Source organism: Ornithodoros turicata, chromosome 9 (genome assembly GCF_037126465.1).
Source record: "Ornithodoros turicata isolate Travis chromosome 9, ASM3712646v1, whole genome shotgun sequence".
Classification (NCBI taxonomy): domain Eukaryota; kingdom Metazoa; phylum Arthropoda; class Arachnida; order Ixodida; family Argasidae; genus Ornithodoros; species Ornithodoros turicata.
Genome location: NC_088209.1, coordinates 36,621,245 through 36,742,787, shown reverse-complemented (window position 1 = coordinate 36,742,787; position 121,543 = coordinate 36,621,245). Strand labels below are relative to the sequence as shown.

Below are 121,543 nucleotides of genomic sequence, written 5' to 3'. Positions count from 1 at the left end.
AGCACTAACGGAGTGCACTCAAGTCACACGCACTGAACGAAGGGTAATATATGAAAAGGGGCCGCGGCAACATGTTATAATGGCTCACTGACTACTTCGCACAGAGGGCTGTAGACGGCACGTTTGGGAAACAATGAACCAAAAATTCAGAAAGTTATTAATAGAGCTAGCAGAACGCTTGGATTCCTTCGAAGAAATTTTAAAGGTGCTCCAAGGGACGTGAAAGAAATTGTCTACAGGTGTTACGTGCGACCATTATTGGAGTACTGCAGCACCGTTTGGGATACCGGCGAAGTCGGACTAAGCCGCAAAATTGAAAAGGTACAAAACCAGGCTGCCAGATTTGTCACCAATACTTACTCCCCTTATGTGAGGTCTGCTGAACTAAAGTCCATACTGGGCTGGTCATTGCTGGAGAGCCGCAGAAAAATAGCTCACTTGAAGCTACTTTATGACATTTACCATAGCTTGTCCGGTGTCTCAGGTTCTCTGTACCTGCAGAAACCTTGTTTCCTTTCAGGTCGTTTGGACCACGCCTATAAGATCGAGTCATATCGCTTTCGAACATCTACTTTGAAACAATCTTTTTTTGTCCAAACAATAGCGGATTGGAACAACCTTCCCTGTGACCTTGCTCTCTCTCCTTCCATTGAACTGTTCTCGAAGAAATTACACGAATTCCTTTCCCAGCAAAGTCTGTGTTAAATTATCATATCCTTTATGTTTGGTTAGCCATGTGTTATTGGTCTTTTGTGTTGATGTTCTATGTATTCCTCTCTCCCCTGCATAATTCCACGACTGTGGAGCAGCGGGGTACTTAAATAAATAAATAAAACCGGGGCTGTAAGCTAGACTCCAGAACGCACTCGACAACTGTTGTGGTATACCTCACGAAACCAAAAGTCTTGCAGGAGGAGACTGTGCATATTCGCACGCAAACGTCTGTCAGAGTTCACCTTACCTATAAACGGGAATATATTGTACATGATGTCCCCCTATCAGCCACTTAGACCATAGACAGTACATCAGACGTTGTCCTAGAATCAGGAGAAGAGGTCGTGCAGACTCCGAAGCAACTCTAGATCATGCACCGGCCGCTTACAAATGACGTATGGCTCACGGCTGAAACATTATCTGAAATCTCACTGGTGAAGATCACCGCGCTACGCTTCGCATGTTTATTAAAAAAGAAAGAAGGACGTAAAAAGAAAGGTTAGCCAGGCAAAGAGTCTGCTTGCTATTCTAAAATAAGTGGCTGCAACGATGTGACAGTGTCACAGGCTGTCCATGAGTCCTGAGGCCTGGAGAAAACGGAGGTGAGCTGTGGTGACAGCCCACGTGGTTGGAGTGCAGGGGCGGGGCCAAGCAGAGTGGCCATAGAGAAATACTTAGCCTTATATCCAGTTTGAAGTAGAAGGTGTCGGAGGGTGTTTTGACTATGGGGATGCGGTTGGCAATACAGGGGATGGTGGGGGATGTCAGCTTCCTCGCCGCAGGTGGTGCAGTTGAGGGGTACGGGGTACCAAGGGAAGCGAGGGGTACGGGCAACATTAAAGTCGGAGGCGGCAGAGAAGGGATTCATCTTTGCAACTGCAGTGACAAACGACGACAAACTCCATCAGGGGGTCCAGGGGCGGCTGAAGGGGAGGGGGTTTCAGGGGTTACTGTACACCCCCAGAATTTGTGAAGGGGGCACAGAATTCCAATGGAGGTGAGGCGCCAAAGTGCTATCTCAGGTGCCGCGTACGAATAGAATGTCACGAAACCTTTTCATGAATCGATCAGATTTCCAGCATCGTAAACGCTTTGTCGGTTGGTTGGGTATGGTGTATCCCTGTCTTGTTGGGTGTACCAGCCGCTTCAGCAAGACCGAGAGATCGTTCTCGATACTGCGGAGAGTGAAGACGTTCCTAAGGTTGTCCATGGGGGGGAGGCGGCTAAACCATGAATGAAAAAACAAAAAATAAATAAATAGATAAACAGCGCGAAAAGTGGACAAACAGAGGAGACACGTACACACAGGGAGCGCTGTGCATCTTGCATTTAAACCATCTGTGCATCCTTGCACGCAGACCCGGAGAAACTCGACATGCTCGACGACAACGCTACAATAAAGGAATTCGTCTCGTGGAAGAGATTTCGAGCTGGAGTCTTTGGGATGCCGTGATACAGTCAGAGACAGGGCTTGCGTGGTGTGTTCTTGTTATTATTCTGTATACTGATACATTCATATGCAAATAATGCAATATACATTCAGTCCGTGCAAGACGAAAACAGTAAAGCATTTACCGCTTTTTGCCTCGCGAAAAGCGGCACAGACAGCCGGGGGCAGCACCAAAAACTATTGTAGGAAATACTTCCCGGGAACATCGTCGCAAAGGATACGGGCTCAATGAACTCTGAAGGATTTCTAGGGAAAAAAATCCCGGGATGGACACTGCCCCGACGACCACACATACCCATGTACTGGCATCGAAACGGAAGACCACACACACACACTGGTTCCCTCTAACATTTCACACGGACTAGACTAGGACTACGTAGACGTACTGCAGGATGAGGCAGCATAGATATTACGAGAAAATGTTCCCGACCACCACCGTTTGATAGAACTTAGATTCCGAAAAATCCTTCCACAGACCCGCGACCTTTCGGCCATAATCTAAGTCGTATTGCCAACTGTAGGATGGGACAAGCGCAGGCTTGCCCACATCACGCTTGAAACCGATCCAACGAAACAGTTACTGCGAACATCGCCGCAAGCACGCAGGGGGCTCTGGCCGCTGCTAGATATCGTGCGTGCGAGTCATCCAATTTTGCCGGTGTGGCGGAGGTGTTGTACATGAAGATGTTCGCCTCTCCCGCAACGGACTCCCGTGACACTGCACAGCCGGTGATAGGATTCACTCCCGTCAGTCCCAGTTGAGGCTGTAAGCGGCAGACGCCCCACGGCCGAAGTGTCATCGGACACAGCGCGTACCCCTGCTGCGTCCGCCCGAGTGTTTCCGTACAGCCCCATGTGGCCAAGGACCCATTGTAAAGTGATGTTGTGACCAGTGGCTAAGAGTTGAATGCATTTCTGAAGCGTCATTGCGTGCAAGTCGCTTATCATGCTGGGGCGAGATGATGTCAGTATATCTAATGAAGTTTTGTTGTGAGTAAGAATGCCCCAGTTTCCGTTCATCGATCCGATAATATGCCCTAATTTTGCCCGGATGCCAAAAAATTCCGCTTCCGTAGAGGACATTGTATAAGCCTGAGGTTTGAAACCTTGCTCCAGGTCTTCATCCGGATTGTAGAAGTCCGCGCACGATCTATCAGGTGTCACTGAGCCATGGGTGTATATTTGGCGACTTTGTTGGTGAGGTTAGCTAAGATGCTCCAGTGAGAGTTCATGGACCACGACAGTAGAAACGTCGTTCTTTCGCAAAAGACTAGGGATACTAGAGCAAATATGGGGTCTTCCAAGTACTCACGTCGCTAGCGCGTAAGACAGAGTAGACCTTGAGTACATTGACCAAACCGTTTGCCTTGGTAGTGAGCTTCTTCACATGGTGGGACAACGTCAGGCCGTCAACATGAATGGCAAGAGTTATGCTCCGGCCACAGATAACAGTATTGGGAACAGCACCTTGGCAACTACGAAGAGCGCGACATGGCAGCAGCGGCACAAGCAGAATTCCATCACAAATACCCAAACCATTTCTGAACTCTTCAAGGTATCCGTTGAGCGACAAAAGCGGCATTACCTCATGCCGTCCTGCTCTCGTCTAGATGGTCACGACAATGATGATGATGGCAGTAGTAAAGAAATATCTGGAGATGTCTAATCCGTTGTCGAAATAACGCGTCGGAGTCAAAAGCAAGAACAGAGGCATCGACATAGCATTAGAAATCATTTATTTTCCAGGTTTTGGAGGCTTCACTGTCCCATTTAATGTACGTAGCTTGGGGACACAGGAATGACGGGTGCCAAAACATGCGAAATGATGAATCAGCAGTGTAACGTTGAAAAAAAGAAGAAGTAAAAGAAAACGAACTGTTTCATTAATGCAGTACCAATGCTCTTGCCGTCACCTACTATTTGACCAAAATCCTCGTTGTGAGGTTTACATTCACGTGAGGTCTTTATAATGTGCGGCCATACAGTTGTGCCTTAGAAGGAAACAGTAATTTATGCAGTTCCTTCGCAAAAGCGGGACAGCGTATTGAAAGGGCGAACACGTACGATGGCACAGTTGAAGGTTGTTCTTTCTTTTTTTGGCTTGTGTTGTGCATTTCTGGCAAATGATGAGCGATGGTAATACTGGAGTTAGTACAACCACCCTTAAAATGTACAGTAACCCGTGAGGGTATGGCCTTGACGCAGCGCAAGCCTTTAAGGTTTGAAACTAAAGTCGCAGCGTGCATGCAGCACATCCGGTGATGAGCTCGAGGTCAAAGCAGAGAATTGTAGGGGGCGCTAACCGCCCAACCGAGCATGCCGAGCCGCTGTCGCGCAACGATCTATGTATCAACCCTGTCCTGGACCTATGCCTCGAACTGAGTAGTCTGGAGCGGTATTCTCGGTCAGGCCTGAGAGGGCCCTGGGCCGCTTCAATAGCTTTGGCAGCGCTTCCTGCACGCGCAGCGAGCGCGTGCCCAATGCATTGCCAAGCCCATGGTAGGGCTCCTTGATGCCTTACGGATCCCTCAAGCTTCGAGGGGCCCTCTGAGTAGCCTTGGTAATGCAGTGGGCTCAGGCCTGACCGAGAATACGGCGGTGCAACCTACAACGCTCCGCGGGGCTTCCGTCTGTGCAGGCCGCTGCGCTCGCGCGTTACCTTTAAGTATGGCATTGGCTGTGCCGTTACATCGCTTCGTTTCCTACTGAGGTCCTGTCGCAGTGGGAAACGTAGGGTCTCACTGGCAGGGCACCAGTCAGCCAACCGCACGCCCCCGAAGTTTCAACGCATCGTGCTGCTTGAATAGATATTGGTAGATATCCTTCTTTGTGTGCAAATAACATAGATGAGTCCTTTGGTTCTTGCTGGGCACCGTCGCATGTTACTGGCTTTTGCGCGGAATGAATTTGACACGAAGCTGTTCCGTCGTTTTCAGCATCAATTGCATGTCGATGGTAAGGCTTTTCGTCGGCGTCTCAGACTCCACCTTGAATTGTCTTAGTAGGTGTGTGAGCAGTATTTTCTCCTCAGTTTTGGCGTACTTCTGACCTGAAGCGATATAGCACAAGAGTGAACGCTGCATTAGTGGTAGAAGTATGCAACGTACAACATGACTCCAACATGGCAAATTACTGCAGCAACAGGTTCGGCAAGCCTATTCAGGAAAAAAATATATCTCTGTGCCACATGTGCCAGAAGAACATAAAACACGCATGCAAATTATGACTTTAATGCTCTTTAAACTTTATGATAAGAAACCTAGGAATCCAGTACGTATTGTTGTACAGGTCGTACGGACTATCCATTTTCAAAAACTGTGATTTTCCTCCCACGTCATGTCACGTACAATCGCCGAATCGACTGCTCAAGGCACGACCATGCAACATCAGTTATAAAATGACACCCTATACCGAATTCTGCAAATTGCACATTTTGATTTATCGATGCGCATGGGATTGGCACGGTAATTGATATGAAACGATGAAAATATACCTTGACTACAGGATTTTCAACTGCGTTTGGCCAGTGCGAGCCAACAACATTTAAAACCTATTTTCAAAAGCTACCGCGCTGACTTCAATAACTGTTGAAATTGCGTGCTACATGCGAACAATCGACAGAGTCGCATAACGCTTCGTATAGTAGAACCCTTGGAAAAAGCCGCGCTTCACGTCCGTATAAGCTATAAACGAGAAATGTAACCCAAAGAAGAAAAAACCTTACCTAAACTGTATCAAACGGTATAAAGGCCATATTAAAGTGCGTAATGCATTATGGAATCGTCTTACCTATGCAATTCCGGAGTCCTCCGGCAAAAGGAACGAAGGCATATGGGTGCCTATCTTTGTTGTCCAAGAAGCGCTCCGGAATAAAGTCGTCGGGAGATTCGTAAACATTCGGATTCCTATGCAGGAAGTATATCATAACGAGGCCAACTGTGCCACTCGGGATCGTGTATTTCCCTAAATGCACAGAAGAGTCACTTGGTATCATTTCCTTTTAGAACAACAACAATAGATGATGACGATGAGATGGGGTGTTCCTTTTAGAAACGTAACTGGCGTGCGCCAGGGAAACGTTGCGCATAGCTATCCATGTAGACACATTAAACAATCTATCCGCTGCGTTCTGAAATATACTACACTCAAAGTGTGAAAATCATCATCAATTCACTCATTTCGGTGGATTTTCTTCTGGGTAGCGAAAGAGAGAGAGAGAAGGAAAATTGGAGAGGAAACAGATGACTATGTAGTTCGAAATGGCATTCATAACTCTCAAAACACAACTTCACCACACAACGCGCTGAAGGCTCACCATTGCATATAATGGTGCCGCTATGACTCCAGATTTGTGTAAAGCAGGCGGCGTACGCCTTTTTGTGACAATTAACATAATTGGAGCGTGTTATGCAGGTGAAGTTCTGTTCTAAGATCATCTCGTCTTCATCCCGGCTGCAGTCATGACGCTGTCCACATGAGTGTGGTGACTGACTACTCTATTTCCCCGAATCGTTGCTCGTACCGATGCTAACGTCTCTCTGTTCGTGCTTACCGTTCCGCTTTCGTACTGTTGCGAAAACGAAGTTGCCTATTAAAGCGTCAAAACGAAAGTTTCCTCACCTATTTGCGTGTCTGTCTGAAATTCCCGCGCTATAATGGGCAGCGGCGGGTACAGACGCAGCGCCTCCTGCGGAAAGAGCAAGAAAAACGCAAACGTGATCGTACGTCGTATGGTTGAAATATGGCTGTTATCGTGCGCATGCACGCGTGGAAGGCCGTATATGCTGCGGAATGAGACTTTCTCTCCACAGCGCCATAAACGTGATGAATAGATTCCTGCTTTCACGCGGCACTAATTTCGCGGTAAGCGGCAGCGTAATGACGGACCCAGAAGGTCGTTGATGATGGGACGGCAATTTCATTGAATGGGTCGCTTGTAGTGTGTACCATGCTGGGAGGCGATACTTGTCGTCGGAAAAGATGGTTATGTCACGTGCAGGGGATGGCGGCTTTGTGTACTTTTAAGTGCGATAATAATCTAAAGAAAGTGATGTTGAGGAACACAAGTACACAGGATTTTTTTTTGCAGCTTTCAGGTCTTGTGTCACGCGCCCTTGTAGTGCGAGTTTGAAAATATGCCGCATGTTCCACGATAAGGTTTATAAAGTCATTTTAAGAAACATCATTTCAGGGGGGTGTAGTTTATTTAAAATACTGTTTCAGATGGGTGCATTACGTTTAAAATATCGTGTCAGATAGGTACTTTGCACGCACTACTTTTAATACTCTTATTACACCTTTCAGTTAAGCCTTCGTAATAAAAAAGGTGCTTGTTTAGAAACATCCAAACACACCTGTTTCACACGCTGAGAGGGGTACAAAATTTACTGTGCCTTTAACTTTGCACGTGCCTGTAATTTTACTGTAACTTGTAAAGTTGTCAAAAATATCCGGGGGCGGAGAAGTCACGCCGTGGTATAATGCGCTGTGATAGTTTGTGCCTGCACTGGGGAGAGGGTAAAGCTTGGGGCAAATCACGTGACGAAGTGTCCGTCCAATCACAAGAGAGCAATAAGGAGACATTCATATAGACCTGCGTGGTACTCCGCTTGGGTCTAACAGAAGCAACCGCGTGCGCCTAACCTTGAGCTACTACTCCATTATTTGGGAGAAGAACCAATGGGGTCGCTCCATGGCAAATAGTGGAGAGAGGGAACTGGAGAGCTGCGCAGATAACTGACCTACTTGCACGCCGATCCTCTCTCGTGGACCATCGTTATACCTGTGCCGTTCCGCTCGTGTCCCGATCGTGCATTTTTGATACCGGTGTTTTTCTTGACCATGGACGATTGCATCTTTGGGTCTCTTTATTTATCATATCTGGCCTAGACAGCACAACGTACTGAAGGTACGAGTGAGTGCATAGGGCCGAACAGGTAGACCAACGTTTTTGGAGGTAGATCAAGCCGCAAGGCGCAGGGAGACAGCGAATTTACAGTCAACCAGTAAGAGCCACTGAGGTAGTACAAAGGGAATACGAGGTGCATCTCACTTTGACCACGCAATCCATGTACTTGAGTTGTTTGATGTCCTCGTGAGATACGCTGCCGTCGGGACCATCCCCGAAAACAGCGTCGAGTTCTTCGTGTACCTTCCGTTGAGCTTCAGGATGTGACCCAAGCAGGTGCAGGACGAATGAAGTCGATATCGCAGTCGTTTCGAATCCCTGCATACATTTGTGGACATAAAATATGGTTGCATGCAGTTACTCTTCTCGGTGTGAAGTACGTTGTGCTACAGTTTCGGAACACTAAGAGCAGCAGTGCACAGCCACTTTATAAAAGTGCACATTTTGAGCTGCGGCGCGGTTTGTGCGACAAATACCACGAGTTTTTGCACAGTCATTGTAACAGTAACTGTAGCGCGCGCGAGGGAGAGACGTGTTTGATCGGCGCGACGCTCTGTGCTCCTCGCACTTCTTCTGACATCCCGTAAGTGAGAGAGCGAGATTGACGTCACTACATGACGCGTGTGGGAGAACCAATCAGCTGGCTGGTAGCGTGACGTCAGTCAGCTTGGCCGAAGCGTATAGTATGTGGTCGGCCCTCCGTTCGTAGGTGACGATTTTTGGCAAATGAGAGCTAACCTTCCCTCCATGTTACTGCAGCAGGATCGGGCAGTGCCTCCAATGCGGCATGCCCCCCCCCCCCATAGAAAAACATCGATTTTTGTATCGATATTTTTCAAATTGATGTTATTGATGATTTAACAATATCGATAATTGATTGAGTACCAGTAATGTAACGACATTTTTTCCCGCGCTTATTCAAGCAGAACCTTTCGAGCAACACTAAATTACATTTCCTTTAGGACGAAATATGATAACAAGATCAGGTGCTAGAAGTGTACCCCTATGAACGCTGCCACGAGCTCATCAACCACATCAACATCGCGGAGACTGTGATCTTCCTTCAGCATCCTCATCATGATGTCGATGAACCTATTACTGTCCTTGTTTTCTTCCTTGCCTCCGGCGTTGTACTCTTCGATCTTCCTGCACATAACCTAAACGTTCAGAAAACTTTTCACGCTCCATATTGGCCAGGTGATACGGCTTACCTCGGTGTTGTACTCGCGCAGGTGCCTTGCGTAGTGGTAAAATTGCTTGGCATCATTCGTGAGGTTGTAGAGGAAATCGTACCAGAGAAGAGGGTTCAGCATTCGTGATACGATCTTCGCACCAATCCTGAAAAAAAAAAAAAAAAATTAAGACGACGTTGCGACATAATTTTCGGGTGGGGAAGAATATTCCAACTGTTTACTAATGCGAGCCGTATGTGCAGCTTGAACGGACGTAGCAGGGACGAATATCTTGTTTACAGACAACGAGTATCTAAGTGAGGAATGGAATGCTGCGGCAGACCTTGCTACTCACTACTGCGGATAAACTCATTCTCGCTCATAGACTCACTCTTCCATTGCTCCGAGAAGAAAATGTTGCTCCACTTCTTTTTCTTCGTCAACTTTGACGTTCAAGGCTGTCTCTAAGAAGTGAAGGGAAAAAAATAAAAGTGAGAGTCTTGTGTACTTGTGTGAGAGACTTGTGTAAATCTAAAAGCGGCAATGAGAAATCCCTAGCGGAAAAAAAATGAAGAAAGAAGATTCCGCTAACACAGTCCGTCCGAAACATCTAGGAGAATCAAATTTGTTGCTTATCCGAATGTGAACGGCAAATATTCTGATGGGGAGGGGGGGGGGGAGGGGGCATATGTTTACTAAGAGAAAGGAAAGGTCAGCCAGAAGAAGGTCGGCTTGCTATTTAAAAAAAAAAGAAAGAAAAATGGGGAGGAAATCAAAGGAGAAGCAACACGGAGAAAAGGGGGAAGGGAAAAAAAGCAAGGGGGAAGACAAAGAAGAAAAGGAAAGGAAGAACACAAAACTAAAACTGAAAAGTCACACACACGGTCACAGAATCACAAGGCTGATGGGCTTTGCTTTCTGCCATAAGCTTCTTTTCCACAACTTGTGAACGCATCTGACCTGTCACGTGACTACAGACTATGGTAATTGATTACCGTTACTATCACTCTGGTGACAAAAGTTTTTGTTTTGTTTTTTACGAATTATTCGACTAAAATTGCAATCAAGTAACGGCTAAACAAGTAACGCGTTCCTTTGTCCGTTACTTTCGATAATAATATATGGCTAATAAAGTCATATGGCTAATTAAAGTTCGTGAAAATTACACATATCTTAGCCCGCTTTTATGAGGTCAGAGTCCGTTGTCTTTGAACAGGACAGGAGGTTTTGTTTATGTAAACACGTTATGCATTTAAACAACACATTGTTTTCGTCTTATCATCTCCATTACCATAAACATTTCCGAAAAGCTGAAGCCACGGCGATAAATCTCGAGAGCTAGTAGACACGGCAAGAAGGACAACCGTAACTACGGACTGAGCGTTCTGAGCAACCCTGTGCTCTGTGCATCTCCTTCCAAGGCGTTGACCCTTGAAGTCTTCACAATATAAGCGTTCGATCGCGCTACATTATAACTTCGAAATTCCTGGGACTCGCTATGTCCGAAGCTTTGACCGACTGTACATACAGCATGTTGCGGTAGGAAGAGATTAACTTGTCCCCAGGCGCTCAAAAATGCATGTGCGGAATGCTATTACAATGACCTCCACTTATCATAGTGGAAAGTAAAGCAGATAGGAAAGACAATGATGGCGTCTGTGGTTGGTTATGTCTATAAAATAAGCTTAGTCGAAAAGAAATCGATTATACTGCAATCGATTACGCAGAATTGTAATCAGATTACCTGAAAAAATACTTGCTCGCAACACTGGTCGATTACTAGTCAGAAAAGTAATTGATAACTCGTAAGGCAATTACTTGAAACGCGTTACGTACAAGTCTGCACGGTGACGCCCACCAGTAGCAGCTGTGCTGCTCCCACCGCATGGTCGATATCGAAATTCCCCGCCAGAGGTATTTAGGACGCTCCCTTGGCGTGGTATGCAGACCCCATCAATGTAATGAACACCGCATGATTTGCAGTGAAATAATGGCGCAAGCGATCGTTGTTTCATCGTTGTAATATTAAAGTAATTCACTCAGACGTCTTCCCTAGCTTGGCGAGCATTATGCTCTTGCGCAAACACACATAAAAAAAAAGTAGAAATGTACATCATGATCATAATCAACATCGAATTATCGTTACCTAACGAGCGTCTTCCACATTTCGTTCTGGTTACAGTCACATCCACCACACTTTTTCGGTACTGTACAAGGGGATCAAATATTTGTCGTCACATATCTCAGCTGTAATGATCCCGGCTTTATTTACAAGAAAACGTCTCGCTCACCGAAAAACATAAGAAGGTAGCAGGCCCATTATCTTCTGTTGTCTCTGTCTTGTTGTCGTTAGCGTTTGCCAGAGTTTTTCTACAACGCGTGCGTGTAACTGCACCTTTGCAGTTCTGGTGCAAGGCACTGGATACATATCACCTCTTAATATGGTCAATTTCTTGGAGATATTCCGTTCCCGGGAATGTTAGTCTTTTCGATCAAATAACGAGAAGATACAATAAAAAATAATACAACAGCAGCTGTCCGACAGTAAGCTCGGACCCACCACTCGTAATGAATGGAAATATATACGACACTACCTGCTCGTATCTATCTGATACCTCGTGCAAGACGCCCCGGCATATCTTGCACTAACGGCAGTGGAGATTGTCGAATTATATTCCAAAGTACATAATCAGAAAGGTACGTGAGGATCGGGAACAGTGGAAGCAGTGTATTTAGGCTACTTTGGGGAGGGGTATCAACAGAGTCATTGGTGTACGCAGTATAGTAATTGTGGACACAGGTCAACCCCGCATGAAGGACATAATCGTGGACATAAAATTACCCTTCGTATGTGAGAAGGCTGCAGGGTGGACGGACAGCCCATAGCAGGTCAAGCTGGAGGAAGAAGGTCGACTGGAAGGAACCAGCACAATCGTGGCAGTAATCCATCTGTTGATAATACTGTCATCTCAGGGACAGGGTGTCATGAAAAGAGGACGTCCCATGAACCATAAAAACACTGGGACAGCACAGCACTCCACAGAATCAGCACCGGCGCAGCAGTGACTGAACAATCCACGCCGAGACTGGGAGGTGACACGGTTTCGAATCCTGGCACAGGCTGTGCTGTCTGAGGTTTTCCCTGGGTTTTCCGAAGACGTTCCAGGTGAATGTCGGCAAAGTTCCCCCTGAAGTTTGCCCAGGACGCACACTAACCCGCTGTCCTCCACTCCTTCCTGCTGCCCTCTCTCCATCTGTCCACGTCTATACGCCACTAAAAAAAAGTGACCGAACAGCAGCAGCCCCGGCCCAGCAGTGACCGGACAGCAGTAGCACCGCGCATGCGTGTCAGACGATCCAAGACGCGAACAAACACTGCAGTCAAGACGAAATGATCGATCATCTGGTGACGGCTTACCCCTCTCACCTACAGGCAAAACCAAATCTATAAAAGAAATTGCAAGTAAAGAGAGGGTTACGACGGCATGATGGACATAGCATCCGCTCGTCTGAGGTGACTACAAGGACACGATAAGACGGTGAGGTGATGGGATCGAGTCCCGCCGCTGGCTGTGCTTTTCCGTTATTTCATCGACACGCATGCACCGCTATGACATCAAGGACACACTACCTTCGAGCAACATGCCGGACATGCATCTCGGCGCGAAGACAGCTCTCGCTGTTTGAGTGATACTGCACCAGTTTCTTTTCAAAGCTGGTGCAAGATGCGAAGAACCCCGGCCAACGAACAACGCAGGACCCCAAACAGAAGACAAGCAGGGTTATGACCAGACGCTTCTAGCAAGAATCACAGGAGGAAGCTGGTCGACAAGAGTCTTACACGAGACTCAAATCGACTCAAGGGTTAACTCATCCAACTATACAGGCGATCGTCTCCTTTGCGCGAGATATGACGTTGCCCACCAACGTGGATCCAACTGCGGCAATCGCGAAGGCGACACGACAGCCACATTAGCCTATTTTTCGCGAAACCTGAATCAAACGCGAAGGACATTACTGTGTACGGAGCGACGAAGGGAACTGAAGTAAAGCTGAGAAACGGGATATCGGTTCATGAAAGCAGTTTACTCTGCTTCATTGCTGCGAATGGAGGCGTGTTATATTGCTTATTTTATGTCATTTTATATTCCCATTCCCTTCCTAAATGGAGCAGCACGGCTCTCGAAATTAGGGTTCGAAACATGAGTGTTGTATTTGTAGTTTGGTATATGTTGACTGAATTTATTTTTCTGGTGTTCTAGATACGATACTGAGACATTTCCTCTTTTGGACAAGCGTGAAATTAACTTGCGCTGCTTGTGTTTGCTGCGTCGTATCCTTCCGCGCCTATTAAACGCTAAATCATCATCGTCCTCATGTGCTGTGGGCGGACGTCCGAGGCCAAAGACCTATCAGCATCCGCCATGATGTAGGCTTGCTATTCCCAAATGAAAACAAACGGAAGGAAGGTAAGAAAGGATGAAGGAGATTAAAGGGGGTTGCGACTTGTCATCCTAGATTATATGAAGTAAACGTAAGAAAACCTGAACGTGCGTTGAAAGTTTCACAGCGCAGAAGTTAAACGGAGAAAATGGGAACCGCCGATACCGAAACTCATGCTGCTCTGACGTCAGTCACATCACAGCCCTCACTGCCGCCAGTGAGGCAGCGCACGAGAAGTCACGTGCTTGCAGCTGCCAATGGGAATTGACGCAGCTCTGAGGCATGCGCTTTCTTCGGGAGTGCGTTCGAGGGCTTATGTCTCGCTAATACGACACGTAAAAGGATCATTCTTTTTTTGCTCTGTATTCTGGGGTGCAATGCAATGCGTTCATGATGTAGTGAACCACATATATGAAAGTGTCTCAACCCGTTCTACGCTTCTGTTACGCATGTTATTGTTTAGTAACAGTAGCCCCGACTGCAGGGCTGTTGAAAGCAATTTGGTCGCTCTCATTACGATGTGACTTTCTTATATAGAAGTTCCTTATTTACCGTAGAATATCCCTAACCCAGCTGTGCGTACGACGGGCAGCACGTCGACGTAGTCCTCCTGAAGCCTCAGTTTGTGTGCCAGAGCGTTGGCCCTTCGGTTCATCACGGGAACGTACTCATCCAAAATTTTGAAGTGGAACGCGGGAGTGAAAGCTTTTCGTCGAATCCTCCACAAACTTGTCTCCCTGGTCAAAATTGTTTTGGGATATATATTAAGGGGTACAACCGATAAACTCGTGGAACAATGGGCATTCGAACAAAAATGTGCTTACAACGTGAGAATTCCATCGCCGTTCCAGGGTGCCATAAACTGATAAAGGAAGGGCTTGTTCTGGTTCTCGTTCTTCGACAGGATGCCCTATAGTGCGAGGAGAGGGAGTGGTTCGTGACGACAAATAGAGCACATTAGTGATTGTCTCATTGATGAAGCATAAAATTGTTAGCGACCGGCGTATAGCCACAGTTATCTTTTCGAAGACCACCAAACAAAGTTCTTGTTTCTTTGTTTGATTTACTGAAAATAGAAACCGACACTGAAGATTTTTGTTTAAGTTTAATTTGTACAAGCTTTCGCGTGGAGGTCCACGCTTCCTCAGGTACCTGAGGAAGGTACCTGAGGAAGCGTGGACCTCCACGCGAAAGCTTGTACAAATTAAACTTAAACAAAAATCTTCAGTGTCGGTTTCTATATTTTGTTTATGTGATCTACAGGACTTGACTCCCCTCTTCGTATACGCTTTTGATTTACTGGTGAACTGAGAAACGAAATATAGAAAGAAATCTTCAGCAAGCGATTCAAGAAAAAGCCAATGAGTGCCAGCACCAAGGGGGAGGGGGGATATGTTTATTGAAAAAAGAAAAAACGAGGAAAGGTCAGTCAGGCATAGACCGACTTGCTATTCCTTTCGTAAAAAGAAAACCGAAAGACAGGAAAGAAAACGAAAAAAGAAAAACGAAAGAAAACGAACAAAAAGGAAAGAAAACCAAAAGGAAGGAAGAAAACGGATAAAGGGGGAAAAAAACGAAAGAAAGGAAAGAAAACCAAAGGGTTGAAACGGGACCCTACAGATTACCGGTGACGAATGCTACAGTCTCTATGTGTTGTGTTTGTCCTCATATAGGTGGAGTTCACTTCGGGTGGTTAAGGTGTCTGTAACGAAATCTGGCAGCAGACTGCAGCTAAAATTTCTATTACACGAGCGAATCCTACGACTCTTCCTTTTGAGAAAGTTTATCGATTAACGTAAAAGGTTCGGAGAAGTTGCAAAACACGACACGACGAGTTCCACGGATAGTTTCTGTTTTAGTGTGTGTTTATATTTAGTAAGAACATGAAAGTAATGGCGTGAAACATTCTCGGTAAAATTACCTGCCTATAAAATGCGTCCCTCATATTATCAAAAGGTACCGTTGAAGCGAGATGTTAAGCAGATGATAAAATGTTTTCACGTATTTCCATCGTCGGACTTGTGGGATCAATTGAAAGAGTTTACGTCGCACACGGCTACAGTTACAGATACGCCATATGTTTTTGTGTAATTTTTTTTTTTTCATGTCTCACAGTACCCCCTCCATGGTTAGTAGCGAACGAAGGATTATCCAGAGAACCGGTAACGAAATGTTGGGGGAAGAGCCCCTCATAGAGAGCCGCCGATATTTCGATCAGAGACTGAACATTTCTATATTTCGAACACTGTTATTTCAGACAGACTCCGTTCGAAATACCGGCGGCTCTCGTCCTGAAGCTCTTCTTTTAACAACCCCCTCTATTAGTCGCATGCCACAAAAACTTCAAACATCATTATCATCACAGTACCTCAACAGCATCGGGAGAATATCCCATCAACATAGGTGTTGTTCCGAAGTACATGACACTGACGTCTTCGTGCATTGCGTTTTCGAACATCATTTTGAAATATTTGAAAGCCTCTGCAACAAAATAGTTTCTTTTCTCAGTGCACACAGCTCAGTAACCATGGTTCAAATAAGCATAATACAGGAACGTGAACCTACTTGCCGTGTACGAAAGATCACCGTCCATCTTGGACATTGAGTTCCACATGTCCAGTACCGTGAAGAAAGACCATTGCTTGAAAGGCCGTGGCACATTGCGCAGATACCAATATATCCTGCACCATCGCAGGATCGACTTGATGTTTATCAGCAGCATTCCCGTCAACACAACCGTGCAGATACTGGCCAGTGTCGTCGTCCACGGAATTGAGGCAATGCCTAACATTCTACTCGTCGCTATCACTGCCATGTTCCTGTGGTTGTTCGTCTTCTCCGATGTCACCGTAATGTGATCTGCGAACGCTTTTATAGCATATTATCAACGTTTTGGAAGCAATGGAGTGAATACGTTCATTAGCTCTGATATTCAGCGCCTCCCGGTTTCCGTTTTACGTGCAATGCAATATGTAAGACAGAACACGGAATAACCTGACAGAGGTCATGGAACTTGCAGCAGGACACGAGATCCAGCAGATTATCCCAATCCGTCGACGTCGAGGAAAAAATGTACCGAATTTATCAACGCTCCGGAACTCTAAAGGGCGAATTGATGTACGTGCGGTTGTTCTAGGACGAGTGCAAAGAGTTCGGGGGAAAATCCTCTCTTCCATCATTTCGCATTCCCGGTGTCTGGAATAGTCTTGCGCTAAAGATAGCAGCTCATTAAGCGTATATATGTAGACGCATGTGCTTAGTCAATATAATAATCCAGTCTGTACCGCTTTGAAACTTAACAAGCGGAACAAACAGAAAAAGACTGGAAAAACGACATGACGACACTTTCGTGCATATAGGATTTGTCTGCATAGACAGGATAATTGAGCCATGCTGCTGTGCGTCGTCAATGGCAAATTGGTTTGCATAGGTGAATCAGAACAAAAAAAAAAGGAAAGAAAATGAAGAGAAAACACACAAAACACAAACGAAAAGAGAAAAAACAAGAAGACTTGAAAAATGGCATGAGGATAGTTGCATGACGACAGTCGTGCATATATAGGATTTGTCTGGAAAGACGGGATAACTAAGTAGTGCTGCTGTGGGGCAAATTGGCTTGCATTAGGAGCCGTGTCTCGCTTTACTATAGCACGCGTTATTTCGGCGATGTTTAATTCACATACAACATATTTCTAGGCATATTGAAGACAAGGGCTTTATACCCCTGCCAGACGGGCACGATAAATGCCATTTCAATGCACGGTGAACGCTACGGGAAATGGGGCATTTGCCGTGCTCGTCTGTCTGGGGTATCAGGTTAGTAATGGCTTAATGGCATTTTTGCTAACGTTTATTTTGTTCCACAAGTATCTTGTTGGCGACTGCGAAACTTTGGGTCTCAATTCTGACAGTGTAGAATAATTTTATCCCCCACTCCATCTTTTTTTTTTCTTTTTCACATCACCATCACCATCCCCAAACCCCGGAATGTAAACCGATCATGTTGTAATGCATCGCCATGTCATTTTACGGCTACTGGCATAGATGTCAAAACACATCTCGCTTTAGTTCCACCCTCTTGCAATTGCGTTGTCACCCCATTAGTTCATTGTGAATGCCAATAATTCGTTTTTCGATTTCTTCCTATCTTTTCGTCCCCTTTCCTTTTCCGTTCCTCTTTACGAAAGGAATAGCAAGTCGGCCTTTGCCTGACTAACCTTTCCTTGTTTTTTTTTTTTCTCAATAAACATATTCCCCCCCCCCAATAATTCAAGCCACTGAAACGCATAAGGAACAGCCGTGTACAGTGTATAATTTATAGCGTGGAATAATTTTGCTCACATGACTGTGATCTAGTATTCGTTGACCGTCTGCACACACCCCGAAGAAATTCAAGGATCCTAGCAGCGCATGCAAAGTGAAAATTGAGGAAGTGATTTTGCGTGTACGTGTATTTCACTATTCCACTCGTGAAATCAGGGCAGCTCCACATACTGTTTCTCAAAATTGCCGTTACGCGTCAAATTGTGGTTACATGTCACATAGTATATTGGGATCTGCGGCGAAACAAAATGCGATACAAAATTGATTCCGTACAAATCTCTTATCAGGCCAGTGCTAGATTATGCACGCTTCGTCTGCTGGGTTCACTACAACGAAACCAACTCACACAAGTTAACCAAGATTCAAAGCCAGGCCGTGAGGTACATATATACTATATATAGATCGAGGAAAATGAAAAATCAAACGGCCACAATGTTTTACGGTTGTGGAACGAAAAAGACGCGGACAACATATTTTAGGGAAGTTATGAGCACTAGTTTATTTAAAATCTCCCTATTAAATAAACTAGTTCCCTAAAATCTCTCGTCCGCGTCTTTTTCCTTCCACCACTATACTATATATATATATATATAACGACTATTTATTTATTTACTCCAAGCTCTATGACGACGCTTCAGCAAAAAGGAAACATATACGTACGTTTTTCAGAGCAGGTTTAAGCTTGAACGACAGAAATATCTGTACCATACCGTGAACGGAAAGTATACCGGATAAACTTCGAGACTTACATAGAGTTGTCCAAGTTACGGCCAACAAGAAGTTTCCATCCAACTGGAAAATCCAGACTTGCGCGTACATTCTTTCAAATACTCAATCTTTGCACGAATCATACGCGACTGGAAAAGAAGGCTTCCACCGTCGACATTCAGCGGAGCTTGACTTATGCAGTTCCTTGCCGTGATTCATGGACGTTTGCCATAATCTCTTTCATGCTTGATGTTTGAATACTTCTCTTCTGTTATGACGACCCACTCCTACCTGAGCTTTGATAGGGACTTGTATAGTGTGGTCAGATTGAGTAAACAATAAATTAACTGAATAAGTTAGCGAGGACTTGAAGCAAGATCCGTCCGGTAAGGACCGTCATGCTCCAGAATATCCGCGTTTGGATACCTTTTGGACGTATTTAGGATGTACCAAATCTGTTGGGCCTTACAATGTTCCATGGAACTTTCGTGCATAGCTTGAAATCGCAATATTATGCGAACATCCCAAGGATGTCAGTGGTTTCGCTGGGAATTACTGCGTCACGAAATTTCAGTTGGCAGACCCCTTAATGCAAGACACTAGAAGAAATGTATCACCTTCATTCCTGCTGGCGTCACACGTTTTGCAAATGAGCGCAGAGAACCTAAATAGAGATTTAGGAGCATTTAGAAAACAACATGCAAGGTTTTGTCTGCGAGCCAGAGTATGCGTGGAGGTCATTTTGAAAGGGACACGGAAAGTAATTTGTTGACGACATTAGCGATTCAGAGCGACTGTAGTGCATATAACGGAACACGTCCTGCAAGTAATGAACCCAGAAGGCTGCCCGCGATATATACTCCTCGGTTCACGGGAACGGAATGTGGAAGCGTTTTGTAAACAATAGACATTCTCTTCCACTCGACGAGACAATGAAAGCTCGAGACCCTGTTGTTGTACGTGGAAGTCTTTTTCCTTTTTGCACTGCATTTCGTTAACTATAGTGCGATGCGGCTGATTACTTTAGCCTTCTCAAGCACCTTGTACATACTTGTAACGATAGTTTGCACGTAGAACATTTACGTTGTTATATAGTGTTAGTGAAAAGCAAAGTGTAATTTGGGCAGTTAGTTGTGTAATTGCATAATCATGTTCATTCAAATTTTCGGATTTTTTCGGATCATCGGATTCAAATATTCTGAGCAGCACAGTATTGTGTTGGTCCCATCGCCATCATCATCATCATCATCTGTGATTAGTGGTAGACACCCCGCTCTTTCCTACTGTCCTTTCCCCATCTGTCCACGTCTGTACTGCGCTCATAGCCACGGTTGCTTCGCGGCGCTAACACGAAAAAAAAAAGATCAGTAACAGAGTAAATTCAGCAATGTTTGAGCAAGCGACTCTACACTACAGAACAGCAACAATGCTTTATTTTTATGATTTTGGAATTAAAGACTCGCGCTTGATTGTATATGCTGTAGCAAAGTTGATATAGTCGTAAGGATACACGTTGCTAGTAAAGAGCTACAGCCGAAACATATGGGCAATCACGATTGGTGTTGCATATGGCGGATTACAGTCGAACGCAAGTATGACCACTTTCTTGTTCTGCGCTGTTCGCCACTCTACGGTGTTGCGCTTTTGTTATGCTTGCGTCAAGTGCCCGCGATGTTATGACCACTACAAACGGTACCGCAACAGCACAATTCCCCATGTGCTGAGCATACCCAAGCAGAACAGCGTACTAAACGCATACATGGGTCGAAAAGTGGACAATCCAGCGATCCTGTATAGGTATCCGGGTAAGCAGTGCCGGGCGGCATTACCTGCTTTTCTTAGCGGACGTCTACGGCCGCTGTGACCAGCAAAATGTCCACATTAACAAAAAATCACTAATATGAAAAGTATGAAGTGAGAGCTTATAAGCTTCGTGTCAGTCATCACAGTGCGAATTCCACATGGTGATACACAAAAACACTGCGGTTTCATTACACGTTACAGCCCCTTTAAATGAGCGATGAGGTGACATTTAGCGTGGCTCCAAACCCTGTCTCATCTGTAAAGCTATCCACCATGAGTCACCATGCAAAATATTTTTCCTGTGCGGTGTATTATACTGCGCAATCAGGTTTACAAAAACAGTCAGAGAAAGCAACCGCGGACGGCCGACAATATCTTCGCGTGACGTCGAGAAGTCCCCGTGCCTTTCTTCTTTGTTTCTCTCTTCTCAGCTCACGCGCCAGTCTACGTCACGGGTCACGTGCCAGGGGAATACTCTACGTCACGACTTTCCCTCATTCTCCGATACGCTCTCTACGAGAGTGGAGGATTTTTGAAAGGGGTGCGGAACTGAGTCCCACGCGCGCACCCCGGGTCACCGGCGCGCGCCGTTCTTTCGCGGGAGCTCATTTTGTTCGTTGCGAAACACGCCGCAGCCAAGTAAATAAATAGATTAATTAAGAAATTGGGGGTCAGCTCAGAATCATTTAGTAGTCGTTTGCGAATTACTGGATATCTACAAGAAACTACATATTTAGGTTTGACTTCACACTAAGTGCAACTGGAATGCAACTTCGTGTATAGTGCAACTGGAATGCATGCTTCGGGCACGCATTGCCATTTTGAAATGAGACGCATGTGTTCTTGCCTCAGAAAAGGGCTAATCGTAAATGATTGACAACTTTATACATAGTTTCGTCTTTCTAATATTTGTGTGTCACTGGTACTACAAAGTGAGAGAGTGCTGTACAGTTTTTGTCGCGTACACTGCAATATATTTCGTACCAGGAACAAACTACTGGCATCGCCACTAATCACATATTTATTAGTTTGAGTTGACATGTGCAGGACTTTCCGTACATAATTGAAACTCTGTATCCAATAGCTTATTGGATTCCCTTAGTGGCCCCCTTATTGGCAATAAGGGGACAAGTCGGACAAACCCCAAACCGAGAAAACTTCTAGTAAACATTTGGTAACACTTGGGGCGACGTATTTCTCGATCGGAGCGACACCCTAGCGGCGAACGAGAGATGCACACTTACTGAGAGGCTCATTGAATACTCAGTCACCTGTCTGTAAGTGTATCCGCTCCTGTTTGCTTCAAGGGTATCTCTCCGATGACGATATATTACCTCGCTGCCGTGTCCCGTAAACTTTTCTCGTGATCTGTACTCATCGAATAACGCCAATGAAAGATGTCCTGTTAGCATCGTTTTGGGTGAGGGACTCGCTGTGGAAAAGGAACAAAGTTCGTGAGTGTGACTTATCCGTTATTCTTTTTTTTTTATAATTGATTGACATTGATAATTGATACATAACTTAGGGTGGTCCTCAAGAACGGAAAAAGCAGAAATATATACAATTTGTGCATTACTTAGAGAGAGAGTCATTCTCCAATCACGTTTTATTTCAGGTATTTACATTATAACATGTTCTCAAAGGGGGTAGTTCGCTACTGCATGCCAGTCTCAGAAGGAGGCTGGCAAATGTGAACAGCCTCGCTGATCTGATGAAATAGCGCTGATCAATTTCGATCACAGTGAACACCTCGCTCTCAGCGTGGTAGAGTCTTGGTTTCGTTAAGTCGGCCCTGCGATAAAAAAGTGGGCCGTCTATGGTGCAAGCGGTCTGGACCGGACGCACTCTTTCAGACGATAAAAGCCTTGTAAATGGGACGACTCGTCCTTAGGGATGCTGAACTAGAAGAAATGCGGGAAAGCCTCTAGTAACTTCTGGCCCTGAAGTGACTCCCTTTGAGATAATTTGGGCCAGGGGAATGGGGCAGGGCCTTGTTTGTGTCTATAGGTTTGTGGGACACGAAAATTTATTGATAAAGTGCACGACTGAGTGGCACTCTGTAGGTAGGACGGACTATTGTGGGAAAGTAGTGCACCTTCAAGAGTACTATAATAGAAGTTATGCCTCGACATTCTGCGTTATAATACAGATACAAATACGTTCAGATAATCAGTATCATAATTCGTAATACAAATACTCAACACACACACACACTCACACACACATACATGGGATGATGATGGGGTGGGCGATTCACCGCCGCCGAGGCGGTACACTGTCCTATTGCGCGTTGGGAAAGGACACATACTCATAAGTACTATAGCATTATAATACAAAACATTGCCATTATTTCCCACTCCCGCTTTTTTGCCCTCCTGTAGCAGGTCAATAAAGTGCTATACGGTCCTAAATTTTCATTAGCAAGTATCTACTGATATTTAGATGTCGTCGCAGCAGGAAACATTGAAAAGGGAATAAGTCGTCTTATATCCCCTTATTGCACACATGTATGTTCAATTGTATGCGTGTCATAAATACATATATACATGGCAATAAATACATATATACATCGGATAGATTTTTTTCCTTTGTAAAAAAGCTACGTGAGCAGCATAGATATCGTTTTTGCAGTTGGGTTACACGGACAGTCGGACATCCTCTCGAAGGAAGTATGTACACCAAGTAAGAAAGTATTACCGACAAAGCATGTACCAAGTACCAAAAATTCATTAATTAGGGGATTTCTGACAAAAGCGAGAAAGCAGATTGGGAGGTAATCACCCTTGAAAGCCATTCCACCTTTTAAACATCATTGAAGCGAGCGCGTGCAGTGAAAGACGCATCGCGGAATTTCTCTATGCAAATGAGCCGAAACGAAAACTGCGCGCGTCAGAAGCGCTGACCTCCGTCGTCGGTGGATTATCTGAGCCGCAAAGCCATTGGTCTTTGAGACAGCCAATCAGCATCTACTCCAATTATCACCATCGCTCCAAAGCACGCGCGGCCCTCTGACTTGGAATGGGCGATGCCCTCCCTGCGCACCTCATCGGCGACGTCTCGGTTTCGGTTCATCTGCTTACCAAAATTCGGCTATGGATATTTCAACGCACGTGCACGTTTCAGGAATTTTTAAAAAAATAAGATGGCTTTCGACGAGAATTGCCTCCTCCATTCTGCCATCTCGCTTTTGCCCGAAATCCCCCGATTGAAGACTTAATAAATGAGTTTTAGGTAATTCGTCGTCGTGTAGTTACATACCACCTCAGAGAGGATCTCCGCCTGGCCGCATAACTCAACTGCAAAAGCGGCATCCATGCTGCTCTCATAGCTTTTTTTATAAAAAAATATGCAAAGAATGAAAAAAAATGAAGAAAAGGCACCCTGTACAATCGCAGATCATCAATGGCACCACTGAAGTGCAAGGAAAGGCGAGGTATTTGATGACGATTCATACTGGGTGAAACAAGCACGGAGCAGATGGGAGAATGTGTGCCCAAACTCAGGCTTTTTTGCAGTATGGAGAACACGAGCTTGTCCATTCCAGTCTTTCTCCTGCTTGTTGCCCGTATCACTCGCTGCGAATATACTCGATGCGGAACACTTGGGTGAAAAAATTTAAGACAGCTATGTTGGTACGTCACGAGGAATAAACTTGACAAGAAGCTTATCCAATGGCCGAAGCATTAATTCCATGTCGAGTCTGATGTCTTCAGTTGGCACTTCGGTGAAAACATGAAAGTTACGAAGGATTTGGGCGAGCACTATCCTCTCTTCGGCCCTCGCGTAGGCTTGCCCTGTAAGTGAAGTCGCAATGTAGTTCGTGTAATGTTTTCCGCTATAAGATGTAGGGCGCGTTCTTTACCAATGCAGTTCCTCTGTCCTCCCGCGAAGGGAAGGAACGAGAACGGGTGGTACTTGATACTTGCGTCTAGGAACCGTTCAGGGATGAATTCGGTTGGCCTTTCGTACACCTTTGGATTGCGGTGCAGGAAGTAAAGCAGGACCAGGCCGACTGTACCCTTGGGAATGGTGTGGCCACCTGCGAAGTATTGCCGTAAGCATGCTACCTGTAGTATACTATGTTGTCCTTTTGGAAGTTGACATGAATAAACCTGTACCACACTTTACTTTACTTTACTTTACTTTACTTTACTTTACTTTACTTTACTTTACTTTACTTTACTTTACTTTACTTTACTTTACTTTACTTTACTTTACTTTACTTTACTTTACTTTACTTTACTTTACTTTACTTTATGAAAGAGGACAGTCTACAAATTCCGCGGCCGTCCGCGATGCTCACCGATGTTGGTATCCGCTCGAAAATCCCTGGCGAACGATGGCAATGGCGGGAAGAGTCTCATAGCTTCCTGTACATGCAAACCAATGTTATCATCAGCGTGCTAGGGAGGTCCGCTGCCTGTTTATTTACCTTGATAACGCACTCCAAATACCTCAGTTCTTTCGCGTCTTCCTTTGTAACTGGACGTTCCCTATCGTCCCCAAAGACGGAATCTAGTTCTTCGTGGACCTTTCTTTGCACCTCGGGATGTGAACCCAGGAGATGCAACGCGTATGTCATGGATAGCGATGTCGCTTCGTATCCCTGCAGAGAGAGGATCGTGAACACCAGTGTTGTGACGCCCGATGAATGTACAAAACATAGGGATAAAGCTCAAGATAGCTGTCGTATAGGTCAGGCGCCTTTGACATTACCCTGAGTCTGCGGTGCAGAGGGACCGGACGTGCTCAAAGTGGTCGGGGGCGAAGATTCAGTGAGTCTTAGGGTATAACAACAACTTCGTTTTGGTCATGATGCGAGGTGCGTTTCATCGACAGAGGCGATACCGTACCCCATTGCTCGCGGTATAGCTTGATTGATAGCCCATGCGTACAGTCAGGACTAAAGTCCTACGCTGTCCAAAAGCGTTATTCGTCCTTTTTGGGGAAAGCGTTGGTGCGCCGGATATGGGCCATGGTCCAGGCCGTGGTAATGGCATTGCTAATGTCACAGCTCAGGGTAATGTCATACATGCCCTATTCATATTGGTCCAGCGCACGAGTACCAATGTAGTGTAAATAAGATTCGTACCCCAACATAAGAAGCAACGATTTCATCAATAACGTCCACTTCTTGCAGGTTGCCTTCTTTAAACATCCTGAGCAGGATATCTATAAAGCTGTTGGTCTTGTTGTTCTCTCCTCCTGATGACTCATACTCGGCTAGTTTCTTGCGCATAACCTAAGTAAGAGGCACAAGTTTCGCACTCGTTGAAGTCGGTGTAAAAGAAAAAGGCAGCCATATTGGCAGTTTTACGTGGCACGTGGGAAAGTGTACTTACGCCTGCATTGTAGCTTCGAATCTTGTTGGCGTAGTGATAAAAAGCTCTCGAGCACTTGTGAAGTTTGTACGTCGCATCCGACCACATGAGCAGATTTAACAGCCGTTGTGCGATCCCGATTCCGATGCTGAAAGCAGAAAAGTAGCGATGTGCAGTAACGAAGTGGGAGTATAGCTCAATATGTATACGACGTTGAGTTGTTTATTTGTTGTTGTTGTTGTGCTGCTCTGTTGTTGTTGTTGTTTGTATACCGTTGTTTTCCGGCGATGCGCACAACCTGAGCACGTTTGAGTACACTACACTGGTCACGTGTAGAGAGCGAAGACATGGAAGAAGTAATTAAATTTACGAGCGATCTCAATAATATATATAGTTCTGCGATCGCAAATATTTTTGTGTCACACTAACGAGCACATGCTGAAAGAGATAGTGTTGTCCTCAGAGGTGAACTCCTTCAGACGAGTAAGTGGCTTGTCCCTAAGAACACCCCTTTGGGTGTAAAATTTACACCCTCCTATTGTGGGAGTTCCACAGAGTAGCCATTTTGCGCGATACACTACTTAAGTGCAAAATCAATAATACATACCTATATACATAATAAATGAATACATACATATACATTAAATAGATACATACATATACAAAAAATACATGACCAACATGATAGAATGGCCACACTGTAGTGCACGCGCTTATAACTCAAACGTCTCTATACTAGAAGGAGCGTGACGTCACTTATCACGAAATTTAAATTTGCACAGGAAGATTACGCTACTATTTGCAGTGAGGTAGTTACCGAAAAAAAAAATGCAGGAAGCAAAAGAGAGGAACTGACTGACAGGGGGCGTTACGAGGGAGTAAAAGTGGAAAGTTACTCCCCGTGATTCCGTTGTTTTTCCTCTCTCGGAGTGCACGAATGTACATTGCCGAAAAAACCAATATCGTTCACTCTACCGTTGCCCTCGTGATTTTATATTCAAACCTCTATTCTTCTGCCTTCACTGCACACTTAGTGTCTTGTCATCATCATTAATTAGCGTTCCTTTTCTTGTAATCATGCTTTAAAGTAGTCGTATTCTCCTACCTCCCTGCATGCATTCACCACAGTTCAATATACTGCTGCTAGTACTCCGTGATATACTTACACTTCCATTCCTTTGAGAAGGTCATGGCGCTTCATATCCTCCTCTTCGTTTACGTTCAAGCCGATGGCAGTTTCTGTAAAATGGTAGGCTCACGTCAACGGCACAGACGACGAGGCAGAGCCTGTCACTTCCGCCTTGAGCAAGAAGACAGGCCTCGTCAACGTCGCTTACCGAAATATATCCCGAATCCCGCTTTTCGCATGACTGGAAGGAGGTCGACGAATTCATCACCGTAGCCCGCAAGTTTCTGCACCAGCTCTGCAGAGCGTCGATTCATGACCGGGTTGTAGTCATCGAGTATCTTGAAATGGAAAGCGGGCGTGAACGCCTTTCTTCGTGCCCTCCACAGGGTGGTGTGCCTGAAGTAACAAAGACAAAGTTTGGTTTGTGTGTATATTTCCACAGTGAAACCGCAGGAAACTAACATTGTTAGCACGCCATCTCCGTTCCAAGGCTTCATGAAGTTGTACAGAAAGGGCTTGTTCTGGTTATCGAGTTTCGACAATATTCCCTATAGAATGAAATAAAGCAGGAAGTTAGTGTGAAGTGACTGTGTAAGCAGAAGCTGGCATAGCGGGACGAAAACATCACTATCTAAGGAATTTACGTTCTAAACTATTCAAGGCGAACATTTTCGCGGTATTTCTTCAGCAGTTTTCCTTGCGTTCGTTTTGTCAGCAAATCCACAATTATGGCCGTAAATGTATTAAAGACACATACGCGCGACACCGAAACAAATCAAAACAGCGGAATGGCCGAGTGGACAGAAGCATCGGCACGTTGGTCGCAGCTCCAAGGTCGTGCTGAAGACTAGGAGTTGATGGGTTCGAACCCCGCCCTCGACTGCGCCGTCTGAAGGGAAGCCACGCAGAAGTGGACGTCGTCACGGCTTTACAATATTAATTAAAAACTGATTAGGGATGAAGGGTGGAGATGCGTAGAGGGTTCGTGAGTCCGTCGTGGAGTGCAAAGAGCTAGACGGGTCGTTGGGCAAAACCCGCCTCCAGCACACTCTTTTAAAAATCAACTTCACCGCATAGCACGCTCCTAACCAACCACCATCCCGAATGACACCGTTCTCTCCCTCAGTGGTTTGTTGAAAACGGGAGGCGTACCGCTTTCCTTTTTTTTTTTTGTAACACGTATACATGCAGTTCATAATTGTCACAAAAATGGCGTACGCTTCCCGTTTCCAGCAAAACAGGAGGGCGCTAACCCGGAATAAATAAAAAAAAATAAAAAATCCACGATTCGCGCGTTCGTCTGTCCTGTCCTGTCTCGCTCTCTCGATGAGAATTCGACCAGTTTTCGAACGTTTTGTGAAATAGTAATAGGACGCATTATCCAGTAACCCATCTGAATGAAGAACCGGAATCTTAGTCCGTTGACGCAGGCACATGTTCAAGTGCGAAAGCGAACCTACCACTGCAAGGTAATGGTTTTCTCACCTCTGCTGTTTCAGGTGACCAGCCCAGAAGAATAGGGGTGGTACCGAAATAGATCACAGCCATGTCTTCACTCATGGCACGCTGACACATTGCTTTGAAATAGATGAACGATTCTACAAACGGAAAGCGAAACCAGACCAGAAATCATGAGAGCTTGCAGTGTACATTCATCTGAAGAGATTCTAAAAGCAAGCTACTTACTCGCAGAATCCGTGAGGTCGCCCTCTATTTTGGACGTCGCCTTCCACATTTGGTAGAGCGTCTTGAAGGACCATTGACCCAATGGTCGCGGCACTTTTCGTAGATACCAGTATGCCCTTAAATGTTGGAACGCGGTTTTCGCGCACAGAAGCACCAGGAGAACAACTGAAGTCACCGCGATAGATGTTACGTTTACATCGAACCACTTGGAGGCATTGGGAAGTATCCTGTTGAGCACCAAAGATGACATGGTTGCCGCTCTAGATGCCACGGCGCACTTCTTTACGACAGTCAGCTGAATGTGGTCTCGAGCAGGTAATACCTTGCTTAAAGAATGCCTTGCTACGTCGTATGCTTACCAACCTTACACATCTTAAAGAAATTCCCCTGCCGCGCATTCGACAACTAGTAATCGCTGAGCGAGCCTTGCGTAGGGTTTCTTTCCGAGAACGCGTGTTTTCCAGTCCCCAAGGATAAAGAAGTGACGTGATAAGACCTATAATTTGCCAGACACTCTTTTTTGCATAGCAGCCAAGTCGGTTATGCATCGCGGTCGGTTTGATCGCAGTTCAGGGTTACACTGCACGTCACGTATCTGTGCGATCCAATGCGTTTGAAAGCGAGAGCTTGGACGCGAGGCGAAGAAACACTGGTCGGGCTCGCTTTGGTACGCTTGGAGTCGCCACATTTTGTTTTTGCTAAATTCGCAGTCTATTATGTGTAGTTGAATTTTATTGCCACATGTTTCGCTGCCGTGCCGTGTCACTGTCAGCAACGTCAGGTGTTTCTAATGCCAAACACTGAAGTCATTCAGGCAAGACTTGCTCCGGCACGAAAAACCCTAGTCTAGGCAGGACAACAAGAACGCAAACTTATTTTCCTCTCATATTTTCGTTATTATGACTCATACTGCATCCGAGATGGGAACGAAAGAAGAAGAAGAAAAATAAAAAAGACTGAAAGGGCTATGAAAGGCCACCTCCGTCGACCAACTTCAGGGGCACCTCGAGACGACGCGCATGTGGGGAATACTTGAGCTGACCTAGACACGTGCACGGAAGTTGTGACGAATAGAGCGACCTTGAACGCGAGAGAACGCACTTGTGTGTTCTCTTGTTACGGAATAAATCACGTTGTTACTTACAAATTTTCATGTGTTTTCTCGTTCGCGTCTTGCATACATATATATACTGGTTTTATTTATCTATTTTTGGGCACGATTTGTTGGGTTGCAACTTGTAGATCATGAGTTCATTGACGTGTAATCCTCAGTTACTGTTTGCAGTATATTTCTGCTACCAATTAGAGTGCGGATCAGTTACACTCGAAAAGCGTCCGATCCCTCAAGGTCATTCCTTATGTAAATGATGAAGTTCCATCGTTGATGAAAAGCCGGAATTCCGTATGTGATGCCAATAAAAGAGCTTCACTCTCTCTCTCTCTCTCATGATTGGGAGTTTCATCGCCAGGGTTGATACCCTACCACATTGGTGATGGTGGTGGTGTGATAGAGTAACGAATCACCTCACAGTGAGGACCGATGTCCTACGCTGTCCGAAAAGCTCAGTTAAGAGCTTTGAGGGCAGAGCGTTGGTAGACTGGGTGCGGCCATGGACCAAGCCATTTTGACAAGGAGAAGGGACCTGAGTCCAGCTGAGAAACTCGGAAAGTGTGGTTCGGGAAGATTGGTAGTGTGGGCACTGAAGAAGAACGTGATCTAGATCTTCCAGATCACCGCAGTGATGGCATCTGGGAGAGCACCAGAGCTGCGCACGCCTTAGCGCAGCACGCTGGCGGTTGGAACGACATCTGGGATTATCTTTGTCGGGTTTAATTTTTAGTTTGCTATGCAGGCCTCACGAAGGCTAAGACGTCTATGTCCCGCGGCGATTCCTCTATGTCGCAATGGCTCGTAAAAATCCGTGTAATCGCAGCTGAGAAATGCTACTCTCCACATTCCTCATCACAAGGAAAAGTCGTTTCTAAAGGTGCTTCCTCACTATGCCGATATAGACAAAGACGCAGCGGCAAGAGCCGATTGGCATAGTGAGGACGCACCTTACGCGATAATATCTTCAGCTTTCAGAAGCCCAGGAGGACGAGCTATGTCAGCGAGTATTTCAGACGGAATATCATGCAGTATCGCAACTGCAACTGCCGATGTGTTGTTCCATAGTGCTTTTTCTACAGTATAACAGCAACCTTGTTTTTGGTTGAACGACAGGCTCCCATGCTTTTCGTGCAACTGTTCCATTGGTAAACCTGGTAACCTCGATGCATTTTACAAAGAGGACGGCCAAGTTAAGTGTACCATACTTGGTACTCTATGATGTATTCAACAAAGTTAAACCCCCCACTCCTTCCTGCTGTCCTCTCTCCATCTGTCCACGTCTGTACGACGCTCATAGTCACAGTTGCTTCGCGGCGCTAACATGAAATTTAAAAGGAACGTTAAACGTCCTTCGCTGGGATGGTCTGCACAGATCGCCACGTGCAGAACACTTCAAAGAACGCTCAGTTGTACGAAGATGTTCCACGGACCTATCGCTGTCGCACCGGTCAGGTTCCCTTGTCGCCTACCATACCTGCTGTCCATCTACTATATCTACCAACATACTTTGAGCATGCACTTCAGATGCAAAATATGCTTCATGTCCTCTAACACGTCGGTTTCATTATGCCCTCTCGGTCGCGGTCTTCGGCGAAGACGAAGTCCAATTTTGCGTGAGCCGTCTATTGCAAGCGCGGTGCCGTTCGTTAAAATGATGGCCGTTGTTTCGGGACCCTGCATGGATAATACATTATCTTAGTAAGGAAATACCCACTATGGGTTCATGTTGCCATGGTGACAAATTAGGGTGAGACTAACTTATTTCATTAAATCGGGCTGCCCCTTCGTCCATCGCCTCTTCGAGTGTGATGGTGTTTTACTTTCATATGAGGAAGCTTGGGTTCTCCCTTTGAACAAAACTATAAAACAATGAAGCTTCCACGCGGTGGACTGCTTCTCGTCAGGTACAACACACACACACGCACGCACACACACGCACACACACACACACGCACACACACACACACACACACACACATAAAGATACGATGAAGAGATAGGGCTGATGTCGGCCAGCAGGCAGGCAGGTACAAAAATAACAGCAATGGAGTTACGTAATGGTGTTACCGATGGCACACACGTGAACATACGAACAGGGAGAGGGTACAGAATACAAATTAACAGAGGGATGACAAGTACTACGTGGCTGGAACAGGGTGGTCGCAAACCCGCGGACATAGTACAAGGGATAATAGAAGGAATGCAGAGACTGGACATGATTCAGAAAAAAAAAAAGTGAAACTTGAAAATTTGACTAAGCTTTGACTGGTCCGACTACATTCTTTGAACTCTTTCTATATTGTAATTTGACTATATCCTTCCATTCTGTGGCTAATAGCATTAAATTTTTAGCCTTAAAAAAACAGAAAAAACATATTATATTAGCAATAAGCAGGAACCTACCAAAGTTATCACGGTTCCTCAGCCCCCTCCCCCAACAACATGTTCGCGGAGGGGGAACTGCTGGAACTGCTGTACTAACTCTGTACTCGTACTACCTACTGTAACCTCATATCCTGGGTGGCCAAATGATTGCTCTCGTTGAAGCGTAAACGGTTTCAAACGGGTCGCAGTCTCAAATATCTCAAAACATGTTTTAATAGCGCAGATAAAAAAAGCATGTGTCAGCGCCATCAGTGAAATGTACAGAGAGTGAGGTGATGTGTACAAGACGATGCTAGGAATACGTATACTCGATGCAGAAGAGTCAGATGAAATAATTTAAAATATCTACGTTGCTTTGTCACGAGGAATAAACTTGACGAGAAGCTTATCCATAGGTCGAAGCATCAATTCCATGTCGATTTTGATGTCTTCGGTTGGCACTTTGGAAATAACACGAAAGTTACGAAGTATGTGGGAGAGCACAATCTTCTCTTCGGTCTTGGCGTAGTTCTGGCCTGCAAATCAAGGGGGCGCTGTAATTCGTGCAATCTGTTCTGTTAGAAGTGCCGCTCCGGACTTAAAAGTGCTATCTATTTTATTTACTATTATACACGAGCCTCACTGAGAGGCTCTGTGCACACACACACTCAAACACATATATATATATATATATGTGTGTGTGTGTGTACATATAAACGGCGGCAGTGAAAACTGCGCGCCTCAATCGATTTTCGAAATAAAACTTCGTAGTTTCGCATTCTCCAAGAGTGGATAAGGTCACGAGCTCACGTGCCTGTCTCCTAGGAACAGAGCACGCACCTCCTCGTTCTCCGCTCTCCGCCTCACGTTGGATGACTGCCAGCTGCGCTGGCGAGGAGTGGGAAAGCGACCTTGGAAAATCAACGTTGCTACGCGGATGGCTGACGTCACACGTGATGGCGGATTGTGACGTCACACTTCTCATAAATAAAAAATTCATTTTATGATTGTTTTTTGCAGAACACAGTTGGGCAGGACAATGGAGACGGGAGTTCGAAGTGGCACTTTTAAGCTCTAGGATGCGTTCCTTACCAAGGCAGTTCCTTAGACCTCCGGCGAAGGGAATGAACGCGAATGGGTGATGCTTGGCGCTGGTCTCTAGGAACCGTTCGGGGATGAAGTCGTTCGGATTCTCGTACACCTTTGGATTTCGGTGCAGGAAGTAAAGCAGGACCAGGCCGACTGTACCTTTGGGAATGGTGTGGCCGCCTGCGGAACATTGCCGTGCATCTTCATTAAAAAAAGTCTCGTTGGCCTTTCAACGCTTAAAAGGGGTATTTTTATAAGTAATAACGCCCTTTTCATTTCACAGGCTCAACGGAAAAGTGTAATGTATCATTGTCAACGCGGCGAAAATTGTGCAGCAAAATTGCAAGTGCAAAATTTCAGCAGCTTCGAAAATTGCAAAGCACACATCTGAAGCAGTGTTTTAAATGGAATACACCCCCAAAAATGGTGTTTTCTCTTTTAAATTGTGCTTTTTCTGGAATACACCATTTCGAAAGGTATTTTTACGAAACGTCTGCAGTGTGATGTGTTTCGCCGTTGTTCGTATTGCTTACCAATAGTGGTATCTGTCCGAAAATCCCTGCCTAGGATCGGCAGTGGCGGGAAAAGCCTTAGAGTTTCCTGCGCATGCAAATCAATGTTCACAATATTATCAGCATGCTAGAGGGGTCTGCTGCGCCTTTATTCACCTTGATAACGCACTCCAAGTACTTGAGTTCTTTAGCGTCTTCCTTCGTAACTGGGCGATCCTTATCATCCCCGAAGACAACGTCGAGTTCTTCGTGTACCTTTCGTTGCACTTCAGGATGTGAACCCAGGAGATGCAACGCATACGACATGGATAGCGATGTCGTCTCGAAACCCTGCGCACAAATATTCATTTTTTTACAACCTGCTATGAACATACAACCTCGAGGAACCGTAAAAAAAAAAAAAAGGGGGGGGGCATTTTCCTTGGGAAGCGCGCATTTCCTGAGCGGCGGCGGCGATCTCTCGCTGATCCTTCGAGCGCGTTGTGACGTCACATCATCCTGCGTTTCCAGTGGCTACCGAGAATCGTCTGCTGGCTAGGCGTCCAGTCATTGGCTCTGTGCCAACGCGAGGCGGGCGAGAGCATATACAACCTCAAAAGACAAGGAAGGATGTCGCATCTCACTATTGGGTGAATGACGTGACGTCACACACCGATAGCTGAGAAGGGGAGGAGCTTTTTAGACCCACGAGATTGAACTCTCTCTTGCGCACCAGGGTTGCTCGCTGCACTCGTACGTCTTGTGCTAAATATGCATCCCTAATTTCGACTCCCCCTGACTTTCTTCGGGCAATTCCATGCTCGCTTAGGGGGTCGCGCACATTCTATCCTTCTTTCCTTATCCTACCACGTAGTAGTATCACGTTACGAAGGAGTATCACGTTACGAATTAACGGCCCTCTCATGTGCTTTGTCTGTTATGAGACTACGCGATACAACCTGAACCTATCCTACAACCGGAATGAACCTGTACCCGAGAAACGTCATCATAACGTTGCTAGACAGACTGAAACCGAAACAAGTGGGAAGGGGAGGGCTGGGTTCCACGAATGGACCTAAACTCGCGTCCCTTCCAGGGACCGTAATCCACTCAAGACCGTGGCTCTCGGGCGCGACCTTGTACGCCTCTAGCTTCGAGCGTAGTTCAACTCTACCAAATTGCTGGCAGTGTCGAACACTATGGCGTCATTTGTTTACAAGCAGGGAGATGGCTGTTTTGAGCGAGTACCCATTCTACGAGGGTCGTAGAATTCCTGGGTATATTGTTGAAAGAACGTGCGTTTCAGTTAAAGCTGGAAGCGCTCTTCGAGAAAAGTCTTTCTCAGCCAAAGAAGCCTATAGGTAGCCTTCATCGTGTAGCCATCGTGTAGCCTTCAGCCAGTAGCGTTTCGGAGAGGCTAGCTGTGTAGTTAAAATTTCACACTTGGCGCGGTTCTACGAGACATGAGCAGAGGATGGCAACTCATCGAACTTAACATTCCGACGCTTGCTTTGCGCTCCGTTCAACGAGCTAATCAGAAGATTATTAAATCATCAAGGTTACATCTAAGGAACACATAAGGCACAGTTTCTTTCATCGTATTGAAGCCTGGTGTCATGTTCTTGCACCGAAATTATTATAAAACGTGTGGCGCCACCTATTTGTGATGTCAAGATCTGAACTTATTAAACTAAAGAATATACAACATATTACGTAGCATGCGACTCCGAAGCAACTCGTTACTTCTCCAAAGCAACTTGGGAACTTGTAACGAGTTCCTCTTGCTGAATAATTTCGCTCTCCGTGTTAGTTTGCGGATGATCAAACAAGAAGAGAGAACACGAAATGCAATTCTTTGTCGCCTTCCGTAGACATGCTTCTAAGGCCAACTGGAAATCTAACTTCCTCAAGCACTGGAAATCGCAGAAATCTACTAATCAAAACATTTTCGCGCAAATTTAACGATTGCTTCCGGGGCTATCCAGTTTTACTAGTATGTAATAGTCGAGGGTGTCGTTACCCCTTAGGGTTAAAAAGCAAGTGATGTGGTTGCAAAGGCCCATAGCGAAAAACACGAGACCAGAGACAAGAAAAACGCACACAAATAACGCCTCAGACCTTGTTCGATGTTTCCCCGCCGATTATATAATCTGAAACCATATCTGCACGAAGGTCATGGCTTTGTTCGTGTGGGTTTTCCTCGTCGTAACCACGTATTTTTCATTGCGCAACCGTCGGTTTATTAACTAAGGACGCGGTAGAGGAAATAGCCGCCCCTGGCGTTTGGGGATCTGTTTTTTTAAAATTCGGCACGTTACCCCTATAGTGCCCTTGAGCCGTCATCATCGCCACGTGAGGCCCCCTCGCGGTAAAGCTGGATTATAGACGTTGTGGACGCCAGGCGATGGGAGAGGTGTCTTTGGGGGCCTGAAGTAATGTCTGCTGGGTCTGGTTGCGGAGGCTCCAAGAACTCAGACTTGAGACGCGCCTTGTGGCCGAGTGGGAAATTGAAGGGTGAAACGGTAGTTGCGACTGATGTAAGTGCTCGGATGGAGGCTCGTCCGAGGATGGAAAGAAATCAACACGGAAGCGAAGTATAGTAGCATAAACAACCTCGGAAACTGTGCAGCCGACATCCTGTTTGATAGCCGAGCGGATGCCCAGGTGACGAAAAACAGGCCACGCTCAGGCTGATCCAAATCACTAATCGCCGCTAGTGATTTCTGCTTGCGTTCCCCGACGTCCAGATGCAGGTGTTGTGGGAGTGACGAGTGAACCGCCCGAATGGCTGACGGTATTAAGAGTGATTGAGGTCTGCTGTGCTAGTATAGCTGTGTGGCGCTGTAGCAATTGTCTCTAGCGAACCGGCGAAGGACAGCGTCATGTAGGGCTGACTGTCCAGCTCAAGGAACGCCGTTCAGTGACGCGAACCAGCAGTCCGGTGATCTGGGCAAGCTCTTCACGAAGTCGACTTGTCTCTGTGCTCTGACTTGGCTAGCCCAGGCAATGCAGCCGCTGTCCGTTCAGTGATATCCCACTGCAGGTGTCTTTTCATCAACTGCCATCCATTACGAGGCCTGCTGTTCATGTCAGTTCCGTAAGTGGCAGCTCATCTGTTGCCAATGCGACTCGTAAATTGGTAGAAGACCTCGGACGAAGTGTTCATTGAAAACGGCAGGGTCAAGAACTTTTGTTGCCTAGGGCGTGCTACGAAGACCAGAGGAGCTCTATTGGGCGACGGCCTGAGTGTTGTTCCGCGCGAAGCACTCGTTGTAAACGACGCTGCTCTCTCGCCGTCAGCTGCTTAACGAGGGTGGCTCTGAGAACTGAATATGCCCGGCCTGTAGGGTTCGGCAACAAAATGTCGCGAACAACTTGGACGATCAACAGGCGACAAGAGTTTCTATGACGTGTTCGTGCTAGGGAGCTTCCGGGGTTGCGTGACGTGTGCTCAAATATGTCCCTACCTGCACAAACCAGCGTTCGGGGTCGCATGCCCAGAAGGGAGGAAGGTGAGATTGGTCGGCTGACCACTCTCATCTCATACGAAGAAGAAGAAGAAGAAGGACGTCCGCCGAGTCGTTCCATGTTTGGGTGTTCGCTCGCAGCTGTTCTAGTAAGGTTAGACGTGGCTCATTTGAAGAGGACTGGGAGGTGCGTTCAATGTCCGGGTCACGAGTTTGAGTCGTAATCGGAACGGCTTATTAACTGAGGACGCACCAGACAGGATAGTCGTCGCCGGTGACTGACTGGGTCTACGCTGGTGTCACCTCGTTCGTGCTTCCGATGTCGGTTGTGGTGGCGGTGAAAAGGCCCGCCGTTGTCGGCCTCACAAAGGTGGGCAAAGTCGCGACTAACGCCCTGGGGGAATGTGCGTCGTGGGACGACTTCTAAATGAACTGTGCCGACATATGTCTGAAAGCGTCTGAGAAAAACCCAGGAAAAACCTTAGACAGCACAGCCGGCACCGGGATTCAAAGCTTCGAATCTGGGCACCTCCCAACCTCGACATGGCGTGGCCGGCACGCTAGCCACTGAGATCGCTTGCGATATCGTCGTCGCTAAAGTCCTATTCATGTGTGCGTGAAGACAACTAATCTAGTATAAATAAAGCTCGTACCCCAACAAATGCAGCAACGATTTCATCAACGAGGTCCACTTCCTGCAGGCTTCCGTCTTCCTTGAACATCCTCAGCATGACATCTATAAATCTATTGGTCTTGTTCTTCTGTCCTTCTGATTCTTCGTACTCGGCTACTTTCTTGCGCATAACCTAAGTGAGACACGGAAGTTTCACACTAGTTGCAAACGAAGACATCTCTACTCATTTCACTCAAGATGACGCGGGAAAGTGTACTTACGCCGGTATTGTAGCTCCTGATTTTATTGGCGTAGTGGTAAAAAGCTTTGGATTCCTTGCAAAGCCCGTACGTGATGTCGGACCACAAGAAAAAATTCAACATCCGCTGTACAACTCGAGTCCCGATTCTGAAAGTAGAAAATTAGCGTTGGCGACTTACTCTCAGGAGGATTGTGGGATTTTCGGCGGTTACCTCTGGAAACGTTTGCCGTCATGTAGGAAGGCTTTGGACAATTTTTAATAAAAGGATTTTTTTTCTGATTGAAATTGGAAAATTGCCAAGGGAGCCCCACTTTATTTATTTATTTATTTTTATTTACAGATATATAAAGTCCTCCGCAGATAACCGCAGACCCAACAAAAGCTATGCACAGTATCACAACAGAAATAGTCGAAAAAAATTAGTGAAAATTACGCTCCTGTCTGATTCATTGCAGAGAACAGCGCAAATTTGCGTTTGTGCAACTCCTGCCTCCGCCTTTATCGCAGCGAAGTGGAAAGAGCTACCCACTTTTCTGACGGTCAAGGGCCATGCCGCGCACCCCGTCATTATCAGTGGCTGGCGTCTGACGACAGACACGTTGATCAAGGCGAAAGGTGTGACTGTGGCGTGGGATGCTTTCTTCTTGCACCAGAGGGAGGGCATTTGCACGGAGCCAGCAGTTCCGCGAACGTAAATATCAGCGAGCGCGCTTCGCCCAGCGACGGAATTTCTGCTGTCAAGCTTATTACAGAAATTTTGTAAAAAAAAGCATGTGATTTCTGTTGGAGTCGTGTGTTACGGCCATAGGCTTCCGAGTTCAGGACGAAAAATGACGCCTTTGCCTGGCAATTTTTTTGAGTTCATTTATGCAAATTAACTTAATTAATAAGTGGCACAAATGCCGATGGCCTCAACCTGCGGGACCTGTGACACGAGCTTCGGGGTATCTTCATTTCTCCGTGTCTGTTCTTCTTCCTTTTTTCTTTTTTTTTTTTGTGTGTGAGTGTGTGTGATTTCTTTCTTTTTTGGTACGGGTGAACTTAGTAGTAGAACTACGTAGCAAGCCAGATAACCTAAACCTATTTTTAGGAATTGAGTGGCGTCCTCTCATGGAACACCCTGTATGTTGCAACATTGTTTTCCTTTGGCGCTACGCATAACAGAATGACACTGTGTTTGAGTACCATAGTTTGACACACAATGGACCTTTTTGACAACGCTTCTGCGCATGCTCTGTCACCCTGGCGGCGCCGAAGAGGGTTCTCTACATACTCAATAGATGGCGCCAATATGGCGACGGCTGTACTTTGGCGCGTGCCGATCGTGTTTCGCTGGACAGCCGCTATGATACGACGCGAGTGTGAAGAAGGTCCATTGGCCACGTGGTGAGAGGGAGGACAAGCAAAGACAATTGTACATAGAAGTTATTTCAACAGTAATTCCTTATTTTCGCGGTGGCAAACACGCTTTTATGACGCAATACCAGGCACGAAAGTACGTTAGTAAGAACATAGTATCAAACAATGGAAACATGCTAATGTAGGGGTTTTCTTTCCCCTGAATGCTGCCAACTGGAAAGTGCAGCAGAAGCATTACACTGAGCGCAGTGAAAGTGCAGTGAGCAAAAAGTGCATGGCGAGCGTAGCAAGAGAGAACTGGGAAGACAGGTAAAGGAGGTCACGTGTTTCGGGAAGTACTCCTTGATTCTGACGCCAAAGTTTTTTATGGGAGGTAACCCATGCAGCACAATGTACTGAAAGTCGAGTGCAATAGGGGTGGGCGGTATGTGTCTTATCAATGTTCTTCAGCTTCACGAGCCTGTTCAAGTCCATCCACCTACCCGTCCACCCCTATTGCACTCGACTTTCAGTACATTGTGCTGCTTGGGTAAGGATTAAATAGGCTGTTTGATTTTGTTTTCCCCTTCGGTTCCCAATGAAACAAGAGGTACCTAATAACGTATTTCCGGTTCGATTAATGCATCCTGAACGAACTGAAAATCAGTATTGCATCTGCAGCAAGCTATTAAAAGTGTCAGCTGTGTTCCTGGAATTCGCGTCCGGGATATCAAAAACACTTCAGACTTCTGCTGCTAGTACTCTATAAAACGCTTACACTTCCATTCCTCTGAGAAGGTCGTAGTGCTTTACCTCCTCTTCTTCATCCACGTTCAAGCCCATGGCAGTTTCTGTAAGATCGTATGTTGGTATCAACGACGCAGGCACCGAAACCGAGCTCGTCAATTGCGCCCACCAGTAAATGCCTTTAAAACTGAAGGCCTTGTCAGCATCACTCACCGAAAAATATCCCGAATCCTGCCGTTCGAATGACAGGCAGGAGGTCGACGTATTCGCCACCGTAGCCCTCAAGTTTCTGCACCAGCTTCGTAGAGCGACGATTCATGACCGGGTTGTAGTCGTCGAGTATCTTGAAATGGAAAGCGGGCGTGAAAGCCTTTCTTCGTACCCTCCACAGGGCCGTTTCCCTGAAGTAAGGAAGACAAGTTTTGTCTTGTGCACACTGAGATTTATTTTCACAGTAAAAACCGTATGACACTAACAGTGTTAATATGCCGTCGCCGTTCCAGGGCTTCATGAAGTCGTACAGGAAAGGTTTGTTCTGGTTATCGACTTTTGATAATATTCCCTGAAATGAGATAACGCTGGAAGTAACTGCGAGACAACTGTGTCGAGGAGCGCATTACAGGGACCATGAACAGATTAACGAGTCATTTTGAGTTCTCGATGGAGAATGGTTCTCAAGCATGCCTTTTATCTGAAACGCACGCGATTGTTGCCGTGTTACATTCCGCGCGGGCATAGTTCGAGCGATTCAAAGAAAAAAAAAAAGAAAGAAAGCGGCGAGCCTCCGCAAGACACGCCCATTACAAGCGATGTGACGTCACTTGCGTCAGTTGCTCTCTCCAAGCCAGTGGGGAAGGTCGCCTGCTTCTGCGTCACAATCAACTATAGTGTCTCCGTCGCGCCGGCAGCTTCCGTAGGCAAGTTTCAGCGTAGGGCGTAATGTTCGCGTTTGAGCCAGTATCAACAAAGCAGCAATGCAGCACACCAGATGCTATAAACTGCCATTTCCGGCATTCTGCAAGCGCAGATTGGTTGTATTGATTGGAAAGTGCTCAGTCTCCCGCCATATTTGGCCTCCATTGATTTTAGACGCTGTCCTGCAGCGTGAATTCGAAACGTCATTCAGCATAGCGACATCTTCACACAAGCACGAGCAAGAACGCCACTGCCATGCTTATGTATCGTAAAATCTTGCACACTGGAGCTAATGTTGCGCATATCTTAAGCATTCAACGTTCTGGTAGAAAGAAGCACCAACAACACGCGCTCTGTGCCTTGGCGAACTACCTGAAGGACATACGTTATGAAATGATCTTTTAAATCATTCAGTGCTTTTACACATCAGGAAGCGTCATAGAACAGCTCACCGCACCAGTGAGACCTACGTTTCCATTTGTGCTTTCTACTTCTATTCTAATCTATTCTATTTTATTCTGGTGCAATACGCGCGATTACAGAGATAAGCTTTCGAAATTGGAGTGACAGTAAGAATTCATTCAAGAGAGCTTTGGAGTAAACACATTATTATGCACAGACAAGTTTACGTTCTTATTACGAAGATATTCAAGGCGAGTATTTCCTCCGGTTTTTCTGAATGCGTTTTGCTTGTCGTTGTATTGTCGGCAGATGCAAGATTCGCGCGTACGCAATGTGCACATGTGCCTTTGTGAAACCAATTTCGCTTTCTCAAGAAGAATTTTGCCTGTCTCGTGATGCTCGGTGAAATAATAATAGTGCATCTGTCATCGTGTCGGCTGCCACTCTTTCTCAACGTGTGATTCAATGTACCCATTACACAGTAATTGACGTGAGTAAAGAACTAGACCCTTACGACATGTGCGCAGGCACGCTTTCCTCGCTAAATGTACAAGTCAAAATGCGTACAAATACAGGTGGCCATGTTACGTAATTGTTTTCTCACCTCTACTGTTTCGGGCGACCAGCCTAGAAGCATCGGGGTGGCACCGAAATAGATCACAGCTATGTCATCGTTCATCGCGCGCTGAAACATCCTTTTGAAGTAAATGAAAGATTCTACAAACGAAAAACGGAACGGGATACGCATGAGAGTTTGCAGTGTACATATTATACATCTAAATGGAAACTAAACGCTACCAACTTACTCGCAGAGTCCGTAAGGTCGCCATCCATTTTGGACGTCGTTTTCCACATCTCGTAGAGCGTCTTGAAGGACCATTGACCCAATGGCCGCGGCACTTTTCGTAGGTACCAGTATGTCCTTAAATGTCGGAACGCAGTTTTTGCATACAGTGCCAGCAAGAAGACAATTGAAGTCACCGCGATAAATGAGGCGTTTACGTCGACCCACTGGGAAGCATTGGGAAGTATCCTGGTGAGCATTAAGGATGACATGGTTGCCGCTCTATTGATGCCACTACGCACCGTTCCAAGCGACCCAGCAGCTGAGTGTGAGCGTGAGCAGATACACTGCCTTGCTTCAATGACGTCAAATTACCTCGTTTCTGTACACACCTTTCGTGCCCTTCGTGCGATGGACCTCGGACATTCGCTGAGTGAACTTCCTCCTGCCAGGTGTCGTTTAGAGGACACGTGTTTTCTTTTCCTCAAGCATTGAGAAACGACGACATAATAAGGAATTGCTAAACACGCTGTCTCTCATAGCATTGAATCGAATTAATTATGGAGGTCGGGGGTGGTTTCATCGTTGTTCAAGGTAACTGTGAGCATCACCTGATCAAAACTTAACAGTTTTCAAAACAACTCAAGTTCCTCCCAGACAGATCGGGATAGCACATTCACATTTCGACCACATGTTGACAGTGGCCGTGTCTTTGTTTGTTTGTTTTTTCGAACAAGGGCTTTCCTCTAGATCCTGATGGGGATCGGGATTTTTCGTTACCAGGTACCGTCACGAAGGGTTCAAATTGATTTGTATAAATACTGTTGGGTTATCAAATGCGTACCCTTCGCAATCACATAAAGGGCATTTGCAGGTATGTCAGCCGAGCTTATACATGCATTCAAATACAGATTCTTTGCTTATGCCACTGAAATACTTGTATAGAAAGGTCTAGCGGCTGAGGTTGTGACCTCCTCCTCCTCTAACTTCATGAAAAGTGGTCACGAATTCTTTCATGAGGATCATATGTAGCAATGCAGTTCTGATATGTAAATACAGGTAACGGCGTTTGTGTGTATACTGTATCGGATACTTATCCCTCTCATATAAGAGCCCTCCCAGTGACCGACATTATTAATAAATAGGCGTACATAAATAATAATAGAAATCGCGAGCTAATACAACGCACTGTCTTTCTGGTCTTTGCCCAGCCTTCTCTGTCTCTGTGTTAAGCTGGGTTACAGTAACAGGGCGCTGTGCCTAGCTTGCCGCACCCCAGCTACGATCCCCCATATCATCGAGGACTGTGAGCGGTACACGTGTGAACGCCGGGTATTTCGACGCCAACTTGAACTCCTCGACCATAGACCATTCAGCCTGTCCAAAGTACTTGGCCCATGGAGCTCTCCTGCGCATCAGTGCCGGGCTCTTCGCTCCCTTTTTGCTTTCCTGCAGGCCACTGGACTCCTCGAAGAGCTCTAAGCAGAACTCCGACCTGTCGTCGCTTCAATCTCATCATAATTCATCCTCTCATATTAACCACTGTGAAGTGGGGTAGTGTCCTGTGGCTACCACGGGGAAACATCCCATGTCATCATCACCTCTTCATTTATTGTTGTTGTTGTTGTTCTGTCTCCTACTTTACACGCATGTGCTTTATGACGTAAACAGCTAGACAAGACGGGCGTTTCAATTGCTACAACGTACCCAAAGCTCAGAAGACGCTCTCAGTACCTCTTGGTGATGTTTATGATGCCCAGAGTCCCTCCGTGAAATAATAGTTCACCGAAATTCGTACCCGATTACAGCAACAATAAATTAAGAAGAAGTGATGATGACATGGAATGTTTCCCCGTGAGTACTGATGATATACCCGATTACTGATAATTGAATTGTAATTGGAAATTCGCAGGGTATATCCCGGCGTTTCGGAATAATAAAAGTTCTCCTCTTTCTTCAGTCGCCATTTTCAGCATGGGCTATAGGCGTGCACTTAACCTTCCTCTCGTTGCTGTTCAAAACGAAGACACACATGCCTCCTGTCATGTCGTGCCATGTCGTCATGTCGCTGTCGTCGGCGAAGGTAGCACCACTCTTAAATTATTCATTTTTCGGCTATACGACGACGACGACGGCGATGAGACCATCATTCTTCATTAGCAACAACTACTACATGAATTATGGTGAGCTAGAAGCTCGCCATACACGAATGAGATGGGATTAGGTGCATTCTTCATTAAAGTTACGCTGTGGTACACGACAAGGTTTGCTACCTGATGTGGAATGAAGCTAAAATGTCCTTTTTTTTTCTTTAAATCAATCAATCAATTAAGTTTGTTGCCTCACACTATTAATTTCGGGTATTTTTTTTGTGAATATTGAATTTTCTTTGGTCGTGATAGAGTGAATACGATACGGGAATTTTGCTGGTTGCGCAAAACAGTGCACTTGGGAAATTGCCAACGTGGCTTCACAAAAGCTGGAAATTAACCTACAACAGCATAAAAACACTATCGACAGGTGTCCAAAGCAATGTAAAAATGTGCCGCGTTAATCACATATTCTTCACATGGTTATTCAAACATCCTGTAGATAGTATCGACCTATAACCGATCGTTCCGGTATCTCAAAAATTCTGCTCATTCTCAATCTCAGCTACGGCTATACATATAAGTGTATAAAATGCGCGGAATGCGGACATCAAAGAGCGCCCGGTTGAGTTTATGCCAGGACAAAAGCGCTGCCGGGTAGGGCAACTGCACATTTCTGCTGGTATGGCTGAACACAATGCCAAAAGATTGTTTTTATTATTTCTTCGCTCAAAACATGCATATTTTACATTTTCAGGTTCCTGCAGCGCTAACACCTTACATCCAACGCGTGGCCGATGTGTACAGCACTATTGTTATACTTTGAGGAATAGATGTCAGTTTGATCGATAAACTGAAAAAAAAAAAAAAAAGAAGGAAAACAGCAAGCTTTTGAGAGAAAACACATTGCCATGACGGTTAAACCCAAACAGCTGCGGCACCGTATCGAAGTAGTGTTCCCGATGTTTTCACCGCTTTGCGAACACCGCATATTTTCTTCTTCTTCTTCTTCTGGGTTCTTATTTTCCCTCTCTTATTTTTCCTCTTATACATTTTCCCGCTTGCGATATGCGAACAAAAAATGAGCTGCGCCATTAATCGCTGACCACTACACGACGTCAGTTTATACTCACAATAAGCGGGTAGTCGTGTACCTATACTTCCGTACGCGGAATAACATAAAGGACGACCGTCATCACTTCTGTAGGCCTGTCGTCTTCAGGAGCAACTCCGAACGACACGCAGGGGAAGACTAGTTGTTGACCGCGACACGTGTGCGAAGTTTGCGATGAATGACCCGTCCTTGAGCGGTTATGGAAAGGTAAACATGCTGCGCGCTCTATAATCTGGCTAAAATTACTCTACTTGGCGTCTCATAGGGTGAGAGCGTGAGCGCTGCTTGAAAACTTGTGGAGATCGCACGGAAATTCGAAGTATTTTCCTGCTTGATTCGCGTCATGCGTACGAATGTCTGTATTAAATATACTCTGATGAGAAATATGAGTCAGCGTTCTGTTGTTCGGCTTTTAGTATTTTTTTTATTATTAATTCCGTATTAGGGCTGCGAAGTGACTGTGGCTATGAGCCGTGTACATTTTCCGAAGTTCAATTGACAAAAATAAATTTCCTGCAATTAAAAATTGTCCAAAGCATTTCTAAATGGCAGAAACCCGCAAACTTCAAAATCGTGCGTGGAGTTGGTTTCGACGGTACCCCACATCACAAAATCTTTTACTCTTTATAAAGGCTTCTATTAGAAGTTAACTGTCAAGTATGTGAAAGCCTTGAAGAACAGGCTAACGCCCTTGAGAACCACTTTGAAAGCATTTCAAGCTCTTCCCACTAGAGTAAAAACAGTTTCTCAAAGTTAAAAAGAGGCCTGAGAAGCAAAAATTCCCTCTAGTATAGTGGTGATGGGCTTGCATATAACCAGCCCTTTACTTTGATAGAGCTGTCGAGAGGGTTATCGTCTCTAAAAGCAACTGCTCCAGGCCCAGACCGGGTGACATATTCTGCGCTAAGTCCGAAGAGTCCAAAAACTTATTGCTTACATTCTCTAATTAGGTCTGGGTAGAGGGTACACTTCCACCCGTGTGGAAAACGGCTACAGTTATTCCATTCGTGAAATCTGGGAAGGACGCTTCAAATCCAAGCAGTTATGGACCCATCGGTCTTACGAGCTGTCTTGGCAAGACGTTCGAGTGAATGGTTAATAACCGGCTTGTCCACTTTCTGGACGAGAACCAATGTCTAGCTCAGTTGCAACGCGGTTTTCGGTCTGGGCGTTCAGCGATGGATCATCTGATCCGTCTAGAGACGACCATCCGTGAGGCATTTATCTGTCTGTATTCTTTTATCTAGAAAAAGCCATGATACCACTTGGCGGCATTGTACACTGCTAGATCTCCACTGGAGATCCAAATGGGGAGAGGACAGCAGGAAGCAGTGGGGGAGAAATGGGGGGGTTAGTATGCGTCCTGGGCCGACTTCGGGGGGAACTGTGCCGACATTCGGCTAGAAAGTCTTCGGGAAAACCTCAGACAGCACAGCCGGTGGTAGGATTCGAACCCGTGTTACCTCCCAGTCTTCCCAGCACGGCCTTGGCTATACCACCAAAGGGCGGAATGCCTTAACCTGCTCGGCCAGGCCGCTGGTCCCTTTAATTGAGTCGTGAGGACTCCCGAAGGCTATAAGACTACCCTGTCCAGCAGTACTGCGATTCATTTACGCCTACATTGTAATTGCAGTCGTAAACGTTGCTGAGTCATGCCTCCACCCACGTCCTCATCCCGCGAAATGTGTTCCTGTAGCAAGAAATGTATTCGGCTTTTGAAGCAGGAAGCTCATAAGGAATCAGGCCGTTGTGCATGGCAGCAGCAAGACGTACACTCTAAGAAAGAAAGAGAAAAAAAAGAGAGAGAGAAGAAGGAGTAAGACGCCTAGTAATTGCAGCTTCTAGTCCCCTAAACTGCAATTACTCCCCATTTTAGTCCCCTAACGCCGAAATGTACTCCCCATGACTGCAAATAGTCACTGAACTTCGCATATGGTCTCCTGAGTGTAATAGTCTATATGTAAATATGTGCTCTTCGTGGATATCATGGAATAAGGCTATACGCTATACAACTTAGCTAATGGAGTAATTTCCCACCCACACAGAGGGAAAAAAATGCTAGAGGTTCTTTCTTGCGGAATTATCCCCTATCCATGTCGCAAGACTTTATATTTCTCCACATATCACGGTTGACGGTTTAATTCAAAGTATTTTCATTCATGCACACCAATTATGTACCTGTGACTCTTAGAACAGAGCGTGAAATGCAGTCCCCACTTTGTGACATTCATTTAGTCCTGTGCAGTTACTCCCTAAAGGGATTTATTTTTGTGGAAATGTATTTGGGCCCCAAAAGGACGAAAGTTATTCTCTTTTTTCTTCTTCTTAGAGTGCACTTGGAACTGAAGAGCATGCAATATTGCAACTAAAATTGCGAAGGTTTGACGTGGTATGCTTTGCGCACGGTCTGGCCATTATTGTCCATTGGATCGAACCCCGAATAACAAAACCCATCTCCGCAGCCAAAGGGACCGACCGCCCTTGACTTCTCCGGCGGCGTAGTGTGTCTGTGTCTTCATTGCTCTGCTGTAAGTCTATGAACGGTATACCTTGCACTCATCTCTGCAAGGGAATCTCGTAGAAAAGTAAGGGATCGAGAAAAAGGTGGCGCCACGTGCAAAAAACGATCCGTACGTCTCTCATTTCTCCCCTCTGGTTCCGTATGGCCATGCAATCCACGGATGTGGACTTTCTAGGTGGTTTCCTCGTTGAGTGCTTTTGGCAGCCACTCGCTTCATGTGTCATGTCTCAGACTCTTTCTCCCTCGATGTGTTGCGTAGCGTGTAGTTTTTTTTTTTTTTTTTTCCGCTGTGGGGAGCACCGCAGGGCAGCTGCTCAGTATGATCTCGGTTTCTCGGTAAATGTTGAATTACCAAGTACATTTACGGGAACTGATACCTTGCCTGCGGCATGTCTGAGTATAGGAATGCGTCAATGCGAATACGCGGAGTGGACTGCTTTGAGGGCATGTGGAGTTTCGGAGCCCAGCATATTTTGTTTCTCGAATCTGGCAGTAACGCTGGCGGCGAACTAGGAGACTGTGCAAATGTGAAGCAACAACAACAACTTTATTTTGGTGATAATAAGTGGCGTGTTTCATCGCCATATGCTATGTACTATCCCACACGTGATGCTTTATGCGGCATTTCATTATTTGAACTTCGTTTGTGTCCTGCGGGGAATTTTTAACCATGCTGTCGATATCAACTCGGCGCGGGTCAACAAGGACAACTATCGAGAGAAAAGTTTTAGTCCTGAGACAAATCTTGGGTCACTGCAAGAACATGGAACAGCTCAGGATATGATTTTCATTTCTCTCAAGCACTTCTACTCACCACCCTACCAAACCGTTTGTTTGGTTTGGAGTTTTCCATGCGAATACCCATTCTAAATCTGGTGAGGCCTGTAATTCATACCACTGTTGAAGCAGAGCAGAACCAATTCATTTTGTAAAGCACAAGCTAGTGCAATTTCGAAATTACTGAGGGCACTAGCAGAATTCACGAAAGTGGAGCTGCAGACATCTGCTTATTGATTCGCGGTAGTTAATAACTTTTTTTTTTAAATTAATCGGTGAAGCGAACGGCAGATGCGCGTCCCTAGATAGTAATATATCTTATCCTTCTTTCACCGTTTGTTTGCTTATCCTTTATTATTTATTTATTTCATAATTATTTTCTTTTTATTTAGGTTATTCTTCTTTCATTTTTTTTTTCTTTGCGGAATAGCAAGCCAACATCCCGTTTGGTTGACGTTTCCCGACATTTTTTTTCCCCTTTAGTGTAATAAATATATCCCCCCTCCCCCCCTAGATGGTCTATAAACTTAAATTTTCATCGATGGTTTGGAGTCATGCGAGTGCTGAAGTGGGAGCCTGTAAGTGTTGTCCTTCGTCAGTCCTGCTTGGTGACGTAGGAATCTATTTGCTCATCAGTTGAACTTACGCTTTCCCAGTGAACAGCATTCGGTGCAAGACACACGATGTCTGCAAAGAATTCATTTCCGCTGTTCAGTTCCGCCACGTGGGGATCTTGTCCGTTTTCTCCCCTGAGTTTCCGGAGACAGGAAACATGTTTGTTTGTTCTTATTAACAAAACCTCATTTAATGTACAATAACGTTGACTATCTTTCAAATATTGCGCTACGTTGCTCTCGGAATCATTTTCAGTTCCAGCCCTTGCAACGGCCTTAGGACGACGTCTAACTGAAGCTGTAGATCCTCGGACTTCAATTTGGACTGGACCTTGAAATTGCGCATAATGTGGGCGAGAAGGATTTTCTCTTCGCGTTGAGCAAACTTTTGACCTGCGAAAACAATAACGAGAAGGCGTTTGGTATGTGTTCGATATGGAATCATGGGAAATTGTCCTTACCGATGCAGTTCCTGGGACCGGCTGCGAAAGGGATGTAGAGAAACGGATGTCGCTTGACGCCGGTGTCTAAAAATCGTTCGGGGATGAACTCGTTCGGCCTTTCGAAAAACCTGGGGTGCCTGTGATTGAAGTAGATCGGCACGATGGCTGTTGTTCCTTTCGGAATTGTGTATCCGCCTGAAATGAATGAGCAGTATGTGATTCTGTGATCGCAGCCATATCCCGTCACTATGTATGCCAATATAATCACCGAATGGCGTAACACTGGCATATATGTTTCTTTTTACACGTTTCAGTGTGGAAAAGAAGATTTTTTTTAAGCTAGACGCCCTTTCTTATTCCGCTAGCTTAAATGAAGTATGTAGTGTTTGTGCAGGTGTGTGTTGAAAATGGTGTTTGCAAAACAGCCATCGAAAAGTGTTTTCTGTAGAATATTCCCTTTCAAATTGTGCTTTTTGTAGAACAACACCCCATTTAAAATGGTACTCTACAAAACAGCCTTCTGTATGTTGTCAAACTTGCACCACATAGGTACGCGCTATAGGACAAGATACTTACTCACGAAATGTAATAAAGAATACTGCGCACGAGTGTCGAACGATCCTGCCAGTTGTAAACGCCACAGTATATTTGCGGAATATACATATTAACCTTCAGGCAATTGCGGTGCGTGTACGAACGGTGAACCGAGCAATCACGTAGCTTCCATTCGAGTAGTATCACTGAGACCCAGTGCGTTTTGTTTTGCATGATACAACACGTGCTCAACGTAACATTTAGTCTGTGCACGTTGGGAGTGCACCCTAATCGAGAATAATTTCAAGCACTCACCTATCTGAATGTCTTGCTGGATATCTCGAGCAACAGTTGGCAGTGGTGGGTATAACCGAAGCGTTTCCTGTAAACACCGCAAAAGCATGACAATGTTTCGTATGCAGCTGCAAGGCTTGTATTTCGCGTTTAAACGCAGCAGCCGTATAGGGTTACCGTCGGCGGTAAATTGTTGGTCAGGTGGTCAGTGTCACGTGACCCTGTGAAGCTGTGGACGGACCTGCACGGTGGCTTGTATTATATAGCCATCATTTTAATAAGTCTGTCACAGAAACGGCGCAAATGTGTTCTGGGAAGTGTTGCAATTAGAAATCGATACCGACGAAGAAAAAAAAAAAAGAAAACTGTACGGGATTCTAAGTCACTATTCTTAAGCCACGTGACAGTGGATTAAGAGAATTCAAACAAAAGGAAACAAATATAGTTGCCTTTCGGCAGGGAAGTGACTTTACCGAAACCTTGTAAACCTGGTTATCCCAAACGTACTTTTTTTTTTTGCACTGAAGCCACGTAAATGCACGTACATATGGATGTTGCGGATTCAACCGCCCGGGGTGTTCTGTACAAGTGACCATGTGCTAAGATTTCGCCGCACGTTAAGAAAACCCTCAGGTGGACAAAAATAATTAATTTACAGACCAACCCTTGTCGCACCGCTCACGATCGTAGTCATGCCTCTTGCATTCACTCAACCACCTACCCTGCCACGTAAATATATCCATCCACCAACATACCTTGAGGACGCACTCCAGGTACGTCAGATGCTTCATGTCATCCAGGGTAACATCTCGGTCGCGGTCTTCGCCGAAGACGAAGTCCAATTCTTCGTGGACCTTCTCTTGCACCGCAGTGTTGTTCCCCAGCAAGTGCAGGGCGTATGATAAAGTAATTGATGTTGTTTCAAAACCCTGCATGAAGTATGCACGATCTTAGTAAGTCACCCGCAATGTGCTCATGTTGCAGTAGTGACAAACGATGCGGTCACAACAAATGGTCTCACTCACCCCATTAAATATTGCCGTAGCTTCGTCCCTTGCCTCTTCGAGTGTAATGCTGTTTTCCTCGATGTGCAGTTTCAACATCATATCCAGGAAGCTTGGGTTCTTCCTGTAGTCTTTGACTAGTTCGGACTTGTATTCTTCAATTCTGTCGCGAATAACCTGAAATATCAACAAAAATGTCGTTCTCTTTCGTTTTTTTTTTTTTTAGGTGTACCAAGACACGAACAAGCGTACCCCTTCGTTGTATTCGCGAAGAACTTTGCAGGCACGGTAGAATTCTTTGGCGTCTTCTGTGAACCCGTAGACAAAGTCTGGCCAGTGCAGAATGTTCTTCATTCGAGCAATAACCCTGGATCCTACGCTGCAAGTATGGTTGGTATGGCTTCAGATATATATTCAAATATAGCACGGTACACCATTAAGGATTTTTAAGTTGACAAAAGAATGCCACTCAGAACGCGAAAGGTGATTTCCATATTTCTGTCCGTTTCGCAAATAAATTTTCTTTATACGCATACAATCGAAACAGCAGGGTATATTATACTGTACATTGAATATAGTTGACTCTTCGACGAATAATCACGGGATATGTGAGTCGCATTACAAAACACTACAAGGTAGGAAGCCGTTCAAGAAAAAATGGCTTGAGGCAGATGTGGTCGTAGGTTTGCGTTCAGGACCAGATCTTGTTTATGGCCTTCTTCTTTCAGCAGCACATTCCAAACGCTTTGTTAGTGTGCGATAGGTAGGATAGTAATCATTATTAGAACCGTATATGTAACCAATCAGAGAAGAGAATTGAATTTGCGCTAGACTTACACGTCCAATGCATGAAGAAGGTCATTTCTCTCAGCTTCAGCTCCATCGAGGCTTATTCCAAACGCGGTTTCTGCACAAAATATAGCACGGATTGTGATTGTGTCGTTGCGTAGGCTTAATTGGATACAAAACCTGCTTCCGCCGTCACTATACTATTGCATGTTCTAATCAGCATTAATCGGATATCTGACAGTGACGTTGAAGTCGTGTAACCTGATTACAGCAAATCCTGAGTTAGCGCCGCATACGCTAATGCGGCGACGCAGTACGCTTCCCCCCACGCAATTAAATTTACAAATTGAAGCTCCGAGAACAAACGGTCCACTTAAAAGCTGCTTGCACCAAAGTTCCGAATGAAGCACAGATGTTTTGCAACATTTACGTGATGTCTTACCAAGTAAGATACCGAAGCCGGCAACTCGCATGACGGGTATAATGTCCGCATGGTCGTCGCCCAAGGTGTTCATCTTTTCCACCAGCTGGCGAGCTCTTCTGTTCATCACTGGGCTGTAGTCGTCGAGCATCTTGAAATGGAAAGCTGGCGTCATGGCTTTCCTTCGCACTTTCCATTTGGACAGCTCACTTGAAGATAAGTGCAATGATCGATCACATCACTATAGAAGCTCAGAGAACTGTGGGTGAGGAATCGTATCATAATGCGCAGCGAGAAAAGTCTTTTCTTCGGTGTCTCCGGTTTCCGGCCCTCAAACAACAACAACAACGACAACAGCAACTTTATTGCGAGACGATGAACTGGGAGTTTCTTCCCCAGGGGCGATACTCTTCCAGCCCTCAGTGTGCAATACTCCCATGTTTGAATCCGAGGTTGTCTATATGGACTATACCATTTTTATTTCTTAGTCGTTTACAATTCAATATTTGTCACTGTTTTTGTTTTGTTTCGCTTTTAAGATTGACGCGAATCTTCACGAAAACGGGAAAATATCAACCCAGCTATACCGTGAGCTGTAGTGCACGACTTTTCATCTGCTCGGCAAATAACACCACGTAGCGACTGAGGTCACGTGCTGCAGGATGGAGGGGGAGGGGGAAGACGAGCTCAGTATGCGTCTGTAACAACTTTTGGGAGAACAGTGCATAGTTGTTTCGCGACACAAAGTCACGACTTATTAGAGAACTGCGCAGCCGTGCCATAACTAACGTTTCCCATTAAATCCTGCGGGGAAACCGCACGTCAGCAACGCAACAGCTGGGAAGACTCGCTTCTCGGTTTATATCGTAGAACGTGAAGAAAAACAATGTGCAAGTTTCCGGCGATGCAGAATCAAAAATAACAAAGACGGTTAAGAGCATCAGCTGTTTACTATATACATTAAAAACAAGACTTTCGTGCAGTAGGATGCTGCAGTGTGCAGCCTACTGCACGAAAGTCTTGTTTTTAATGTATATAGTAAACAGCTGATGCTCTTAACCGTCTTTGTTATTTTTATTGTCGGTTTATAGATAGACAGGATTGCGCCTGTAAGGAGTACTTCTCCACATTTGCGGTTTATCTGCGGCGGAGTCACCTTTCAGGGAGCATAGCTTTGTCGAGCTTCCGCGTGGACGAGTGAGTTGCGGTAGCTCTGTAATACCTCGCGAAGTAGGCCAAGGATGCATTCTAACCCCCTCTCTCCCCCTCCTTCTTGCTTATTTGCCCTCATGTCTGTTCAGAATCGCACGCCCTCTCGCAAGCCCTCGCAAACAACAACAACAATTAAATTATGAATGATGATGTCGTGGTAATGACACAAAGGTAACGCGTATTATCGCACAAGCCGACCGGCATGCGTTGAATCGCACCGAAGCTGTAACACATGTCCGTGGTGACGATCTGTTCTCTTTTGATGCGACACCGTGGCTATACTAGTCCATGAGAGGACATTTTTGTGTGCACGATCGCTCGAGAAACACGTCATGATTTGCATATTGAATAATATGGGCCACAATGCTTCAGGCTGCATTAACCAGTTGGTTGCAGGCGAGCTCTTCATCACTGGATTGAAACTCCAAAGCACATGCAGCATTGGAATTCATGTAATTCACGATAAAGCGCAACTTAATTTTTCGTGAATTGCTTGAATTTGCACGGGCGTGAAAATGCAAATTGCTTTAGTTTCATCGTTCGTTAGGTGTTTAGGCAATCTGCGTGTTGGTGTTGTCAGTATAGATGGAGCTCTCTCGTCTATGTCTTTGTGTATCTTAATAAAACATTCTATACGTGTTAACGAGAAAAAAAAAAAAGCAGGAAAGAAGTGGCAGATTATAATGATAAGGACAAGGAAGAAGGTGGAGGAAGACGGTGACCTGGGGGGTAGTAATGTGAATTCATGACGTAATCGGCGAAACGTCCTTCTTATTCTGCTTACCTGGTTAATATGCCGTCTCCGATCCAGGGCCTCATCAAAGTATAGAAGAATGGCTTGTTCTGGTTTTGCATAATGTTCAGCACGGGCTGTCAACGATACAAATTAATGCCTGTAGAAAAGAAACCTCACTCTTCGCACTGGAATGCGGCTGCATGCAACATTGGGCATTGTGCAAGCGACGGGCAAAGCGGGCATGGATGATTCCAATGTGAGTGGTTCCACGGTCAATTACTTTCGGAAGTCTGTCGCGTTTACTTGTTGTTACTTTTTTCTAACCACGTTTTAAGACAACTTTTACTGGTTTACGAAACAGCGAAGTTCCGTGATACGTGCTGTTTTCGAAAGCTCATTGAAGTAAAAAAAGTTGGCTGCATCTATAGGTATTCCGCCTAACGCGTGATGTGATGTGATGTGATGTGAATAAAGAAAAAAATGGGGTTGTGAGTTTCGACGAAGTCAAACTGGCTACCCCTAACGCGGTTAGCATCAGAGCGGTAGCTTTTAGCTTAATAGCGGTACCGTTAAGCGGACACCTCCCGATCCTATGATCTTCGAGAGCCCGCGCACTCATTTCGGTCCCGTTATAACTTCTTCATTGTCGTTGTCTCCTCCTTCTTCATCTTCTCATGTTAACTTCTACTCTCTCCGCAACCGATGCTGACGGATCCAGAGGGCTCTCGACAATACGAACGAAAAGAATCAGAATACACGACGGTATAGAGGGGGGGGGGGGGGGCGAAATATCCATTCTACATTTCCAACATTCCATTAAGAGCTGCGGAGGACTGCAGGACATAAAATTACCTCTGCGGCAGTGGGAGTTGTGGCAAATAAGAGAGCTTGGGGCCCGTACATGGTGGCGGTGACTTCGTTATCCCAAATGGTTGGGAGCATCTGTTCAAAGTAGTTGAAAAGCCCTGAAAAGAGAGAGAGAGAGAGAAAACTGAACTAAACAGCTACAACCTCCAATATGCTTGCCTTGCAAACAGCGTCGCTCTTTTAAAAGAATCACAGTACGCGTCTCTATATTATCGTGACATATCCTTTCGTCGAATGGATCGAAAATAGCGTTCATGTAGCGCGCTACATCCAAACAGGGCAACGATAAGGGAGGAAGGGGAAAGGGGAAGGGAGTAAATTGGGGAGCAGTTACTCTTCTACAGTCATGTTCAACGAAAGAACGGCATCTCGCGTGCTGAACAATATCTTTAAATATATGTTATTCTTACAGGACACGATGAAAATAACTTTTATCAGACTCAAGTATATGACCTGAAAAAATTATGTTTGAAGCGTTTCGAACACTGTATTGTCTTCAGCCGATTAAACGCGTAGAGAGAGAAAAAAATAAATAAAAATTCACCCGCAAACCGCTCTTAGGTTGAGCACGACATGTACTCCACTAGATTGCAGTTACTCCCCACTCCCCAGCTCTGCAAATAGTCCCCTAAACTTCTCATAAGCTACTGTGCATTTAGTCCCGAAAGGGGTTAATGGTTATGGACTAACGGATGCGTGAACAACAACAACAACACATCCTCAAAAGGACTAAATGTACTCTCTTTTTTTTTCTCTCTCTCTCAGAGTGTAGTCTCTCTCCGATTATCGTAATCACTCAATACCATGTGCCAGCATACGCTAGCTCCGTCTGGACTATAAACTATGCAACTCTGCGCAGTCACCAAACCTACACACTACAGCACACCAGAAGATTCCGACTAACTTAAAACTTACTTGCAGTATCGGGCAGGTTACCATCCATCTCAGACATAGTTTTCCACATGTCGAAGACGATGGAATACGGCCATCTCTCTTTCGGACGCGGAACTTTGCGAATGTACCAAACGACACGACACCATTGGAGGAACGGTTTAGCGCACAACGCAAGCACTGCTGTCACTGCCGCATAGGCTAAAAAGGTCAGTATTGTCGAAGAATGAACGCCATTGTCAAAGAGCTTGCTTGCCGTCAGAACTGACATCCTCAGCACGCTGCCCAACTCACGCAGCAATCGCGGAGTGTGACGCGCGTCTGTTCGCTCCTATTATGCTTCGTAATTGGCTAAGCAGTTTGATTCGTCTTTCTTCTGAAACCTTCTCCACGTGCCGAGTGTCACGTTCATTGGCCGCGTCCTGCATTGCGTGGTGTGTATACTTGTGCGAAATTCAAGGATTTTTCCTGCTATCTTCGTCCTCACCAAAGGGGCAGGAACTTCCGTGCTGAGAGAAATAAATACGACCAAGTCTTCACTTCATGAATTTTTTACGTCATCTATAGGGCAACCTTGGAGTGCGTGACATTTCCCCTGACGGCGGTATCACGTGTCCCGCGCCTTTACACTGGGATGTGGTGTGCACTGAACAAAGAAGAATCGAGTTTGCGGAAACATATACACTCAATGTGCGCGAGAAGTGACCGTGAGTGCTGCTGCGCATGAGCAGAATTTGCTATGATCTGATTTGTAAAAGAAAAAAATTGAGATATTAGTCCCGAGCCACTCGGGACTGGCTACTCCAGGACGTGTTATTTAGAAAAGAAGAAAGGGGAAACTACACAAATCTATACACTTTGAAATGGAATAGATGAAAATATCAACATAAAACTTGGCACCAAAGGCAACAGTGTAGGAGAGTTCACGTGTGAAAATCTCAATGCACAAAAAATAAAGAGCGTCATAATTTGGCATGACTTGCCAAATTGATAGATTGGTAGTTGGAGCCGCGTAAGCATCCCATAAACGGGAATGTAGGTTACACGCCACAGGTAAGACTCCCAATTTATGGAATGTGAAAGTAGAAGAAGAAAGAAAAAAAACTCTTCATACCCCATCAGCTTGACTCGCCTTCTCATTATGAAAATCACTTGTTCGTGGTAAAATACAGCCCATCAACGCTCTGCCGTAAACGCAAAGGCGCAGAGTATCACTGCCTCCTGCTATAAAACGACCCAGTCGTCAGCACCGAAATAAAGCTGTTGACCTTGGTACAAACAAAACGCGACCTTACCTCCGTAAGTAATTCGATCGAGAATGTGTCAAAAAGGGCACAAAATAATATAGCACAAGCTATGCAAGAGCCCCGGAGAAGCACAACGAACAATAACAATAAAAAAGCAAGATGGTGACGTAAAGGGGCAGATGAGGGTTGACTGTTTTCTGGTGTATTTTAAAGAAAAAAGGGATTCGACCCCGTACATTTATCGCACAGGTAGCATCACGTTTGGAACATCGTGTTTGTGCGCCCTGCCCACAAGGTGGTCGCGGTGCCTCGTACAATGTACTTTCTGGAGCTGACAGGCGCTCCTATGGTAATGAAGCGCCGCTGTTGAGAAAACAAGGCCACGGAACTGCGTCTGGTCGATGTCCCTGGCACACAGGGTCTGTGGTGTCATTGTGATGCGTTCTTGGAAGGAAATGACCTTAGGCCAAAGAGCGCATTCTATACTGACGTCCTCGAAGGTACACAATCACCGGCTAGCAACAATGGGAAAGCACGGTTGATGGCAAAATTTTAAGTGCATGGCAGTACACATCCAGCATATTTTAACATAAAAAGTTCCGTTTCATCCAACTACCACGTTCACTGCCACTGTCGGCCGCTACGTCTACTAACAGCTACAGCCTCGTTACACTGAGCGTGACTTTGCAGCCCAGGAGCGGATATATTTACAAGTAATCTTTGTATCCGACGTGCAAAACGGACACACACCGATGCATATTTTTCCTGGATGTTTTAAAGTGCGTTCACTCATCAACCGGGTCTGGCTCATCATGGAATGTGAGAGCATTGTCCTTTTTCCTCACGGCTCAATGTGAATTCGACACATAGAATCGCAGCGTAGTTTAGCTTTCGTTTCCCCACTTTCAAATTACTTCTGAGGGTGAAACGCGCGGGCGTCAGTCAGCGTTAAGGGAACAGTGACCTGACATTTACTATGTCTCGAATCGCTGTTCCATTCGCCCAGCTGTCCACCAGGGATCGCCATGTGAAATGGAACTTTTTCACATGCGCCGTCGTCTCCTAGCGGCTTTCCAGCGAACCACCCTCGGCGCGCGCCAAAACAAACCCACGTGGGTAGCATATAAAGGACCAAAATCGGTCTCGGAGTGGGGCCAACGAGCTCGCACGGGGTCCCCACTGGTTCGCTCTCCTGTCCTCAGTGCCGTGTATGCCAAAGGGAGTCTGGCCATTAGGAGGAGCCTAAAAAAGGGGCTCGACCTGTCAATCAAATTGAGCGTTTTTCATTGGCTGCTGTTTTCTATGCGGGCCGCCATGACACCAAAATTTTCCCGAAAATGGCGGCGTAGCTTGGGACGGCGAAGCGAGGATTTCTTGACAATTTTTTTTCACAAATTACGTCAATTTTATTCCGTAAGTGTACATTCTGTTGCAATTATCTTGCAAATCATCTTTAAATTACGCTCCAGTGTCGATGTTTACCTGAAAATAATATGTTTCGTCGTCCTTGTTAGGCCTAGTAACGACAGCGATCACAGGCAAATAGCGAGAAAAACGCTACAAATGGCCAAAAATTTTCATTTTATGACATACTTTTATTCATATACACACCTTTGCCCGTTCTTGGTTCAGTCTTGTTATGTTTCATAGTTAAAATGCGTATAATACCGGCAGTCTGTTCCAACCGGCCAATCAGTTCTGCTAGCAAGCACTTCTGCTACTTCTGCTATTCTGCGTCTTCCCGGCGTGCCCCTCACCATCCAGATGGCGCCGTTAAAAGTGGACACAAAATCCATTATGTTGCTAGGTCGTCAGGGAATATCCTATTCAATCTAATCCAATCCAGTTTCCCGAAAATGTCGGCACCCAGTTAATACAGGTAATATATAGCTTGGATAGCCTGGGGTTAATAGCGAACTGTATTTTGGCTCGTGATTGGCCAGAGAGCTCAAAAAGTGGGTGGAGCTCCAGGTATAGGCATGTTCCATTAATGGCCAGACTCCCTTTGGCATACACGGCTCTGCCTGTCCTCCCCATCTAGCGCCGTCTATTGAACAGGGAGATAACCTGATCCGGCGCCTCCAAGGTCATCGGCGCTGTAGCGCATGCGCATAAGCAGTTGTGGCTTCGCTGTGCCGTGTACTATCACTGCGCAATCAAATTTACGAAAAGCGTCGGAGAACGCGGCCGGTTCACGTCAAGAGTCGCATGATCGGGCCCGCCATCGAGATAGGTGACGTCACACGTACCCTTCCCCCTCGGTTCTCCGGTAAGCCCTTTCCACGAGTACAAAGATCTTTGGGAGGTGTCTCGCCCATACGGTGCGGGTAACCTGCGCTCGTCGTTCTTTCCCAGGAGCTTATATCATTCCTTGCAGGACAGATAAGCCGCGGGCAATAAAAAAAAATAACTATGCGGTGGCCACCGTTCGTTTTATGGTGACGCCGTGCCTTCTGCGACTTCAGACAGCTGTGTCGTCAGTGGCTTCATCTGTGGCATTGCGAGTCAAGCAATAAGAGGCAACGGGTGCGCTTTCCAACTGCGGGAGAGCAATATGGACGAAAAGTGGGACGAATTTTGCCAAAATCAAGTTTGCCGAGAGAATGAAGGAGTTCATGAATGATTCAGAACCTTCTTTTTGTTTCTCACAGTCCCCGCGTTCTTTTCGCTAGGGACCTGATCTCGATGTCGTCTTAAAAAGCTGACCTATATTCGGAGCGCTCGGCCGCGGCGTGCGTGCAGTGCCATAAGCTTTTGTTGACGTCGGTTCTAGTTGGCAAAGTGTCTTGGTATCGCCGGCCCGCTCACTACGGGGTTCGTCGAAGGACGTCACAACTAGAAATATACGGTGACGTTTTGGATCTGAGTCCTTCCGTGTCCTCTCAAAGTCAACAACAACAACAACAAATAAGTTAATGATAATGAACAAAGGAACAAAGTCAAAGGAACATTGCGAGTATGTATTCTCCGACTGGGATCACACATTTATTCGATGGCATTGCAGGTTGTTAAAAGAAAAATAATTAAAATAACCGCAGAAGCTTTTAAGGGGTGGGGTCGATGTAACACTTCGACCAGCGGCATGGCCGAGTGCGTGAAGGCGTCTCGCTCGTTGGTGTCGTACCGACTGGGAGGTGGTGCGTTCGAACCCTACCACCGGCTGTGCTGTCTGAGGTTTTCCCTGGGTTTTCCGAAGACTTTCCAGGCGAATGTCGACACAGTTCCCCCTGAAGTCGGCCCAGAACGCATACTAACGCCCCCTGTCCCCCTCTCCTTCCTGCTGTCCTCTCTCCATCTGTCCTCATCTGTACGTCGCCCATAGCCACAGTTGCTTCGCGGCGCTAACACGAAAGCAAACAAAAAAAAGTAACATTTCGCGTCCCGGGGCCGGATTGGAAACGCCGCGTCACCCCGAGTCGATACCACTCGGCGGGAAAGCTTCTACCTGCTATCGTTCGGAGCTTTTCTCACATTGCATATGGGATTCGAGAACACGTACACTGTGGCTTCACTCGCGTCCCTCCAACAACCCTGTTGCACAGCCTGGTATGCACATTTTCAAAGTGGGACCAGTTTCACCACACAGGCGCAAGGAAAGCCGTGCAAACGCTCGCCTTTTGCCAGGAGTGGACGATAATAATAATAATAATAACTTTATTGTACTGGTTTTATACATTGAAAAGAAAACAAGGTGGCTTATGCCTCTTGGCGTGTGGGCCGTCCTTGCAAGATTGGGGGGCAGTGACTAATACCAGCATTTATGCGCTTACGTGGCCTTGAAGAAAGAAGGAAATCTCTCTTGATGGGAAAGAAATCTCCTCGAAGAAATCTCCCTGGGTGGATGATGGCCACAGACGGAGGAGGAAGAAGAAGAAGAAGCAAAAGAAGGTTCTCATGTTCCACTACAACCCCATGTTTTGCAACATGAAGGTCCCCCGAATCTCCCCATGTCGCCGTGCTAATGGCTGACTCATCGTTTGCTTCACGAAGCAAAATCGCCAACGTACTACGCGAAATGCCAGTCAGCGCGAAGACGCATTGAGAAGCGGCAATGTTAGCGAAGAAGAGAGTGGATATACAAAGCCCGAGCGACAAGTGATACGTCACCGAGACTCCCGATGATTGAATCTGGGTTGCTCCTTGGAGCGACCTTGGCTTCAAGTCCGCTCCGAAGCTCCCTCTGGAAGGCTCCGGCACTGTTCCCAATCTCCCAACTGAATAGACTTGCTCCCCGCGGAGCAGCGAGAGTTGCTCCAGAAGCGCTCCGAATCTGCCACTGGAATTCAACATAATCTGAAGATGCCGATGCCGACTTTGGGCTTCTTCACACTGAGGCACATTATTGCCTCCTGAAAGCGAAACCGTAACTGACAGCTAACCACGAGATAATACGGTTATAGAAGTTCCGTCTCGTGTCTGAAAAAAAGAAGAAGAAAAAGAAACTTATAGGTTTCTTTAACACAGCCCAACAGGTTCCTTTTTCGAATTTTTGCAGGTCTTTTTCTTTATTTTTTATTTCTTCAGCCAGTCGAACAAGAGGCCTCATGTAAAATGGAACTCCGCGGGGCGCATACAGATTTCGCAATTCCCCACTCTTCCATACCGCGCCACAGAAGGTTGGAACGGTTTCCATTTTTTTTGCGGATTACAGACTTAAGGGCTCTAGTCTGTACCTTTCTAATTTAAAATCCAGTTCCACTAATTGACAAAATTAAGTTTAACGCAAGCTCATTAAGGCTAGCGCTCGCTGTGCAAGCACTATTAGTTCTAATTAGGTCATATCGCAAATAGGCGTATCCAGTGCAGCTTCTCAAGGAAAAACACAACGCGGATTTACGACAATTTCGGCCCGCTCCTCGTGACGCACTCTGTGTGACGCAACCAGACGCACCGTGACGCGACCAGACATATGAGGACAGAAATACCCTACAGATGAGCTGGCTTTTCCACTTTTACTTTTTTGCTTGCTACGCTTACAGGTGCAGGTCAAGGTTCACGTATAGCCTATTGTCCGAGGAATTGGAATTTCAGTGCGATTTCGAACAGAAAATTTAACTCAAGGCTCTCGGCCTTGTATAGTATCAAGAAAATCAATTATTCCATCCAGAAAGAAAACTCCGTATCTCAGCCTTGTAGAAAGAATAGGGATCCTTGTACAGCAACTTTATAGGTAGGGTTTCGCGTCTTAGGTTTTAACCGAAAAACAGTGCAAAAACGTACGCCGGTATTTTCTTTTTTTTTTTTGCATTCGGTGTTAACCGAAAAACGCCGAGTACAAATGAATGTCCGGGGAAAGGCAGCAGACAAGAATCGGGGCAAGTACTCCGGCACCTGTTACAATGAGCTTGTATGAGCTCTGCTTTCACGATTTAAGTACAACCACATCGATGTGGAGCTATGGAACTCCTCATTCCTCACCTTAAACATAAGGTTGTTGTTGGAGCAATAAAATGTTCCTTTTGTGATGTCTCACCGGGGCTAATATTGTATTTGTTTTAAGACTGCGCTGAGAAGTACAGTTTTGAAATTACTCTGCGATTTGTATTCTCCTATAACTGCAGGGTAAACCCAGAAAAAAAAAATACTCCAGAAAAATCACCGAAAAACGCCAATTTCACGAAAATGAAAATAAGTACCGAAAACATACGCTGAATCCACCTGAAAATAAAAACCCCAAAGCGCAGAACCCTAATAGGGCACACTGCTCTTCGCGTGTACTGCCCACCGCTTCCCTCCTATAGATGCCGGGTAAGTGGATCACACGTGCAGAAGTCAGGACACTGGGGAGGATTTCTGAGCCCTGATTTCTTCCCTCCCCATCGCGGTTGCAAAACTCTCATTGTCACGTCAGCCCTGTGTGGAACCGCAGTGTCGCGCAATGTCGTGACCTGTCTCGACAGCTTTCCCTAGCACGTACCAATCAGTGTGGATGAATCGGAGCTTTCCTTTGAGAACGAGAGCGCGTTTATTTTGCACGCAAAAGGATCCGCGAGAAGTCGCCGTTGGCACACCAGAAATGGGGTAACCGAAATATGCCCCGCTGACCGCACTGCCGCGAATTTACTCGTCGCGTCGTTGAGAGCTCCTGTTGCGCGCGCCACACAAGCTTGGATCGCTCTCCGGACCGCCCCGCTGTGCCTCGTGAAGTCTCGTCGTCGAGCACTGTGTGTTCCCGGAAGCAGAGAGTGAGGGAAGCACGCGCTTTTGCAATTCATCGACAAAGCTATTCTTGCAGACGGGATGGGGCACTAGTAACCTGGTGTACGGGCACTGGTATAGCAGAGTTACAAATAGATGCTCGTGCAATGGTTCCCAGACCACCTCACCGTTTGCCTTAAAGGTACTGTCAAGCAGCAGGCATGCAATTTTATACTTCTGCCTCGTTTGACAGCCTGCGTGCTCGATACACAAACGCCACAAATTGCGTTCAAATCTACCCCGTAGTTTCTTTTTAGAAAACCCAGATTTAATATTACGGGGGCAACCCTGTGTATAAGACCCGACACGAACTCCGCGGTTCCCGCCATGTAGGGCGGCGAACATAAACGTGCCAATAACAATGGGAGCGTACAGCGGCATCTGTGGACCGCTACCATCACCACATCGGCTTGGCGGACGTGGTGCATTTTTGCGTGGATGACTCTTATGGTGTTTCTGCTGACAGTTCTGTTACTCATTTCCACGGCGTCCCAATGTTCTTGCATTTTGAGATAATATATGTCAGGAACTATCTCGTTTGAACAAACTTTTAAAAGAAAGTTCATGAAGCCGGCTTCTTAGCCCATGACTTAGCCGATAGAGGGTTGGGGACGTGTAACACTGTTGCTCGACGAATAGGCGATTGTTTCCCACCAGGCGTCGCCCCGCGTCTTTTCGCCTCAATTTCAGTCGTGATAAAAAAATATTTAGAGTTTTCTCTCTCGCATAAAATTGGCAGTGTGGATTTATTTCGGAATGAGCTTTCAAATGGCGCTGCGAATAGTAACAGCTTGCCTGCTGCTTCACAGTACCTTTAAGCATGCGTCCATCCATTCATTCTTTTATTTGAGCAGTTTCATACACTACGTGCTTTATTCACATAGACATTGCATAGACATAGATATTTGCATTGCATAGACATTTGCATTGCATAGGCATTTGCATGGGCATTATTTTTTGCATAAACATAGACACGGGCAACTCTGCGTTCGATTCATTTTCCACCAGGCTCATGTGTACGTCGCATCACTGTTACTCCTTGAACGTACAGTGTTGTTTTTACTTATAGCAGACATGGAATTTCTGCCACTAGTGATGTGTCTAAAATGCTGAGCGGAATCAAAACTTAAAACATGACTCGTAGGGCACCGACATTCCCTCAGCTTCCGCCGAGAAGATATCCTTGCAGAAGGCTAGCGGCTGGACAGCTTGACTTCCGTACCGTTCACTGGTTTTAAGACCACGTTCAGTTCGAGCTGAATGTTATCTGTGGGACACCTTGATTCTACTCGTAAGTTTCGGAAAATGTGAGCAGCGAAGATGTTGACTTCGCGTTCCGCCAACGTTTTCCCTGGAAAGTTGAATAAACTTCATCAGGCGGCATCGAATTTCCTATGGAAGCGCCCCAAACAAAAGGGCTGCGCCATGTGGACCGGACACATTATACGAGAAGCACGGGAAGCCATTGTTCGCGTTTAAAAGGGACAGCTGCGCGTGTGGCGGTGGCACGCGCCGAAAACAGCCAGTTTCCTCATCGTCCGGTCGTTCTGCACTACTTCCGGTACAATGACGTTTAGCCTATGGCGCATTAACTTCACTTCGTAAGAATGCAAAGGTTCTGCCTACCGATGCAACCTCTTCGACCACCAGCAAACGGAATGTATTGGTACGGATGCATAGCAGTGCTGTTATGAAATCTCTCAGGCAGAAACCTTTCCGGATTTTCGAACCACTTTGGATTTCTGTGCAGCAAGTAGATGAGTACAACTGCTATGGTTCCTCTAGGTATCGTTTGTTTGCCTGCGAAAAATGTAAGCAAGACTCGTTGTTATGAGTATAGGCAAGACCTATAAAGAGGAGCTTGGAAGAAAGCCATCAACAGCAAGCAGGAGGACTGTTAGGGTAAACACGAGTGCGTAATAAATTTTAAGTATTTAGTTAAACCTAACTTTGCTGTGACGCGTTTTTCTTGACAAAAGAAAAACGAAAGACGTACCTACTGTTACATCTTGTGCAATGCGTCTGGCAATTGACGGAACAGTAGGGTATAGACGAACTGTCTCCTGAAGTTGAAAAAAAGAACAATAATGAGCTGCATGAACAACGAGGACAATATGACCTGCCAGCGTGGCGTGCCATTATTCATTCGCCCAGAAGAAGAACAGTCTCTGTTCGAAATATCAGCAGCTCCTGCCCTGAGGCAACTTCCTCCGTACTTCTCTACCGGTTCGCTGGATTTCTGCCCATCCACACTATTCACGATGTATTTTGCGAACGTACAAAGCCGGGACGCCACAACAGCACTGTAGGTTCATTTACGGCAAGGAAGACATCCAGGATTTCATCTGGCATGTGTGTGTGGGGGGGGGGGGGGCACTGACGCACATATCTGTTGCTCTTCTGGCTGTTTTCTTCCTCTTTTTTTTTTCTCTTTTTGTTGTTGTTGTCTTTATCTGGCTTTCTGGTAGCTTGTTTTTAGGGGGGATGCAAAGTTTGGAGGCATTAGGGGGTGCGGGAAGATGGGGGAAAATCCCAGGGCAGATTCTCAGACGGTCCCACAGTCTGATTCGTTTGACGACGTCCTGGCATTCGGCAGTCCTTGTCCCTCGGACAAGTCGGATCGACTTGTGTTTCGGGCTGGAATTGGTGCTGATCAATTGCGTTCCGAAAGACAAGGTATAGCTTTAGCCGCGGACCATCGACTGTGTTTTCTCAGTGAGGACGCCCTATGTACAGCTCCCGTCAACGTTGATAATAACACTGGGAAAAAATTGTCTCATTTGTCTCATTTACATGTTTCAGAATAAAAACGCTAAAAACCACAAGACACCGCACGCAACATCCGCACTCACAACAGTTTAAGAACCAATGGCTTTCTTGGTGTAAACTGACTGACCTTAAATATAAGTTCGAGGTAGGATAGATCATTGAGATCTTTCTTTGTAACTGGCCTGTCTCTGTCGTCCCCGAAGATCATGTCTAGCTCGTCTTGTAGCTTCGCTTGCACATCGGGGTGGTTTCCCAGCAGGTGAATCATGAAGACCAACGTGAACGCAATGGTTTCTCCACCCTGCAATGTGCAAAGACTCGGAGCTCGCTCTTCAAAAGCCTTACACACTTCGCGCACAAAATTTCAAGGCCCAGAAAGTACTTCATCAGGGAAAATGTGTGTTCACAAGCATGGAATGAATCATGAACCTAAAAAAAGAAAGACTATCACATGGCTTAGTTACCTACCCTAGCCTTCCGTATCGTTACCTGTCCTAAATGCCGGCGCATTAACACGTGTATATGTCTCCAGAAAACGCTCCTGCCTGCAGAATATCACCATGCATATAGAGTAGTTCACGGTAGATGTAATGCTGCAGCCCCGAAAATTTTTCGAGTTAAGCCGAAAGCTACGAACAGAAAATGAGGACAGGGATGATGGTGCGTTCGCATGTTTTCTGTACGGTTGCGTTTCGCAAGTTCGTTCCAATTTGAAGAGTTCCCTTCGTCGGCTTTCACTTCGTCAGTGTTTCGCTTTTGAATTACCACAAGTTTTAGAGCATGACCTAGATGGGACGCTACCAGTTAGCCAGTACCAACTAGAACGCCGTTAAGTGGGAATTAACCTTTAGGCGGAATAAAAGTTTGCCTGTGCAGCCTTCCACAGAGTTTAGATTTTAGCTGTCTACAACAGTACTGGATAGAGGTATAGGTATATTGCCTATAATCACAGCGCGAGAGATAGTGTGGGATCCTTAGTGGTGTCCTCAGTTTCTTCGGTAGCGCTTCCGATATACTCGCTAAAGTCCTCAATGTTCGTACGTTGAGTAACATTCTCAACGTTTGTGCAAGCGGCCGGCAGCATCTACGTTACAGTACATGCTCACTTTTCATTTCGCAACAAATAATACAGACAAATGCTTACATGCTCCAGGACATCCTCTAAGCATCGGAAGTGGCGAGATCCCGGCCCCCCATCTCCACAAATGCCATATGCTGCACTTACTGCAAAGATTGCTCCTGCACTTTCATCTTTCACGTCCTGCAGGGTCAAATTGTGCTCGTCCACATGTTTCTTAATCAGTGCGTCGAGAACACACGGCTTATCGCGACGGTGCTTGTTGCCAGACGAAATGTACTCCTCCAATCGCTTGTCCACTATCTGCATCAAAAGACACTGGTGTATTTCTGCACTTTCCCGGGTGCCAAGGCGAAGAACATCATAAAGCAAAATCACCGCGTGGACAACAGCCGCTGCTAAAGCAAAGGCAGCCTCGGGGAAGATGAAACGTTTGTAGAAGCCTAGTAGTATGGGGTGGTGTACAGTAACAATAGGGAGTTTTAGAGAACCGCAAACGCCCTCTGATTCCGACTACGTATCGCTGTCAATCAACCAGATATCAACAACGTGACGCCAGACACTCCAAAGGAATCACGTGCTTGGCGTATCACGTTTTCGGAAACGTCGTCGTGAAATAGGCCACCCGCTGTTTGCATGCAGTCTACGTCACAACGCCAGATGTCGCGAACTGTCGTCGTCAAAATAAAGCCACTTGCGTTGGCAGCCGGCGATCACGTGACTTGTTTTGATGGTTGTTTCCGATGATGGATGCCATTGCGCGAAAGAGATCCGAAGGAAAACTTCATGTGCGAGGCAGATACTATACCTTGACCTCGCCTCACAAAACACGAAAACCACGAAGTTACAGGATGGCAACAACTATGTGCACTTCTTTTCCCAACGATCCACTCTTTCTCAATAACATGATATCTTCATGTGATGTGACATGCGCGGGCGGTGGTCTATGGAAGACTTGCACCCCTTCGTCATTGGTTACCTAACGCCGCCGCGCAAAGCATGCTGGTGGCTACTATCGGCTTTTATCAGCCTATCAGCCGACGCGTTTTTCTCGCTGCTTGAGCACCACAGCAAAATATAACATCGAATCGGTCGTCTATTTCTACCCTCTCCTAAAATTGCTAATACTTGTAAATTCGAACAGAACACTCACGTTTCCCGAATATTTGCGTATCGTCTGACAGCATGAGTAGAACTCCTTGGCGTCACCGCTGAAGGCGTATAAGGCATCGAACCAATGGTGCACATTAGTAAGACGGGCAACCACCTTTTCGTTCATTCTGAAAGCATGTGTAATGGTATGGGTGATGCGGATTTAGGATGTCTCCGTAAGCATCTCTTACGCTAAAAGGGTGGCACTTTATGTAACTGGTATGAGCGGAAAAAGCATCAGATAATCTGCAGCAGCTAATCGGGCTGCCTTTTGGTCACAGTGAATGCATTCGAAAGTTTATGTGAGATACAATACCCCTAGTAAAATTAAGTGAAGAATAGATAAATTATTCTAGAAAATTATGATTATTAATTCATATGGTTAACAATTATATATTTATACGTAAGACTCCGAAGTGTTTAAAGACTAAAGGGATTTATTCTCATTCTGGTCTCTGAACTGTTTTTCCCTTGTCTTCTTTATCTCCTTCCGTTTCATGCCCTTTATAATGTAATTATTACAAGAATTTTGCAATAATATTGTTACCATAACATTATAAGCGAATTAATTCTAAAGTAATGAGAAAATAAACAATGTATAAAAATATAATTTATTCTACATAGGCATCTTATATTAAATAGTATCCATTGTCACTGATATGTATATTATTATCATGACATCTATTATATCCATAGCACAGAGTAAATAAATTTCTGTCAAAGACGCTGCATTGCATTCTCAAAACAGCATTTCACCAGATAGCGCGCTGAAGGCCAGCCACTACACAGAATGATACCCTTATCGCTCTTCATTTCTGTAAAAAGCGAGGCGTACGGCTTTTTGTGACAGTGAGGCCTGTTCCACACTACCGTATTTGTCGTCCCTTTCCTTCAGAAATACAACCTAAGGGTTATCGAGCCCTGTAGAATCCCATGGGTCCGTTTGGCTCCGTTAAAACCACCGCCGACAAAGACGTTCATGTGAAACGTGCCGTAACGTGACTTCTCAAATGTCACAGAGAGGCGTACGCCTCCTGTTTTCAACGAATCAGGGGAGAGAACGACCTTATCCGATAAATGAGAGCTGTCTATAGGACCGTGCTATGCAGTGCGCGCATTCCTTTCCCTTTCTCTCTTTGTCTCTCACACGCAGTTCGGTATACACCTCTTTGTCTCTCCTTGTTTAGTTCGCTTCATTATGCATGTAATAAACCGAAAACGACTAATAAGCAGCTTATGTCGAACTCACATGTCCACACATTTCATGAGTGCTTCTCTGTCGTCAAATCCATCATCTAGATCAATCCCGTATGCAATTTCTGTGAGAATAAAAAGTAATATGCTTTTGATAGTCCTTACGAACACCAACGTGCGCTACGACTTCGCTCACCATATATCGCGTCGAATGCGGCCCTTCGTATGAAAGGGATTATATCCAGATACGCTCCTGTGTGCTTCTGCAGCCTTTGGGTGAGGTCTTCAGCCTTCCGATTGATAATCCGCATGTACCCTTCGAGGGATTGCGTGTCAAAAGCGGTCATCAAATCTCTCTTTCGTCTCTTCCAGGCCTCTAACTCCCTGGGTGTGGAATGGAATGCAGCAAGTGCGTATTACAGCAGCGAAGCCGTATAGATCTTGTAAAAGGAATTTCGACGGCTTTCCATCGCGGTAGTTCCGTCTGACAGATTAATACTCGGGTATGATGTCTAAATGCGAATTATAATGCCAAATTATCACGCTTGGGCATGTCTGATGTAATACTCTGCTACCAGCCATCAAGCTCAGTCCAAGTGGATCAACGGGTCTAATGGCCTATCATTATTTGGGACATTTCCAATAGCCTAATGGCTTAACAGATTGCCTGTTGGACCACCAGGTCTAATGGACAATCGTAATTTGGAACATTTCCAATAGGGCCTAATGGTTAAATGGCCTGCTTGTCAGGCCGTCAGGTCTGATGGTCTACTGTAACTGGAAAATTCGCGAGAGGGCCTAATGGTCAGATGATTTGACGAAACAGAGCTTCTTGGACCACTAGACCATATCTGTTGATTAGATGGGTAGACACGGTATTTTGGATGCTACGTTATGGACGGTCTACTGATTATCACTAATGACATTAACAAGTTTTAGTGTACGCTTGGTAACGTCACCGTAAAGTTACCGCCCCTACCGGAACCAATAACAACGTGCGTGACTCAAAATCTTGTTTGTTGATTGGGTGTGGTAGACATGCTAGCCTAACAGGCTCCCATTAAAAGTATGGACTCCCTATTACATTGCTTACTCAGTGAGCTTTGACAACTTATTCGCTTGTACTCTGACTAGAACAATGTAACTCTCGAAGGCACAGGTGCAGTAAAAACAACATCGTGAAATAGTAACAAGGAAAAATCAAAAGCAAACAGAATATTTGACAAGTTAGAATGACATTAAGATGGACGGCTTTACACGATTTACAAAGAACTACCGTTGTTTCCTGTCAACGTATTACGTATCTATGCAATAGGAAGGAAATCTAGTTTTATAGTAGTAGTAACGTATTTATTCGTTGGACGTCCTTTGAACCTTTTTATCATCACTCATCTGTAGCAGTTATGGCTGAAATTTTTGCTTCCACGTTGTTTTTAAAAAGAAAAGATGCAATAAGTATGGTCGCATATACTCTAGTTTATGACGGTCCTAATACTTTTACAGAGCTACCATAATTTGCGAATGCCATACGCTGAAAATGCGCTATCTGCGAAATGCGAAATCTAATTGTACGTGTTATAGGACTATAGGAGTAACACCGGTCAGCAGTTCATCGTTCAGTGTGACACATTTCGCTTGTGTACAATATGTGTGTACTTACATTGTTAGGACATTATTACCAAGCCAGGGCTTAAAACCATCATACAGGAAAGGTTTGTTCTGGTTCATCACGTTGCTCAGGACACCCTATGAAAAGACAATGATCTTTCACTTTCGTGATGCATACCTGAACTGTAATGATTATCACATGCATGCACTACCATATTTTTTGTAGATTGAGCTGTGGTTCAACACTTATGACTGGGCCAGTGTGCTGCTAACCCTATAGCAAATAGTCCATCCAAGTCTACGACATTTCTAGTTGAACAAAGCGTACGGATCTACTAAGGTAAATGTACCTTGTGCATTTGCAATTGTAATTTTTTTCCTGGGTCTATATATACTAGCTAGCAAGCTAGATGAAGAAGATACACAACGAGAGTCAAGTGTAAAATGGCTGTAGAACACTGAAACGCATGACGCTGAAGATTTCTAAGCTTAATATGTACCAGCCTTCGCGTGGTGGACCGTCACGCTTCATCAGGTCCTGGTTCCTGACACCTGATCAAGCGTGGTCCACCACGCGAAAGCTTGTACATATTAAACTTAGAATGCTTCATTGTCATTGATTCAGTGTTCTACAAGCCAGATGAATAAATACTTTGATGGCCTATAGATCAGGAAACGCTCTGACTACATTGGAGACATGTGTAAATGTACAGAGAACCAGATGTCTTGGCTGCTTTATGTAATCATTTACGAGACCACAACTTTAGCTATCGCATGCTAGAGATTAGCTAATGGTGCTATTACAAATGTCGATGCGGATATCTGCCAAGACTTGTCCTGCAGACCGTTCCCTGGAGAGGCGTCTACACTAACCATTACTGAGGTAGCAAAGCTCCACAAGAGGGACGTCAGGGGAGAACTTGGTCCCGTACCCGTCTTCGTACCCCAAAATGCCCGGGACTGACTAAATTTCGAATGACCGGCAGAGTCCTACGGTGGGGATTTCTTACCTCAGCTGAGGAAGGCGTATAGCACAGCAGTAATGGTTGAGGGCCGAAGAAGATAGCCGTGAGTTCCTGATCCCACATCAATTCACCAAGTTGCTTTTGGTAGTTGAACAATCCTGTTAAATTATTTGACATTGTAACCTTTCATTTTATATGTCATGTGTATGTATGTATGTATGTATGTGTCACGCGTTCCGAGGTGAGAGACCCACATATTAGGTCAGTAATTGGGGTGCGTGTCCCTAGGTCCATTTGGTAGTGGACTGGAGCAGGGCACACTCAGGCAAAACCTGTGGAAGAGCGTGATGAACGGCCTCTGACGTGTTCCTTATTCTTAAATGCTAAATGCCTGAACACTGGAATCACAGTATCCAACAAAATCCAATCAATCAAATCAAATGCTTACTTCTGAAAAGAAAATGTGGTGGGGAGCACGAGGAAAAACTGTGAGCAACTCTCCTGAACTTCGAGTCTCTTGAAAGGCGCCAAGCCGTCCAATCGCTCGAAGTGTCTCACTATTAACGTTAAATAAGTGGTTGTAGTGTGTCTTACGAATAATGTGGTTGTTTAACACGTGACGCGTGTAATGAGAGTTACGAAATTATCCCTTACTTGCCGTAACTGGAATGTCCCCATGCAACTGGGCAAAACCTTTCTTCATCTCAAGTATCGTGGAAAACATCCAATGACCTCTCGGTCGTGGTACGTGGAAGAGGTACCACCACACGCGCATACACTCATATAACCGCTTTATGCACCAGAGGAGAGCGACGATCGCTGCAGCATAAATCACGATCGTCAGAAACGCCGACACCAAATAAATCGGAGGGAGTCTCTTCATCGCCAAAGTTGACATCACCTCCTGACAGCGCAGGTTCCTTGGCGCAGGGGAACGTGTGCGGTGCCTTCCACATACGCAACACGTAAGCTGAAAGGTCTCTGGTCGATCACGTACGCGGTAGATTGTAAAATCCTGCATTAGATTTCTGCATGGCTAAGCCTGAGTATAAATGTCTTCCCCGCACTGCTGAAATGTGACAGAAGCCGTCCACGCGTGAACTCTGTAGTTTGCTTCTAATTTCAAGGGCAACAGAGAATCAACGAGCCACGATTGCGTGTGGTTGGGCATCGTATGGACACAAAGTAGAGACCTCCGCAATAGGATAAGAATTCACGCTTCAGCGACCCCTCCTGTGCATCGTACGTACTTCTCTGGCTATCCCAAACGAGTCTGATGTACCACGGCTTTATTTCCACAACGAGCCATGTCGCGTGTTTTAGAATCGAGAAAAGGCGATTGTGCGCACAAATTGACGTTGTTGTTGTTTTTGCCGCTATTTAAGGTGGAGATAGAGCTCTTAGGGGTACGTCGACCTTCTGAACCGCTAGCAGGACCCCGATGTCAGCTTTTATGCACCCGTCTCAGTTTTGTTGAAGAATGGTTTACCTCATTTTGTTAAGTATTGCTCCGCTTTTATCCAATATCACCGAACTCCTCATGTAAACATCTCATCCTGGATCATCTCATCGCTCACACTTGTAGATACTCACTTGTTATCGTCCGCCAAGCACGTTAGCCTGTTCACCCTCCTCTCCTTCTTATCCTGGTTCATCTCATCGCTCATACCTGTAGATAGCTTTTAACTACCACACACTCTCACATCCCACTCTCATCTCTCACACACTCACCGTAGTTTTGGCGCTCTATGGCCTTTGTTGCCTTTGTGCCATTAAAACCATAATCTCTCTCTCTCTCACCTCATTTTGAAACTCAGCTATTGAAATGTAAAAGAACAGACAATCGGTCATCTGCAAAGTTTGATTGGTTGAGTTTGAGTTTGATTATAGAAGAAAAAAAAAAGAAAAGAAACGGAAGATATTGAGATCGTCACCTGACGAATTCTGCTGCTCCCACAAACGAAATGAAATGGATGAAAGGAGAAAGAAAACTGTAAAGATGAAAAGGGGGTAAAAATAGAGAGACATCATTCCAAGACAATAGATTCCGTGACCCCCGCTCGTTCCTGCTTTCCTGTCTCTATCTCTTCAGCTCTGTACGCCGCTCATGGAAACAGTTGCTTCGTGGCGCTAACACGTAGTAAAGAAAAAAAAAGATTGCCTGTCATTTTAGTGAATACGTCCTCATTTAAATGTAATAAATGTAGCAAACCAAGGCAGTGTAACTAACACCGGTATGTGCCTGCATTCCTTTTCAATTAACGCAATCCAATTAACGTCGGTATAGGAGGACAGAATTAACGACATTCTCCTATTCCCTAACTTCCGAATTATTGCACGTGTAGTAAGGCTATTTCTAATGAGAAGACATATACGAGATCGGTAACCAAAGCCTAATGAGCAACCAAAATAATTTACGAAAAGCGAACAAAATACGATTGGACCAGTAGCAATGAAAGCGCGAAAGAAAAAGTCAGGGCCCCCCCCCCCTCCCTCAATCTGATACCATTCATTCAATATCCATGGAAATCCACTATATCTACAAAAACCCAAAGTCAGTTTCTCCTTTTTTCTTCCCTACTTCGCTCCGTAGTTATGTGCTTATTTGTCTATCTTTTTTTTTTTCTTTTGTCCGCATTTCGAACTATGTTTCTCATTTTCCCTATCGCCGTGTACGAAATTTTTTCTTTTCTCCTTCTTTCTTTCTTTCTTTTTCTTCTTCACGTCGCGGATGAACTATGATCGAAAGCAACGAGTGGTTGATCTCGTGATTAATTTTGCCGTCTCGAGGGTTGCGGGTTGCGCCGAGGGATGAGTATAAATCGCCATAGAAAATTGCTCTATGGGACGTCCCTAATGGAGAACGGCCGTGTCTCTGTAACTTGTATCATATGCCATTATAACGTGCTACCGTCCTCGTCCGTGTATGGAGGGTCGAGGAAGACGGCGGATTGCCGGAGAAAGAGCCAAGTGCAATGCCAAACTTAAACAAGAAAAAAAAAAAAATCGAGAGCTGTCTTCATTGCTGATGTCCGCGAGGTTTAGGGCGTGGAATTTACTGTGGTGACTTTGAATTGAATACATTAATCGGATTCCTTAAAATGATTCAGTTTGACCCCTTGTCAAAAGACGAAATTGCTTATGTTTTAGCAACGTAACGTATCGGAAAAAAAAATTGGGTTGTTCGTGAAGACACCTGGAAATATTTATGTGATAGAATATACCAGCAGATTTCTGCTTGGTAGCGCGTGCATTTTCCCACGATGCTTCACTCGGACCATAATAAGCCGTTCGCTTGGGAATTTATTCGTGTGCATAATAACCCGTGACTTTGTTTTCGTTTTTTAATGCAAGGGCAACGCGCAGTAGATGGAAATCACGTGCGCCTCGCTGTTGGTGTGGGTATCTTAGCGTGACAGCACCGACGACTTTTGCGTGAGAGAAACAGTTTCGTGGGCGCCATGTAACAAAACAAAAAGTATCTCGAAGAGAAGTTGCTCGCAAAAGATGAGTTCAGGCTACTCCACATTCAAGGGGTGTTAGCAGCTAGCTGAGGAAGTCAGGCTCTAGTAACAGTAAAGCAGGGGTGTCCTTATTGAAATGCAGCACGGAGACAGGACTAAAGAGGGGTTAAAACCATGACCAACTATATTATAACGATCATGTCACAATCGGAAAAACCTATGAGGAGCCCGTCCGCACGATCCGCTAGGAGCCGCTACTCGTCGGCCCGCGAGATGTACATCATGATTGGGCAATGGAAATTTGAATTTTGAACGCGCAAAAGCGGACCACGCGGCTACCGTAGCAGACGACAGCAACAGCTCATATGGAAACGCGTACAATGATGTTGATAATCAACGTTAGAAAGAAGCATCTCCCGTGGGACACCCACCGCTTGTAGAAAAATACCAAGGTAAGCTAAAGTATAAAGTAATGCAGAAATTGAGGAAGTAATAACCCGGCCGATGAGCGGCGCCACCGCTATCTTTCAAATGCGGCGCTGGGAAGTGGTGCCCATGACATGGTCGTTATAAGTTATAACCTAGTAGGTCGTTGTTAAAACATACACGGACACACGATCTTGCAACTCTCACTGGCAGAAATTTTATTGGCATGAGCATTTTAAGCTCTTTGTAAGTTACGTCACATCCCAACCTTCAACAGCGATTTCATCAGGAAAGCACGTGTACGGAGCTAACCAAAAAACAGTTGGTGTGACACACAGCGCTGACATGATCATATCACACGGTTAAGGACGAGGGGCTAGCCCTTCGTTCACGAGGAAACGTCCAAGATTACATAATACGTCCGCCTTGACAGAGAGACGAGGCTCCCAGAGAAAGATGTAGGTCGCAATAAAATGCATTGTCGACGAGCACGGGCTTACAATTAATATGTGGCTTCCGTACAAACCTTGAAGTGGTTGTAAACGTGCTACCGTCAGCGTAGCGTAAGGTACTGGTCAAGCGAGACTTTACAAGGGTATCCTCGTGGACTGAAATAAAACCGGGAAAAACGTTGCTGCTGCTAACAATAGAGCCGCATGGCTTAATAATAGTCAAGGTAACGTTAGCACTCAAGGGGAAGTTTACGAGTTATGATACTCATGTTGATGGAGCTTTCGAGAACAGCCATGATAGCCATTACGTCGGTGAGCGCGACTGAGAGATGCCGTGCCGTTCTTTGTGCCGCTAAGGCAACATATTATCCACATCGACGAAAACATTTTTCCCATTAAGGTAATGCTTTCGTGATCCATGGATACAAAGAATGTTTTGAGTAGGTCGATTCGTTCGATTCAGTTTCAGGGCCGGCGATAGGGGTAGGCGAGTAAGGCGACCGCCTTAGGCCCCGCGCTTGCATGGGCCCCGCTCACGAAGCCCTCAACCCGGGATTACTTTCTAAAAAAAATATCAGGTATGCACTTAATCGCACGCGCGATCTTCGACTAAAACATAAATGAGAAAAGAATGTGTTACGTGCCATTCCGTCATCTAGGCTACCGAGAGCTTTCCCTCGCGGTGCTACTTGGCCCTACCCAGCACGCTGAAGTCACGTCTGCGCTGACACGATTCCTTCGGGAATCTAAACTCCTGGGCATTCTCTGATACGTCCTATGCGCAACGATTAGTGAAGGAACTGTGTATCCCAGCTGTTTTCTTCTATTTGCTTGAAAGTATTAGGGAATAGCAAGCCCACACCGTGGCTAACCTTCCCCTTCTCTTTTTTCTTACTTTGCATTAAACATATTCCCCCTCCCCCGTCATGTGATAAGCAAAAGTCGCACTTTTAATAACTTTAATCTACCTCATCCTTCTTTCATCCTTTGTTAGTTTATCCTTTATTTCGTAATTCCTTTTCTTTTCTTTTTATTTATTTCTTATTTCTTAATTTTATTTCTTTATTTCTTTCTTTTGTCTTAATTTTATTTATTTATTTCCGAAATAGCAAGCCGACGTCACGTTTGGCTGACCTTTCCCCGTTTTTTTCCCCTCTTCGTCTAATAAATAAATCCCCCCCCCCCCTGCTAACCTTGCAAGCTATACCGAGGATTTCGCACCCTTCTCTCCTGCTGCCATTTCAACGGGCATTTGAAACACAACATTTCGAACAGGCCCCGCGATGTGCCTTTGCCTCAGGTCCCGCACACACCTAGCACCGGCCATGGTCTTAAGAGAGTTTTAGAGAATCGTAGGCTGCCTCCGACTCCGTTTTCCTCAACGACTCACTTAGGGGCACGGAGAGACATCAAAGTGTTTTGGGACAAGACCTCCTACGACTTCCTTTTACACTACGATTGCCGCCGCGCCCTCTGTCGTCAACGCGAAAAACTTCCAGTGTGACATGCGCCTCTGACAACATTTCCTCCACTGGTTCCTGTCCGGATGGAGAGCTGAGGGCTTGTCGCGTTTTATTTTTTGTTATCCTCCGACGATTGCCCGATATAGCGCCACCTCGTTAGCCACCTCGAATGGGACGACATAGAAGACATCCTGCTGGCAGAGGAGCATCCTACAACAAGCACAGGCCGTCGACGATCAATGTACGGGAGATTAGCGTTGTGAGACGCAATTTACGCTTTTCGTGGCACCTGTCCACCGCTTCGGGTCCTCGGTATGGATTTGTCACTAAGCACTTCACGCAGGACCCAATCGCTTCCACCATGAAGCGCTTTCGTGAAACTCCAGAGGTTCCCGAAATAGTCGCACATGCGGAGGCCGCCGTCTTGCATTCACGTATAGACGGTCTCTGAAAGGGGCTCCGTTTCAGATAGGGGAAGTCGTTGGTCCGTAAGACGTATGAAGCTCCGACTCAATGGGCTGTGATTGGCTGACTCTGATACGGAGAGTGCTTACGATTCCCTAAAACTGATCATCCAAGTTAACGCTAACACGATAGAGAGGGGAGCTTTGGCACCTTGATACATGCGGTTCCCGACATTGTGCACGCACCGTACCGTATCGTATCGACGAAAAAAAAAAGTAAAAACGTCACAAGGTACCCTCCTCCTTCTCTCATTCTCCGATTTGCTATTTCGAAGAGTGGAGGAATTTCGAATGTTGTGCGGAACGGAGTCCTGGTTGAGCCTGTAGATCATCATCTGCGCCCATCGTTCCTTCGCAAGAGCTCATAAACTTTGCAGAACGGAACACAGTGCAAGAAAAAGGAAAGGGGTGGTACCAGGGCCGGCGAGAGGGTGGGGCAGCCGGGTGGTGGCGCCCCGAGGTCCGGGCCAGTTCAGGGGCCCGCGGAAACCAAGTCCTGTCGTAATCATATAAAGAAGAAATACTTGGATTGTGCTATCGGAGACGTGAGGACGGGGCCTGAGCATGACCCATCCCCGGGCCTCGTAATTGCTCTCGCAGGCCCTGGGAGTGACCTCAATGCTCGGTTATCGCGATCCGGTGTCTATGGGCTTCTACGACCCTTATTGCTGCAAAACGTTCAATGCGGGTTCACATCAATGCAAATATAACTGCTGCTACATTTATCCTGCCTAACTTGGGACGAAGTGTCACAGACTTCTTTAACGATCCTTTCAGAGTCGTTCATTTCCTTCACGACCCACTGACGTTTCCGCAGTGACGTCATTTTAATCGTTGCACCGAAGGGACAATCGGACGGATCTCCAACTTCCAGTCGTTCACTGACACCTTGAATCAAGAGAACGAATCTCTTCGAGACGCCCAAGGGACTCATTCATTCAGGTCGTTCAGTCGGTCATCAGGCGCTCAGACGTATGCCGGCCATTAATCTTCGTGCTCCCACCTGTTCTTTCACTTTTGAATTTCGCGCATAATCGCTCTACGTCTGAAGACAAGCGATAGTTGAATTGTTTAACTATCATTTGACTTCACAGATGGCGCTCTAAACTAGGCACCGGTAAAGTCCCTGCGACTTTAGGCAGCGACGTGAACCTTGTATTGTGACCTTGAATTGTAAATTAATCCAGCATACTTACTGCAAACTGGTTTACAACACGCGTAAATAAAGTTCCAGATGTTTCCGCCAGATTATCAATTGACAAACAAACAAAAGATGGTGACGTATACTATACCTGTGTTTTGCGATTTTAGTAGCAGCATATAATTACGTCCATTCGTGAAGATCGAAGATAGTTTCATGAAAGCAGGTATTTATGACCATGAACCGGTGATGCTAAGCAAAAAAAAAGAAACAGAAAAGTGATGCTGGACATGGTACGTTTAGTGTACTGTCCCAAGGTCCCAAAGTAGCTACATTTTAATAGTCCTGTGTTCGTTGAAAGTGTTCTCAAATACAAATTCTGCTTTGGACCAGATTTGGGGAAATTACTTGCATTCCATAACGCATTACTATTACTGATTGCAGTTTGGGAAAGTAATGTATTATATTACTGATTTCATTTTCATGTCAAGTAAATGCATTACTAATATCGTTACTTTCATCAAGTGACGACATTACTGTGGCATTACATTTACCCCGTCTGAAATCTCACATACAGTGCTGTGTGATATTTCAAGCGCGAAATCTAAAGACCGTAAATTGTATAGTGACCGTAATTAGAGTTAATGCAAAATCGATGCGTTGAAATGATTTCGTCGAGAGGTGGGAGCGCTGTGCGTAATCTCAACGAGCAACCATATAGATAAGATTAATTACAGCGTAGAAGGAAAAGGAGGTGTTCAGACGCTCCACTATTGCTTGCACTCTGTCTTCCTTCTTGGCGCACTGGTCCGTGACAAAGGCGGATGAGAAAGATCAGCTTCGGGATTTTCCATTGATGGTATCAGGCACAATTTGTAACTGCTGGCTTTAGACGATGCGTGAACTTTCGGACTCAAGTAATGAGTAATGCCAGTAACGCTAGTACGCACTACTCGGCGAAAATGTAACTCTATTACATTTAGTCCTCCACAAAATGTAACGCATGAACGTTAGTCATTACCATGCATTGGCGTAATTTCTTAGAAGGGAATGCACTACTCTTCGTCTCCATTTTTGTAGCACAACAAAATCAGCCTTGTCGGCCTTCTCAGACTACCAGACGACGTGTTGTTCCTTGCCACCACAGCAAAATATAACCTCGAACCAGTCTTCCCGTGACGTCACATGTTCGTAAATAGAGGATCGTCTATATGTAGACGTGTGTAATGACGATGAGCCATTTCCCCTTTGTCAGGCCGCCTACAGCTCAATTTCCAGTTTAAAAATGGTCAGCATTTTTAAAAAAATCGTGTGGAAACAACTCCCCGTTTCGATTACACATCCAAGTATACTTTCTAAAATTTGCCAGCACGAGCCGAGTATTTTTTTATTTTTTTATTCAGTCATCTCTCGGCGTTAGTTTCACCTCGAGCCCTTGTACGGGTCTCAGAATGAGTTCGAGGGATAGCTGAAGGTCTTTGGATTGCAGCTTTGACTCTACCTTGAACCACCTCAGGATATATGTCAGAAGTATTTTGTCTTCCTGTTGGGAAAATCTCTGTCCTGCAAAAGCAAGCATGCCGAAATATAAGGCACATATTAATTCGCGTAAAAAACCCGGGGAAAAACCCAGTACACGAACTGAATAGGCCGTACTGCTTAAAATACCACAATGACACGTTGATGTTTTTTCTGGAATATTCACGAGTTATTTTTATGCATGGCAGGAATGTTTAACTATAACTCTAGTAGGTAGCTGAACAACGGTATATCGGGTGTCTTCTAACACTGACTCATTGCACACACTGCTAACAAAAGTAACAACTGCATTCCATGGTAGGCAAGACTGAGCGATGGGCAAGAACACGTAGACAAACACAAACACGAAGGCTCAAATTTATCCACCAGCTAGCCTGCATTTACGCCATTCTGTCAATTAACAACTGCATTGCTCAACAGCGCCCTCATGCGCGTACCTCACTTCACTGCAATGTTCAGTACTTCGTATGTTGCACATCGAGGCAGGGAGATAAGGTTGCAGCGCCGCTCCGAAATCGAGAGTACCTATTTACTATAGGCGGTGTAAGTACACGCTGACAAGAGTAGCTAGTCAACAAGCGACCAGGATGTGCGCTATATTGTCCTGCCATATCATTTCATGTATCAGTATAAGTATAGGGGATTTATAATAGACTGACTCAAGGCCGAAAAGGTTACGCAGTTACCTTGTAGAACTTGTACGTCACATGTTAGAGTTCTACGTAACAGACGCGCTAGGTGTGTATTACGTGAGGGCCGCTGGCACGAGGAAATAGATCACGGGAACAGCAGAACAAGGTATCACAAAAAAAGGGGAACGGTCTTAAGCATTTAGGAGGTGGAGGGGGAATTGGGATGTCATTGCCTATATGGAAATAACACGGAGTTATATTTACCCAAGCAGTTCCGTGATCCTCCTGAGAAAGGAACATACATAAAGGGATGTCTCTCCTTTTGCTCGAGAAATCGTTCTGGAATGAAGTCGTTCGGTCTGTCGTAGAACCTCGGATGTCGGTGTAAGAAATAAATAGTGACGAGAGCAACCGTGCCGCTGGGAATGGTCTGTTTGCCTGAAAAAGTGAACGTCAGATGCGTGCTGTCGTCTCGCTTTGCTTCGCAGCATCCCAAGCAGCACAACATCTTGACCCAATATCGGCTGAACATTAGCAGTACCGGCCCAGCATTGGACCAATCTTGAACCAGTATTGCCGATATATGGCCAATATTTGTCCAGTATTAGCCCACTGTCGGTTCAATATAAGCCCGGTATCGGTCCAATATTAGCCCAATATTGATCTAATCCTGGACCGGTATTGCCGATATATAGCCAGCATTGGGCCAGTATATTTTGCTGCTTCGGATACTTCGTCACGAAAGTGCTCCAAAGAACGCATTGCGTGTCTTTAATGTACACGTGAAGCTGCATTCATGACAAAGCGACAGAGGAGCAGAGACTATACTGCAGAAAATAAACGTAACGCAATGACGAAGGGAATGCACGTCTAACGTACAAGAGCAGTAGCGGCCTTAGCAACCGCAGTGGGTGTCTCTATTGATGCCAAGATCGCATGAGACGCAGCTTTCATGGTGTCCGTTGTTTCGCAACGTTGCAAGTCAAAAACTAATTATTTACCGATTTTGAAATCTTCGTCTATTTTCCTCGCCACCACTGGCGCAGGCGGGTACAGCCGCATGGCTTCCTAAACGAGAAACAACAGTCACATGATTAGGATTTTTATTCGTCGTTAATTAGGAAATGTAGTAGCAAAATCTGTTTAAAACCTTGCCTTTAGGACGCAGTCCAGGTATTTCATCTGCTTAATATCTGCGGTTGTAACCGGCCGTTCTTTGTCGCTTCCAAACACGGAGTCGATTTCCTCCCTTAGTTTGTGTTGGACCCTTGGGTGATTACCGATAAGATGAAGCATAAACGCGGCAGCTGTCGCAGTCGTATCAAATCCCTGAGGAGTAAATGTAGGAATACTGGGATTGGATCCATGCTACTAGAACCCATATTACAAAAACTTGGAGTCGAGGACACTGCGAAAACAGACACACCTGGACAAAGTCTCAAAACTGTGTGGAACTTTGTGTCCGTTTCCGTAGATCCCTATAGTCTCGGGGTTGCAGTAACACGAGCTGATAAAGTTCTACATTATGCATCATCTAATCTCCAGCCCGCTTGCTTATTAGCAATTCTTTCATTGCTATTATAAAATCATTAGAAGGTTATCTTCGTAAGCTTACAGTCTTTAGCAGAACTGGGCTCATATTTGCACTTTTAGGCGTTTGTGCGTTGACATTATCTCGGCTTCATTTTACTACCCAGAACAAGAGTGTGATGTTATCATTCAGCCATCAGCTCCCAATTTCATATCTCTAGCTGACAACTGTTCCCTGGTGTGGCGATCCACAAATTGAGTGAGGGATTCCTTCCGCGGGTATTTGTTTAATTAAAGCTGTGCAGGTTGTATCAAGCCAAAATATTCCATGCTTTAAAAGAGCATGGGGGGCTCCATGTGTTCAAACAAAAACTGTCAGGAATACAAGTTAGCATTACAAGCCGTGAAACACAAGCGTATCCACACGAAAAGTACGGGTGCAGAGGGCAAACGAAAGCGCGCGCGAGATCTTCCAATCTGCACAGTGTGTGGTGTGACGTCATGTGTCTTCTGTTCACTGGGGTTCAGTGTGTGGTTCGCAGCTTCCTATCAAAATGACATGTGGAAGTTGTAATGTCATGTAGATTTACCCTTGCGGTCTGAAGTTCTGCTGGAGTCTTATCCAGCGCTCAACTGCACTAATTCTGGTGATAAAATGCAGAAAATGTATCGCGTACCCTGGGATCCCGAAAAATATCCACAGCGTATACGAACAATTGAACTAAGGGGTGCAGGCACTTGCCACAAAATGCCGTGCTGTGTACCTATCATGTGGAATTGTGCTTGACTGTGCGAAGACTATCAACTCGTACTGTAAAAAGAACATCACTGAAGTCACAACTTCGTCCCATATTAAAAGGAAACGACTCCACGCGTATTGTCCTCAGAGTTCAGAAGATTACTGCGTAATATGCTACCTGTACATATTGTTTTACAACACCTGAAATGTTGCTGTTACTGTTTCTCTTTCTCGCATACGTTTTAACGGGCACACTCTTAAAACACAACTCCAGCACTTAACACGATGAAGGTGTTCATCTTTCATCATCTTTCAACGATGAAGGTGTCTTATAAAGACGCCGACATACCCCAATGAATATCGTGCTGACTTCATCTCTCACTTGATCTTCAGTTATGGTCTTCTCTTCAATGTGCATACGAAGGAGGATATCCAAGAAGCTTTTGTTTGGCGCTGTCCTGTCATAGTTGGCTTTCTTCTTTTGGTATATCTGTTCGCGAAAAGAATGTGACGACATCGCCGATCTGGCAATCAGCTTCAGGAAGAAATCCTCCTGCTCCGCACTCATACACCCTTAACAATGAAATTCGCCACATAACACGCTAAAGACCAACCATTGCACAAACTGATACCGTCATCAGACCTTTCGAGCTTTTGACGCGCTTTTTTCTGCGGATTCCCTACATGTTTTGTAGCTTTCCTTCGCGTCACGCGCCGCTTGAAACACCATGCAAAACCCGCTAATGAAACTACCTACTGTTGCATCCGCGGCCGCTTGGGCCCGAAATGGCGCTGTGCAAACTTTGCTGCAACGGCCCTATGGTGATAATAATATACCCTTCAGACGACAACAATGGATGAGAACGACGAGAACTTATCATGCCATAAGAAAATCGGTACTGTGATACAAAATAGTTATCTCATTCCTTTCTTTCGTCTTCCTCCTTGTTCCCGTTACCATAATAAAAAGCAGCTCCTAATATTCGCTCAATTGAACGTACATTCAAAACGATAAAGAGCACTTTAGCATTGTGATGGAAACGAGCCCCTGTAAGACCGCGATATGCAATACGTTCTTTGTTGTTGTTTTTTTCGTTCCCGTTAGCAATAAAAAGCAGCTCCTAATATTCGCTGTCATGCACTCCATTAAACTGAAATTCACAACGATAAAGAACACTTGGTATTTTGATAGAAACGGTCTTCAGGAAGACTGCACAATATGCAATTCAGAGATTAAAAAAAAGAAAAAAAAGGAAGGGTCACTTTGAGCGAATTTCTCACGGGATATCGCGCGTAAAAATAAATGCGCTCCTTCCCTGTTGCTATGCTGCGGCATTGCAAACTCCAATCGTATCAGTATGCCTAGCACAAACCGGTGCACGTAGGCAAATTACATAAGACGTCCTTGTCCCATTTTCGAGTTTCGTTTTTCCTCTCTTTTCTAATCTTTGTATTTTTTATATACGCATCCAGTTTCCTCCCTTTCAGTTTTCACTTTTATTTTACGTGGTTATTTCCTTGCTCCGGTTAAAGCGTTCGTTTTAATTTTGACTTTGCGGTGTTCTACTCGTTACCATTTTTAATCAGACATCAAGTTAAATCCCCACCCTCAGCACTGCCTCACGTGCGGGGTTTATGTGCAGGAGCAAAAGGTAGATCAAAGGATGAGTTCTGTTCTTCGTTCGTGTTGGCGCTTCGTATTTTTCCTCCCCTTCGGTTTTAAGCTGGAACCGCGTGAGGCGCATTTCGGGGCCTAAAACCGCCAGCGCATAAAACGCGACGGAGAAAACACGCGGCCCAAACTGCATGGATCAACTGCGCGTCGCGGAACGGGGAACTCTCCGTGAGAAAAAAAAAAAAAGAAAAAGTCACTCTATGTTGCCAGTACTACATGTTTCTTCCGTGTTAGCGCCGCGAAGCAACTGTGGCTATGAGCGGCGTACAGACGGAGTGAGGACAGCAGGAAGATGTGGGGGGACAAGGGGGTTAGTATGCGTCCTGGGCAGGCTTCAGGGGAAGCTGAGGAAACCAAGAGAAATCCTCGACACGTCTGTGGGTTCTCGTGACGAGTGGACCGGTTCCCGATTGCCACGCTGCGGTCCGCGTGAAATGTCAAGAGGTTTGCTGACGCGCTCGAAACCGGTTCTCCGCGTGAAACATTTGCGCCAAGCGTAGTACGGCGCGTTTTTCGCGCACAAATACGCGTCACGCGGTTCTAGCTTTACGTGATTTCGTTGTTGAACTTGTTCAGAGCATACCTTGCTTTCTTATCTTTCTTTTGGACACCTTGCCGCCTTTCTTTAAACGCTACGCCACGCCACGACACTGATAACCCTCTTTTCATTATTCCGGCTTTCATAGTACGACAAAGCAATACTAATTGTACCGGCCACGCACACTTCACGACATGCACCTCTGATACCGTCTGCATTCGTTTTACAGCGTTAGCTGTTAACGGGAAGGTCTCCGGAAATCGCTGTGGCTGTATCACAAAACCCTCGGTGTCAGTTTTGGGTTCGGTTTCAGTAATGCGAACCAAGTTAAAATAGTCTAAAGCTAACAAAAGCAGTTTTGACATACTCAGAGATGGGTACGTTGTCTCGAAAAGTGTCCCGATTTTTCGGCGTTTCCTGTCCCGCTTTTGTCCGCATTTTAGTAATATTTTTGTCCCGCTAATCCCAGCTGTACACATCACCACTCGCTTCACAGATGACGAGGCAGTACTTATCACTCTACAGTAGTTGTGCATATATCAGCGATAAAAGTGTCAACATCCACACACACCAGCTACCGCTGAAATTCGCGTTACACAGTCGTAACCGTCCTGTAATTCTTTTGTAAACGCTTAACGGTCATAAAAAAGATTGCGCGAGAGAGCTATAAAACTTACGTTATCGCAATACTTCCTGAAGTAGTTTACTCTCTGCATGAAAAGCTTTGCGTCTCTGCTTAGGTTATACAAGAAGTCCGGCCACTTGAAGACATTCAGCATCCTCGTCATGATGCTTTCCGCTATCCTGTAACCAGAAAGTGAACGTCATTCATAATCTTGTACTCCCTATTGGGCTTGTATTCGAAACTGGATGGGGCAAGCGCAGTGCTTACCCACATCACGCTTCAAAAATAGTACTGCCCTCGTCATAGAAGAGCAGGGACTCACTGCTTTGTCTCCCTCCGCGGAGAATATTATGAAGCGAGATAGCAACAGCGATAAGCAAATAAGGCTAACAAAGAGTCACATAATCTGATGTGCTCTCACAGGTCTTGAGAAGTAGTTTATAGTAATCGCTTGATTTCATTTGATTTGATTTGTAAAAGAAAAAAATGGAGATGTTGGTCCCGAGCCACTCAGGACTGGCTACTCCAGGACGCGTTATTCAGAAAAGAAGAAAGGGAAACTACACAAATCTATACACTTTGAAATGGAATAGATGAAAACATCACCACAAAACTTGGCACCAAAAGCAACAGTGTACGAGAGTCCACGTGCGAAATCTCAATGAACAAGAAACAAAGACTAATCGCTTATACTGAGCAATTAACCAGTAACTGTAATTTATAGCGTTTTCTCCATTTTTTTCTTTCTTTCAATCAATCAATCAATCATAGCGTTTCCTTAGAGAACAACTTTCATTATGAATACTAGTCGGCGAAAGGTAATGAACGATTATATATGTATATATATATTTTTTTTTAACTAGAAAGACAAGCAGGAAAAAGTAATTATGACTTGTTACTCTGTGGTTACTTTAGAATGTCATGTTTCTCTCTCCAATTTCAGTAACTAGTCGTACCTTCGTTCACTATACCTGTCGCCGACTGGTGTCCACCATGAAAGTTACTTCTAACCAAATTAGTTCCCAAAGACTGTTTTACGTACTATAGTCTCATTGCTGCCGTGCATCTCTGTGCATTTCGGAACTACACAAGGACGGACGAGGACAAACACTAATCTGTGATGGAGGACACAGTCGAATTCACAGTTATGCAAATGGCACAAATTAGAACAAGCTACAATGGAGAAGTAAATCTCTGGGGAAGTTATATTATTCGAAGGGGCTCTTTGTCTGACTCCATCAATATGCGAGGCAAAGAAAGGCCCTGACTGTTTACTTTGTTTCTTATAGTGCCGCTGCAGATAACGGTAACCCATTGTGGCAGTGTTTGCACAACTGCATCCCAAACGCAAAATATTGACTTACCCATCCCTTCATACCAACTAGTTATAATCGAACGCTAGGAACCCGCGTCCCAAGCAGCACAATGTACTGAAAGTCAAATGCATTAGGGGCGGACGGGTAAGCGGAAGGCCTTGAACAGACTCGTGAAGCTAAAGAACATTAGCAAGACACATACCGCCCACACCTATTGCACTCGACTTTCAGTACATTGTGCTATTTGGGGTCGCATGCATCCATGAATCAACCGCATGAGATGATGCGATGTATCATCGCTGCCGTTATTATCTGCAGCATTGAAGGAAACAGAAGGAGCAGATCCAAGCCGTGCTGGTGCGGGTTCTTGATCTCACGGAAAAAGAAAAACAAGAAAGCGTCTCACTCCAAGATAAACTTTTCTGATCCTGCAGTCTTCTTCTTCGTTTTTTTTCTTCTTGTTTTCTTCTTTGTGTGTGTGTGTGTGTGTGTGTCTGTTCTTTGCATTACAAAGTATACTTTATGGTAGTGTGCGGGTTTGAATACGCGTCAGGACTCAGGCAAGAACATGTTACTGTTGTTTAACTCAAGCGCAAAAAAAAAATGTATATATATATATATATACTATATCTATATCCTCGCAGATTCAAAGATGCCGTTACCTCGATGCCAACACAAAAGGAACGGGAATCATCCGTTGCATCGTTCGAGATTTATTTCCCTCTCCCTCTTCTTCTCAAGAAGGCCGACAATGCTGAGCGTGCTTCATTAGTCTCCGCAAACGATTTGTCCAGTCATCGCGGGACACCGTTTGAGGAGACCACTCCGACGCCTCTCCGCGTTGTCTGGCTTTATTGTATCTGGATTAATTGCAGTAACTTAATGTAGAGAAAAATGAGCTAGTGTACTCAATACAAGAAAATTAGCTAGCTAAACTACGTTACGGGGGTCACCAAAGTAAATTCTACGCCCAAGACCACGCGGACCTCCGCAATTGAGAGAGACCCCTTCTCTTTCTCTCTCTCTCTCTCTCTCTTTTACCGGTTTGTTGCTGATGTTTTGAGAGGTTTGAGTATGGTCTACGTACTCATCGTTGACTTCCAGTAGACCCTTTCTCTCCACCTCATCCTCTTCAATTTCCACTCCAAGTACAGTTTCTGAACAAGAGTAAGAAAATTTTCAGACGACCTGAAGGTAACGAAGTACAAAATTATTGATTCATAGCTATGCACTACCGAATAGGATTCCGAAGGCTGCCTTTCGTATCACAGGAAGGGCGTCGATATATTCTCCCAAGTCTTGCGCCCGCAATCTCTGCACCAGCTGCAACGCCCTTCTGTTCATGACGGGAACGTAGTCGTCCAGGATTTTGAAGTGGAATGCTGGCGTGATGGCTTTTCGCTTTGTCCTCCACAGCTCTTTGTCACTGCGGTGAGTAATGCTCGTGTTCTCCTTGAAGAGCACTCTACCGGTACGACATCGAAGAGCTTACACAAAAACTAGCAATAAGCAAAAACGTGAGACACCACATACAATGATGCTTTACACGGCGTCACGCGCACTCGCTGTCATTTGTAATAGCTGTGACGTCACACTGTGATTGAAAAAAGAAGAAAGTCAAGGAGAGGGGGGGGGGGGGTTCGAGCAAAATAATAATGGTTTCCTTGTTGCGTACTTTCCCCGTGAAGCAAGGGGGGGTTACTCTATAGGCTAGTCGGAACGTGGAAAAATATTATCCTTCTTTTAACGTGTCAGCGCGGAGAAAATGTTTAGTAGGCAGAATGGCTTCCCCTGGCGGCGTATCAAAGGAACGGTACGAGTTCCTTTCATCCGCCGCTAGGGGAAGCTAGTCCGTCGGCCGCAGTTCTGTAACCTGCCTGTTCAACATTTTCTTCACGCCAACATTTTAAAGGAAGGATAACATAGAACTGAATTGCCGACGTCATCAGCTTAGTTAAAATTACCTTCGTACCAGGGCTGGATACGTTTATCACTGGTGTGAGAGAGTACCTGCTCGCGGATGCCGATTGATTTCAACGGGCGAAAGGCAGCGCTTAGCTCAGACCAGCATAATTTACGTAGTTTCATGTGTCTAATCTCATGTGAACAAGTTTGGAAATACGATCAGTGAATGCAAGCCCTAATAATGTGTTAGACCATCACGAATAGATCTAATCTGTTCTACCACAGTATTGCACTTATGTAGTTTCCATGCTGGCTAGATTACTGCAACTAATACATGGAATGCCCACGCCAATCAAACTTTACGAGATAATGCCGGTGACGAAATTGATAGTGGTGATGACGTCTGAAGCATGTCAACCTGTCAGGTAAATTGACTAAGGGAAGCCAAAATACCACTTTCTCATGTCGTACTTTCAGTGTCCATAAATGATGGAGAAGCTCACCTTGTTAATATACCTGTTCCGACCCACGGCTTCAGCATGTTATACAGGAACGGCTTGTTGAGATTCTGGGAATTCGTCAGTATAGCCTGCGCAGAGACACTCGAGTTCACAAAAGCCGTTGCTCTACTGAATAGCCACGTTTACCACGTACATTTTGTTTTCTTTCGTTGTTGGTATTAACGAGGAATTATTTCAACAATGAGAACATAAAATAATTCAGGGCTGGTTTTAGATTCGCTCTTCGCTCGTTGATCTGCTGTTAGAGAATAATACATTCATGCACAAGCGAAACTGCTATTGCTGTTGTTGTTTCATTTAACACTTTTAAATGACTTTCCTCTCGCCTTGTTTATAATAATAATAACAACAATAATAAGGCTTTATTGGTGCCTAAGAACGGGCACAGGTGTCTCTGCTAACCATGTCATAATGAACATTCCCGTCCATAAACAGCAGTCTCACGTGATCCCTATCGACTGAGACAAGAAATGAAGTCATCTGCTCTGTTCCTGTTGGCAAACTTACCTCGACTGTATCAGGTGTCGTACCGAGCAGAAAGGGTTGTAAACCGAAGTAGACGACAGTGAAATCGTGATCGATGATCTCGTCAAACTTCCTTTCCAGGTAATTGAAAATTCCTGAAATATGATAATTCTCTAAAAACAAAAAGATGAAAAAAAAAGAAACGCATTGCTTTTTCCGATTTCACGTCACATAAACGAATACGTTCGAACGCTAAAAGTATCGGATTTAATTAAAGTTCCGCTGTGAAATGGAACGTCTACTTGGTCTCTTGGACTTCATATACTGCCTGATATTTGTCTGTGTTATATCTACTCTCGTCCATTGAAGTCAATCTTCAAGCTATAACATCGTTTTTGCGAGGTGGATGTACGGCCCCAATAGTACGTACACTTTCTGAATGAATATAAGAAATCTACAGACGTGTTCCGTGAGATGATCATTTAGTGGATTCCTGGCCAGTAACGAAGCTGCCGATCAAATGTTGGATATAGCGCCGATCAAATGTTGGATATAGCGCACCTCCTAACGTCTATCAAATCTATCAAATAGCTGCTGAAATATTCTAAGTGGCATCTCAAGAACCCGCTGAGGTCGCTGACAGAGGACACACGTAGAAGGCTACGAGCCGTCCGTCGCTCATTCGTGCTGCAGAAGATTGATCTATCGCATTGAAATTCCATATGCCTTCGGGCATACCGCGACCTATTCAGGCGCTCCTGCACCGTCCCGCATGGTTGTGAGGGTGGTGGTGGTGGTGGTGGTGGTGGTACGATGTTCAAATGAAGAGGAGTGAACATCCCGTATGGTGGACAGTTTCTGCATGTAGCTGTGAGGGCTGACTCTACAAATTGTTCAGCGTGTGTAACGGTGGAGGGCACTGTGCACATACAGGCACTGCACGTGCAACTGCACAAAATGCAGAGTTCATCTTGATCGTTTGGACGATGGATTATACTCGTTTGCACAAGGAGTTATTCCTTGTTCGGCTTTCCGTGGTGTCTTACTTTTCGCCATCGCGGTTCGTTGCACTTGCAATTAAGTTTCCAGGAGTCGTATGTATGATGAAAGGGCAGTGTTGGGGTGGTAGGGTGGGAGGGGTGGGGTGTTCAGTCCGGAAGTGGCTGTATTCGTCGGGTGTCGCACTCAATTTCTCCTTTCTATTATTTCCTTTTTTTGCCAATTCGAATTCATTTCATCGTCCTATATGACAAGTAATTTATTTAAACCGCAAATATAGTAATAAGCACAATTCATAACGTTACGTCACGAAACAGCTACGATTTTTAGGGAAAAAATCTTCCCGGGAACAGCCCCGCAAAGAATAATGCTGCGATGACCGTTTTATAGGACGCGCGTTCAAAGGCACGGCCCATCCGGGGGCGGGCCGTGTTATCAAGGGGCCCGTCTCCAATATATGATAATGATCAGGATCGACACCGCAGCGACGTGGGTCCGTGAATTCATGGATCGCATATAGTAACATTCTTCAACGTGCACAGAAATCTCAGCGCACGGAGCACCGTGTTGAACGCCCGCCGCGGTGAACGACGCGTCAAAGCAACTTCTACCATGTCACCAACTTACTGCCGTTCTTTATCGGATTCGAATCTGTAGGTATCGAATAGCTGGACTACATAGTGCTTTGCACACGACAAAAATATCACCGCACTTAACATACACACCAGCTCCCGTGGCGTAGTGGTTAGCATGACCGCTTTCCACGCCGAGACTGGGAGGTGACGCGGGTTTGAATCCCCGCACCGGCCGTGCCGACTACACAACACAAGTGTTCCCCTTGAAGTCAACCCATGACGCATACTAACCCGCACTATCCCCTACTCCTTCCTGCTGTCATCTCTCACTCCGTCCACGTCTGTACGCAGCTCATAGCCACAGTTGCTTCGCGGCGCTAACACAGCATTAAAAAAGACGGAGCATACACACGTAGTTATACCCTATACAATGCACGCTGATCGAAGAAGAATACATGAAGGTCTGCACACTCAAAGAGACACGCGTGAAAAGAGCTGTGCATGAAATATGTTGTCCACTCACTTGCAGTCACTTTCAAACTCGGATCCATTCGGGACATGCGTTCCCACATTTCGAACATAATCGAAAATACCCATTTCTGGGGCGGCTTAGGAGCAGTCCTCAAAATCCACAGAGCCCTCATCCACGGGAACACATACTTGGCGCAACAGAGACACAGCACCACGGCGCAGATGTACAGGACTGGGCACAGACGAATCCAGGCGAGCATACCCTGCGATTGATGAAAAAGCTGCGCCTGGACCATGCAGGGAAACATATCTGGCCGTGCCTCTCAAACTTGACAGAAGGTGTGAGCGTCTATGGCGACAACAGCAGTGCAGAAAAGTAGAAAGTGGTGAATAAACAGATCGTTATTTTGAGGCATCGTGTAACAAAGGAGGATCGTCGGATATGGAAGTGTGTTTACAATATGTGTGGAGGGAAACGCCGAAGGTGAGGTAGGCCTCTTCGATTGTCTAGACGCGGCCATTTTCAATCAACCGTAACGCAGTGTGGAACTAATTCCACAGCTACCTCTGCATGCCCGTTTATCGGAACACGAGACACGAAGGCCGCTGTCACAAATACTCTGAATGGCGTGAAGGTTAGTCGGTCCTCTTTCGCGGCCTGTCTTTTTCAAGGAATTCATGCGGTGTACGTGGTTATATCGATGTTCGTCTGACGGTGACGGCCTTTTGTGTCCTTGCGCAGTTGAAGATCGACACGGAAAAAAAAAGACGTGTCGTTCCGTCTTTTGTCATCAGCACGCGCTAATCATTAGAAAGGTCCTCGATTGAGGTGGATGCGACATTCGTGAATAGTGTCGAGGTGACTGTGGTAGTTCGCGCGTTGCTGATCGCTTGGTCGAATCTCTTGGTTCGAAAAGGAGCCTTGACGTGCACGGGTAAAAAAATAATAAAAACAAAAATAGGAATAATAATCTGTTAAAGTTCCCATGTTCTCAGTTTCTTCCTTCCTAATACTGAACGCTTGGGAGGATTCAAAAAATTTGTGTTTCGCTGTATCCGGGAAGAGAGGGTGATGTGTACAAATTTATTATGCAGAGAAGGTCCACAAAATATCCACAAAAGATCCGGAGCTGGTGCACTGCATTCATGGATTGTTAGCTGCTAGCAAATGGATCCGTGTGGTGCCAAAATGAAAGCAGGGGCGTTCAGTTTGTGTGATGCACCCACACAAAAAAAAATGCACTGCACCAGCAGTGACATGCCATTGTCATATCCCAATTAAACTGCAATCGAACAGTTAAATTGCACAAAAATGCCGTGACTTGAGATGAAGTACAAATGAGATGAAGCAAAGAAAAAGTTGATGCGTAAAAATAAGGGGGGGAGGGATATGTTTAATGCTGATAAAAAAAGAAGGGAAAGGTTAGCCATGATGTGGCTTGCTATTCCCAAAAAGTCATACAAAAAAAAAGACAGCTCCTTCAGAAATCGTTGTGCAGCCAGTCATATAGAGGGTGTCAGAGGGTTCCCAAGAGTTTAGATTCCCGAAGGAATCGTGTCAGCGCGGACGTGACCTCAGCGTGCTCAGTATAGGGCCAAGTAGCACCACCAGGGAAAGCTCTCGGTAGCCTAGATGAGGCACCGAAGACTGACCGGGTGACCTTCGTATCGGTGGCAGGCAAGGAGTATGTGTTGCACGTCAGCTGCTATACGTAAATGACACGTGGGAGAAAGAGGCGACGGAGAAGTTCGGTCATTTTAAACAGGAGGAGTGGAGTTCGTGCCACATTCAGCCGCAGCCGAAAATAAGTAAGGGAAAATCCAGGTTCAAGTGTGTAGAGGAGTGACCAGGAAACATTGAAATTCAGTCGTATACTTAATCACCGGCAGGAGGTACGTAGGCTTCTTGCAGTCGTTAAAGGAAAGTATCACGTGCGCGTTAAAATCATTTTGTCCTCAAGAAGGCAGTGTTTCTGCAGCAGCATCGACATCTAATTCCGTTTTCAATGTAACAACGGCACGAAATGTAGTGCGTCAACCCTAACAAAGTTACCCCGCCGGACAAATTGTACTGCGGCTTCACCAGGTGTCGCCTATATAGAGCTCCCATACTTTCTACCATAGTTTCTTTCCCGGCGCACTAGTTGTTGCAACGTAGAGTGATGCAGCGGTATTGCAGCCAATAGGAACAAGCGTCGGGCGTGACTTAGACGTGTCGTTCTTGGGTTGAACACGACTATAGTACTTGTACAACTAGATCTGTTAATTATTATACCGTTTGCTTATTCGTTACTTCCCATATCACTTGTGTGTGAATAATGAGGATCATTATGTGCATGTATGAATCTAGTTAAACGGAGAGGGGTACGTAATTCCTGGACTCGAGTTTGCAGGAAAGTAGAACTCTACTAGTAATCTGGACATAAAAGCAATATGCAAGCGAGTTGGGACATACTTGACGACGGCAGCATATCCCTGAGCTTGGTGAAAAGAAAATTCTCACAACAGAGAAACGAGCAGCACAACACAGAATACTTTGGACAGGGAAACCTCTTGTCTTGTCTTTTCCAGATCGGCCATCACCGAGCTCTTGACTACTTCCAGGTTTTTCTCCGGGACACCGGTCTCCTCTTTACCCTATGTTGTGCTTGTGTACCTGTGTGTGTGTGTTTGTGTATTGTGTTTTTTCTTAGTGTTCTGTTGATGTCTCACTGACCCTACTGACTATCGACCCCTATTCAGTGTCCTTCATCACCTCATCATCGGGACACATCTCATCCTGCCCATTGTGCTGGGGAAGTGGGCCGCGCCTCATGTGGCGAAATTCCCCATTAATCATCATTAATTTGCCTGTCGTTGTTGTTGTCTGTGTGTGGTAATTAATTAATTAATTAAAGTAGTAAGCATAGCAGTTCCATATAGTAGTAGCTCACCAAGGGAGTGTGGGTAAGCGCGAGGAGAAATAAAGTGACTCCAAGTTTGACTCTCGTGTCTTCTTGAGGTCTCTCGAGCGAAGATTTCCCGCCCGCATCGAACAGTGGTAAATACTTTTCGAACAACTCTTTGAGGGTGTCGTTATAATTTTTCTTCCAAAACAGAAGCGGATTTAGTGATGTTCATTATCGAAAGCACATATCCCAATATAAAATTTGCTTGTACCAATTCGGCAACATTGGTCAGCTTTCGTGACTTCCAAGTTGTAACGAAAACGAGAATATCGAATACAGCACAAACATCTTCTTCTGTAGAGGAAGAACGTTGCAACAGTGAATGCCATTGAATAATGTAATAATTTGTGTATGGAACATACATCTCCACATCCTTTTTTTTTTCTTCTTTTTCCCCATTTCCGTTTTCAATGCAGGGTGTGTCCCAAAGATTTGTGCGGCTAGTATCTATCGAAATTTTACAAAAGAAACCCAGTTACGTGTCAAGCAAGCCACTCAATTATTCGGGCGTCGCGTTGAAATATTGTCCATTATGCAACCAAATATCCCAGTTTGGTCACATTCTGGACTTATTTTATGATGCGTCACACACTTTGATCGATAGCATGCACTGAAGTGTCCTTGACGCAGTAAGCACACGTCATAACGAATTCCCTTTTTCTCTGTGATTTGAATTAGCGCTTTATTCGAAGTCGCAGGCTGTCGCGACCGAAATGTATGCGTTTCGGAACCCGATTATGGGCGCAAGCCCATACGACAGACACTGCTTACGTGTATATATCTCTCTCTGTGTGTCTGTCATTGTTTTCCATATAAATGAAATGGCTGCCAAGATGCTCACCACCAAAGTTTGTCTGCTTGCTTGAATGCGTTTTATCAGGCTCCCGCTCTGTTCCCGCGCGCTTCAGACGCCACTATCACTGTTTGTTTGGCAACTCCACTTTTATCGAATTTCCGCGTATATCGAATTCCTTTCCTCGTCTCGCTGACTTCGTTGTAACGAGTGTTCACTGTGCGTGCGTTCGATCCTCCACAAGATATTAAGTGCGTATCCGAACAAATAAAGTCCGACTGTCAGGACGCAATGTGGATCGACACCTGCGGTTTGCAGGGGCGCTTCCCTGCACTTCACTGCCTGCTGAGAGCAATGGACGTTATAAGGGATATTGATGCATTGGCAGCAGACATGTACATAGCTTAAACGCTCTACTGAAGTTACTCTATCTTAAAGGTATTCTAAAGTAGTGGAGCTGTAATCTCAGAAAATCTATTTATTCTGTAGCCCGAGACCCCAGATACTCTCACAGTCTCACGTCACAATTTTCGGCCCAATTGCGCTCATATTATTTTTAGAAAATTAAAATTGAAAAGTACAGGCAACACTGTGTCAAAGTCGCCACCAACTGCACATTCCCGTCAAGTACGGCGGCAACGTCTCATTGCATGCGCATAACACTGTGCGTAAACAAAAAGAAGTCGGATACGTAGCCATGCCGGCAACATTGCCTGTCTGCCCTGCGCTTTCGGTGCTTTTCGATACTTTTGGGAGTAACTTGGTATCTTACAAATATTTTTAAAAGCCAGTATTTAGTATCTTAACTTAAATTTTCTTGTTTAACTTCTGCTATTTTGTTAAGTTGCTCCTGGGATACTCTCTTTCATTTACTTTTTTTTTGGGGGGGGGGGTCAGCACACCATAAAGACTGAGGGGGTGTCGAGGTAGCTCGCCGTTCTTAGCCGCACTCAAGTCTCTAAAAACTGAACTTCACCGCATAGCATGCTCTGCGCCAACCATCGCCACGAATGATAGGGTTATCGCTCGGGGCTTAATCGCCTCATCGTCGTTACGGTCGCTATATGAACTAACAAGTGGCGGGAAATTCAAAAAGATGGGCGCGTGACACATGACGCGTGACGTATCCCACGCCCTTCACGTATCGCGCAAAGAGCGCCCTGCACGTGTTTTATCACGTGCCCTTCTCGACAAGTGCCGCGCCCCTCGTTAGCTCGTAATACGTGCAAACGATTAAGCCCATTCGAGGAGAGAGGGGGCGTGCGCCTTTTTTGTGTCTGTTATCACGTATCCAAATTGAACCAAAAGGTCGTATACCCCCTTCTCTCTTCGAATTAGAAGCAATAACCTTATCATTCGTGGCAATGGTTTCTGGGCACACTGACACAATTTCTGGCATTTCATTTGACCTTTATTAATTTAAATAAATAACACAAAATATCACAGAGCGTATGTACATCGGCTTGCGCAAAGCCGTAAGTTCTTTTTTACACGGATCTTCATGAACTCCTCGGTGTGAGTTTGATTTCCAATCCCTGAGTTGGTCGAAGGACAAGCTCCAACGACATCTGCAGATCGTTCGAGGCGAGTTTGGATTCGACCTTGAAGTTCCTGAGGATCTGGGCCAGGAGAATCTTGTCTTCGAGTTGCGCGAATTTCTGACCTGAGAAAGGAAAGATGATGTGATTATTTTTTTTTTCCTTTCCGCTTGTCATGAGCACACGTGTACAAAACTGTTCTTCGACGTCATAGAAGCGGTGACACGTTGATGCATTGTGTTTCATTGCACCGTGAAGGCATTGTGGTACAAGCCAGAGCATTGCACAAAAAGAATTAATAATAGTAATACTAATTGAGATAATAATAATATGTCGTCATAATAGTATCAGTAGTATAAGAATATGTCGTAGTTGACACAGAATAGAAACCCTTCCGCGTCTAGCTCCGACATTAGAGGAGCGACAGCATCAGCCGTTCCCATTGGTTGTCGAAAACACGTGACCTCGCCCGGGGCTTCCCGACACCACCAACACTCTAAAAGCAGATGGTGGTGGTGGTGATCATGGAACTGCTTGCTGCAGCCGGCCTTGCACTCTCGTAGCCAACCATCGTCCCGAATGACATCATTTTTTCCCCTCATTTGTTGAAAACTCGGAGGCGTACGCTTTCTTGTGACACTTAATACGCAGATATGTTGGTTGTCACAGAAAGACATGCGCGCCGCACTCTCCTCAAATCAGAAGCCAAATGTACCATTCGATACAATGGTGGGCACACTGTGTTGCACGGTGAAGTTACGTTTTTTGTTTGTAGAGTAAACAAAGTACGATCGCTAAATCGACGTGACGTAGTCATTAAGAGTCAGCCAATCACAACCATGCTTTGGCCATAGCTAATGGAGTATGGAGACGAGCCATCATCAGCCACATGGGTGGCCACCTATAGCCACAGAAAGAGTGCGTTTCGTAAGCTCCCAGGGCGATTGTCTGGCATTCTGACTTCATATGACTACATCGCATGAAGGAGTGAGAGGAGGCATTAAGCAGGCATTCCGTATCTACACTCTTCAGGCTAACAGAACTTCACCGCATAGCACGCTGTGCACCGACCATTGCCACGAACGATTGTGTTATATCGCTGCTGATTCGAAGTTGAGAGGGGGTGTACGCCTTTTTGTGTCAATTTGGATATGTGATAACTGACACAAAAAGCGTACACCACCTCTCTCTTCGAATCAGAAGCGATAACCCTATCATTCGTGGCAATGGTTGACGCACAGCGTGCTATGCGGTGAAGCTCTGTTCTTAGAGGGTAGGTGGCTTTGTACGAGAGTGGCATCCAGTAGTAGTTTCACTGTCGTCTGAATATGGGTGACCAGCACTCTCGCATTGGTATTGGGACAAATAAAGTTAATTCGAAATTATTAATTATGAAATCGTCTGCAGCGGTTGGCTGAAGCAGATGACATCCCGACTGTACGGGTCACGTCATGTCACGTGGGCAGCCTCACTGGATGGAATGCCTGCCGTGGTGTAAGAGCCGAACGGGATTCGACGTTCGCGGCGTCAAATTTCTACGCGTTCATTAGCACTGCGGCTGTAGGCATGTTGGAATGCAGGCAAACATTGATGCATATAACCTTATTTTACATTTGTCCGATGTAACAAGGGGGAAGTGTAACAGCCCCTTTACAGGGGTGCCAGAGTCCAAAATTTCTCCTCACGAACGATGCAACGATTGACTCCCTTTCCTTTTGTGTTGGTGTCAAGGTAACGGCATCTTTCATTCCGCGAGAATTTTCGCCCTTTAACCGCTACGTTCCACCTACCAATGCAGTTCCTGGCGCCGCCGGAGAAAGGCACGTAGACGAAGGGGTTCTTTTCGCTGGTGCTCAAGAACCTCTCAGGCACAAAATCGTTCGGTTTGTCGTAGAACCTGGGATGCCGATGCAGAAAATAGAGACCCACCAGTGCTACTGTACCTTTGGGTATGGTGTATTGACCTGTTGGTTAGACGGATGCATTAATGACATTACCATGTCTGTAACGCTAGTCTCGTTGTTGCAAGTAGTGACTGCAGGAACAAGCTACTCACCGACAGTGACGTCCTTGTCGATGTTGCGAGCAAGCAGCGGAATAGGCGGGTACAACCGAAGTGTTTCCTGTGCAGGGTGGAAGAATATATCACATTAGCTGTTGCCAGTTTATGATGCAACCATTTCATAGTCAATTTCGAAACTATGGTTTCATTTTATTCGTCGTGTATCAGTGAGTATGGTTTCCAAAAATATCCCGCGAAATAGGGGCGTAGTTTGACTGTTAGTCAATGGAATACATGACAAGAGCAGGCGCCGCATGTTGAGACTATGCCGGAATTCCCTCCCTGGAGAGGGATGAAAACGTCATTCCCTACACAACCAATCAGAGCACGACCTTGAGAAAACGAATGCCTTGTCCGTACAGGCGCCCTTCTAATCTGAGCGCCGCCCTCTCACTCCTCCGCTTAGGGAGTGTGACGTCACACCGTGGGAGCCTCTGCAGCTGCGGAAGCAGCGCTGATCTTTAAAATTTCCGTTATTTAATAGCTAAGCACTTTTCGGACGAAAAAATTAGCCAAGTCAATTGCCGTCCCATGCCGAACATAGTGACATCGGTTTCATAGATGGGTTTCCGAATGGGACCGTCCCTTTAATGAGCTGGCAAATCTACAAGGTTCATCAAAATGTTCGTTTCGGAGGATATCTGATCGTGCATGAGAGCACCAAAGGACGATAACATACCTTTACTTACTCTCAGCTGCAATTAACATCACCTATGATTGCTGATTTAGATTATACATACTCCTCTCATGTCTCGATGGTATCATTTGTACGTCGCGATTTCGCAGAATATCTAATCGCTACCGGTAATGGGAAGCGAGGAAGTGTAACCATGTCTCCTTACAGTACGCGCTTCCAACAGCATGGCGTACTCCGCGGAGACCTTTGGGAAAATGTAGTGGCAAGGTACTCTCATTACTTCATAAACGTAATCGTATTAGTAAGGACACCGCTTTGAAGTACAAAGGACCAGGCAGTCGACAAGTACACTTATCCCCTGATTTAAAAAGTCACTCCAGGAATTAAGTCCCCAGTTCTTTTACATAGTTCATTTCAAAAAGCCCCCTTATTACAAGCAGCAGACGGTTAACTGAATAGGCAGTTAGAAATGCAACGACAAAACCAGGCCGTACCTTGATAACACATTCCAGATACTTGAGCTTCTTGATGTCTTCAACCGTAACGGAGCGCTCCCTGTCGTTGCCGAATACGGCGTCAATTTCTTCGTGTACCCTGCCTTGAATGTCTGGGTTGTTTCCCAGCAGATGTAAAGCGAATGCAGCCGCTGTTGCTGTTGTATCGAATCCCTGCAGGGTGCAGCCAAGGTTAGGAACACGATATACTTTAAACCGCAACACAACCGTGCCACGATATCCCAGCGTTCGAAATCCCAGGTCTCAAACTTCGCGATATCAAAATAAAAAATTGCACAATGAAAGCTTTTTTTCTGCGTGGTCTCTGAATGAGCTTGTTTTAGAGTGGGACATCGCTGAGCAATGTGTCAGCTTCGCGTGTTTTCGATGTCCATCGAGGTCGTTTTAACGAATGAAACGCACATTTTAGCGGCGGTTAGGCTTAGCACGGTGGACGAAGCCACGTTGGTGAGTACGGTCACAGGAGACCTAAATAGTGTCGTAGTGAGTACGTGTGTTTGAGGCGGTACCAGCATTAGACTGTGACGATTTGGGATTCTGAACGTCTGGGATTTGGAATCTGGATTTTATAAGTTGATAAGTACATTTTTTTAAAAAATACGGAGTAATTGAATAACTGAATATGAATAAAGCCTTGCGGAGTGCATATGACCTTCACCAATACACCTTGCGCCACCTGTGGCACGCAAGGGCTCATGGGAACTTGCAGCGTCTTCAACATTATGTGATGACCAAAGGCGGAGGTAGAGGAAGAACAACAACATTCCCGGTGTGCACAGCAGCTGCGTCAGTCGCGGCAAATCATAACCGAAGCAGACGACAGGGCAGTGTCCCTCAAAGTTCCCATGCTGCTTTGCGCCGTGCGCTTGGTGGCGCGTGCATCTTTTTAAAATCACTATTGAGCTCCATTTCTCTTCTTGCGCCCTATACTTCCTATCCGTCTACTTAGTTTACTTCTTTTGATTCCTGTTTAACTCTCATTAGCTGATCTATATATAGTGTAAGTGTACTGGTGTAGACAACCTGTCCCCTATCACCATGATCATCATCAACAACAACAACATGACCGTTGTATCTTATGCGAGGCGTACGTATGAAATGAAATGATGATGTCTTTCTATTATCCAGGCTTACCCCAATCATGAAGGTGTTGACTTCTTCACGGATTTCATCCTCAGTGAATATTCCTTCCTCCATATGCATGCGAAGAAGAATGTCCATGAAGCTTTTCTTTCTGTCCTCTTCGGCCATGCCCACTTTGTAAGTTGCCTTTCTTGTCTTCAGTATCTATTAGGAAACAGCAACATGAGCTTCGTCCTGAATACAGGTAACGTATGCGTTTAATTTTAGTGAAGAAAAAAGCGGAATTCTAGAATAAAAAAAATAACTAGTTTGTGCACTACGAGTCAAATACCTTTAGAGATACACATTAATTATCGAATTCCGGAGCTGCTTCTTGACTGTCATTCGGACTTTACATGAGTTGATGGAAGCTTTTAATAAGAATATTACGGGCAACGATGCCCTATCACAGCTGGTTTATGATAGTTCGTGATGGGCTCCATAATAACAATAGTGACTCCCTTGGTGACCTTTTCACGACCGATCTCACGCTTCTGTACGCTAAACGCGACACTACCGGTAGGGGGCATCGCGCCGCGAGCTGGAGATTACCAACAAGTGCGTCGCAAGCAGTACCATCCTGGAAAATGTTTGGTGAATTCCACCTGTGTTTCCCGATCTTGAAAATGAGCAGCTTGAGCCAGGCTGAAAGGCTCCCACGCTTCTAGGGTACGGGGAGACACGCGCTTGTATCCCCGGAACAACTTTTCGGCCCGTTCGTGCCACTACGCAGTTCGGTGAGGGGCACGCATCCAGGCAAGCCTTCGTGCGACTCACAGTGAGAACAACGCACCCGCATCAATCATATTCCAGCAAAGAGGCGGACCCGAAACACAAGCGCGTGGCTCTGGCCCGCGACACCTTTGGCGCATTAAGCAGTTAGATGGAGGTTCAGGTTCCTCTTCATTTGTGCCTCACAGTAATAAATTGTTTCACGCGTCAGGTTTGCGAATTTAAAAAATTTGTACCGCTATAAACCGTGCAACATCCAGCGCACCTAATCTATGGCATGTTGCTGTTTCTTTCTTTGCTAACGGCATCGTACTTACGTTCATCGTGTACTCTTTGATGAGCTTCACTTGGTCGAAGAATATCTTCCCATCCTCAGTGTTGTTATACACAGTGTTGAACCACTGGAGCGGATTGAGCATCCTTGTCATGATACGTGTTGAGACGCTGGGAGGAAATCACATTTCATGTAACGGTATAGCTAACTCATCCAGTGAAGTATGTATATCGTGCAATGAAGGACAATTTCTATCCGTATGAATGAAAAATGATGGAGGTAGAAAAGTCCTTACTCGTCATTCACACTCAGAAATCCCGTCTGCCCCACTTTCTCTTCTTCAAGCTGGATCCCCATGGCGGTTTCTGAAAGGGACAAAGCGGAAGTCATTTTGAGAAAATGATAATGGCAACTTTCCCATGTAATCAGAATGAATGGCTGACATTATCGCGTTAATGTTAATGTTACATAATAATTTATTTCATGACTTCGTGATATTACGGACCCTCTCGCTATCGTTTTTCAGCGACGTAAGAGACATCCGAACCGCGTTGGAAGGAATTAGCCATGAGTGGCCGCTGACGGCTCAAAATTTTCTAAGCTGAGGTCCTTCCGTGCGAGGTAATACATATACTCATTGCTCAACTCTTTGTTGTATATTATCCACTGTAGTGGTCGCCACAGGATGTAATGGCTGTAAATTCTAATTGCCACCATAGGACAGGAGTACCTGGACAACTGCATCGCCATCGTTATGGTTGGTTTGCAGGGACTATCTTTGCAGGCTGTACAAGAGATCGATCATATGTACAAGATGTCCTTTCTGGAGGTCAGTAGTGCTATGATCCAAAAATATTGAGGCCGAAGCTCATTGGCTGCGCGGTTACCAGTGTGTGTCTTGCCACGACAGAAGTTTTGTAGGAAACGGAAACGGCAGCAGGAATACGTCGCCACGTTGTGTGATGGCGCGGCGACGTATTATAGTGAGTATTAGTATACCGTTGATAAAGTTATCGTCTCTATCGGAACCAATCGCACTCGTGCGTGACTCAGAATCTTATCCACTGATTGGTTCCGGTTGATACGGTGAGACGCTAGCCACGTTATCAACGGTCTGCTAAAACCCTCTAATTATAGTTACGACAGCGTTTTTTACCACTAATGTGGTTAAACAGTTGCGCAGATGGTCAGTGGCGGTTCCCGTAACAAGTACTATGACCGGTGATACGTGGCCTAAGGTAGTATTACGCCCCGCGGTAATACCTACCGAATAAGATTCCAAACGCCGCGAGGCGCATGGCGGGAAGTACGTCAAAGTAGTCCTTTCCGACTTCTCCCATCTTTCGAACCAGGTCGTGGGACCTGCGGTTCATCACGGGCACATACTCGTCCAGAGTTCGAAAGTGGAACGCCGGGCTGAGCACCTTCCTCCGCTGCCTCCAAATGTGCTTGTCACTGGATGTGAAAACAAAAGCGTTGCAGTAACTCAATTTTCAAGGATGATTTGTCTAAGATACACATGTCGTGTTTGCATATTTTTCTTTCTCTCTCTCTTTTACCTTGTCAGCAAGCCGTTTCCAATCCAGGGCTTCATCATGCCGTAGAGGAAGGATTTGTTCAGGTTTTCACTGTTGTTCAGTAGGGCCTGTGGGTAAATAAAAGGCGCATTATGAAAACCAGTCGAAAGGGAAAGCTTGGTCTTGCAAAGTGCTTTGATTGCATGCAGAAGAATATCGGTATCGGCCGGGAGTACCGCTTGGTCGCATACTTAAAATGTACCACAATGTACGTATGTCACTAAAATTTGTTGTATTTGTTGCTGTGCTGTACTGTTGTTGCTGCAGCCGCAGCCTTTTCTCATTCTCTTTGACTTCACGTCAACATGGTGGCCAATTAACTGTACTGCGACGATGGCAGCGCTCTTATTAACCACTGCTCTACTGAGTGTGCGACGGCACACATCAGCACGGTGGTTCACGCATGAAGCCCGGTGGCACGCTATGCATGAAGTTAGTTAAAACAAAGTATCCTCAGGCGGGGAAAAGTACTACACAGGCCGAGGACTGTGGCGTCGCAATCGCTACATAATCGTAACGGAAGGAAAAATTCTGAGCTATTAAAAATGTTTCACAAAGAATCATTCGTGTAATACGGCATGAGCTTCGACCACGTCACAAAGACATCGTTGCCTGCACGTCTTCTACGTCTTAAAAAATATATTGTTCCGAAATTATGGGGATTTCTTTCTACTTTTTTTTTTTTACGCCACGCGATCTTTGACAGCACTTCTGTATTAAGCAGCCCATCCGTTCTACTTTTACAACGTTTGATGTCTCCAGACTAGGCTGGGAGTCCATTACTGCCAGCTGCAAAAATCACGGGACAGGTACAGCTTTGACGCAGGGCACCGCAGGCCAACCTTATCCCATCGGCCTCCGGGTACCTGCGTGGAACTGATGGGGCCCGGTGAGGGAAGGCTGGCTCTGCTTCCCGTGGCAGGCCAGTATAATATTTTCTCTGTTGAAGGCGGAAGTTTGGAACGATGCCACACATCCTCTCTAACACACGGTGTCGGCTCCAGGAAATGGTCGTGCTACAGGAGGTCGGAGGTCGGATTGGGATGAGATGAGGTAACGGAACTCTCGGCCTATCGGTAGGTGACACCTTGATGGTCGATGGAGGTCATTCGTGATCGTTCGTGGTTGCGAACATATAAAGCAATTGACCAATGTATGATAAAGCAAGCTAGCGGGTGTACACGTCAAAAATGGCTTCATTTAATTGAGTCTGTTCAAGGACATAGACTTTTTCTTTCTTTCCTTTTTGAGCCCCACACTAAAGTCGGGAAAACCCTCCTTGGGATGTCAACGTCATCTAGGCTAAACAAGGCCTGTACACTATTCGACTTCCTCATACGTCCACGAAGTCTCTCCAATCAGAGCCATGAGAAGCCGTATCCCTGGAAACGCGCTACCAGCAGCCGCATGGATTGGATTGGAAAAAAGAAGAAAAATATGGAGTGGTTAGTCCCGACCCAGTCAGAACTGGCTACTCCAAAACGCGTTTGTGGGTGAAAAAATAGCGCCAGAAAAAAGGAGAACAAACAAACAAACAAAACCAGGAAAGGGGTAGAGTGGGAAGGGAAGGGACAGCCTTTATGTGCTTACGCCTGACTTTATGTGTTTACGTCACGAAGGAAGGAGAGGAGGCATTGCGTAGGCTGTCCTTATCATAGATGGCGTTGCAGATGCGGAGCAACCAAAAGAGCAACTTTACTTGCATGGTTCCCGACGTGATCCCAGACATGATCTCAGACATGATTCCCGACGCGACTTGAATGCATTTGGCCATTGTTAGTGTGACGTCATAGCTGCACGCGGAACAACGTCCCATATTAGAAAGTTTTAGTGCATCGTACGCTATTGCCTTTGCGTACTTTCTGAGCGCGAAACATCTCGCCTTCCATTATGACGCGAGCTCTGGCAAGTGGTACAAACGATGGGCATCTGGCTTAGCAGCTGCCATCGAGATCGCGGAGTCACTTTATCGATTCTTCAGATCGATTATGTACTCAGCTAATATCTATGATAAACGACTCGTTCATCGCTGTATTATTACGGCTCACTGTATACGTCCGCTCCTCCATTTGGAAACATAGACTGATTAGGGGTACAGCATGCAACGAAATTCAGTTCGCACCTACCTCAACAGTGGTGGGCGTTACTCCGAGAACAAATGGCTGGGGCCCATAATATACAACTGTCACTTCTTGGTCGAGGACAGTTTGGAACATCATGTTCAAGTAGTTGAAGAGCTCTGTGGAATAAAAGTGATATGTGTTGACATACAGCTTATCATCTTAATAGGCACTACTTCTTATTAAGTAGAAATAAGGGGACAATGAGTTTCATATGTTTTACGATTCCGAAATGCCATGGGAAAATTGCGAACAACTGTAAGAAAAGCATTCTTTCTGCATTTGTCCCTGGTGGGGGGGACATGACCTCACTGACCCCTGAGTAAGAGCTAGGTTCGATTGTCACTGTACTTCCTGACCTTGTCAACAGTGGCGTTTCCTCATAATGCGTTCTCGGATGGACAGCCGCCCGAGAGAGTCGAAGGCGACATATTGTTCTTTCAAGGGCTTTCTGTACACACTAATCTACAATCTTTCTCCAATAAAGCATCGTTCTCAACGACGAGATACCGTCTTGTCTGTCCTAGTCCTTCTCCGAGCGATTGGTATCGCGCCGTGATCGTTACCTTCAGAATAATTACCTTAATACTTCGCGTTTTGCGAGGCAGTGTTAAAGATTCTATTGAGCCAGTGAGCGTGAGTATTGCAGCATACGGGTACTATCCTGTCTTTAAATTTGGAAATAAATCTCGAAACCGGAATTTAATACGCGCTCTTGACCTTAATGCACGTGCTCTGTGAATGCCATTAGGAGTGGGCATTCCGCCAAAAACGTGTTTCAATGCGGCGGGGACCACCTGGCGTGACGTGGCGGTTAGGATGACTCTCTTCCACGCCAGGGCGGGGAGGTGACGTGAGATGCAATCCCGGCACCCGCTGTACTGTCAGAGGTTTTTCCCTGAGTTTTCACGCGGACTTTCCAGAAGAATATCGGCACGGTTCCCAATGAAGTCGGCCCAGGACCCGTACTGACACCCCTCCCCCAACTCCTTCCTGCTGTCCTCTCTGCATCTGTCCACGCCTGTACGCCGCTCATAGCTACAGTTGCTACGCGGCGCCAACGCCACGGAATTTAAAAAAAATATGCGGCACTTTCATTGGTCCATCTTCCGGCCCTCATCTTCCGTCACCCGCAGTCCTCCAATTGTAACTCTTTCGCCCTTCACTCTTCACTATCCACAGCTCTGTTATACGGACGGGATATACAAGAAGCTAACGCATTAAAATTAAACTTCCAGGACGAGAAGGTTTCCTCTTTCTGCAGTTGGTTGCGGGGGAGAAGACAAGCGCCAGAACGCCATCGGCAACATTTCTAAGCTCACTCGTCGATAGCGAATCGAGATGTTTCGCACTGAAGACTAACATGTCCCACCACATAGTACATTTCCATAAGTTAATATGCTGAAGGATCTAACATTTTCTTCGCGACGCTTCCGTATAAGGCAAAACGACAGCGTCTTTATTTCCCGCGTCGATCAAGATCTGTTATCGGTTCGATTCATCGCGCTCGCAGCGTTTGTCAGACCACATTACCTGACCGGTTAACTCGATCATCTGTCTCGATGGCGCCTTTCGGATGATATAAACGTGATAAGGTATTCTTATCGCTTCATCTTTATGAGCGCGATAGGGGCCTCCTTGTGGCAACAACCCCTACCAGTGATTTGACGATAAGTTATCTTGATTTGACTGTTATACAACCAGCCTTGCTTGGCCGTTATATAACACGTACTGCATTTCCTCTCTTAGATTACTCTACTAGCGTCAGCTGTAGAATGATTGCTGGAGCTAGTTAGGCTGTTCAATGGGTGGGGGGGAGGGCGATTCGTTCTGATCTGATAAAAAAAGAAGGCTGTTCAACGTTATTTTCTGTAATTATACACTAACGTTCCTTGTGACTTTTTTTTTTTTTTGTTGTTGTTGCACTTCTTTCATTTTGTACAAAATTATGTTTGGTCCGTCAACTTGTCCTTGAAGGAAAGAACGAGGGCATCCGTCTATCTATCCGTTCTGGGTGTGTTTTCAAAGAAGTCTGGTTACGGTGGTAATTATATTGGTGAGAAAATAATATAGCTGCTGATTTCCCGAATTAACGGACACTATAGCTATAATTTATCCGGAGCTGTGGGTTCAGAAATAAAAGATAAAAAAACACACTTAAGTTGGTGGGAGGTAGACGATGACAACCTGAACGAAATCAAAGCCACAATTAACAAATAAATGAATGAATAAACACAAATAACACCGGGTCAATCGCGGATCGCCAGCAAAAAAAAGATCTGAACACCTCCAGAACTTAATAAACTTCGTAAAGCGGAGGAAATTTAGTTTCCTTGCGAATAATGTGACTTACTTGCAGGAACATTCAATTTGGGGTCCATCTGGCGCATCTCCTGCCACATATCCAGTAAGAGTGAAAAGGGCCATCGTTCCTTAGGATGCGGGCATTTCCTCAGGTGCCAGTAGATCCTTAACCACTGTCCAATGAATTGCAGACACTTCACAAACACAGCGAAAAGGAATATGTACACAGTCGTGCTCAACACAGCAGCCCTCCACGAACTCGGGTAGGATATCCTGTCCTGCCCCAGGGCCGCAAACATGGCTGGTGTCGCGGGTGAAATTTCCGATCAAAGACGACACGCAGACATGAGACAAGCCGAGAACCGAATGTGCCCGTCGCAACGGTCGTGCGCGTGTTTTATTGAGTGTTGCAAATTTTTTGGAAAACCTTTCTTGCGTAGAGAGGAGGACATGTCGTACCTCAAGAATATCACGAGAGGGAGAGAATGTTCCTTTGATAGTAGAAAGAGCGCTGGGTACCCCCCATGTCCCTCTCCTCATTTCACCCTTGGGGAACGGAAAAAAAAAAAGAACTCATAAAGAACAAACGCACGTACGGAGAGCAAGCGGTAAGGAAAACGGCGTCATCTTGTAAATTGACCTTCGATAGCCTTCGCGGAGCACGTAACAGGGAACAACACGTGCACCCCTACCCGGCGCGGACTTGTGTGACGTAAGTAGCTCCGCGCGGTTGCATTAGAGCGAGGGGAATCCTGCTCGAATGGGTCATCTTTCCACGAAGGAGGTTTGCAGTCTTGTGTGACTGCGTGTCCCGTAACCTCAGGTGCCTGCGTTATTTGTTTCGCTCCTGCTCATCTCGCGGTAATTCCCCCAAAAGTGCGTTCGAATGCATTAATTAACACGCCTTGTAGATGCGTGCGTATTTATGTAGATGTAGCAGACTGTGTTGGGTTGTAGGGACCGGTTTCCCTCTCTCTTGCTGATAGTCATCTGCCCATTCATATATCAAGCGCTCATCGAACTGGGTGTAAGATGCAAAAAATGTGTGTTGCAAAAAAAGAAAAGAGTGAAGAAAGCGTGATATATGCGATATTATGACTACATGCTATTGCCGTTTATTTTCAATTTCTGATACGTTGGGATAATTTTGCAGCAAATTGTAATAAGATAAAGAAATATGAAATTAGTAATAACTGCATAAACAAGAAAATAAGAAGTTCGTAGGTGACATCTATAAGTAAATTTCAATTACCGTACTGTTTGCCGCTTTCGGAAAGCTAGTCAGTATCTTGTCATGACTAACCACGCCGCGGAAAAATGTCACCACGATGTATGCCTTCGCTCTGCGATTTTTTTTCTCAACCACAAAACGACAGTGTTCTTCGTTTTCCTTTTTCTGTTTTCAGATGATATACGTGCCTATGTAGCAAGCGGTCATATATTTATAATTCTAACATTTATATTTTTTAATTACCAAAACAAATTGTGGCTGTACTGATGTAAGAAAAAAGAAAAAGAGTTGCTACGCATCCCAAAAAGAATGCGCTCTTTGAATTTGGTGTCCGTGCGTTTTCATGGACATCATCGTCATCATTTTTGTAAGCAGTGTCGTACCCAGATATGTTGTGCATCTAATCTGGACTGACTGTTATCGCGTGCTGGTAAATACTATAAAAGGGGCGAAACAAATGTGTGTGGACGGTTCTTATCGCTTGTGACCACGAGTTTTAGCAGCATTTACTTCTCGCTAAGATAGCTGGTATCGAAACCGTATACATATCTTAACGAGAACTCCTGCTGCACCTGCTCTTCCTGTCCAGCATAATATTTTTCTTTTTTACTTCGGTGTTAGCGCCGCGAAGCAACTGTAGCTGTGAACGGGATGCAGACGTGAACAGTTGGGGAGTGGACGGCAGGAAGAAGGGGGAGCGGCAGGAGGTTAGTATAAGCTGATGGAAGCAGGCAAACGTCGATTCAGGTGCGACTAGTGTTTGCGAAACATAAGTTTATTAAAGGGGCGCCAACACCCCGCTCCAAGTTAGTCGAAACAATTGTGAAATAAAATTATATGTTTCGATATGAACCAGCATTCAAAGTTTTACAGCAAATACTGCCGTAGAATATCGGCGTTGGGAATACCGAAACTGACTCGGCCGATTTAAACACCACTGCGTTCGACTCCGCCAGTCAGAAGGCGCGAGAGGGGCCACGAGCTTATACGACCACCAATCGGAATGGCCGCAACTCTCTCCCTTCCGACGTGAGAGCTTGATGGTTAGGCGTGTTCAAGAGTTCGTATCTCGCGGAGTACACTCTAAAAACAGGGGGGGGGGGGGGGGGGGGTCGAGGTAGCTTGCCGTTGTTGGCCGCACTCAAGTGGGCATCGTCACGACTATAGCAAAAAAAAAAAAAAAGTAAAGTGGGAGAGGGGAGTTGAGGACTTCAAAGTGATGTAGAGGCAGGATGGACCGATACTGATGGAACGGAAGCACACTGTAGGTGAGAGGTGCACTAGAGTGGTCTCTCCGCTAGGCCCGTTTCTTGAAGAAAGCGCACGAGGCCGCGAGGCCGATCGAGGGAAAAGAATTACTTTCCTACGTGTCGTACACTCTAAAAACAGAACTTCACCGCATAGCACGCTGTGCGCCAACCATTGCCAAGAATGATAGGGTTGTCGCTTCTGATTCGAAGAGAGACGGGGGCGTACGCCTTTTTTGTGGCAATTTTCATATATCCAAATTGTCACAAAAAGGCGTACGCCCACCTCTCCATTCGAATCAGCGAAGCGATAACCCTATCATTCGTGGCAATGATTGGCTCACAGTGTGCTATGCGGTGAAGTTCTGTTTTTAGAGTGTACGACACGTAGGAAAGTAATTCTTTTCCCTCGATCCTCACGCGTGAAGTACAATACGCGTGCGTTATGCAATAAATTACATACGGTCGAAGTGTAACGACCCCTTTCATATTCATTTTCCCTGTAAGGATAGCTGGTCGTTGACAGTACTAAGCCACCAATGCCACGACAACTTCCTCATCCACGCACGGGTATTCAGATTAGGCTTGCAGTTCTAAGTCCTGCCGTTTACACTCTGACTGTCGGCGGAATGCGAGCGGTGTATTATGTAGCCTTGGCAGGGCCGGTGACTGATTAAACGAGCTGCGTAATCCCTTGGCGAACCAAACAAGAAACAGACGAGAACCTGTCTCCATCATTAGTCTGGCCTGGACCCGCTTAAACATGCACAGTCGGGCTCGAGCACGCTTGCGTAAGAAGGGGGAGCACGTGCTGAAAAGTAATGGACAGCGAGGCCAAAGCGAACGTGGCATCAACATCGTATTAATTGGTGACTGTCGCACACGTGGAAGTGGATATCATTTTCTTTCTCTTTTCATTACGTACATGCGTTGCAAGTAAATGTGCAGCATGGTTTGTCTCTTCATATTCTTGTACGCCAACGTTCTATTTTCAACTTCGAAGGCTGTTGCATAATGCATGGCGCACCGTACACTCTGAGGAAAACAAGGAGTAAGTAGGGGAGTAATTGTCAAAGGAATTGTAAAATTGTGTAGTAATTGTAAAAAAGTCCCTAATGTTCTCATGATGTTGCACGTATTCCTTCCCCGAAAGGGAGTAATGGATGGCACTGCATCTAGAAGAACTATATTTTTTCTTAGAGTGCAGATGGCAACAGAGGACATGTTAACGAATGGGAGGTAAAAACAGATAAACGGTACACGCCGAGACATGCAAACGTTTGCGAAATAAATGGAATTGTTAGAACAAACTCCAGGGCACTTAATCATTCTGCGAAACAGCAAAAAAAGAAAAAAAGAGAGAAGCTCTTGACACTGCTGCGGGACTAAATTTAGCGTACATATTAGGGTTTTGTTGGAGCATCAGTTATTCGAGGGCAATAACAGCTCCGTAACAGATACAGAACGCTAAATAAGCAACAGTTAACGCTTAATGTCGGGAATCATTTATTCGAAAGTCGTGTAACTACACGAGCGACTTCAGGTAGAGAAGTGTTGAGAGTTGAGTTTGAGCTTTATTATAGAAAAAAAAAAACGGAAGATATTGAATTCGTCATCTGAAGGTAGAAGAGAAAATGAATGTTCCCTGTTCAAAACTGAAAACACTTGAGGGGACTTTCACAATAAGGGACTTTCAAGAGCACACGCGCTATAAAGCGAAGCAACGCTGCAACAATCATCATAGCATTATTTCAGAGAGAGAGAGGTGAAGTCTGAGGGAGAATTGACGTCATGCGCTGCGTGCATTCAGTAGTCGATGAATGCCACGTGTGGATGCTAGAATGGCGTAGGTAAACGCACTCGAGTTTGATTGACAATCGAAAAGCCCTCCCGTTGAAGCAGTGCCCGCATTGGGACAGCGTGGTTGTTAAGAGGCCATTCTATAGCGTCTGAAAAGCGCAAAGGCGGGGACTCAAGGATATCAGAGGAAATATTTCGAGGACCGAAGGACAACAGGAAACAATGAAGTGCAGTACCTTGTGTTTAGTGTCCTTTTGGCGGCTTGAAAGTTGTCGTAGAAAAGCAATAAAGAAAACAACAAAGCCAGTGAACGAATACAAGAAATTATACCTATAGATCTGCTTGCATGGAGGACACATACAGAGTGTAGAGGGGTAGAAAATCCAGCGAACCGGAAGCGTACCGGGACGAGAGCCACCGATATTTCGAGCAGAGACTGTTCTTACTCTGGGCGAAGAAGGACCCCTCCGGGCCCTGAAGAAGAGCAGTCTGTGTTCGAGATATCGGCGGCCCTGGTCCTCAGGCATTCCCTCTAACATATAAACAACAACAACAACAGCAGCAATAAATGATGACGATGAATATATAGAGTGTGTTGGTTATGTTTAGGGTTTTCGGCATTTTCAAAAAAAAAAAAAAAAACCCGCCGATAGATATTCATGAAAAAAAACGCCGATAGATTTTCTAAGCGGTCGCTGAACACAATAATACCCTGGATATCACCGGAATGGGCGCTTCCATATTCTGTCGCTTCGTGTTGAACCGCTTGGTAGCGTACGGGGTCGCTCCATTGTTGAAGCGACATTGTCGCGACACATTAGTGCGAAAAAGGAGGGGTGTTCGATATTGCGGTAACTGGGCTTGTTTAGCAGCAGCAACAACAACAACTTTATTGCGAGATGATGAATGGGGAGTTTCATTGCCAGGGGCGATACTCTACCCCATTGCTGGTGGTGATGCGGGGAATGAAATAATAAGTGTCCCTTCACAATAAGGATTGAAGTCCTTATGGTGTCCAGATAGGTGAAGAGAGCTTTGAGCTCAGAGCGTGGGTGCCACATGTGGAGAGGTGGATGTTTAGCAGTTGATATAATGCAACAAGCAATATATATATATATATATATATATATATATACATAGAAGCCATGTTAATCTGTAAGTTTGAATTACAAACACGCTTAGTATCATTTATTTGTTCCTTTAATGGCTCTTTCCCTGCATTATATGTATATATATATATATATATATATATATACAGAAAGTGTTGTGTTGACTGTGTGCGCAGGAATTGTTGGATTTGTCTGTCGTCAATTTTCACAAAGTGGCTTCACCTTTAAATAACATATCACCTGGAACCACCGTGATACATGGAAGGAAAACGTGCCAAGGAGAGCTCCTTGCTATTTGGCTTTTTCGTGGATTACGTGTTGGTGATACGTTGTGAGCGAAGTGTTTGGCACGCCGAATTTCTGAAAAACTCAGCACTGGAAACCCTAGTTACGTTATGTCCTCCGCCATAGAAATCGCACAGGGTATGTTGTTTGCTTGTTTGTTTGGTAGAGGATTTAGGAGACGTTGGCCAAGACAGGGCTGACCTGCTACCTGTACCAGCGGCGTGGGTGAGCGGGTAAAAACCATCCGCTTGTTGCTGGTGGCCAAGGTCATGCTGAAGACTGGCAGCTGGCGGACTCGAACCCTATACCGCCGGCTGTGCTGTCTGAGGTTTTCCCTGAGTTTTCCGGCAGACTTTTCAGACGAATGTCACACAGTTCCTTCTGAAGTCGGCCCAGGACGCACACTAACCCCCCTGTGCCCCCCTCCTTCTTGCGGTCCTCCCTCCATCTGTTCAAGTCTGTACGTCGCTCATAGCCACAGTTGCTTGGCAGCGTTAAGACGGAATAAAAGAAGAGAATAGGAAATGTTCCTTGTGCGCCGATGAGGGAAAATCTATGCTCTCACATGACGCTCTTCTATATTTATTTATTTATTGTTGTCATCGCGAAGAGATACTGGCTGTGAGCGGTGTACAGACCTGGACAGGTGGAAAGGGGGAAGCAGGAAGGTACGGCTGAGGGCCCCAGGTCGACTTAAGGAGGAACTATGCCAAGATACTTTCGGAAAGTCTGCCGGGGAAACCCGAGGACAACACAGCTGGTATTAGGATTCGAGACCACCGCTCCCTTAGTATGACCTTGGAACAGACACCATAGGTCTGACGCTGTCGGGCCTCTGACTCTCTGGCGTCACCTGACGTGGTTCTCGTGTTCGTGTCGAAAAAAACGTAGACGCATAGGCGCAGCTACCCGGGACGAAAATCACAAATAAGAAAGCCTCCTAAGTCCGTCCATAGTATAAGGTAGTTGCCGTTAGAATCCATGCTGTGCCTCACCGACTTTACTGTGCTTCGTGTCGATGGTCTTCACAATGCATACGCCAGTTATCCCCTCGTTCATCACATTCACTGGCGTAACCAGAGGGGGGGGGGGGGGGGGTTCAAACACCTCCCGAAAGCGTACCATTGGTAGTGCGTTTGGGAGAGGGAAACGAGGGGGAGTATTTTATACGCCAGTGATCACATTCTTAGCGTGAGTGCTCAACAGTGCTGGCGTTGGGAATGGGTGTATAGAGGGTTCCCAAGGGGGAACTATGCAGCCGCCGTCGCATGATTACACCCTTGGGAGGGAAACTACACGAAGGAGCTCTTCCAGATATATATCCAGACGTTTCATATGACACCAGTCGCCATGTTCGCTAGGCAGACCGAAACCAGTTAAGGGTATTGGCGTTCGAAAGATCACCAAACAACAACAACAATAAATGAAGGAGAGTGATGATGACATGGGGTGTTTCTCCGTGGTAGCCACAGGACCCTACCCAAAAAGAACAAGAATACCAGCCCTACACCGTATTCTCTGCCAAATGATCTTCAGAAGGCGGTCAGAAGAATCCCCAAGGTAAATGCCTCTGAATGAATACCGTGGAACCCCTATCATGTCACGTGGTAGAATGACAGAATCGGTAGGTATCTCGCCATCTTTTCTTATGCTCTATGACTAGAAGAAATGCTACAGAGAAGATGCCATCGTCAGGAATGATACTGATGGAATCCTCGAAGGGCCAGATGTATTGGGGAGCGCATCAACGCGTGGCCTAGGGGGGCGGACAGAAACGAAAAATCTTTCCTGGAAGAATCTAGGACCGGCCCATGAGGGACTTGAAGGGGGGGGGGTACCGTGCGGGGCGGCCCACTCGTCTCAAACCGTTGAGGCCTATCTGCTGGAACTTTCCTGGTATAAGGTCCATGACCACAGCCCGCTCCCTGCGTGGCTCCGCTCTATAGACTTCGCCGATAGCACTGAAGCTGCTTCTGGTCGCGCATGTCTCTAGCAGGGTGACTTCAGGATTGTTGTACAACATCCCGATGCCTAATATAAGGCGAAAGTGAGAAAAAAAAAGGAAGAAAGTCTGCTAGTAACTATAGGGAGCTTTAGGGAATCGCTTTCGCTCGAACGGTGCACAAGCGGTCTTGCCGCTCGCCAGCCACACGATTCCGTTCTGAGTCACTCCCTCTTCTGATTGGCCCTCCGCGATATACCGTTTGCGAACCGTTTGACTAGCACCCAATCAACTGACAAGATTCGGAGCCATCTACGCTGCCATTGGTTCAAGAACGGTAGCCTCACGGTGACGTTATCAACGGTTTACTACCCTAAGCAACTTGTATCCTGCCCACGACCTACTAGACTATAGCGACCATGTCATAATCGGCAACCCCTATGAGGAGCTCGTCCGCACGATCCGCTAGGTGCGCTACTCATCGGCCCGCGAGATCTACATCATGATTGGACGATGGAAATTTTAATTTTGAACGCGCAGGAGCGTACGTGCGACTACCGTGACAGACGACAGCGACATGTCCTATGAAAACGCGTACAATGATGATGATAATCTACTTTAGATAGAATCATATCTCGTGGGACATCTACCGCTTGTACAAAAATACTAAGTTAAGCTAAAGTACAAAGTATTGTAGAAATTGAGGATTGTATGTATTGTAGAATAACCGGGGCCGATGAGTAGCGCTATAGCTAGCTTCCACTTGTGGCGCTGGGAAAGGGCGCCTATGACATGGTCGCTATAATCTGGTACGTCGTGACCCTGCCACCAAGATACCGGCGTCTTCAGCCGGGATCGAACCTGCGACCTTGGTATCACAACGGACACCGTGCCAACTGAGCCACCGAGGCCGGTCACGTAGTAACCATTAATGCTCACCCCCCTGTGAGCGCATGCAGTATACTGACGTCTACTGCACATTGCAGGGGCGGACCTTCCTGAAAGAAGGTTCCTCATTTCCTACAGTGTACGCGCAACAGATTGTCTCACATTTTTCTCATAAGCAAAGTTTTCCTCGCTCTTCTCGCAGCCGCTGGTTACGAGGAAGCTGAGCGCCTGTTAAATAATGGGCTACATTGCTTAATAATTCGACGAAGGATGAAAGCACGAAATTCGCATTGACGTCACACAAGCAGTTCATTAAGGAAGTGGACCAGGGAGCAGGCACAGCTTTATTAGACTGGATTGTGTGTCTTTAAGTTATTATTCATGAAAACAGGCTTTCTTTTTTTTTTTTTTTCGCAACCGACACTGTTTCGCTTTTATAGTGTCTTTCTTTTCCCTTTTTGCATAAATTAGCGGGCTGATATGCTCACACTAAATGGAGGAGCAAGACGCCTATTGTGCTGGTGTGGCGTCTAAGCGATGGGAGGAATTCTCAGTGTTGTGCTTAGCCTTGCTACTAGGAGAGCCTTCGCTGCTTTCGTGACCTTCTCGTGGATAAGTAAGGGCTACCTCGTAGTTTTACATTCAAGCTGGAAAATGTATTTTCACCACGCATTTCGAGGAATGTGAATTTTTTGTTGTTTAAGCTAGCTCTCCACTTCAAAAAAGGACTTAGAGTACCAACAAAGGGCCCCTATAAAGTTATCGCTTTCCTTCCATTGTCTTCTCTCAGTGCGAAGAAGTACCACGTAACTCTACGAGGTACTGCTGATGCCGCTACAACACAACGCTACCGTACGCTCAACCCGTTTACACGCCCATTCTCTTCATTTCTTAAGAAACGCAAGCTTATACCTTGAGACTCTCATATTGAGAAGTGTGTGCAAGCCCTCTAATTGATGACGACTAACGCATGATTTGCCTCAAGTGCCTGTGACCTATAGGGCTCGTTGTTGCCGTAGTCTCTCACTCACTAAACCGTTCCATATGACCGTTATTTACGTCTATATGAGCCTGCAATTGATACCCGGGACTAACATTTTATCCAAAGAACATTCATAACTTCCAAGTCACGAAATGCTGTCGATGTTGACTCTCGAGGTTACAGGGAAACACACGCCTTTCCTCAAAAAGCGTTTAGCGCAACCATCAGATGTGAATAGAGACATGCTGATGAAAACCCGTGATAAGAGCGCAACGCCCGCTCTTATCACACTCATATCTATACTAACCGTACGACCTGGACTACTGAGTTCTTGTTCTGCCCGTCCCGTTCCCTTTTTTTTGCCAGTTCGGCTGGTCGCTCGCCTCTTTTCTTCCACAGATGCTTCAACATTAAGCAACATTCTTCAACTAACTTAAGTATTACGCGAGCCTCTCACTAAGCTGAGGTGAAGATGAATGGTATTCGAGGCTCCGCTTTGGGGAACGACCAAGAAAGGCAAAAGGACGACGCAGTTCCACAAACTGGAAATGATATAACGTCATATCTCACGTGCACATAGCCGTGAGATATCGTGCGTATCATCAGCGTCGTAATCGCAATAGAAAACATTTCCTCTCGTGGCTTAATTCGGCGCGCTTGAGTTTCGACAGCTTTGAATATTATCCTTGTACACCGAAAACTACCGATAGATTCGTCCGCAGTTCATCCGCTTCTTGTTTTCACTTTTAAAATGGTGCTTCTCTACATCGTCTTCACTTCGCAACGTTGGGGTGAGATGAAGCGTAGGGAAGAATATTGATGGAGATGTTGGTTGTCACATTCGTGAAGTTATTCGTGGAGGCTTGAAACCGCTTTGAAATAGGAATGAATGTGTCTATGTTTCATATGTATGTTTATGTATACGTATGGGTGCTATTTTGTTTTCCCGCTCTATGGATTGAGTTCCCGTGAGTATGTGAGATCTCCCGCTGTGATTCATAGTGTGTAATAGCTATACAGCTTTTGCAATGGAGCAGGTAGCACTCATGGTGGGTTACTGAAAGCTCCAAGGTTTGTCTTATTTTGCTAATTTACTAACTAACTGTATGTTTATGCTCATGAGGAAGGGATACGAGAGCTATTAATACGTGTAAATGGGTAGAATTAGGAAGTCATTATTAAGGTTTCATTACATTGGCGTCTCTGCGTGACGTAACACAGCAGTTTGTACCTACTGCTTATACTTAATGCTCAACTTACTTACAGCAAACGCTAGGAGGAGGGCGGAAACGAAAACGTGGTGAAGGGAGCTATCCCAAGTACCGGCCACAGCTGGCTATGCGGACGTGGGCAGATGGAGAGAGGATAACAGGAATAAGGGTAAGACAGGGGGGCTTGTGTGCGTCCTGAGCCGACTTCAAGGAAGGGGGGGGGGGGAACAGTCCTGCATTCGTCTTCCAAGTGTGCCGTAAAGCCCAGGGGAAAATTTCAGACAGAACAGCCACACCGTAGGATTCGAACAAAACACATTCCAATTTTACAGCATGACCTTGGAGTAACCGACGAAGAGTGGATGTCTCTGCTCGCGAAGTGTTTGGCTGCCGCTCAGCGACATATATTCAGGTTCATGCCGTAATTGTTTAAAGGACGTGGCTAGGTGTTATCAAAAGGCGTCCATGTTATCCTTATATTACGTGCGCACTTCGGAGAAAGCGCTCAAGTACACCCGAATCAAGCAC

At 45.6% G+C, this 121,543-nt stretch overlaps 5 protein-coding genes across 5 annotated transcripts; all 5 read right to left on the bottom strand.

The window, feature by feature from the left end:
• Window positions 1-3,916: 3,916 nt before the first annotated feature.
• On the bottom strand, window positions 3,917-16,828 carry LOC135368800 (cytochrome P450 4c3-like). The gene is made up of 11 exons (XM_064602313.1): window positions 16,253-16,828; window positions 16,056-16,168; window positions 14,512-14,597; window positions 14,240-14,424; window positions 9,636-9,708; window positions 9,284-9,410; window positions 9,074-9,229; window positions 8,217-8,390; window positions 6,785-6,851; window positions 5,954-6,127; window positions 3,917-5,213 (listed from the first exon to the last, which is right to left on the bottom strand). Exons 1-11 carry the CDS (start codon window positions 16,500-16,502, stop codon window positions 5,047-5,049), a joined length of 1,572 nt encoding a protein of 523 aa, XP_064458383.1. The 5' UTR covers window positions 16,503-16,828; the 3' UTR covers window positions 3,917-5,046.
• A 4,696-nt stretch (window positions 16,829-21,524) lies between these two features.
• Window positions 21,525-29,104, bottom strand: LOC135368797 (cytochrome P450 4c3-like). Its single transcript, XM_064602311.1, has 11 exons — window positions 28,658-29,104; window positions 28,457-28,569; window positions 27,434-27,519; window positions 27,180-27,367; window positions 27,009-27,081; window positions 25,864-25,990; window positions 25,614-25,763; window positions 24,954-25,127; window positions 24,825-24,891; window positions 24,384-24,560; window positions 21,525-24,315 (listed from the first exon to the last, which is right to left on the bottom strand). The coding sequence occupies exons 1-11, from the start codon at window positions 28,905-28,907 to the stop codon at window positions 24,146-24,148; spliced, it is 1,575 nt and encodes a 524-aa protein (XP_064458381.1). The 5' UTR covers window positions 28,908-29,104; the 3' UTR covers window positions 21,525-24,145.
• Window positions 29,105-32,357: 3,253 nt separating this feature from the next.
• LOC135368806 (cytochrome P450 4c3-like) lies at window positions 32,358-42,549 on the bottom strand. The gene is made up of 11 exons (XM_064602323.1): window positions 42,263-42,549; window positions 42,061-42,173; window positions 40,616-40,701; window positions 40,353-40,540; window positions 40,171-40,243; window positions 38,074-38,200; window positions 37,833-37,985; window positions 33,890-34,063; window positions 33,755-33,821; window positions 33,225-33,401; window positions 32,358-32,668 (listed from the first exon to the last, which is right to left on the bottom strand). The coding sequence occupies exons 1-11, from the start codon at window positions 42,510-42,512 to the stop codon at window positions 32,499-32,501; spliced, it is 1,578 nt and encodes a 525-aa protein (XP_064458393.1). The 5' UTR covers window positions 42,513-42,549; the 3' UTR covers window positions 32,358-32,498.
• A 6,990-nt stretch (window positions 42,550-49,539) lies between these two features.
• Window positions 49,540-94,145, bottom strand: LOC135369473 (uncharacterized). Its single transcript, XM_064603057.1, has 34 exons — window positions 93,751-94,145; window positions 91,696-91,808; window positions 91,171-91,256; window positions 89,998-90,188; window positions 89,850-89,919; window positions 87,499-87,625; window positions 84,958-85,098; window positions 83,495-83,668; window positions 83,341-83,407; window positions 82,604-82,777; window positions 81,570-81,731; window positions 73,413-73,577; window positions 72,804-72,916; window positions 71,846-71,931; window positions 70,382-70,569; window positions 70,241-70,310; window positions 68,993-69,119; window positions 67,906-68,142; window positions 66,889-67,062; window positions 65,989-66,055; window positions 65,619-65,792; window positions 65,187-65,343; window positions 57,035-57,056; window positions 56,572-56,878; window positions 55,642-55,754; window positions 54,838-54,923; window positions 52,863-53,050; window positions 52,469-52,538; window positions 51,884-52,010; window positions 51,653-51,808; window positions 51,383-51,556; window positions 50,649-50,715; window positions 49,818-49,994; window positions 49,540-49,749 (listed from the first exon to the last, which is right to left on the bottom strand). Exons 1-34 carry the CDS (start codon window positions 94,004-94,006, stop codon window positions 49,586-49,588), a joined length of 4,770 nt encoding a protein of 1,589 aa, XP_064459127.1. The 5' UTR covers window positions 94,007-94,145; the 3' UTR covers window positions 49,540-49,585.
• A 4,689-nt stretch (window positions 94,146-98,834) lies between these two features.
• Window positions 98,835-110,669, bottom strand: LOC135368809 (cytochrome P450 4V2-like). The gene is made up of 11 exons (XM_064602325.1): window positions 110,370-110,669; window positions 108,023-108,135; window positions 105,879-105,964; window positions 105,587-105,774; window positions 104,615-104,684; window positions 104,363-104,489; window positions 103,326-103,478; window positions 102,171-102,344; window positions 101,034-101,100; window positions 100,768-100,941; window positions 98,835-99,102 (listed from the first exon to the last, which is right to left on the bottom strand). Exons 1-11 carry the CDS (start codon window positions 110,617-110,619, stop codon window positions 98,939-98,941), a joined length of 1,566 nt encoding a protein of 521 aa, XP_064458395.1. The 5' UTR covers window positions 110,620-110,669; the 3' UTR covers window positions 98,835-98,938.
• Window positions 110,670-121,543: the final 10,874 nt, after the last annotated feature.

Excerpts from the sequence above, each read along its gene's own strand:
- LOC135368809 (XM_064602325.1), bottom strand. The coding sequence starts at position 110,619 with ATGTTTGCGGCCCTGGGGCAGGACAGGATATCCTACCCGAGTTCGTGG. Across the intron at positions 104,490-104,614 it reads TTTCTGAGTGTGAATGACGA|CGTCTCAACACGTATCATGA; the intron begins GTAAGGACTTTT and ends ATTTCCTCCCAG. Across the intron at positions 99,103-100,767 it reads CGGCGCCAGGAACTGCATTG|GTCAGAAATTCGCGCAACTC; the intron begins GTAGGTGGAACG and ends TTCCTTTCTCAG.
- LOC135368806 (XM_064602323.1), bottom strand. The coding sequence starts at position 42,512 with ATGTCATCCTTAATGCTCACCAGGATACTTCCCAATGCTTCCCAGTGG. Across the intron at positions 42,174-42,262 it reads CGACCTTACGGACTCTGCGA|AATCTTTCATTTACTTCAAA; the intron begins GTAAGTTGGTAG and ends TTTCGTTTGTAG. Across the intron at positions 32,669-33,224 it reads AGGTCTAAGGAACTGCCTTG|GCCAGAACTACGCCAAGACC; the intron begins GTAAGGAACGCA and ends CTTGATTTGCAG.
- LOC135368797 (XM_064602311.1), bottom strand. The coding sequence starts at position 28,907 with ATGTCATCTTTGGTGCTCAACAGGATACTTCCCAATGCCTCCAAGTGG. Across the intron at positions 24,892-24,953 it reads ATTTGGAGTGCGTTATCAAG|GAAGCTATGAGACTCTTCCC; the intron begins GTAAATAAACAG and ends TTGCATGTACAG. Across the intron at positions 24,316-24,383 it reads AGGACAGAGGAACTGCATTG|GGCAAGCCTACGCGAGGGCC; the intron begins GTAAAGAACGCG and ends CTTCACTTACAG.
- LOC135369473 (XM_064603057.1), bottom strand. The coding sequence starts at position 94,006 with ATGTTTCCCTGCATGGTCCAGGCGCAGCTTTTTCATCAATCGCAGGGT. Across the intron at positions 82,778-83,340 it reads AGACGAAGATTTCAAAATCG|GCAAACAGACCATTCCCAGC; the intron begins GTAAATAATTAG and ends TCACTTTTTCAG. Across the intron at positions 55,755-56,571 it reads TAACCTGCCCGATACTGCAA|GGCTTTTCAACTACTTTGAA; the intron begins GTAAGTTTTAAG and ends CTCTCTTTTCAG.
- LOC135368800 (XM_064602313.1), bottom strand. The coding sequence starts at position 16,502 with ATGGCAGTGATAGCGACGAGTAGAATGTTAGGCATTGCCTCAATTCCG. Across the intron at positions 8,391-9,073 it reads TCGTGGCAGCGTTCATAGGG|GGATTCGAAACGACTGCGAT; the intron begins GTACACTTCTAG and ends AAATGTATGCAG. Across the intron at positions 5,214-5,953 it reads AGGACTCCGGAATTGCATAG|GTCAGAAGTACGCCAAAACT; the intron begins GTAAGACGATTC and ends ATATCGCTTCAG.